The sequence below is a fragment of the Nyctibius grandis genome, chromosome 1, assembly GCF_013368605.1.
Source record: "Nyctibius grandis isolate bNycGra1 chromosome 1, bNycGra1.pri, whole genome shotgun sequence".
Classification (NCBI taxonomy): domain Eukaryota; kingdom Metazoa; phylum Chordata; class Aves; order Nyctibiiformes; family Nyctibiidae; genus Nyctibius; species Nyctibius grandis.
Genome location: NC_090658.1, coordinates 72,304,706 through 72,447,505, shown reverse-complemented (window position 1 = coordinate 72,447,505; position 142,800 = coordinate 72,304,706). Strand labels below are relative to the sequence as shown.

General features: G+C 42.5%; 3 protein-coding genes across 11 annotated transcripts; all 3 read left to right on the top strand.

Annotated features, from left to right (window-relative positions):
* Positions 1–30,683: 30,683 nt before the first annotated feature.
* On the top strand, positions 30,684–87,784 carry PKIB (cAMP-dependent protein kinase inhibitor beta). 6 transcript variants are annotated; one of them, XM_068416622.1, is made up of 3 exons: positions 30,684–30,751; positions 82,275–82,449; positions 86,957–87,784. In XM_068416622.1, exons 2-3 carry the CDS (start codon positions 82,302–82,304, stop codon positions 87,040–87,042), a joined length of 234 nt encoding a protein of 77 aa, XP_068272723.1. In that variant the 5' UTR covers positions 30,684–30,751; positions 82,275–82,301; the 3' UTR covers positions 87,043–87,784. The 6 variants fall into 6 exon arrangements, with proteins under 6 accessions (XP_068272723.1, XP_068272705.1, XP_068272713.1 ...); XM_068416604.1 differs by lacking the exon at positions 30,684–30,751 and adding an exon at positions 31,226–31,318; XM_068416612.1 differs by lacking the exon at positions 30,684–30,751 and adding an exon at positions 31,410–31,593.
* Positions 87,785–100,710: 12,926 nt separating this feature from the next.
* On the top strand, positions 100,711–104,272 carry FABP7 (fatty acid binding protein 7). The gene is made up of 4 exons (XM_068401551.1): positions 100,711–100,866; positions 101,523–101,695; positions 102,327–102,428; positions 103,927–104,272. Exons 1-4 carry the CDS (start codon positions 100,794–100,796, stop codon positions 103,975–103,977), a joined length of 399 nt encoding a protein of 132 aa, XP_068257652.1. The 5' UTR covers positions 100,711–100,793; the 3' UTR covers positions 103,978–104,272.
* A 2,725-nt stretch (positions 104,273–106,997) lies between these two features.
* Positions 106,998–121,183, top strand: SMPDL3A (sphingomyelin phosphodiesterase acid like 3A). 4 transcript variants are annotated; one of them, XM_068413978.1, is made up of 8 exons: positions 106,998–107,356; positions 108,919–109,132; positions 110,623–110,767; positions 114,532–114,628; positions 115,887–116,065; positions 117,285–117,465; positions 119,385–119,509; positions 120,684–121,183. In XM_068413978.1, the coding sequence occupies exons 1-8, from the start codon at positions 107,251–107,253 to the stop codon at positions 120,993–120,995; spliced, it is 1,359 nt and encodes a 452-aa protein (XP_068270079.1). In that variant the 5' UTR covers positions 106,998–107,250; the 3' UTR covers positions 120,996–121,183. The 4 variants fall into 4 exon arrangements, with proteins under 4 accessions (XP_068270079.1, XP_068270071.1, XP_068270097.1 ...); XM_068413970.1 differs by having other exon boundaries at positions 107,012–107,356; positions 109,006–109,132; XM_068413996.1 differs by lacking the exon at positions 106,998–107,356 and adding an exon at positions 107,724–107,910 and having other exon boundaries at positions 109,006–109,132.
* The last annotated feature ends 21,617 nt before the right edge of the window (positions 121,184–142,800 follow it).

Below are 142,800 nucleotides of genomic sequence, written 5' to 3'. Positions count from 1 at the left end.
TGTGCTCAGGGTCTCCCTTACCTGGGCAGTACTAAGGGGTAGGCGTCATCCCATAAAAATCACATAAAACCATAAAAAATTTTCACTGCATCAAATCTCATTAGGAACCACATTTCTTACAAGTACTAATAAGAGCGTGGAGCCTGCAGGACCTTCTGGCTGTGGTGGTGGTGCTATGTAGAAGATTAACATAGTCCAAAGAAGAAGAAGTCCAGAAAAGAAAATAGTCCAAAAAGAAAAAGTATTCATCAGAAATCTTTATAAATAATCTTTATAAAATAATCGGACAATCGAGGAACAGAAAATGTACATTTTACTAATAGAGACATAATAATAGCGAGGATACTGTCTCAGCTGAAAAATACAACCATTTAATTTGTCAAATGTGTTTCAATATCCAAAAGCAGGCATTTAAGAAGGATAGTTAAATTGAATTTTTAAATAAAACACTTAGCAGTATGAGGCGGAACATTTCATATGGAGTAAACAATAAGTAACTTCATTTTACAAATTAAGAAACATTTTTGACTCTCACAAGTTTATCTTCTTACTAACGTATGCAGTGGTGATGGTATTACATGCTGAGCTGCTGCTCAGGTTGGACTTATCTACAAATGTTGCTAAATCTGTAATTTATAATTGATTTTAAAGGCAATCCTATTTTCAAAATCAAAATCAAACATGAAAAGAAAAAGCTAAGAAGAAACTTTTGCAGCCTGAAGATTTAAGGCTGTGATTGTTGTTCAGTGATTAAAAAAAAAAGGAATAATTAACAAAATGGTTCTAGCTATTAGTTTGGAAGGTAAGCACACAGAATTAGTGGACATTGACTGCTGAACTGAAATAAAATGCAGTGTGCTTATCCTTACCAAAAGGTTAAGAATGCTTTTGAAAATCTCTACAAAAGTAAAAATGTTGCTAAAGCGGAGGTACTTGAGGGTGGGAGAAGGGACTGACAGCTTGGGCACATTTGCTCCTTGGCTAAGCAGTCTGCTCACCAGTGGCCACCAACCTCTCCTTGCTCTGTTCCCAGTAAGTCCTGCAAGGAGGCAGCAGTCAAGGTGCAGATGAGCTCTGACCTGAGCATGAGGTCTGAGCCTGAGACATCTTCCCCACAAGACTCACTGTAGTGTAATGGGACCTTCCCCCACGTTAGGCACGGTGTCAGAAGTGGATTTGCAGGTGCGTCAAGGAGGAGAAAAGACATGGGGAGAGGAAGGCAGCGAGTGCTCCTCTCTCCCGCTCACTACCACTGGGGCACAAGGCTAGGGCTGGCGGTGAACAAGGATTTGGTCCTTCCACGTCCTGTGTCTCCTCAGAAGGGCAACAAGAGGGCAGGGAACGGGGAAGAATGTTGGATTCCCTTTAGTTCGGCCAGTAGATCCACAACAGTAATTCTTAATGATCGCTTTTGTTTGTGCACTAATTTGATCCAGTCAAGTGTGCTGTGTCCGTCTTCTACATAGCACCACCACGACAGCCAGGAGGTCCTACAGGCTCAATGTCAGATCACAGCTAATGCTGTGGCTGGCTTCATGTGATGAATTCATAATCTCTCAAAACAGGAGTCCATTCCCTTTCCTTTGTGAAGCCCTTACTCTTTTCCAAAGATGAGTTTTCGTGAGTTACCAATTCTTTTCTGCTTCAGTATTCCCACAATTTTCACAGTGTGCTCTTTTTCCTTAGAAAAACCTCTGATAGCCAAGACTCTTTCTGTCCAGACCAATCTGATCTCTTTTCTTTCAACTTGATCTCTTTTCTTTCAAAGTGTTAAATCACATCGTTGTTCTCTGATTCTTTCATTCTCCCTGCTGTCTTATTTGGAGCATCTACTGTGGAAAGATACTGAAGCATTATGTACACTTCACTGAACCAAGTCCTCCTCCTCCTTCATCATACATCTTTTCTAAGAAATAGTAAGAGAGAAGCTGTCTGCTACAGGAATTTCTCTTCTGGAGTTTTGTTTCACTTTCAAGTCATACAGCTTGCCTGACAGCTTTAAATCATATTGTGAAATCTCAGTTGTGCAGAAACTAGCAGTTTCTCAAAATTGTTCTTTGGGAATTTGGAGGTGTATGTTGGCTGTTCGTATGCTGCTATAGAAATGCTTAGGGCCTTGCTTCCCTTCAACCATAACGGTAAATACTTTCCTTTGTACTGGAGTTTCTTTTAACTGTTTGCTGTTAGTCCACTTGCCACTGGAAAAGCCTCTTGCAGCATTGCTAGGTTTGAGTCCTTTATTTTCATTGCGGCGCTTCAGTTTTATTGAGTTTGAAGGGGGGTGGAATCCTTCATACCCAGATATCTGTCTCCGATGGCTTCCCCAGGGTGATCTCCTACTTCCCTGTGAGTCTCTTGAGTTTGTATGGGTATGAAAATCATACTTGTCCATTATTTGCATAGCGCTCTGAATTTGTTTTAGAAAATAACAGGACCCAAATAGCTGAAGTAACTTTTTGATTTTTTCTCCTTTGTGTTAGGGAGCTTCTTGCTAGGAACTGCCTTTTTGTCAGATGCATGTTGGAAAATGAGGCTTTTTCCAGACTAGAGACCACCTGTCATGGTCTGCACAAGCAACTCCCATCAGCTCCTTCAGTGAACACTGGGTCTGGAGAGAGCCCAGAGCTGTATTGTAGGGGATCCCAAATACAGCTACACACACTTCAACCTGCAGCAGAAAAGCCCTCGTGACCATTTTGTCTCTTGAGTTCACATCCTCAGACCACTGAGAGGAAGGGCGAGCTAAACAGAACAAGATACACTAAACAGGCTTATGTTTTAGGCAAGGCTTTTCCAAACCCATAATTTTCTGTTAATCGTTCAACACACTGGTAAACAGCATGAGAGAGAGAATCCTGAAAATCGCTCTGGGCAGGAAGTGGACAAGTTGCCTGCCTGTCTCATGCTGAGGGAGGCTGCACTTCTTGCCATGAATTCCTGCCCTCAGTAATTGAGTTACCATTCGTTGCATTTGTTGTTCGAAGGAACTAGCAAGTAGGAGGTGGGAAACACAAGTCACAGAATATACTGCCTGGCATACACAGAATAAACCCTAAGGCTTGCAGGAAACACCAGGTATTCGTACAGTGACCATGCGTGCAGCGTGTGCACTGTAAGTCCAGCAGTTCTCCATATAGTTAGGCAGTGTCCACAGATGTGTTAGGAATGTGCACTACATAAGCAGAAGTTAAAACATTTTGTGAAAAGTCTTGAACCTGACATGTTTTCTATCCACCTTCCGTTGTGTAGAAGCCATGAGCATGTTTCTCCAGAACCTAGGGCATTGCTTTGTGAAGCGTCCAGCACTATGGTACAGCAGCATCAGACCTTTAACCATGGATAGACTGCCTTACATCCCCAAATCTCAGAAAAATGCAAAAGCACCTCCAGGCCTTCCCAGACAAGATTTCCACGCACAAACACACACAAAAAGAGATGTGTAAGGGAATAAAAAGCAAATAAAAGGTGGCTGTAATGGGGCCTCTCTCATCTTTGTGCTACGATGCCAAAATCATACCAAGCATCAGCATAAAACTTGGAGGAGGCAAAATCTTCAGCCTTCAAAACTGAAGGCGAAAACCGAGGAAGGCTTTTGTTCTCTCATCGTGGCTACGGAAATAGGCCTGAACATCCTCTCCCCCAGAGGGCACTGCGACTTAAAGAATGGAAACATCTCCCTGGCAGCGCTTAAATGGAAATCGGCAATTTGAAGGTGTGGTTTTTATGTCAACAGTGTTGACAGAAAAATAGTCTACAGGGATGTATTTTCTGGAATAAATCTGCGTACACAGGGAAGCTCTACATTTCACTCATTTTAAGCCATATTTATGTGAAGTGTACAAAAATCCCTTTTTCCTCCCCCTGATCTTCTAAATGAAAACTAATACTGAAATAATGTCTGTGACAACAGATTATGATATCCCGGGTTATGTCTCTATTGTGAGAGAGAAGTGGAGCACAAAAGAATAAAATTATTGTTTCTGATGTATTGTGCAACGACTCATAATAAAGATATCTGAAATTCAATGGAATTCAGAGGGCATCTTTTTTAAGGACTGACCTAGAGGTAAATCCAATACCTATTCAAATAAATAGGTAGGACTATAGAATAAATATTTCTCATTATCTCCCTCTTACAAGTTTTTTTTATTCTAACAATACCCATTTATGTAGCTCAAAATCAAATGATGCAATAGATTTAAATGGTAAATCATTATTATGTATGTTTGTAAAATTATGTGTTGTCATCTCGAAAAATACATTACTGATTAGAAATTGATTAACAACATACATATTTTTTGTAAATATGTATGGATTTAATCCTTCATTAGAAAAGAGTGAATAATCTGAAACATACAGCTAGTGTCATGAAGCAAAGGATAAAAAATCATCAGATTGTGCAAATTGCTGTCACTCCATTCATGGCAACAGAAGATTAAATGCAGATTGGGTGAAGACTGTTATTAACGTTTCTGTTAAGCCCCGTCACAGTCATTGCAAGTGAGAGAGGAAAACTAATTTCTACCTCTGTTACTGTTACTGTTTGCTTGGAAAAAATGCTCTCTGAGGGTAAGTTAACAAGACAGTTCCACATCACTACATAATACTCTATGTTCTAACAGGAAAAAAACAGAAATATTTGTAATAAAATCAAATCCCTTCAATTTGCATGGCATAGTATGGTTCAGTGTGTCTAAATAATTGACATTTTGGAGAACGCTGCTAGCATTGTACCAGCATGTGATGGATGCCCTTAAAACCCAATACTGACAACTTTCAGTCTATTCCCATATTGCCTAGTGGTCCAGCCGTGAGAAGCTTTGTGTTTGTATTATTCATCCTGGAGGTAAGTCTAAAGAAACCTGTGGAAGTCATCAAGGAATTATTTTTTTCCCTCTATTTTTTGTCAGCCAATGAGATTTTAGAAGACCTGGGTCCCTCTGTGTTCTTCAAAACCATCCTGTCTTGTGTATTGGAGGCTCACCCGGGTGTCCGGGGGGACCTGAGGACACATAACTGGCATTGCGTTAGGCTGCCTCCAGTCTCAAACCTCAGTGACCAGAGACCTGGTCGCAGCGGCTTTGCTGAAGGCAGCTTTCAGCACAGGTTTGGAGGGAGGCTTGCGCTCAGGGTGCACCACTGGCCAGCTCTGCTGCCCTGTCCCCCTGCCCATTAATAAACACTGATCGACAGCCTAACGAGCACAGAGAGAGAAAGTGCTTTGAAAGCTGCCCCTACCCATCTTTCATGCATGTTCACTGTTAAATGGTAACCTGCCTCTCTTCACTGGACTATTTTTTCTTCTTTTGTGGGCAGGCAGGATTTCCTTGGCTTTTACTCTGAGCAGATTTACCAAAACCTAGTTCAGAACTAAAAGCCATGCTATCACCATCTCGTTCTGCAAGTTATCCTCATAGGTACAGACACACAGAATTCTTGTTATTTCTCATTTTTCATGTAGGTCTGTGTATGCAGATGAATATGTATGTGTGTAATTACATATCTGCATGTTGCACACTGATACACATATACGTGTTCACAAACAGATAGACATATGTACTTGTATGCATTAATATGTTACTTGAAATGAACTGCCATGAATCTTTATACTGTACCAGCACTTCCAATGAATTTGGTGGCACCTCACTCTTCATTTCAACACTGTAGATACACAGTGTTGTTTTTAGTTCTTTCTTTTTATTAGTAATGGCTAATTTGGAGCCAAATAATTTTCCTGGATTTTTATAAATGCCTCTTAACTTCTATGTGAAATCCATCTCTGGGCCAGAACCTTAACTGGCACAGCGTCACCTCTCTCCACTGAATTTGGTGGAGCTGTACGTGCCCCAACATTAACTAAAAAGATAATTTACATATATAGAGAGTAGGCAGCACATATAATTATATGAACTGTAACATTTTTGTTAATTGCATCTCTTTTCACAACTACATGTAACTACACTCTCATCTAAAAATAGGCCAAGAAATGTAGATATTTTTAGCTCAGGATTAATAGGCAAGTTTTAAATGAGACAGAGTTTAATTCTAAATGGCCTCAGATTTTTGTACCTCATAGTTAAGGCCTAGATTAGAAGAAGATAGTGGTCTAGACAGTGTTTGCTTAATCACTTTTCTGGATAGCAGTGTCTGGAGCCAGTTGATTATTGAAATAAGTTTTTTTAAATAACCCTTAAAATACATACATACATATAAAAAGCAAAACTGTTAGAGAAAGTTGATGTATTTTTAGATAAGATAATTTTTATTTTTGATTATTTTTTTGTATCTGCAGGGGTGTTATTTGAGATATGCTGATACACATCAACTGTTACTGGTCTGTATTATTAATGTCTTTCCTTTCATTTTCAAAGGCAATGAGTGCGGCGGGCGGCAAGGAAGGCACAGACTGAGATCGAGGATGCAAGGGCCTGAAGCCGAAAGGCCTAAGGCTTTTTATTGTTATGCTGCTACCCTATTTAACTGCTACAATGCAGGAGCCAGACTAGGCAGTTCAAGATAACATCAACATTCACACGCTAAGCACTCATCACCCATCCTGGGAAGAGCCCACAGTGTCCTGGGCTCAAAACATCAACAACCATTCCTGTTTTCAGCTCTGTGTTCAGAACTGACCTTCAACACATGTTTACTTGTTACATGCCTCAAAGAGCCCTGTGAACTGGTCTCGGCTCCTTTATCTCAGAAGCAAGCAAAAACTATTCTCAGTGCAGTGTTCCCAAGCAAATCTTATGCTCCCCAAGTAAAGCACAGCTCTTTGCAGGCTGAGGGTCTTCCACAAATGAGTACATATTTCCCTCAATTATGAGTTCCAGCTAAGCATAAAGTTTGCCAGTCAGCAGTGGCAATACAGCGGTTATAATCGTCTTTAAAAGGATGATAAAGCCATAGGATTTTGGTATTTGCTCCATAAAAACTCTTACCTGTTGTAGCAACAAGAAAGCAACAGCTAGGGATTATTTTGCCTTTAGGACTGATATTTCAGGAACTATGGCTAATTTCAAAGAAATTAATATATTTGGTGGGATCAGATGCTGTTCACCAGCTATGTTAAACAAATTCAAATATGAAATTGCTGAACCAGTAGCTGTTATTCAGTTGGCTCTGGCAGCTGTCCCAGAAGACAGGGGGCAACAAATGTGATGCCAATTTTTCCAAAGGCTCCAGGAGCACCTGCACAGCTTGGCCTCCTGGGAACACACGCCTCACAAACCTAATAGCATTCTTTCAGAACGTTAGTGAGCATATGAATAAGGGTGATTTGGCGTCTACAGTGTACCTGGATTTCTAAGAAGCCTTACACGAGGTCCTCACTAAGAGCTTTCAAAGCAACTAATCAGTCATGAAATGACAAAAGAGGCTCCCTTTTCGATTAACAGCTACTAGCAAGATCCATCAAGGGCTATTAAACATAATTGTCCAGTTGCAACCTCTATTCAGGAAATCCTTAAAATGGTAATTGCAGGAACCGGGATGACAAAGCTGTCACCACCTGCTTGTCCTTTACTTACACTCTTTCCTGAAGCATTTGCTGTTGGCCTCTGTCAGGGACATAAAGGTGGGCAAGAAGACTTTTGCTCTGACCTAGTGCAGCCTTTCCAATATTCTTAGCTAAGTGTAAAAATTATACACTGATAAATAAAAAGTATCTATACTTTCCTCTTTTTAATGGGAAAAGATCTCTTCCTTATGTAACAATAATTTTATTTAAAAATAGAGCAATAATTTCCACATCAATAGCTTCTTTTATGGAGGACATCAAACTTAGAAAATTTGAGCCATTGGGCAATGCGGAAACCTATCATTCCTATTTTTTTTAGAAGATTTTTGGAGAAAGGAAGGCGGTTCCTGCAGTTGCATGAGTTGTGATGAGAGACCTCCTCAGCAGAGCCCCAGGAGATGGGCAGGGACATGTGTTGGCCATAATCCTTGAACCCAAGAGCTGCCCTTGTGCAGGGAAAGCAAAGGTGGAATTAGTACAGGCCTGCTTGACATGGCTTTGCTTTAGTAACTCGCACAGCCACAAGCACTGAAGTACTGAAGATGAGGAAAGTTCAGACTACAACATGAGCTCTGCATCTGTATAAACTCACGTAAGACAGTAAAACTATTCAAGTCAACTTTTATAAATGTAAGCATTGTCCCTCACTACAGCTTCTTTCCCAGAGTGACCATATATATGTCAGCGGCAGGTTCAGGTGTAGAAGCAAGCAGCCCTGTCCCTCAAATAAAAGATTTATATCTGTGTACTAAACAGACAAATTGCTCTCTCACTCTGTTAAGCTATCGCTATGGTCTCTGGGCAAGGTGGAACAGTTCACTGCTGTTTTTTGGAGTGGAACAAATTGCATGTGTGCAAGTATAGCCTGATAGTAAAAGACACTATGGATATTATGGTCAATGCATTCAAGAAAGTAAATCAGTGTTTATTTTCAGAATCCTTTGACTTCATATGGAATCCGTTTTTAAACGAGAAAAAGAATCAACGTTTTCAGAGACAAATGCCTAAATTAATATGTCCTCTGCAGCCCTGCTAACTTCAGCTGAACTTGCTGATTCTCTGGACCTCCAGCTAGCAGACCATTCTGGCCACCCAGAAGTCATAGAATCACAGAATCACAGAATCAGCCAGGTTGGAAGAGACCTCTGGGATCATCGAGTCCAACCGTTGCCCTGACACCACCCTGTCAACTAGACCATGGCACTAAGTGCCATGTCCAGTCTTTTCTTAAACACATCCAGAGATGGTGACTCCACCACCTCCCTGGGCAGCCCATTCCAATGGTGGATAGATGATGGCAAAGCTGTGGATGTGGTCTATCTCGATTTCAGTAAAGCGTTTGACACGGTCTCCCACAGCATCCTTGCAGCTAAACTGAGGAAGTGTGGTCTGGATGATCGGGTAGTGAGGTGGATTGTGAACTGGCTGAAGGAAAGAAGCCAGAGAGTGGTGGTCAATGGGACAGAGTCCAGTTGGAGGCCTGTGTCTAGCGGAGTCACAGAATCACAGAATCACAGAATCACACAGAATCACAGAATGTTAGGGATTGGAAGGGACCTCGAAAGATCATCTAGTCCAATCCCCCTGCCGGGGCAGGATTGCCTAGACCATATCACACAGGAACGCGTCCAGGCGGGTTTTGAATGTCTCCAGAGAAGGAGACTCCACAACCTCTCTGGGCAGCCTGTTCCAGTGTTCAGTCACCCTTACAGTAAAGAAGTTTTTCCTCAAATTTAAGTGGAACCTCCTGTGCTCCAGCTTGCACCCATTGCCCCTTGTCCTGTCAAGGGATGTCACTGAGAAGAGCCTGGCTCCATCCTCTTGACACTTGCCCTTTACATATTTATAAACATTAATGAGGTCACCCCTCAGTCTCCTCTTCTCTAAGCTAAAGAGACCCAGCTCCCTCAGCCTCTCCTCATAAGGGAGATGTTCCACTCCCTTAATCATCTTCGTGGCTCTGCGCTGGACTCTCTCTAGCAGTTCCCTGTCCTTCTTGAACTGAGGGGCCCAGAACTGGACACAATACTCCAGATGCGGCCTCACCAGGGCAGAGTAGAGGGGGAGGAGAACCTCTCTCGACCTGCTAACCACACCCCTTCTAATACACCCCAGGATGCCATTGGCCTTCTTGGCCACAAGGGCACACTGCTGGCTCATGGTCATCCTGTTGTCCACTAGGACCCCCAGGTCCCTTTCCCCTACGCTGCTCTCCAACAGCTCTGTCCCCAACTTGTACTCATACATGGGGTTGTTCTTGCCCAGATGCAGGACTCTACACTTGCCCTTGTTATATTTCATTAAATTTCTCCCCGCCCAACTCTCCAGCCTGTCCAGGTCTCTCTGAATGGCTGCGCAGCCTTCCGGCATCTCAGCCACTCCTCCCAGTTTTGTGTCATCAGCGAACTTGCTGACAGCGCACTCTAATCCCTCATCCAAGTCATTAATGAATATATTGAATAGAACTGGTCCCAGAACCGACCCTTGCGGAACTCCGCTACACACAGACCTCCAACTGGACTCTGTCCCGCTGACCACTACTCTCTGGCTTCTTTCCTTCAGCCAGTTCACAATCCACCTCACTACCCGATCATCCAGACCACACTTCCTCAGTTTAGCTGCGAGGATGCTGTGGGAGACCGTGTCAAACGCTTTACTGAAATCGAGATAGACCACATCCACAGCTTTACCATCATCTATCCACTGGGTAACATCCTCATAAAAGGCTATCAAGTTGGTTGAGCAAGACTTCCCCTTGGTGAAGCCATGTTGACTGCCCCTAATGATCCCCCTATCCTTGATGTGCCTAGAGACAGCACCAAGAACAAGTTGCTCCATCACCTTTCCAGGGATGGAGGTGAGGCTGACCGGTCTATAGTTCCCCGGGTCCTCCTTCCTGCCCTTTTTGAAGACTGGAGTGACATTCGCTTTCCTCCAGTCCTCAGGCACCTCTCCTGTTGCCCACGACTTAGCAAAGATGATGGAGAGTGGCCTAGCAATGACTTCCGCCAGCTCCCTCAGCACCCGCGGGTGCATCCCATCAGGGCCCATGGATTTATGGACATCCAGGTTGCTTAATTGGTCCCTGACCCAGCCCTCATCAACCAAGACAGATTCCTCCTCTATCCTGACTTCTTCTGAGGCCGCAGGGGTCCAGGGCTCCTCAGGACAGCCTCCAACAGTATAGACAGAGGCAAAGAAGGCATTCAGTAACTCCGCCTTCTTTTTATCCTCTGTCTCCAGGACCCCCACCTCATTCATCAGTGGGCCTACATTGCCTCTAGTGTTGGCTTTACCTGCAATGTATTTGAAGAATCCCTTTCTGTTGTCCTTGACCTCTCTTGCAAGGTTTAATTCCAAGGAGGCCTTAGCTTTCCTAGTTGCCTCCCTACATCCTCTGACAACAGACTTATATTCCTCCCAAGTGGCCAGCCCCTCCTTCCACGATCTGTACACCCTCTTCTTCCACTTGAGTTTGCCCAGCAGTTCCCTGTTCAACCATGCAGGTCTCCTGGTACCCTTCCTTGACTTCCTACCTGTTGGGATGCTATGATCTTGAGCTCGGAAGAAGCAGTCCTTGAACGCTAACCAACTATCTTGGGCCCCCTTACCTTCTAGTACCCTGTCCCATGGGATTTCCCCTAGCAATTGCCTGAAAAGGCCAAAGTTGGCCCTCCTGAAGTTCAGGGTTGCGATTCTGCTAGCTATTCTGTTCCTGCCACATGAGATCCTGAACTCTACCATCTCATGGTCGCTACAACCAAGGCTGCCCTCAACCTTCACCTCTTCAACCAGACCCTCCTTGTTAGTGAGGATCAGATCCAGCAGCGCTCCTCTCCTAGTTGGCTCATCCACCATTTGCATCAGAAAGTTATCATCAATGCACTGGAGGAACCTCCTGGACTGAGGATGGCTGGCTGAGTAGGCCTCCCAGCAAATATCAGGGTAGTTGAAATCCCCCACAACCACCAGGCCCTGTAATTGAGAGACTGCTCTCAGCTGCCTGTAGAAGGCCTCATCACCCTCCTCATCCTGATCCGGTGGCCTGTAATAGACACCCACAACAGTATCACCCCTGCCAGCCTGCCCCTTAATTCGCACCCACAAACTCTCAACTCGCTCCTGATCTGCCTCTGGACAGAACTCAATACATTCTAGCTGCTCACTCACATAAAGAGCAACTCCACCACCTCTCCTTAGCGGCCTGTCTTTCCTGAACAGGACATAGCCATCCATGACCACATTCCAGTCATGCGAGGCGTCCCACCAAGTCTCTGTAATTGCCAATAGATCATAGCCCCCCGACCGAACACAGATTTCTAACTCCTCCTGCTTATTCCCCATGCTGCGTGCATTGGTGTACAGGCATTTCAGGGAGCGAGCTGGGCACACCGATTTCATCCCAGATTCACCTCCTGATTTCACCCCAGGGGGATGGGGGGCCTCCTGGTCTACCTCAACACTAGAGCATTGCCCCAGTGGTGCAAGCCCAGCTACCACCCCATCCCCCTTCGAATCTAGTTTAAAGCTCTCCGAATGAGCCCTGCTAATTCCTGTCCCAGAACCCTTTTGCCCCTACGACATAAACCTTTCCCATGTATCACTGTCATGCCTGTTGTCTTATAAAACCAGCCATTATCAAAGAACCCAAAGCCCTGCCTGTAGCACCAGTCTCGTAGCCAGGCGTTAATAGAGAGAATCCTACTATTCCATCCCACGTCATCACCTGAAAATGGAAGGAGGGAGGAGAAAACAACTTGTGCCCCAGACTCTTTCACCAACCGTCCTAGGGCCTTGTAGTCTTTCTTCATCCCCCTCAGACTACGGGATGCAGCTTCTTCCCCACCTGTCTGGAAGATCAGCAGGGGGTAGTAGTCTGTGGCCTTCACCAGGTTGGGGAGTTGCCTGGTGATATCCCTGATTCGGGCTCCAGGCAGGCTGCAGACCTCCCTGTGATGGGGGTCAGCTCTGCATATTGGGCCCTCAGATCCCTTTAGGAAGGAGTCTCCAACCACTAAAACTCTTCTCTTCTTCCTTGTGGAGGAGGTAGCTATACGCCCGTCAGGTTTTTCTGACTGTGGTGGGACCTCTGATATAGGTTGCCTCTCAAGGGTCGGTACTGGGACCAGTACTATTCAATATATTCATTAATGACTTGGATGAGGGAATAGAGTGCACTGTCAGCAAGTTCGCTGATGACACAAAACTGGGAGGAGTGGCTGACACAATGGAAGGCTGCGCAGGCATTCAGAGAGACCTGGACAGGCTGGAGAGTTGGGCGGGGAGAAACTTAATGAAATATAACAAGGGCAAGTGTAGAGTCCTGCATCTGGGCAAGAACAACCCCATGTATGAGTACAAGTTGGGAACAGACCTGTTGGAGACCAGCGTAGGGGAAAGGGACCTGGGGGTCCTAGTGGATAACAGGATGACCATGAGCCAGCAATGTGCCCTTGTGGCCAAGAAGGCCAACGGCATCCTGGGGTGTATTAGAAGAGGTGTGGTCAGCAGGTCGAGAGAGGTTCTCCTCCCCCTCTACTCTGCCCTGGTGAGGCCGCATCTGGAATATTGTGTCCAGTTCTGGGCCCCTCAGTTCAAGAAGGACAGGGAACTGCTAGAGAGAGTCCAGCGCAGAGCCACGAAGATGATTAAGGGAGTGGAACATCTCCCTTATGAGGAGAGGCTGAGGGAACTGGGTCTCTAGCTTGGAGAAGAGGAGACTGAGGGGTGACCTCATTAATGTTTATAAATATGTAAAGGGCAAGTGTCATGAGGATGAAGCCAGGCTCTTCTCAGTGACATCCCTTGACAGGACAAGGGGCAATGGGTGCAAGCTGGAACACAGGAGGTTCCACTTAAATATGAGGAAAAACTTCTTTACGGTGAGGGTGACCGAACACTGGAACAGGCTGCCCAGAGAGGTTGTGGAGTCTCCTTCTCTGGAGACATTCAAAACCCGCCTGGACGCGTTCCTGTGTGATATGGTCTAGGCAATCCTGCCCCGGCAGGGGGATTGGACTAGATGATCTTTCGAGGTCCCTTCCAATCCCTAACATTCTGTGATTCTGTGATTCTGTGTAATGTCTAATAACCCTTTCTGTAAAGAAATTCTTCCTAATGTCCAACCTGAACCTCCCCTGGAGAAGCTTGAGGCTGTGTCCTCTTGTCCTATCACTAGTTGCCTGGGAGAAGAGGCCAACTCCCACTTCACTACAACCTCCCTTCAGGTAGTTGTAGACTGCAATAAGGTCACCTCCGAGCCTCCTCTTCTCCAGGCTAAACAACCCCAGCTCCCTCAGCCGTTCCTCGTAGGTCAGACCCTCCAGACCCTTCACCAGCTTGGTCGCCCTCCTCTGGACTCGCTCCAACACCTCAACATATTTCTTGAAGTGCGGGGCCCAGAACTGAACACAGTACTCAAGATGCGACCTCAGCAGTGCCAAGTAGAGAGGGACAATCACTTCCCTAGACCAGCTGGCTACACTATTCCTAATAGAGGCCAGGATGCCATTGGCCTTCTTGGCCACCTGGGCACACTGCTGGCTCATGTTTAGCCGTCTGTCGACCAGCACCCCCAGGTCTCTTTCCACCTTTTCATGCCTAATTTTAGGTCCCTATTTATAAAAAAATCCTTGAGAGAATGCTTAGAGCCAGAATTAATTTTTAACAATTGCTTATTTGTGATGGGCAACTTATTTTGAAGAAACCCAAGTTAAACTGATTTAATGCCATGAAAGAAAAAACCACACTGAGCAACAAAAACATCCTTCTGCTATTTTTCTTCTCTGGCTTGACAGGTTGGTTTGAAGAACAGTGTTTTTTCACTGCTAAATCTGAGCTTCATCGTTCATGGTATTCTGCACTGGAGTAATGGTGTTGGAGCAGTTGCTTTGTAATAATGATGGAACAGCCATGGGCTAGAGGAAGTGTTCAGAAGCACTGGTATTTCTGTGACTGCTTTGGTATATGTTCAGCAGTGATTTCCTCTTTATGCATATGTCCTGGTTTGGCCTAAAACAGAACCAATTTTCCTTTCAGTGATTGTTACTTTCAGCTAAGTCTCTTCTAAGTAACTGCACTTTCTGAGACTAACTGCGTGTTTTGCAGACAGTGTCTGCTTCCAGGACTGATAACGCTCAAAGTTTGTAGTTATCACTGAGGCACTGGTAGGGATGTTATGCAGAAAGGCTCTTGCTGTACTTAGTCTTAGAGAAACCAAGGTCACTGCTAAATTCCTCACTGCTTACAAGTGAAGAGCCAAAGGGGGGTCGTTACCTGGCAGGGAGGAGCGGACAGGGCAGGTGACCCAAAATTGACCAGCGAAGGTATTCCATCCCATACACGTCATTCTCAGTATAAAGCGGGGGGATCATGAGGGTCTCGCTCTCTTCTTCTATGGCCAGCATCCAAAGAGGACTCTGTCCGTTTTTTTCCTGCCCTCGATCCCAATCCGTGGGTTCCTGAATCCAGTTCCCATCTGCTGCTGAGTCCGGTCTGGGCCTTCCCAGAGCCTGCCCTGCAGCACCAGTGACATGACCAACATCGGGGGAGCTCAGTCTTGGTTTTGTATATATTTGTATATATTTGATTATTTCCATTATTATTATTATACACTTTTTCATTATTATATTTTATTAAAACAGTTTTAACTTTGCAGCCCATAAGTCTCTCTCCCTTTTCTCTTTTCCTTCCCCTTCGGGGGTGGGTGGGAGAGGGTTAATAGAGAGCATCTGCCATGGGTTTAATAGCTGGCCCAGCTTTAAACCATGACAGCGTATGAAATTACCCAAGCACAGCCAGGTTTTGTTGCATACATTTCGTTCAGTACACTGCATGTGGAAGTTCTTTGTAATTAAAAACACAGGAATCTCAGTAATTTTCTTCATTTATTTAATAGGGAGTTTCTATCAACAGAGTCACAACTTATTTCAAAGTGTTTTAAATGCAGTTGAGGGACCAGAGCAGATGAGAGACCAGAGCAGAACCCTTTTTGGTTTGCAGACAACAAAAGCCCAGTTGATGGATGTGTGGGTCTGGTATATAACCTGACCACTCCATGAAGCCTGGATCTCGATGGCATGCCCCACTCCCAGTCATCCGACCAGCAAGCTCACAAGGATGATGGCGTCTCAGGTCCTAAATCATGAGCTATAACCACTTTTGATGGTCAAGCATTGACCCATGAGACATTATCAAGAAAGATGTAAGTACTAGCAGGTATTAAAGGTAAATGTGTTTGAGGTATTTACTTCAATACAAATAAACTGTATTTCTTGACTGAGGTCTACTGGGTAATATTCTGGCCAATCTACGTGGTTCAAAGATACAACTTAGCAAGAAGGAGGCATTTGTTTAGTGGCACTAACACTTTGCTTTCCCATTTTTTTAACTGTTTTGTCTTTAGACTGTCATTTTATCTGTATTTGTTTCTCTAACTATGACAAATGATTCTTTTTCTTCTTGAAGCCTTTATGACAAGGAGGGACACTGGTCAAATATCATACAATGATAATATAGTCTGCTATGAATTCAGCATGCCCCCCACAGGATCCATTTCCCGTATATAAAAATTCTGATGTCCGAAAACAAGAGAGGGGGTTATTTAACCATGCAAGAGTTTAGGAGGGGTCTATCTAGTCTACTGCCACGAATGTGGCAATACATCTTGTTCATTACTAGTAGCTTCTTGATTTCTTCCTGATCCGAGTTGCAGATTGGTTTACTGTAACCTAAGGCAGGAAAAGGAATCACTGTAACTTTTTTTTTCTCTACTAACACAAGATTTTGTACTTTTTTCATACTAGTGCGACTGGATTTTCACTATTTCATCTGTCTCACGTAAGTGAATTACAAACATTGATATTATAAGTCACTGATGATCTATTACTTAAATATTGCCTGATCTAGGTTTGCTTTCTTAGGTTTTCCAGACTTTCCCAGCATATTATTATGGCAAATTTGCATGATATGTTCTCTATATTTTATATAAGTAAGTTATTTTTCTTGGGTATCTTTTCAGATCCACACTGAAAAATATTTTTCTTATCTTGTCTCTTGACTTTCATGGCAGCTTAACTTCTATCCTAGAAAACCTTTGTCTTCAGTGACATGTGCTACAGGCAATGCGTGGCAACCATAGAGAAAAAGTGTTCATTTAAAGGAAATACTACATGACCTGCCTCCTTCTCTGGGCTGTCAGAGCTCTAGCCTGCAGTGGCTCCCAGCTCCTCTGTCTCTCCAGAACCTGCAGTAGTCAGCAGCACGGTCAGGACAGCTTCTGCCAGCTCCTCATTGCACTCTCGTCTTACATCTTACCGCAGCTTGTCCTGAGCAACCAGAGTGTTTGACACCTACCCTGACATGAACCTTTCAGTGCTGAACTAGATTAACTCCTATTTTGACTCTAAGGCTAAAGCAAGGACAGTCAGGCCTGGGTTGTGCTGTCTCCTGGTGGGGATTGGCACTATGGTTTTCAGCAGCCTCCCACCGTTTCTGGAATGCCCCAGACCAGCTTTGTTTCTGGGCAAAGTAATCTGGCGAAAGCTGACCAACTTGCAAAGAGCATTTGCCTGTCTCCACTTAGTAAACCTATTTCAGATGGGCATGTAAGGTCTCGTAAAAAAGACAATGAGATTTTCTGCCAGCTCTGAGCAGTGACTCAGAGCCTGGGTACAAAAATGTTGTTCTTCTCTACCCACCTGATATCCAGGTAAGAAGAGCCAGCTCCAGGCTAGTCAACAACAGAGGCAGATTTCAATTTCAATGCTCCAAGAAAAAGAATGAAATGTAATTTTTCTTCTTTCCAGGGTGGTAAAATCTGTGACAGAGTGTGTCAAGTGAGGCAGATGATATAACAGGTCTGAAGGAGGTCAGTGGTGGTTTCAGGGCGATGTGGATGGTGAAAGAGAAAGGTCCAAGTAGCGCTGGTCCAAGTGGTGCTGGGGGTGGATTAAATGTCACTATCCAGTGTCCATCATACTGGGTAAATTAGAAACCCAGAAATGCCCTCATCTATCTCTTGCAACATTCCAAATTGAAGGCCACTCTAAAGCTTTCTTAATGCTTTCTTAAATGACGTGCCCTAGATAAACATCTGGTTCCCCAAGCTGCCCTACACAGTCAGCAAGTGGATGATAGTTAACCCGCTGCTGTTTTTCTCATTGAGTCTGCGTGGAGCAGGCTTTGACTCTGGCATCTTGGTGACAGGACTCCAAGCCTCACAATGGGAGACATGTTTCAGGAGGCGGACAATCTCCTTTGTGCATGTATATCCTAATCCAGACGATGAAGAATGAAAGTGGAGAGCAGCCTGCAGAGTGTGATCAGTTGGGGTGAATCCGGACTTGTGCATCCAAGCAGGTGCATTCTGGTGTCCCAGCATGTGTGACGTGGTTTTGGCCCATAAATATGCAGCATATCTTTGCATATAAAATATAGACATTAAGCAACACAAAAGAAATACATTAAGCCCGTGATGGATATTTTTCTACCATGCTTATAAATTGAATTTACAGTGTTATATTTTTATCCTTATTGGTTTAGCTAGTGACAGATGCCATTCTGGACCCCAGGTAATGTCCCTAGCATTCCATTTAGCAGCAGGTATTTTCATATCCAAGCAGTATAGATGATGATTCTTGCTGAAACCCATGTTTTTACAAGTGTTTACACACATCTTGCTAAAGAAAGGGCCACAGATAGTCAAGCTGAGGAAACTGGGAACTATTTTATAGATCACTCTGGTATTCTTGTGTCAAGACTCAATATGCCATTAGCAGAAAAAGTGTTTTTGAAGTTGACTGCCGTAAAAGAAAAAGGTCAGTCCCAGAAACTTTCATGCCCTGGTGAATGAAAAGAAGGGAGCAAACTATAGATCCTTTGTACTCCTACACTGGCACATCAGTGACCATCTCACCGGGATTTTGTGGAAGGGAGTCTTAGGGCAGCAATGCCTCCTTAATCGGCACTGTGTGATCTAGGAGGGAAAGAAAACCTAGATGAAATAGGAATATAATGAATATGGAGGAGAACCACCTACAACAAAAATATGTGTTGGAACAACACAGCCTAATCTAGTTTCACCTAGTTTTTACTGTTTATGTTTGGTATCATCTATTTTAGTTTCAACTCCTGATATTTGTAGCACTACCTGGTTATCCAGTTAATGCTTAAGAGCAAAATAATTAAAAGGTTCATATGCATTTTAACATCCTTAAAAGTTCCTTAAAATGGAGAAAAACCCTGTGGAAGTTATATCTTGCCATCAGCATTTACTTTTTTTCTGAATAAGATGTTGTCATACTTTTGCTTTGGATGTGGGGCTGTACTCTAATAGGTCCTAATTAAAACTAAAAAGTTTGGAAAATGTTTTTTCCCTATGTTTCACTGTTTCAATGAAAAGTATTTTTTCTTTCTACCAGACTTCCTTTACCTTTAGGCTTCTATTAAAAAAAAAACCAAAACCAACAAACTCAAACAAACAAGAACCAAAACTCCCAAAATATCCCAAAACTTATATTTTTTGCACCATTTACAATTTTTTCAACAAAATTAGAAAATTTTCAGTGAAAGTAAAGGTATAGGCTAAGGATGTCATATAATTTATCTTAAGAAAGCTGAAAAGACAACAGCATAAGATGCGATGGTTGAAATCTCTGCTTTTTTATGCTTTGTTTGTGTATTTAATATTGCCAGCATTAACATTTATACTCCATGGGACTCACTAAATCAACATTCATGGAAAATTAGAAAAGGATTCATCACATAACTGACTGTAATTGATAAATTCCCTTTCCAATTAAAGGTTGGACCAGATGATCTTTTGAGGTCCCTTTCAAGCTGGGATGTTCCATGATTCTGTGAATGATGCATTAGCATTAGTTTACACCCAAACCCATATTTCAACATTACAGTACCAGGCTCTTGCAGTATTTGTGGTTTTTGTTCTTTTCACTTTCTGGTTCCTAATGTTATTCTCTCATGATCAAGTTGAATTGACCTAAATTAACTAAACAAAAAAAAAAACCCACACCACTAAAAAAAAAATTCAGATTTTCTGGTTGGCAAACATCTTTTTGCTATATACTTATATATTTCACATCTGTAGTGTAGTAGAGGAAATTCACATTCTGTTGTATTGCATGAAACCAAAACAAACAATGTAAGTCAATATTTAGCACTTTGCATATAGCAAGGACCACTTTGTCTTCTAGGTGAAGACTTACTTAAAGAAGCAGCTGTATTAAATTTAGAAGCACATTCAAGTGCGTAAACATTGCATTAAATCTAAACATCATAGAAAATGAACTTTGCAGTGACAGCCCCCCAAATCATTTGGTTTATTAATTTAGAAGACAAGCCATCTCTGCATATTATGAACTGTCCCATGGTACGTGTAGAACTCTGACAAGGAAACAATGTTTTCTAATGGACAATTAGAGGAAACATATCTTTCAGGGATTATAAGAGTGGAAAAAAACTCAGGCTGTGTGTCTTCTACGTAGTGATGATCTGAAAATTTTGCATTCTACAATGACCAAGCTCTTTACTGTTGCTAAATCATTGTGTCAGGAACATCATAGTAAGTTTGAATTATGGAAAGACCACATGCACCATTTCTGTAGTCATCGAACCTTTGTGTGAATCATTACAGCTGTTCTCACAATCATGGAAAGTCTGCAAACAGAGGTGCTGCTGTGACATCCTAATAACATAGGAATAAACTGGAGATACACCCATTCATTGGCTCTGGATGAAGATATGATTTCTAATTGGTACCATCTCACTCCATCCAACTTTTATTTGAAAATGATTTTTTGTTGCAACTGTTTTGGTAGTTTTGGTTGGAGAGTCCACATTTTAATGACCATCAGGGGAGAAATATTTCAGTTCTGCTTCCTAAAAGCCCATCTCTCTTCCCAACCCTTCACTGACAGTCTTTCTGTCAGATAGATTCTTGCTCAAACTGTCTGCCTCAGAATTGATCAAATCTCACATATGTCCATCTTTAATCTCTTCTCCTACAGTCTCATTACCTGGTATAAAGTTTTGGACCTCCAAATCCACAGTGATCATTCTCTTAATGATTTTCTGAATTATTAATATTCCCATTTTACAGAAGCCCGGAGAGTCTTGTACAAGGTTATTTAAGAGGGTCAGCCTGTATCTTCAAATCCATCGTCCTAGTTGCCCTAGTTACGTTCTCACCCCAAGCTTTCTAAGGAACAAAACTTCTGCTTTTGTAGTATTTTCAGGTAATTATAATTCTGGCTGAGACTAATAAACACAAAATTAAGAACTTTGATCTTCAAGGCTGCTTAAATTTGAGATTAATTTTGTGACTAGGTGAGGATTTTTTAGGGGAAAAAGTCTTTTTAAAGCAGAGACCATTTAATGAGGGAGCAAGAATAAGACTATAGGTGATCGGTCACACTGCTTGACAGCTGAATTATAAAGATTAATTTGCCATTAATGTTGGTGAGGCACTTTTGAGAAACTTCCCAAAAGAAATTAATTCACTGATTCACTGAAGGTTTCTGAACGGTGAACACAGAGAAACAGTCTGTTTTGTAAAGCTAACTTGATCCACTCCAAAGAGCTGATTCATTTTGAGAGGTTCATTCATGAAACATCTTCTCTTGGCTTTTTTTTTAAGACAAAATGTCCTTTCACCCCTCTTCAGAACTGGTGTTTGCTGCTTTTCTGTATCCATGTGCTCTCTCCCTGGTGACTTCTCTGAGCCAGCCACGAAATGTGTATCCCCCAGAAAGACACAGTGCAAGTTTATTACTGCTTACATCATCCGTAACTTAATGTTCTCTACATCTGAAGTGGGAAATCAGATTCAGGTCCATTCTATTCTCTGTTTTTTTTTATTCCAAATTTACTTGCATTGTGTCTTCTTTATTTGGAACTTTTTAGTCCGGATTACTCAGATACCAAATTAAAATGACAACTAATGCCAAATTAATAGATCGTCATGTACTTGGATGCCTGTAATAATCTTAGTTCTCTGATCACCTTGTGATGACATGCAGATAATTCTCCACAATGCTATTTCTCTAGTCTTCTGTCTCTCTACTGATTTGTGCTTCATTCCTCATTAATGCGTCTCAGGGCTTGTTTGCTCTTCTAGCTGTTGCAGCCACTGAGAGGCCGGTTCATGTCCTTTTATAAGCTCCAGCTCCTTTATGCAGTGCTTACTGAATAGTGCTCCCTAGTTAACAACAGTCTGAGGAAGAACCTGGCTTTTCGGAAACGACAAAGGTAAGCTGGGTACTTGGCATTGGTAACGTGGCATTCGTTTAGCTGGGACTGGCACCCTGAAAAGAGCAGTTCTCCAAAGCCCTGGTGATTTATAGCTGAAAGAGAAGTTATTACTTGCTTTGCTTTAAAAAATAAAAAAAAAAAGGAAGAAGGGAGAGAATAATGTTGGAAAACAGTTACAGAAGTATCAAATACATTATAAATTCCATGAGAAGACCTGACAGAGATGTCACTGTAGCCTGTATACCCATAACATAAATGAATGACAAAACACAGTGTCCAGTCATTTGATGAAGAAATAAACAAATTTGTTATTTTGGGATTATCAGAGAGAATCAGGCACTGTAACTCTTCCAGCCTTATTTTTTGCAACTGACTCGCCGTGTGATGCTATACAAGCGGTCTGTACTTCTGGTGGAGTTAATCTGATGCCGGGAGCACTGGCTGACTGTGGTTGCTGTTAGACAGCATGTGCTATATTGTGTGCTGTATCACATCTGTGCTTCCTGTGCAGGCAGAAGGGATGTCCTGCTGATACTTGCCTTTCTGCGGTTTGAGCAACATGTGCTCATGACAGGCTCGTGCTTTCCACGGCCAGGTTTGAGGGACAGGTCAAACCCCTTGGAAGAGGGAAATATGGAAGGGGACAAGAGTGAACTTGTCCCTTTTGGAGCAAGAAAACTGGAGACTATTCTTTGTATTAAACTTTTTTTTTTCTCAGTTCTCTGCCTTTTTAGCACCTTTCCTCAGTAATTACAGCTTATTCTGGATATCTGACAAGATTGCTCCTGGTAGGACAATTTCCCAACATTTCCAGCTGGGACTGGTTGGTATCCTCATCCTATATGGTCCTTCTGTCTAGCTGCTATGGTGTGCAGAGGACATATAGCTCAAAGTGAAAACATTCAGCCCAGGAATTCATACAGTAAGTGACATTACTGCAGCAGCCAGTGCTAGCAGCTCTGCAAGGCTGAACTGACTTCAGTCATAAAGAAACACCCTGCAGACAGCCATACAAGTAAATGTCTTCTGACTTCCTTGTATCTTTCCAATAGAATGAGGAAAAATGAATAAAAAGATAAATATAAAAGGAACTGGTGCATTGAAGGTGTGTTTGGATGAAAATCTGATACCCCAGAGATCAGGAACTGTAAGTCTTCCAACTGAGCTAATTTGCTAAATAATTTCTATCACCAGAGGGCCTGGGGACACTGAGCAGACAAGACGAAATCATGCACACCAAAGAGTGTTAAGAAACTATTTCACAAAACAAAAGCAATTTGCATGTTTTTTTTCACTGCTATAAAGCAAGCAGGCAGCAATTTTCCAGTGCCTGCATTGTACCTTTCCTGTGCCTCATGCTGCAAAACTCAACTATCAGGAGACAGGTAATGGCCTGGCAACTTTTCTGCACTGCTTCAGTTGCACTACGAACTTAGAGCTGTATGATGAAAGGAATCAGCGTCTTCTCTTTAAATGCTAATGCATAAACTGGACATTTCACCCCAGCAAAGGGCAATGTCTGAGCACACTCCATCTGGTAATGCACAGCTCTGCATAGTCAACCCAGTTCTTGAGGACCCACCCAACAATTAAGTTAAGCACATGTAGATGGTTGCAGTATAGCAGAGCTTGAGTAGAGACCATGCTTTCATGATACCACTCTGGCCAATATTCATTAGTGCCTCTGGCCCACCCTGCGCCCCATTTCCTGCTCCAGTTTACAGCATGACCCCAGAGCCAGTAGTACAGGACAACTGAGGAGATGATGCACCGTTGCATGCAGCTAAAATTGACCATCTGTGAAGTAGGTGTGGGGGACAGAACAACTCCTTAACTCAGTGTTGTTGCCAGCGCACTCATATAATAAAAACACAGTCTCAGCTGCTTGTTGTTGATCAATTCAGTTGTAACATCACAGTAGTATGTTAGGCCTGGAAGATGTTCCACATCATGAAGGCTCATGAACACCACCACTTTGGGTCTTCTGAGCCTGTATGCAATGCTGCTTCTCTTCAGAAGCCCAGCAAGCCACATTTGAGACTCTACCTTGCCTTCGTTGTCTTTTGGGGAATGGACTTAGAGCTCTGTTGCTGTGTCTATTCATTGATCTGGAAGGGGTTGTTGCCTCCTCAGCTGGGTAAAATATGGAAACATAGCCTGGGGAATGACTGCAATTGCAATTCTCTATTTTTTGGACATTATCTTTTCTCCCTTGTTTCATATTTTCACCCCAGTTAGCTTAAGTTATGTGGGTTAGGCTGTTTCAGACATATTCCTTTACTTAGTGTGATGCTTTGTGAAATTGTCAGCTAAGCATTGATCACCATTTAGCCTGTCATTTTGGCTGTGTCTGAAGTATATTAAACTGTACCTCAGGATATACACATCTGGTGATGACAGTCATTTGTTAATTGAATGTGACTTTTAACGAACTTTTCACCCAGCAGGCTATTCCAGAGAATTTATGAACAACTATATTTGTTACAAGTGTTTTTGTAATTTTTGGTAGCAAGGATCAAACAACAACAATGTAGTAACTTTGTGGTAGCTACTGCAGCGCGCAGGGTTGCATGTATTTTGCCTGTTAATCTCCACAGGTACCAGATTCACTTGATAAATGCAAACACCTAATGAGAGATGTTTTATAGACACTCTTAAATGTATCATCTGAATATGGCCGCTCATCCCACCAGCCATCACAGCAAGTAGCCTCCTCAGTGGCAGTATCACCAGCCTGACTTGTCTTCCTTCTTCTCCATTCTTTGGAGAGAAGACTGCTGTTGATGGCATGGTGTATGCGCTGATGGTGAGGCTGCGTGCATGCCTGTGTTGTCCATGGAGGTGACATGGGAACAGCTCGATTTCCCTTAAAAAGCAGGAACAGGCTTCAAAGGCTTTTCAACAGGCTTTTCATATGAAAGAAGTGAGGATGACCAAAATGGTAGGACACAAGTCTACTGTGTGTGTATCTGGGACACAAAAAAGCAACTTTACAGTGGGAATGGACCCTTTCCTGATTCTTTTGGTTCTGTTTCAAGTAAGGATTTGTTTGTAACAACTAGCTCAAGAGATGCCTCTTTCTTTATCTAGATTTCTGATTGCCATTGTTTACATTCCTTTGGAAGAACCGGAGATCAAACACAGAACGGGATGAGGGAAGCTTTGGAAATTAGCTATGTGTACAGAGACTTGGCAAAAGCATTAACAGATGCAAAGGAAAATTGCAAAAAGAAAGAAAATAATCTAAATGAAGGCAACTCGCAATATGAATATCAAAAGAGAATTAGTTTGGAAATGGAAATAGAGCACACTTGGAATTAATGTAGACTCATTCTAGGCCTGGCATGATTCATACAGTGCCAACAGGCTGTACAATTTGCATCAGTATCTATGTTTCAATACAATTTTGTAACCAGGCTATTTAAATGCTCTAAACCTTTTATGAATGTATGTGAGAGCCTGGAGATGAGGAAGGGTAGGAAGCAAGAGCTGGATATCTGCAGGGCACATGTCACATGCAACCTGTCAGGGCCAACTCTGGGCTGAAAAAGCAACATCTCTGTTCAAACCCTGGCTTTGTCACTCTGATACGAACACACAGTTCAGCTGCAGATCCTCTGGTAGACATTTATGGATCTAGGCAATGTAATCTCCTCCCTTCTCCTTAGAGTGCTTTAATTCAAAGCGCATATATGGCTGTCAGTTCTGCTCTAGGGTGCAGCGAGATGTGAAGGCTGATGCTGTATCATAGAATCATCATAGCATCATAGAATGCTTTGGGTTAGAATGGACCTTAAAGATCATCTAGTTCCATCACAGATGAAGGACGCCTGCATATGGAAGCTGGCATGTATTTGGATGCATGCAAGTTATCTCATGAGTCAGAAGCTTGATTTTTGCTTCATACTTGCTTTCAACTTCTGTGGAGTTAACTCTTGCTTCGTACTAACTTAGAAGCCCGTTGCTGGAGGCCAATATGTTGGAGGCCCTCTCCTGGTTTTGATCAACATCAGAGTACGATGGTAACAAGAAAAAGATGTTGCCATTTAGAGTAACTGTGCTATGCAAACTAGGAAGGGCTCCATGCAGTGCTCATGCCGTCAGTATTTTAATAAGAATACTGGTAAATAAGTAAATAAAAATCTGGCATTTCTACTGAAGCACCTTTTCCAACTAACATTCTCCCCAAGAAGATTTCTGAGTGTCTCCAGAGTCTGAGCTTTCCCCAAGCAAGCACCAAGACTGCAGCCATTAAAGCTGCAGGGAGCTGAGATGCAGATGATGCACTTTGCTTTTCTGTTTCTGTAGCCCATTATAAGCCTTGTTGCTTTCGGTCATTTATTAGAGGCCTCACACATATAAAGAACTGGAAATCTGAATATTTGTGTTTAATTGCACCTGATGGATATTTCTTCCATAATTTGCACTTTTTTACTCATTTATGATTTTTATTTCTACATCATTCTCTGATTATGTGGGCTAAGTGTCATTTAATAATGTGCCACGTGGAACAAGTACTTCCTTTTATTTGTTTCAGACCCACTGTCTGAGGATTTCATTCAGTGCCTCTTTTCTTGAGTTGTGAGACAGAGGTTGCATCTGGACCATTTTGTTTAATATCCTGTGATGGGCCTTTAAGTAGTTATTAATCCTTTTTCTCTCAAGATAGTTGAGTTTCTTTATAAAGGTCTTCATAGCTCTTTCCTAAAAGACCTTGACAGAAGCATTAATGGTATTTAAAACTCCCATATAGACTGGATCATTTACATATGAAGGAGCTTGATGAAGCCTTCAGCAAATAGGGAGGAGTCATGGCTTCCTTCCACAAAAGGTGGATTGATGCTTCCCCGTTAGTTCAGAGTTATTCATGTGCCAGCTGATACTATTCTTGAGGATATTTTTAAGTGGATTCCCTCAAATACAAATACCCTCTGGAGCCCTTTCTAGATTTGGTATCTTCTATTTGTCTGACTTCAAAAAACATCTGAAAGATAAGTTTATGCTTCAGTTAGTGGAACAGCTATTCAATATCTGACCTCCCTAGGAACTTCTGTATGAATAGGACTTAGGCCAGCTGATTTTATTATCCATTTTACTTATCTGAGCTGTTTTTTTATTCTTCCAACCATTCAATGTGAATGAATTCAGACCTGACTTTTGTGAAGAAAGAGTATGGATATGAATGTCTCCAAGCTCTTTGGTAGTGAACACTGCAACAGAGAGTTGCATTAGCACCTCTTCCACGGCCTTTTTTTGTGATCCTTCTACTCCAAAATCATCTCTCATCTCTGCAAAGCTTCCTAGTTCTTGTCGTCTAAGGTTTTATTAGTAACTTTTATACCTGCCTTTAGCAAATCGTTCTTCGAAATTTTTGTTTATAGTTGTAAGCCTAATTTGTCTGGGCTTATGATCTGTGTAAGCTCCCTTGTTTGCACATAACTTCCACTTTTTGAAAAATGCCTTTTACCTTCAGATAAGGCCTCTTCTTCTATTTAGCTCTGTCATCTTATTTATAGCCCTCTAAGAATCTTTTTTTTTACAAGGAATATTCATTTATTCTGCATCTCTTATGACGATGCTTTTAAGGAGGGCAAAATGTCAGCTTTGTAAAGCCAGCTCTCTAGAAGAAAGGAGAGTTCAGATGCCTTTACTGAGGCAAGACTATGCCTCCAGCTTAAAAGGCAGCCTGAGCCTCTTGCTACGTCCAGTACTGTGGCTGCTCAGATGCTATGAAAACCCAGCTCAGCACAGCCCTACCTGCTCAGGGAAAGGCAGTTGGCAGGAGGTTTGCTGCGTGGCCATCCGGTGAGGTGGCCAATGGAGAAGGATGGTGGTCCTGCTGCTCCCTTGGTGCAGTCCCCTTCCTCTCCTGGCTGGCATCGCCAGTGACCGCTACAGCGGGGGCACCGCACAGGGAGCAAAATAATCTTAAAAGTCTTGTGTTTTGCTTTTGTTTCATTTTTACTTTATTTATATCCTGTTTATCTTAAGAATTTCAGGTGTCAGGTGGAACATGGAACACCGTCACAGGACTAGCAAGGATCTGGGCCACTGAATTCATTCCCTGGCTTTTAGGCACTGCAGTAAAACATAATCTTCTTCATAAATTTCTCAAATGGAATTCAAAAATAGTCATCAACAGTATTTTGCTCACTGGGTTGTTTCCTGTGACAGCAATCGGTTTCCTTAGAAGTTTCTTTAGGATTTAATCTCATATTATTTTCTATCTGAAACATTCAACAATATGTACAATATAATATAAAGAAAGAAAGGCTTGGCTTGAATATTATTAAAGTACACTAGGATTTTTTCCTAATCCTCCAGATGTCTAAAAATATAGAAACTGCACAGAGCTACAACATGAAAAGTTTCTCAGCAAGCCTTACAGATATAAAATCTGTTTTTCAAGTGACATTGATTTTGCTACAAGGAGGGAAAAATTAAAATAAATCAAAGAAACAGCAGTTTATGATAAAGAAAGGGAAGACAAACCCTATTGTGGCTCTAAGTGGGATGCTTCGTGTTTCTGTCAAGGCATGCCCACAGCAGAAAATAAGTTGATCCCAGCTGCTTTGAAGCAGCTCTCCACTACTGAACATCACTAAGGTCACTGATTGCTCCTTTGCAGACAGGATTTTTCTTTCAGAGTCCCAGTGGGAACACGCACATCCCTGAAGAACTTGTTGCCATATAGTAACCATCTCACTTGTTGGCATCTGCAGTTCTTCTAGGCGTTTGTGTTGGGTCTAATTCAGAACAGGGGTCTGAAGTGCTCCACACCAAACACCACATGTGAAATTCCACCTGTACATGGCACACACCGACTGTGTGAGGAAAGGTGAGCAGCATCTCGTACTACCTCAGAAGTACTACTATGATGATCTGAGGGCTGGAGCACCTCTCCTATGAAGACAGGCGGAGAGAGTTGGGGTTGTTCACCCTGGAGAACAGAAGGCTCCGGGAAGACCTTCTAGCAGCCTTCCAGTACCTGAAGGGGCCTACAGGAAAGCTGGAGAGGGACTTTTTACAAGGGCATGTAATGACAGGATGAGGGGGAAAGGTTTTAAACTGCAAGAGGGTAGATTTAGGTTAGATATTAGGAAGAAATTCTTTGCTGTGAGGGTGGTGAGGCACTGGCACAGGTTGCCCAGAGAAGTTGTGGCTGCCCCCTCCCTGGCAGTGTTTAAGGCCAGATTGGATGGGGCTTTGAGCAACCTGGTCTAGTGGAAAGGTGTCCCTGCCCATGGCAGGGGGGTTGGAACTAGATGATCTTTAAGGTCCCTTCCAACCCAAACCATTCTATGATTCTATGATTCTACTACCACTACATCAGTCTGAAAGAATACGCGGGTTGGATTTTCCCTCAGAAGACACACAGATGGGCTAGAAAGATGTCAAGGCCTTCACGTAATATTACCAAGCTAAGTCCAAGACTGTATTTTGGCACTAATATCTTTAATGGTGATATATATGGTGGTTGGGTGTGTTCTTCTTTCCTTGCGTGTCCTCACATAAACAAAGCACCATAGGTGATCAGCACACTGAATTCCAGTTTCTGCTGGAAGAATGAGCTGCTGAATGTAAATCTATAGTATAAATACTAGCTTCATGGGACAATAACTGCAGGTTCATTCTTCTGAATAAACCTTTCTTATAACCAAGAAAATGAAAGACATCTGCTAATTATTTTCATCATTAAGCTAAAAATACTAGTTATAAGGGTTCTTTGAGAAATCAAACCATCTGCCCAAATAATAAAATAAATGACAAGAGACTAATCATTAAAGGAGAAATAGTAAATTATATTCTAAGAAAAATATTTTAGAGGGAATATTGGCATGACTCCAAAATACAGTTCTTATACTAAGAGGACATTTGGAAAGATCTAATAATAACGCAAGATAATAAACCAATTCTAAGCCATCACCCGAGTTATTAGGTGTTTAAAGTTCCCCTTGTAAATTGGATTACTGTAATAACATGGCTTAAATAGTCTTAAAAATAGATCTTAAGTATTCTAGGTCACATTAGAAAAATGTCAAAAGTAAAACCAAGGGATTTTAGGTTCAGGAACGGCAACTTCAGTTTCAAAGTGAAATAACATTTTAACCCTCCAAATCCCTTTATTTGTTATAAATAAATATGATAAAAAGCTTGACATAGTTTGTAGTGTAAGCACTGAAAAACCAAGGTTTGATACCTATCTTTAGCTGAACCTGACCAGTTCTCAGAATATCAGGCACAAATGGAAAACCTCTGTGCAGGTGCCCTTGTCATGCGGCTATGAGTGGATCTAGGGAAATGGCTGGATAAAGGCTCAGGTAAATATGGGTTGCCTGTAGTGAGATTTTCAAAACACTTTAAAGGGATTTCAGAATATATGGTCTAGAGTCCTTTTGGTACAATGTAGGAAAACTTTGTTAAAAATCAATGCCTAAATTTTCTAGATCTTTTAAAAAGCTTTCAAAGCCAGTTTGGTATAATATGGTCTTATGCATCCAGCTGTAGGGAGTGTGCTGGTGCCTTGATACACTCTAAAATGCCAGATGCTAACTTTTGTGTTCCCACTGAAATGCAATAATTAAGACACAGAACTTGCTATATTATTCACAGGGCAACATTTTAAGAGGAAAAATGCAGACTGCTGATTTCAGACCCAGATTGGATTTTTTCAAGCTCCTGCGTAAAAGCATGACCCAGAGGCCAGAAGTCTCACAACAGACTAGTGCAGCTGCACCATGGCCTTTCCGTGGGTGGTATAATACAGCTTGCTGCCAACGAAGGTCACATATGGCTACATGGCCAACTTTTTGCATTGTTTTCACACCAGAATTTGTCAGACACGAGCTGCTTGCATTGGGCAGGAGCGGGATGTCCTGTGCCATTTTGCTGGTGCAGTTGGAGGGATCGCAGCCAAAAAATGTGTAACACGAAGAACTGAGACTAAAATGAGCAAGGCTCCAGGTAAGAGCTGTATTTTCCCCGCTATTTTTGGGTGACCGGGCACCGGGACCTGCTCTCCTCACCTCCATCAGCTTGCAGAGGAACAGGTCTGTGCCCCCAGGAGGGCCACGGGGCCAGCGCTGCCCTGGGGGACAGGGACCCCACGGAGGCACGTCCCTCCATGCCTGTTGGAGGTGAGGGGGCGTCCCCGGCCAGGCCCCCTCTCCCGGCTGCAGAGGCAAGCTGGGGAGCACCAAGCTGGGCCGCCCCACACTCGTTTATTTCGGGCAGCGGTGCCCCATGCCAGCGCCGAGGGTCGGGTCAGGCTGCCGGTCCGCCCCCTCCACGCTTGGCAGCCCCTCGGGGGTGCCCCGCCGCGGCCGCCTCAGCCGCGCCGGCGGAGGCCCCGGCCCCCCCGCGCCTCTCCCTGCCGGGACGGGCGGCGGGGACGGGCGCTCCGGCGGGGGGCGGCGCGGCCGCAGGGCGGGCACGGCAACCCGCCGCCTCCCGTCACGGCCGCGGCTGCCGGCGCAGCGCGGGCCGAGGGCAGAGACACGCCGGCCGCGGGAGCGGCTCCTCCGGCGCCGGGTGAGTGCGGCGGAGAGGAGGCGGGGCGGGGGGCCGAGGGGGCGGCGGGACAAGTTGGGGGTCGGGCTGAAGGGGAGCGGCGCAGGGCGGTGTCCCGCTCCCGTCCGCGCCGTGGCCGCCGGGGGTGGCTCGGTCGCCCGGTCTGGGTGCCGGCAGGGGACACCCCCGCAAGGGGCAACGGCGGCAGGAGGCGCGGGGGGGCCGCCCGCCTTGCGCCTGCGAGGCGGAGCGGAGCGTTCCTGGCTGGCCGAGCCCCGGCGAAGCGGAGCGTCCAGGTAACGTGCGCGTCCCTCCCGGCTGCCGGCGCGGCGACCCCGGCCCTGCGGCGGCCCTCGGCGTTGGGCACCGCTTTGCCCGGCATCACACGCTCCTGGAGGTGTAGCCCAGGTGCGGCGGAGAGGAGGGATGGGGTAGGTGCTAAGGGTGCTCCTGGGGACGTGAGGTCCAAGATCCGACCGTGTCCCAAGTGTTCTGCGTAACCGTGGGCAAGTCACGGATAATCTCTCCCGTGCCTCCCTGTCCCAGGCGCTTCCGTACGACTGAGCGACCGGGTTTAATGTTTATTAACGTTAGGTATTAACCTTCAGGAAGTGCTCAGGGAAACTGGTAATAGGTGTCATAAATAGACTGCCTCTCATCAGGAAGAAAAACTAAAATGACTTTTTCTCCGGCGGAAAAGCAATCAGAAGTGCTCCAGGTGCCAATTTTATCTACAGCTCCTTTCTGCAATTATGTTTGTATGGTCGAATTAATCAGCGGTAAGAACACGAAGAGCAGAGAGTAAAAATATCAGCTTTGTTTACATAATGACACTGCTTAGTTATATTAAAATACATTTCTGAAAAATAACCTTTGTGCATGAAGTCCGTAATTGAAGTTGCATTGACAAGATAATGAACAACTGACATGCAGTGTGTTGACACAAAAGATGTTCCTAGAATATCAGTTAAAATACATCGTTAACTTTCATCTTTCTGTGATTGCAAGGAGTGTCCTTGTACTTTGATCACTCGCAAGGCAGGAATTTTTCTTTCTGATTGCAACAAAATGTTGGCAGTAAGAGAATTTTTTCTTAATTCAGTTATGAATGATGCTCCTCCGCATTTGTTAAAAGTTATTTGTGGGCTCTGAAGAGCAGACAAGTGCTTTTTGTGAAGGAGGAAGTTAAAAAACAGTATTCAAAATACTCCTGAAGTGATAGATAAAATGATCTACAGCATACTGTTTGATTGGTACGGATACACCCAGTTCTTAAAGGTTTGAATTTTGAAAAATAAGGAGACTTTGGTCATTGCAAGACAATCCTAGCCATCTTTGGGGGCATTGTGGTTAGGATTGTTGAATATGAAAATATATACAGTGGGTTGACTTACCCAGTATAACTTCATCACCTTTTGTAGCTAGCAAAAAACAGTTTGGATTAAACATTTGATCAGAACAGAGACCTTCAAGGAAAGACCATGACTTTATTTACCTTTCCTCACTGAAGAAATTGGGGTTTTTTTTTGCTTCAGTTGTTAATATTCCCTTTGAAATGCTGAACTTAAATGTTTGTGTTATGATGTTTGTGCAGTGTAACAGCGTGGTTGATAAAACTACTTATATGGAAGTAATATAAATTGAAACATCACTAGAAATACCCAGATAACTTATAAAAGCAATCACTTTACCATTAGAGTGAAGGTTTAGTTCTATAGATTAATTTTGAAATACACCCTGTTGGGATAGAGACCAGTCTACTTTATTTTGTCCTAGACATGTCACGACAATAACAAATTTAAGCAAAATAGCATAACATACATCAGTATGCTATAAAAATATACATGAGCTTCAAAATCATGACAAATTTAAAAAATATTGATGCAAATCATGAAATGCGGAGAGAGAGGGAAACTCAGGTCATGTTGTTAGTCTGTCTGGAAGTGCAAAGTTGTTCCCTTGTGTCCATTTATTGATCTGTCCTGTTCAAATAATATTTTCTGTTAGCATAACGATGAGTGTTTTTAATGAATCATTCAGAATGTACCTGCTTCCTTTGATTTCTAAAACCTGGGATGAAAATTTGTGAGGAATCATATGTGTAGTTTTCTCCATCAGCTAAAAGATCACCCTTGTGGGAGACTGTACATTCCCCGAACTCCTACTGGGCTTTCTGCTGCACTTCATTGATTTCTCTTTCTGGTGAAGATGCTCCAGGACCTTGCTCACTTCTCTGGGCATGGCTCCTTCTTGACTGGCTTTGGGGGAAGAGTGAGGGAAATATCTGTGCTCTCTCCATATCTTGATGGCCAAAGAGCCTTCATTCACTGCAATGTCTCCCTGGCGTGCTCCTTGTTCTCTCAAACATTTTTGCGAGCAGTGAAAGAACACGGGATTTAGAATTGATGGCTTGATTTGTTCCACTCTGTGGCATCCAGACTGGCCACTCAGACCCATGGGATCGCCACCAGCACTGAAAGGGGAGAATTACAGAAGTAAATGCAAGCGATCTTGTCTGGTAGAAGTATTTGGACAGTCAAACATCTGTGTTAGAATGGATTAAGATCCTGGTGTTTACGTTTTTACAAGGGGATCATCCAGATTTTCATTGCAGCCTAAGGGTATGGGTTAACAGAAATCCTAGAAAGTCAGGAATGGTGATCGGTTTGTGAAAAGCTCCTAAATCTGGCTTTCCTCAAGTTAAATAATGTCTTCTGTACTTGACTTAATAATTCTGTTTTTAGAATTTTTTCCCATTTGAGATTTCTGTTTGTTATTTCTTCCCCTCTGTCTTGACTATATTCTTGTCAACCTGGTTTCCTAAAGAGAGGAAGCTAAAATAATAATGCCGTCTTGACTGATAGCTCCCCTCATTGCCTCAGAGTAATTTTTTACCCCTGGGGATCAATTTCAACCAATATAAACAGAGGAGTAAAGATTTCAAAGTGATAAAATCCTTACAAACCTGAAGATTGCTGGTGACCAGAGAGATGAGAGAGATGAGGTTGATGCCCCCACTGAGGGAAGAGCTGTAGCAAGCATTCAGCTTATCAGACATGAGAAAATTTGTGTGGGTCTCCGTAGGATGCTGAGCTTCATAGCTTCTGCTACTCACAGGGTTGGTGATTATATTTTTCAATTTCTCTGCCTCTTGGGAGTGCACAGTCTTGGAAGTTTTGATCATGTCTTTTCTCTTCCATAGTCCCCTCAAAATAAACTCTATTTGTCCAAAATGTTTCTGGTAATGAGATATATATAAATGCTGTTGTTCCTCAACTTCATAAACTGACCTATTGCTTTCCTAGCCCATAATTTAATACTTCTAATACAGGGTTGATAGCCGAATGTGCAGTAATTTTCTTTTATTACTTTGACTCAGTGCAAACACACAATTACTGTGGTAACAATAAAACCTACTTTCTTCCACAATCAGTTTCTCTGAATTGCTTACAAGTTTTTGATTAGACTTTAATTTGCTTCTTACTGCCACTGCTGTTCCTTCTGGTTACGGCCGCATCCGAACGTCCTCTTCTGCTTTCTCTGCATAGTGGGATGCTGTAGCACTCTCCTGGTGTCATGACAGGAGAAGGATAATAGAGGAGAAATGTGAAAAGGTATTGTGAGTTTATCTAGCAGGACCTTTGTAAATACATGATGCTTTTATTGACTTCTAAGTGGTGATTATTGTTCTGATTATTTGTTCTGTTACATAACTGAAGTTAAGAGCTGTATTTGTGGGTAATTGCTTATTTTCTCCTTCCTTTCCAACATTCATACAATCACAATACTTCCTTTCTTCTTTCTTTCATTACCTCCCTAAAAAATTACTTTGGGTGTTTGTTTTGTTTTGTTTTTTAGAAGCTTTAATAGTAAGTGTCCTGGTTTCGTGGGGATAAAATTATAGAATCACTTTTCTGTTACATTTTGTTTCAGTTTGTGGCCAGCTGCGGTATGGTGATCAAGGCCCTTAGCAGTGAAAGCCAGGGCAGCTGACCCAGGCTGGCCCACAGGTGTGTTCTGTAACATTAACGTCAGGGTCACTATAAATGGGAAAGCTTGCGCGTAGAGGATTTTTGCTCTGTTCTCCATCTTTTTCTCCTTCTCCTTCATTCTCAGTGGTTACTATCCCTGGAGGGACTTGCCACCACTATATGGGCTGAGTATAACTTTGTGTCTTTTGTGTTAGTATTGATATTTGTTTTCTTATTTTATTAAATCTGTTTAAATTTCAACCCACAAGTCTCCCTTCTTTTCCCAGTTCCCTTTCTTGGTTGGGGAGGGGAGATTGGGTGATAGAACAACCAGTTCTTATTTAGCCCTGGGTGTGGGCTAAATGGAGATATACAGTAAGTTAATTTGCTAGGTTTTTTTCCTGTTGTAGAAATCATATCAAGTGGATGTCCTGTCTGGGTGTGAAGGTACATATATAAATGAAACTAATTTAGTAAAGTGCTTAGTGAATCATGTTGATTTCTTTTTAAATATTCATCTGTGTTCAAGTTGCATTAAGCTCTCCTTTATATCTTTTAGAAATCATTTATATATTATTAAAGCCTGCATTCTGTGCTAAAGAGAGCACGGTGATTCTATAGTGATTACATTTGACTTTATTCTTCTGGATTATATTAGCAAGAGGAGGAATGAGGCACACAAGAACATCTTCTCTGGGAACAAGCACATATGCTCATGTAATATCTTGTCTTGCCTCACCTTTTTGCACTTTGATGGAGCCAAACATCCTTCCTTCCCCGCCGCATAGACCTGGCCCCTCCTGGCAGCCCCGCACGGCCCTACCTGTGCATGCCCTGGGGAGCTGCAACCAGGCATGCCGGGCTGGGTGCCTCCCAGCTGGCTTAAGAGCCAAGCCCCACAGCGGTTTCTCACCCCCCACCAGCAGTTGCATCGCTCCCAGAAATGCAGGGCGTAGCAGCATGCCTAGGTGCTACCCAGTCTGTTTCAGTTAAGATGCATCCAAGGGATCTTAAAACCCTGCCAGCAGTAGTGTTTAACTTGAACTGCTGTGACAGGTCGGGTAGGGTGTGCAAACCCCTGCCCTTACGAGGGCAGTGATATCCTGCAGAGAGGGGAGCATGGCCCCTGCCTGGAGGCCAGGGTGATGGGCTGGGGTGGGAAAGCCAGCAATGGGGCTGAAAGAAGGAGCCCTTAACGTGGTTCAGCTGCAGCCAAGGCAGCATGTCTGCCAACAGCCTGAAAAAAACAGCGTCAGTGAAGGGAGATGGCAGTTCCACCAGGTGGGTCAGGTTTGCACTGCACAAGGGAAGATATGTACCTTGAGCAGCCTTTAAATGTGGAGCTGTGTCAGGTGCAGCCAGGCTGAGGCGTTTGGGCAGGGGGTGTTCAGCTAGCTTGCCAGAGTCCAGTAAGCACTGAATATACGCGGCAGAAGCTTTTTGGCATGTGCTTGCTTTGGTACGTAGCACACACCTTTCCCTGCTGACCCCAGAGGTGGGGGCAGTTCTGTGTTAGGTTGTGCTGTGAGGATGCAGCTGTTGATTACAAACCTTCCATTTTGCTGTGGTGTCCTTAGAAAGATCCCAGAGAAGCAACTGCAGATCAGGGAGCACTTCTTGCTTTTTTTCTTCTTTAATCCAGATTAAATAGTATTTGCTGCATGCATAATGATAGCAACACATTGTTTTCCTCTCTGTTGGCTTTCCCCGTCCTGTTCACATATTCCATCCAACAAAGAAAGGTGAAGTGGGTTAGTAGTACACAGTACTGTTTATGTTTGCAGATCTAAACACCTGCTGATGCAGAACAGGACAATAATTTATGCTGCTTTCCAGCCTTCATGGGCAAATGTGCAGACTTTTATTTTAGCCTTTTTCAATTACCTTTGAAACTGGTTTACAGATTTCCATGGGGAACCAACAAGTTTGTCCATAGGCCCCTGAGTAACCTGTAACTGTGTTCAGTAATGCAGCTGCAGACTTGTTGAAATGGCCTTGGAAGACGTGCTGCATTCAACACCCCTTGGGTAGGGACAGCTTCCTCCTCTGCAGTGAAAATCCCTCCTTCAGGGTCGGCCTTCGATCGGATTAACATCCTGCAACTCTCTTTGCCTAAAGAGAAGCCAGCAAGTCAATAAAAACAAGTATTAAATTGAACATCCCTGGAATATGTAAGCAGATTTTACAAGACAAACCCCAGAACCTTCAGATCTCTGGGTTTGGTCTTTGTGATTGTTATTGCTGGCTGAGTTGTTGAAGGGTGATGTCACTAGGATACTCTTCACAGTATTTTGAGTTAGTTGCGAATACAAAACGGTTAGCAGTACCTGTGTCATAGGCCTTAAAAGAAGAGGAACCAACAAAAATGAAAATGAGGAGAACCAGGGATGAAGAAAGCTTCAGTTTGTGTGCCCAGAGCTTTTAATAGTGCTGCTTAGTTTCAGAACAATATTGCATTAAACATTAAAGCATGTACATTTTCCCCATGACATAACATATTCTGATTAGGAAACTTCTTGCAGTTATTCTATATCCTAGGGAGTGTTTATGTGGAAGCTCTGTGGCTGTGTGTATATTCACGTACGCTACAGAAAACACCTAGAAGTGTAGTATTTCGTGATCTCTGTATGATGTCTAGTGACTGAGGCTGAGGTACCAGACAGGTGTTAATGAAATTCACGCAACGATGTGTTCTGTCTGGATAAAGTATTCCCTTTTGCTCAGGCTTGACACCTCCTTTATGTTTTGTTTTGCCTAGTTTTGAATCTTGGGTCATTTGTATCCTCTAGCTGAGCACCTCACCCATTGATATTTGTAATGTCTTCATTACAAGGTATCTTGCTTTTGCTCAGACAGAAGCAGAACCGTTAGCAGCTGTTACATGTTTCATACTAACTAATAAAAGTGCTCTGTGACATATCACTGTGTGATGCCAAAGAGATTATCACTAAGGTGAGTCTACGCCCTCCTTCTGCCTCATCAAAAATAGTTTTAATTCTTGGGCAATATGTGGTATGCTTTGTTCACAAGCAATTTGTATTTACAAAGTTGGATCTTACAGTCCTTAATTAAGAGCGTTTCCATTAAATAGTGTTGGTAAGATTTGTCTTGTAAGTGTTTATATGGAGAAATTGGAAGGTCTGTTCCATCTGTTGTGGGCAGGGTTTGGTTAGATAGCATGACTAAAGGAAGCAGAAGACAGGAAGATGATGTCTAGAAATTCTGTCTCTGAGTGGACAAGCACTTCTGAAAATAGTATTTGAAATATAACCAGAATTTCCCCCATGGTACCAAGTAGAAGGATCTGGTTTGCCTAATACCTGAAGTATATCTACATTTCTCAGGGCTTAGCCAGTGGTGAATAGCATAGTGAGATTTGGCAGACGATATGACAAGTGTTAAGCAATCATATGGCACTTCATCTTAACTTAAATCCAGGATATAGTGGGTATGCTGGAGCTTTTCTGCTGTTGTATGAAGAAAAAATTGGAGTATTGGCTTTATAAACTGTCCTACAAAAAGGGAAGCCACACTGGAACTGCTCTGTTTCTGTTGCCGCTTCTTCCAGAGCGTAAATGGGATGCTCTTACAGAGACAACTTGTAGTTGGAAGATGAGACACTGGTTTAGCTGTAATCCTGCCTACAGCAGAGCTGGGCTTGGACGCAGGAACGCAGCTCCAACCCTGATGCAGAGAGTCAGATGATGCTGTGGAGTTGATGAGGGCTTCCAGTGTGATTCACCTTCATCTATTTCCATGTAAAATAGGGTGTGGTTTCCTCTGGTGAAGAAGCCATTTTCTAGATTATCAGGAGCACAACAGTCATGCCTGGAGCAGTTGCTCCACAAGGAGAGGCTGAGAGACAGGGCTGTCTCAGCCTGGGGCAGAGATGGCTCTGGGGGTGGCTGGCAGCAGCCTCCTGTACCTGAGGGGAGGTGGTTGACAAGAGGCAGCCAGAGAGACAAGGGGCAACAACAGAGACAAGGAGCATCGACTGGATCAGGCAAGAGGGGTTCAGATGGGACCCGAGGAAAAGGCTTTTCCCAGGGCCCAGGGGGGCAGAGACACAGGCTGCCCAGGGAGGCGGTGCTGGCTCCATCCTGAGGGGTTTCCAGCTCGGATGGGGCACAGCCCTGAGTAGCCCAGTCAGACCCCAGCGCTGAGCCTGCTGCTGCAGGGATGGACCAGGGACTTCCCACGCTCCCATCCTGCCTGAGCTATACTGTGACCCTGTCATCCCAAGTTCGAAGCTGAGCCTCTGAAAAGTTGCTGTGAAGTTCTCTTTACTATCTGTGCGTGAAAAATACAACAGGAAAGAGGGACCCTCATTGCCCAGATTAAAAGAAGGCCAGTGACAGTACCTTTAATAAGAAATAACAAACAGATGCTTACAACAGTGTATCTGTTTGCAGTCCCTGCATTAAATATCTTGCTAATATAATCGGTCTTAAATATGGTTAAATTCAATGATGTAAAATCATTTGTAAGTGTGCAGCATGTGCTCTGTTTCAGGCTTCAAGTCTAACTCAGTTTACTGCTGCTTTTGTTCACCGAAGAAAAGTTTTCTCCAAGGCACAATATAGTGCCATAAGTATGCAGGGATTTCTGTAAACATGTTTTGCTCAAGCGTAACATGATATTGATGTTCTGTGTTCAAAAATGAAACACTAATCCTATTGCTTTCTTGACAGTAGGCATCATGTGCAATGGTGTGATTTTGAGGCTTTAAAGAAAGGTCCCTCAGTGGGGATGGGGTTCTTCTAATATTTCTCACTTGTTTTTTTTCTTGGGAAGCTCAGGTGTTATAAATTCTACACTACCCTTCTTACATTCTCTTTAAATGTCTTCTCAGAGGAGCTGGAGTGCAGTGAAACCTCATGATAATGAAGTCTCCAGAGAAGACAGACAGTCACTAATCTGTTATTAAGATTGTGGGTTGCTTTTGTTTAAAAATAATGTAAAAAAAAAAGTAAAATGGCAATTGCTTCTAAAATAGATATAATCTCACTTAAACAAACATCAAGCAAAAAGCTCCTCTCCGTGTTGTCAAAGGTGTTTCATAAGCAGTAATTGAACCTGTGTTGCCTGAGTAGTATAAAAGAGTTTGCATTAAGAAGCCAGTGGTGCTTTCAACCACCTCCCTCGCTCTTCCCCATTGTTACTCAGAAATTATCACTAAAAGTGCTTGCTGTTTAACTCGGAGAGCTTAAAAAAAGCTTAAGAAGATAAGTGGGTGAGGGTTGGAGGAATATTTGTTTTCTTTCCCCTTGAACTTGCATTTGTTTGCTGGAAAAGCTAGAATTGTGGAAGGAACTGAAGTGAACAAAAATAAATCTCAGCCGATTACTAATGGAAACATCCTGTTATTGATGTGGTTGGAAGCTCTCCACTTGAATGTGGAAGGCATATAGCATAGAGCCAGAGCACAATGCCTTTAGGAGGAAAACTTAGTGAAAAGGCAATGCTACCTTTTTCTGTTCTGAATTTGTAGTTTCATCACTTAGAGTTTGAAGGGAGTGTACACACTGTCCATGCAGTTCCTTTTGTTGGTGGGGTAACGCACTTTTATGTTCCTTCTCTCCTTCCAGATTCTCGTACTTACAGGTAGCTGGAAGTAGCACTTCAAAGTAAAACAGAATAAATGGGACAATGTATTTCTCAAACAGATTTCCAGTAGAGCCAGTGTATTGTTTCTGTTCTAGCAAGTTTTGAAAGTAAAAGAAGTAAATATTAATTCATGATATTAATTCATTTACCTTTACTGATTATTAAAATAATTCCAAATGGAAACCTACTTGCTGTAATCACATTTAAGTAGAGAAAATTTCTTGTTTTGAGTGAACTATAACAACTCATGCGTCTTACCATGGAAACAGAATGTTATTACATAAACTTAGCTGTCTTGAATGGATACAATCAGACATTCAACTGTATAGTCACTGTGTTAATTAAGTGACTGGCTAACAAGCCATCCTTTGTAGACAGCTAAATTATGTCATATAAAGAGAGAACAAACAAATTTGGATGCCACTTTAGAAAGAGGTAGTAATTGGTGGAGCATCTCAAGAGCTTAGAAGAAAGCTGAACAAATTTACCCATCTGACCTATTTTGCAAGTCCATGTGATATCTGCCTCTTGATTCTGACTACCAAAAAAAATCCATTAAAACTTCACACCATAATGATCTTAAAAGTTGCTTCTTGTTTAGTTTTCTGTAAAACCTGGAACTTGAAGTTCTGTTGCTTAAAATTAAATAGATTTCTACTCTGGAAGAACTGAAAGATGAGATTCAGAGATGTACTTTTTTTAAAAAGGGAACTTTTAAAGTATACTTAATTGCTTGATCAGCTCTTGCTATAAATATTTTAACTATGTAAATTTTCTAAGCATACATTTTGAAAGGAAATGGTAATCTATTTATTTAAATCTGTGTCTTGGCCTCATTTCTGTACCTTTTCAGAACTTAAGAAAAATGTGTGTAAGATCAGAGGTGAATCAAAACAGATTAAAAAAAGGTCAATTTAAATCTTGGATGGCACAGCCCCTCCCCACCACCACTCCCCTGCTCCTCCTGATGCTGTTCCATTTGATTAGTCCCACCAAAAAGCTGGCATTTCCAGTCCAGACCTTTCTGTAGATCTACCATTCAGGGTAGGGTTGAATGCATTTGTTCCTGCACTATTCTGGGTTGAGAACTGGAGAACAGAGAACAGCCGGCACTGCTGTCTCTGGAGCGAAGGACGTTTCCCATAATCTCAGTTTCCATGTTAAGACTTTCCAATGTCAGTATTTCACAGAGGAAGAAAAGCGAGGCTGACAGCCTGAGGTACCATCTGATGGGAGTCACATTTGATGTATAGATGGCAGCAGGTCAGTCAGCTGTGTCTGTGACAAGTGAGGCAGTCCAGCAGTTTAGGCTTAGAAAAGCAGGAGCCCATCGAAGGTGAGACGCAATTACCGTTTGAAATTAAACTTTTCCCAAAATGGGGATATTTGTTCAGATGTCTTACCAAGAGCTGGCAGAGGGATCTGGCTCCACTCCTCCCACGCCAGTCTGAACTGCTCCAGCAGACAATGAGCCAGTCTAGACAGCTGAACAAAATATGTGCAGGATAAGACCTAGTTCTGATTTTCTAGTGTGTGTGTTGCCCTCTCCCGTGTTTTGGGGCAAAGGCCTTGATAGGAGCATACATAGAGATACGCTCTTTTGATGGAGACCTTTTTAAGGCTTGATCTCATAAGAGAGAGTGTAGGGTTCAAACGCATGAGGATAGATGGCTCATCACTAAACGGGATGTGATGAGGGGGAAGATGCTTAGCCTCCGACAGCAGGGGAGCTAAAAACAGCTCGGTGGTGTTGGAGCTGTGCTTGCACAGTGCCAGCACAGCCAGTGCCTAACTTGGGAGTGGCTGGAGCTCTTCTGGGTTTGTTCAGAGGAGCGAATCCTCGGGAGGGGGGGGAAAACCTGAAGCAGAGGAAGGAATATTACAACATGATCGTGCCTGGTATCAGTATGGGAATTTCAAAAATTAAGAAAATAAGCATATGGACTGTATAAAAGGCACATAGGCTTATTTTGAGTGAGAAGCATGGCAGACACTGTTCTCCATTTTACATCTCTTCAGGAGGTGTCTTCACATGTTTTCCTGTAGATTTGTGTCTCTGAAATTAGGGAGGAAGGGTGAGGAGGAAGGGAAGCTGAGGAGAGAGCAATGCTGGGATCTGACAGAGATTAGAACCAGTTTGTTTGTAAATGGAAGCTCTAGCAATGTGTTATATTGTTAGTTATGTTTCAGTGGAAAAGTTGCCATTCAGGAGAAAAAGGTGTTACCAGTAATAGCTCTGGAGTTGTGGGTCCTAGGAGAAATGCCTGCACGAATGTGGTGCTCAGCATTCGTTGGTGAACTGGAACTGTGACATCTGAAATGATATTCTCTAGATAAAAATAGAGCTTAACTGTACTAAACATTCAACAAACACTTACTGAGACTCCAATTTGAATGTTTAAACTGTGAATAAAATACCAAGAAAAACCCACCACTAATTCTGTGGCATCTGCTTTCTGGAGGAAATTGCACTCTCATTTTCTAAATTAGAGGAACAAAAATAACAGTTAATTATTTTATTTTTTTCCTCAGATCATGCTGCATTTGGTAATAAATCACTGAAAATAGCTCATGACCTGTCTGTACTTCTTGTCTGGGGTGCTGAGTTTGCAGGATGTTCACTTGAACGCCTTGGGAAAGGCAGCTGCCCGTGGGAGGGGGCAGAGCTGGGGTGACAGGCCAGCGGGCGGCTCAGGGAACAAGGTTTGCGGCACGTGGAAAGGGCTTGAGGACACCTTGCTGTGTGCCATTTGGCCTTGGGGCTGTGCACCATGGCTTTGACAACGGGTGTCAATGATACTGGGCAGAGAAGTGAGATAAAATGTCAGGATGGTTTGGTTTTGTAACCAAAATGGGCGGGATGAATCTAATGAGACCTCGCAAATACTTTCCTAGTCTACTGAGGAGAACGGTGACTGACTAAATGAACGTGCCTTGGCGACAGGAGTTGTACCCAATTGTCGTGTCATGTTTCGGGAGCTGTGGCAGGTGTCCCAATGCAGGTTACTTTCCTTCTTCGAGGTAGAGGGCACTTTGAATAGCCTTTGAAATCTTGGATCACCCCCTCCTCCATTAAATAATGAATGGATGCTATAAAAATACCAAGGCTAGAACATTTCCTCTGGTCATAAATTTCCCACAGAAAGACTGATCCGTATTCAACAATTTAATGCTGGGACTGGTACTGATGCTTGGGTGTATTAAAGTATCTTCACTATTCAGAAGAATAAAATTGTTCTGATGGTTTTGAACTATTTTTCACTGTATATGTAGTACTGAATTACACTGTGTAAGGCTTCTCCTGTTTTGGTGGTAAAGACTACATTATTCTCGTCTCTACAATTCAGGAAGAGCTCTGATGTTACAGTGTACCAGTGGATCTGTATAACGAGAAAGATACCAGTAATCAAACATGGAAATCTGTAGGAAAGGTCATTATAGTTATCAGATGCATCTGCCCTTTTCCCATCCACTAACTTGCTGTTTTAATGGCTCTGGGGTGGCACAGATTTGCTACTAATCCTTGTTTTGAATCAGCAGTGCCGACTCAGATAATGTTAAAGAAAATTGGCAGAGTCTGGGTCTCTAGGTTTGCTGGTTTTATTAACAACTCAGAGTTGGACCACCACCGCAGTGAATGGTACCTGACTCAAATTCACTATCGGTTTATATAGAAACTAATAATCAATTACATCATAAACATTTCATAAGCTTCTGTTAATAATCCACTAACTATTTCAATTCCTCTTTCTTCCTTCATCAAGAGTCCACAAAAGTCCATTCTTTTCCATTGTTTAGCTGATCTTTATGTTCTGGTTCCGCTCCGACTCCGGTCGACACCCCGTCCTCGATGTTCTTACTGTGATCGGCGTCCTTAATGTTCTTGCCGTGATCAGCGTCCCGTCCTGATCCAGGTTGATCAGAGTCCAGTTCCCACCGCCAATGTCTCCTAAACATTCAACCTTAAAAACAACTGAAGTTATGTTTAAAACCTTATCTATACTAATTTTTATTTCTAAGTGTCCTATATTTCTTTTAAGGTAAAGAAAAGGTTAACCATACATCCCCTTTACTAAAATCATCAGAAGGTAATACTTCTAGGCCTACTCCTGCTTAGCTACTCATTAAGCTTTGATTGATGATTTCTTCAGTCCTAGGTCAGGATTGCACAAGGAGCTTTGAGAACAATATTCATGGATTGTGAAAGCCCACCTGTGTTTATTCAGATAGACTTATATTAATTATTCTATTCACTATTCTATTTCACCCCTATTGATTCTTGTCTCTCTAACTCATAAGAACTTTTACATTAATTATGTGAAAATTTCTATAACAGATAATGTAGGAATTGCACAGAGCTTTAGATTGATGGGTGGTTCAGATTAAAAAAACCAAACAAACAAACAAAAAAAAAAACCAAACAAAACCCCAAACAGATCAGAAGAGCTTTTCTATTACACCGCCAAATTGATTACTTCTAATTCAGAAATTCATTTAAACCTTTCTTTTTATCTTTCACAACTTGATTTAGAAAGGCATTTTTACCATGTAACCCTGATTTTTTGTTTGTATTTGTTTCTCTGGAACTGCGTAGTGAGGGCAGCTATCCAATTAATCCAGAATGGGCCTCAGCAAATCCCGGATGTTGATGTGTGGTGCAGCAGTAACTCCCAGCAGCGTAGCAGTACCTCCTTCTCCACATCCAAGAGCGTGGGACATGGGGGAGGGCAGAAAGGTCTGCAGCCATTTGTTTGCTGCTTGTCATGTCGCATCTGTTGAGCCTTCACACCGTTGGCTTCAGCCTCATGCCCCACCTCAGCTTGGTGGTTTCGTGGCCATTTGTGGCACAGGGCTTGCTCCAGCCCTGATTGCTGCAGTGTTCTTTGGCCTTTTCTCCAGCCTGCTGGTGAGCCACATCTGACTGTCAGAGCTGATTCGTGCCAGGGTTTAGGTTGTGGCACCCGACAGATCCCTCCACCTCCTTGGTTTGGTGGTGAGGTTGTGGGACATCCTGCGTTCCACTGTGGCTGGAGGCCGTTGTTCATCTGGGGGCTCTGTGAGGTTGGGGTGAGTTTTCTCATGGATCTCCTAGCTGTCTCTGCAACAGCTGGAGATCCACACCCAGATCTTTCACATTCACCTGTTTGCCTCAAACCAGGTTTTTTTTAACCTTTTTTTTTAAAGATGGAGAAGGAAAGCAGAGAGGCCAGCAGTACTGTTTTTAGTCTCAAGAAAGAGCATTTGCAGCACCTGTGCAGGTCTGAGGTCCTGTAAAGCAAGCCACAAGAACATGGGCATGCTTACCAAGACATTTTGGCTTGTCCTCTAGTCGTAACAGCCCTGACAATAAAATGGGAAAATTTTACCTTCTGAGTTGTGAGACAAAGCCTTCAAAACGCAGAACAGGCAGCTGTGTCACCAGAGAAGTTTCTTGAAAGACTGAAGAGTTTATATTCTTCTAATGAGGCAAATGGGTGGTGTGCTCCCTATCCAGTTGTGCCAAGTGGGTGATAATGGAAATTCATTGTTTGTGAAAAAGTTTATGATCCAGAAACATTTATTGGTATGTGTGTAAGACATGCTGCACAACGCAAGTGTTCTGCCATCACCGACTGGGCACCATTGTTTCCCTCAATTCTTTTTTCTCTACAGCCACTGAACTACTCCAGTTCCCACTGAACTATTTCAGGTCACTTAGTAAGCAACTGGAAACCACGCTCTACTAAATACAGCTTTCCTGGATGTGTACATTCAGCATATTTTCTTGCTGCATGAAATCTTAGGCTATTGGTATATCCTGACTTTGATTTTTCTTTTTATAGTCTATTTACCGTTTCAAAGAAAATTTCCACTTGCACTAGTAAAGGACTCGGTGTGAACTTTCAGCTAATTCTCCTTTGACTAAGTTATTTTGCCTGTGTCAGTTTTTGATACCTGGACCCATTTTTTCAGCCTCCGATTCTGTAGTTGAAAGACCACAATTCAAGGAGAGTAGTTTATTTGTAGATGTTCCTCCCTTTTTCATCCAGATGTAATTTTCATATATATATTGAGTAGTTTGACAGTCAGCTCACAGATGTATTTGAAATGCACATCTCTGAAGAATCAAATATTAGCTCATGAAATTCAGTGAGCATGAAAACTGAGAGGAGAGTGTAGGACTGGCTTGACCGATGCATCCTAAGAAGAAGGCATGGTAGGAAGAGCCTGATCATTAGGCACAAACCCCTGACCAATGGTATTTGTGGCAGGGTAGCTTTTGTGCTTTTAACAGACATGAAATACCTGCTGCCTCCTGTCCTTCGTGCTGCCCTCAGAATTGTTCAGAGAAGCAAAAAATCACTAAGGGCAAATAGTGAGAGAAAACATAGCGCATTGTGCGAGAAGTTGGCTGTAGAGCTTGGATGTCCTTTAGTGGGAATGGGCATGCTTGAATTACTATGCATGGATATTTTTCTGATGTTGAATAAAACCCTGAAAGGAATTTGGCTGAATACACAAAATCTTGAGGACTATGCCATGTGCTCCTTCATTTCTGTGAAATGTGTCCTACCCTGTGCAGCACTATTTCTATTGTGTTTTTATGCATTTCTTTAGAAGCAGAGCATCAACAGAAGAACTTTTTAGCAGCTCTTTGAGGAAGAGTTTCCTGCCTCAAGAGGTGTGCCTGGGTACATTAACCTCTGAGAAGGATCTCTGCAGCACAGTGGTTCACTGTGTCTGCTTTTTCTTTGATGTCCTCCATACTGAGGGCGATGAAGTAAAATCTGTAGGTCTGCCTGCTTGTCGCTGTAAAGCTGTATGGTTGATTGATGTGTGGCCCAAACATATCCTTGTGTAGAGCATTGACATGTGAACTGTGGCCAGAATAAGCTGGTGCATTCGTCCTTTTCCTGAATATGAGTAAAGGGAAGATTTCATTGCTGGAATGAACAGAGGGAATGAACTGTGAGATGTCTTTTCAGTTCATAGATGCTATAAATGCCATACTAAGAACAAAGTGGACTGTACATAAACATACATATGTTCTTTCTTAAAGCTCACACTGCTGTTGCTGTGCATACTGGAGAGATGGACCAGGACTAATAGCTGGTGAATTAACATCAGAATTTTGTTCGCTTGCAGGCTGCTAAAAGCTGCATAAGTAGTCTCGCATCATTTAAGTGGTATACATAGCAAAGAGAAGAGCAAGACACCACCAGGCTGCCTGAGGTTTGGTTTCACAGCACGCTGAATCCAGAGGTGACCTTCAGTTATCATCAATGTGATAACCTTGGATACACAGTGTGCCAAGGCTTCCTTCCATTGTTTTATTTCGGGTTTGATCTCAGTGATACCAGATGTGGAATAACACATTGTCAGTCACAGCCTGTTAGCTTAAAAGAAATGTTAGCAAATGCGGTTGTAGAGCCTGCATGACAGAGACCCTTGTGCTAACAAATGCAATAGCTTCTTGTGCAGAACAGTTTGAGTTGGGGGAAGGGAGGAGAAAATGCGATGATAAAGTGACATGAAATTGGGGAGAGGAAAATGAATGGTGGATTCAGCAGTGACTCTGGACATAGGACAGTAGTTTTCAAACACCCTTCTCTTCAGTCTTACCATCAAGGCTTCAGGCTTATCCTCCTTCTACCATTGACATCAGTTATGCATCTTTTTTTTTTGTTATTTGTTACACGAAAATATAAATACCATGTTTTCATGATGTGTAAAATTGCATTCCCCTACTGACAGCACCAAAGGAGTCTTGCAGAAGGGATTGCAAAGCACTTGTAAAAATCCCATGTGATGGATGAAGCTATAATGGAGTATGCAGAGGTTAGGGATGGGGCCTAATGATTCCTGCTTTCCCTCTCCTGCTCTTTGCAGAGATGATGTTCCCAGGGAGAGCTAAGAGGTGCGGTCCTAACCCTCAGGGAATGCCTTGGGTTGCAGCTGTGTCTGGCCTGCACAGTGCAAGAACAAAGACTGAAAAAAACCTTTTCCACTTCTGCTGTCTGTCTCCACCTCTTTAGGGACCAGATGTGATTTATAGTCTTTTCCTGGGACCACCTTCCCTTTACCTCCAAATGCCATTCAACCTTTGTCAAGCCCTGATGTGCCAGCAGATTGCTTCAGCTGAGCATTGGCAAGTGATGACAAGCTGCTCCTAGGGTGGGTCTGGGCTTCTGACACCCTTTTCCTGCTAATCAGAGGTTTTTGAAGAGGGATGTAGTTTTGGAACTGCTGACTTCAGCTCTCACATCTATGCTGATAGCTTTATTTACAGCAGATGCAGCACATAAATTGTCATGTCCTGACTGCCCAATGTCAGAGGTGTCTCTGCAGACAGGAGAGCAGGTGGTGTTTTCTTTGGGGCATTTGACTTTTAAATTTCCTCAGCATCACCTTGCTTTAAAGAGCACTGCTGCAGTAATTGATTGCTCCTGTTGCTGCCCTTTCAGAAGGGCAACCTGCAACACTTCAGGGCTGCCTCTGCAGCCACCAGCAGAGAGATGCTGGGCTTCAGGGATGATCAGTATAGAAAAACCTGTGTGTCCATCTCTTTGTGCACTGTGAAACTTCCCATGTCACCATTCAAGCAGAGTTCAGCACAAGTGGAGGGGTCACATCATTTCAATAGGAAGACAAAATTGATAATCTTACATTCTTTTCTGATTGAGCTCTTTCAGTCTTTAGAGTGCTTTTTCATTCTCTAATGCTTCTTTGAAATCAAAAAACTAAACTGCATGAACAGTTAATAGGATCCTTTCCCATTTTCATCAGAAAGCTGTAATGTCTTATTAGCCCAAAATATCCTTGTAATTTTCCACTTTCCGATTCTGCTTTCTACCTCTCCAAAATCAGCACACACATCTGACTTCGCCTTGCCACAGGAGGGACTAGTCCTTCCCCTCTGCAGGGGATGGCTGTGGGGCTGGCTGGAGATGGTCTCACACACCAACTTCTTGGGGGTGGAAATCAAACCTGAAAATGGTTTTTTTTTTTTTGTGGTCTTCTCTTCATTAGAAACTTGATGTTCTGCCTTGCCACAGCACTGGGCAGCAAACACCGGACTAGAAATCTCAGTGTGCTGTGCTGTTCCACTGCTTGGGTGCCCAGAAAGGAATGGGTTTTCTTAAATCATTGTTGACTAAACGGGCTGGACTGCTCTTTGGTATGGAAGGGGAGGGAAGTTTTCCATTTGCTTTGAACTGACATAATGGGCCTTTCATTTGTGGGGTGTTTATTTTTATATTTTCCTCCAGAGCATAAGAACAGCTCAACTGGTTCAGATGAAATGTCTGTCTAGTGCATAGTGTCTTGCTGCTGAGAGTGGTCAGAAATAAGTGCCTAGGAAAAACACTATGAAGACATGAAAGTTTTCCCACTGTATATTCTCCATGTGTCCAGTGCTCAGCAGCTCACAGGATACCTGAGCCAGACGCAGTATCTTTGTGTCTAATCCTGTTGATAGATTTTGCTTTCTTAATTTTTTTTTAATGACCTTCTCAATATTATTAATTACCTCCTGAACCTCTCAATCATCTCTTTAGATTGAACCCAGTTTTCAGATCCAGGATAGACTTGCCACAGATACCCAGAACCTGCTTCCTGAAGCCACCTGCATGACACCAAGCAAGCTCTGTCTTAGAAACAGTCAAGATTTGCTGCCTGTTGATTCTGTGAGCATTTGAAATGCTAAGATAGTGTGTAATGGAAAGCAAACCATAAATCTGTGGAGGTGTGGGCACTTGCAGAGTGTTGGTTTCTGACAGAGATCCTGGCCAAGGTACAGGACATCCAGAATGATAGTCCCAGTCTTCTCAAAGCCAAGCCTCACTGCTGCCAGAATTCATCTTTCTTTTGGATGCCACTGCTGCCTCCTCAACACCCTCTGCCAGCTGGTGTAATTGTCTCCTTGTACCTGCCCCAGCTGTAGCCATTGCTTTCTTGTCCACTTCAGGTTGCCAGTGCTTTGCAGGGTAAGCAGTTTTGAAGGCAGAAGTATTGCTCATGTGCCTCTCGGCACACAAAGAAATACTGAGGTCAGAAACGATGTTCTGTGCAGTGAACACCCTTCAGATCATCTTCAGATCATCTACCTACTCTTTTGCTTTCAGAAGGTATATATTGAGATGTCCCAGAATGAAACAGGAACTAGTCACAGCTCTGGAAGAAGTAGAAAAAATCCTGGTGAATTTTAAGATCCTATTGAGAAAGAGTGCAGAGCTGCTTACGTTGTATTTGAAGATCTGAAGAAAATGTATGTTAACAAAAACACCTGAACTTGTGTAATTAAAACTAAAGCCTAATTACAGTAGATTGTTTTTACACTGTGTCATTCATCCTAAGTTCTTAGAGCCCCCACATGAGAAGTGCAGATAGTCAGAAGTTCTGCAAATCAGTAAGTAATTCAGTAGGTCCTTACAGCCAGGACTCTTAAAGGAAAGATGCTTAATTAGGCCTCATTAATATAGACGGACTGGTTTTTGAAAAATTCTTTTTCTGTTGCTGAAAACAAACTTCTTTGGGGTGCTCGTTTCTGAATGTTTAGAACAGATTTTGAGTTTGGAATGCTTATCAATAAGTAGTAGTAACACTGGGTATGGAAAAGTTTTTTTTTCTCTCTGCATCTGTGAAATTTCTTTTGAAAGTAGTAGAATGCCCTTGCTTACACAAGTTACTGGTAGAGGAAAGAGCTGCAACTGTAAGGAGATGTGGCTTAAGCATAAGATTAACCTACTGATCAGCTATAGATATTTTTTTAAACTTGATAAAAGAACTCATGAAATGTCATTTTTTTTACATACTTCAGTGCAGATAATGCTCATGACACAAGTTGTGTAGCTTAATAGTTTACAACATGGGATCAGAAATTAAATTGACCTCCTTTATCTGTTCAGATGTAGAGCCCACATATCTCTGTGTCTGAGAATGGTGAAAATGTGCAAACTGATAAGCTTCATCCATTTTTGAAAGATAAACTCCTCAAATATGAGTTTACAATGTGGAAATCATGCCTGCCAATATCCTTCATGTTCAGCATAGACTGTATGAGGAGGATTAAGTAATTGTGCATCCTCTCAGGGTTCAAAGATGCTTCACAGAAGGCAGAATTCCTTGCTGCTAGTCCAAGCCAATACAAAATCCCCCTCTTTGAGTCCTGTCCTGCATCTAAAATCCTGGAAATGCTGCCCCTGACTTCAACATGCATCGAATCAAGTAATCAATCCGTGTTAACTTCACATCTTTATTTCTTTAATATAGACACCTTTTTTTAGCTTCAAAGCCTCCAGGGACTGTGTAGGTACCACACTGAAGTGGGGAACAGTCACCCAGGTCAATATAATTGTACTGGACCCAGGAGGAATTGTGATAAAGGATTTTTTCGTTGGAGACACCATGTATAAACCTCTCACAAAAAGGACAGGGGAATCTCTAAAGCTGCTCTGCATGCATATGAAAGATGTCCTATATAGGCACTGCACAGTCTAAACTGGTGCCGTATTTAGGTATTTCAGAAGAAAGGGCAAGTTGGCCTCTTAGAGCCAAAGCGATGCTCTAATTGCAGTCATGGGAAAAGAGAGGCAGCCTAAGGAGAATGGTTTGTCTGTAGTCTGAAGTTCTGGTCCCTTGCCTGCGGTAGAGCTGTACTCAGCCAGGAAGCCTATGGATTTCAATAGTAGGCATAAAATGCCTTTCAGTAGACGTCAGCACTTTGGAGTCTGCTCCTAACAAAGATGCAAACTCATGTGAAGGCAGAATGAGGCAAGGGTAAGTACATCAAGAACCTACTTGTGAGGGCCTCCATGTATGAAAAGCACTTCTTTAGCAGCGTCTGTAGGCTCCCTCTTTCTGTGTGTGATGGGACAGAGCTGTCTCCTCTGTGTGACCTTTCTCCACTCCATGGTATGGACAAGGAGGAGATGCACTTGGGTGATAAATGTTTGGAGGTGACTTCAACCCCTCATTCCAAAACAAGTGGGAGTTAGGAGTAGTTATGCCTTCACTGGAAACAGAATGTGAACAAAAATCAAAAGAGTAGCTGTAAGATGCCATTTCGTTCTTCTCTGTTGCCATGCCAGTTGCCTTTTACATTTTTATCTTGAGAATGATTGGGAAGGGCATGGCTACCTTGGGAAAGCAGTGGCAGGTGAGCATCTGGAGAGTGCACTGGTATTTGTCATGACTTCGTATGATGCATAAATCAGACACCTGGGTCCTTAAGGCTGTGCTCAAAAGTATCTGTCATTTAACAGCTCTCAGTAAAAATCACATTCAAATCCCTTAGAAGTTTCATTTTATTCCAAATAGGTCAAATTCTTCGAGCACAGAGAGAAGTGAGGATAGGGTGGGGAGGCGGACTCCTGAACTGCGTGCACCAAAGATCTAAAGAAGGACTCAAGCCTGTAAGAAGGGATGCCCCCACCCCAGGGTAGGTCGGACAGCCCCCTTGTTTCCCCAGCCAGCTAGCTAGAGGCTTCTGCACAGTGCTCCTGTTCATGTGTGTCACAGGCGGGGAACAGCCATGGGTGAGGGTAAGGCCCCTGAGCTGGAGCCTCAGAGGACAAAGGCTGGCAGGGAGTGTCCTCTCCTGTGACTGCCCCTGTCCTGCTCCCTGGGGCAGGTGGCTTTCGCCGGGACGTGTGGCTGAGATCCTTCCCTGGTGCAGCTGGAGGAGAGGAGCACTGAGCTGCAGCAGGTAGCGATTTCTTTTACGTGTCACAGCTGGAAACTAGTGGTCGTTCAGTCTAAATTCCAAGCAAATGAATACCATAAACCCTCTCTTAGGAGATAGGCCTCTGCCTTCAAATGTTTTTGGGCCTATTCAAGCAACTTCAGGCTGTGCTGCCTACAGCAGCAGGCTGTGTCGGTGCCTTTCTTCCTCACTGCTTCGGAGCAATGTTGTTGTTTTTGATGTTTTCAAGTTTAAATTCAGTACAGCATCAGCCTCATCAATCACAGTATGAAGACAAACCCTGTCAGAGAATCTAGGCTTTATCTTTGCTTTTTTTGCTCTTCTCTGAGATACAGAAAGAGGAGAGGAAAAAACTGTCAAATGCTTCTAGGTGATACTGCTAGACTCAGAAATTAAAACTGAACCAGGGAAAAAAAATCTTTACCATAGGTGCCAGAGATGGAAGTCTGAATCTGAAAAGGGAGCTCAGAAGAAAGATTTTTTTGACTTGGTTGGTTTGTTTGTTTTGCTGTTCTGATTGTGTTTGCTTTTTATGGGCCACATTTTTAGCATGCTGATTTTATTTCACTGCAATTTTACACTAGTAGAAAAAGAAAATATATTGTCAAGTCTAGTGGTTTTGTGTTTGTACTTGTATAAATAACTCTTTAGCAAGATATTTATTAGTTATTTCTACCATATGGCCTCAGGGGATAAAAAAGTGTCACAGTGTAGATGTGTTTACGTAAAGATTGTATTTCTAAGGGAGCACTAAAAAAACACCCAGACCCAGCCTAAAAGGCACATGCCATGTCCACAGTCCTGTATTCGGTATTTGAAGTTTATACACGTAAGGACAGTAGTAAAGGAAGGCAACCTTAACAGAAAGCATCAGTTTAGCACGCATTTCAAAACTTGCAGTACTGACAGCTTCTACAGCATTGCTGAGTCAGCTGCACAAGGGTGAAGGGTTTGTGATTTCGCCGTCAGCAAAAGCATGTGGAGACCTGCTAGGGAAGGTCATGAAAGTATTCATGAAGGTTTTGACCCTCAACACTTTTTTTTTTCATTATGACCCTTAATTTATAAATGGATATGGAAAACAAATGAATCATCATTTTCTGGTGGCAAGTGTAGCGTGATACTCTGTTCCTTAACTGGGTTTTTCCTGTGTGTCTGTGTCTGAATGCCTTCCAGGCTGAATTGCATGGTTCATTAGTTATTTACAACAAAGTTCTTTTAGGGTGAGGGTAGACAGGTTTTGTGTGTTTCACTGCATGGATTATGTTGTTGTCTTTAAATTAAAGATTTGGGAAGGGTGGGTTTTGAGTTCTTTCCTACAGGCTGATACAGCACAGGAGGCCACAGGCAGCTTTCTCAATTGCCATAACAACTCACTTGCACTTTCCTGATCTTCCCTTGCCACTTACCTTTGCGAAAGATACTGGACGCAGTCGAAGTATGGTCTCTGATCCTCGCCAAAATCAGTGGATCTCTTCTGCTATCGATTCCTATGCATTTTGAAAACCATAACTGGGCCCTGGCATAGCTTTAAACTCAATAAACAAAGATACCTTCATTTTGACTTTGGAACATCACATTTCTGTCGTTGGGGTCTGTTGCCCTGTCGAACAATAATGCCATTTTCTGTGACACACACGTCAGAAGTGCAGCTGGATAAATGTAACTTCCACACTGTGAAAGCAGATTTAAAGCCTGACTTCCTTATGTGTAGTAGGACTCCATGACCACTAGCGTGGACTTCTAAAGTGTTATGGACAGTACAAATACCTCATACAGCTGCTAGGAGGTGTCTGTACTGCATGACAACATACTGAGGGCAGAAAACAACTGCCACAAATGTTTACATATCATTAATTCCCTTTATTTTCTAGCTTCAAAACAACATGCATCTTAGTTCTATCTCTGTTTTTCATTTTGCTCCTGGAACACACCTGTAGAACAGAAGCCAATATTACACTAAAATTAGAGACAACTGGAATTTTTTCCTACCTGAGCAAAACATGTACGACTTGACATTTCAGTTGTGATACATGCGAAGTGACTTTTATATATCATAACCACCCAGTTACTGCACTTTCTTTATTACAAAAAATCTTGATAGCGCTGTTCTTGAAGAGGAATAGTTCCAGCTTTTGTGGTCATCTAATGATTTAAATAGCTAGTCAGTCCTGGATATGACTGTCTCTCTGGGAACGAGTTGTGGGAGCATTTTCCTAACTGATTTTAGTGTACAGTCACCCAGATGAGCTCAAGCAACCTGTGGTAGCAGTTCATGTGCACATAATCTGTTCTGGTGGGTCAGCAATGAGGGAACGGCAAAGGGGGCAGGTTCTAGTGACTTCAGTAAGCTTAGTAAAGGATGTCTCATTACCTCCTTAGACTCATACAGTGTACTTCAGTTGTTTTTACACCCATCTTCAGGATGCTGAAAGAATTTCTAAGCAAATTTGTTACTGGCATTATGGCAGTTGGATATCCAGCTTCTGTTAGTCAATGGCATTTGCAAAGTCAGTGGCTCTTCTGTTCTAAAATCACATTGAATAAAGGAGAGGTACTGTCAGAATAAATGATTATAGATGTGACTTATTTGAAGAATAAAATATAGATGGAATGGAAGATGGCAAAGATGGAAGCCATCTGAACAGAAACAATCTTTTTTGAAGGGAAATTTAAGAAGGGGTAGACTTTCAAATAATGAAAGTGGCAATAATTTGGGATAGAATCAAATAGGAAGTACCAAGACTGTCTTGGAAGTAGTGCTGAGGCTGGCTGAACTTTATGCACGAGTTATTTGCTGGGATTATTTTCATAAACCCATAGCAGTGTCCTTGCTAGGATGACGAGAAGCAGCAGGCTGTTGAAACAGGTAGAGCAGCAGGCACAGCACAGATAGCCCAAAGGCTGCTAGGGTGAAGGTGAGCTGTAAAAAAAAAAAAAAAAAAAGGCAGCTTGCCAAAAACCCCAGAGGCATCAGCAGCTTCATGAGCTCTTTGGCTGCTGGATGTGTCTGGAGGACTGGTGGCAGGATGCACTTCCGAAAGCCACGGTGCCAAGCTAAATGCAAACATCATTTCCTTAAACATGCTCTTCTTGTTTAATCCACACAGAGGAACACAGCTCTAATCAAATAAATCAAATTGCAAGCTGGAAAAGCAAAAAGGGAGAAAGAAGCTGATGAAATTTCTGGTTGTTAACATTTGAGGGAAATCTGGTGTCCTGGGACGGTGGAGAGGCACTGTGGTGCGCATGTTTCTGTTTTGTTTCAGCAACCAGAGCATGGCTGTGTTCTCAGAAATCACAGTTAATGCTCTGGGGGAAAACTGCAACGTATCATTTACATGCCAGCTGTACTTTGTTGTTTGTCACTCTTTTCAGCACAGAACCGTTGCCCTTTTTCATTTTCTATATCACTTTTGTAAGCTGATGGAAAATAGGATTGTGTGGAGGGAGAGTCAAATGAGAAGATTATAAGGTACAGTTGCCATTTTTGTTGTAAGAGAGCATCTTCTCAGCCTCAACAAGAAACCTCCATCTGCAGTTTTCCAGGAGTCTGTTTCTTTACAGAGATGTTTTCAAGATTGATTGGTATCAGGTGTGTGGGGCCACGTGATTCAGGTGTTGCTATGGTGACCACTCCTTTTAGATAGGATGTCAGGGACGGTAATTGCGCTTACAAAACCCGGTGCCTGCTATGATAACCTGCACGGAAATAAGCTGCAGCCTCACTCAGACTTAGGTCTATCTGCGTGAATTTGCTGATTGGTGACTGCAAGCCACCAAAGATTGCACACTGGTGTCTGGGGGAGATTTCTTTCTCCTCTCTCCTTCTGTGTGACAAACGGGCAGAATCAGCTCTACTGTATAGGAGGCGAGACTAGGTCCTTTTGACCACTAGCCCTCCCCAGTCCCTTTTTGAGTCGGTGGCTCTTTCTGTGTCTCAGGCTCGCAGATACACCCGGCCAGTGCTCTGCTGATGTCTGCGCATCTCCACTTGTGTCCACCTTGTACTAGGGCATGTGAAAAAAGGTGTTTTACTGCCATACTGGCAGCTGTGTGGTTGTGCTGTGGACAGTGGTAAGCCCGAAACGCCTTCTCTGCCTTCCGCCAATCTCTGACCAGTGAGTAAAATTAAATTACCCTTCAAAATGCTGCTTGCTCACCCTTTGTATTTAATGGGTCCTAACGCTGCAACCACACATTTGCCTTTTTACAGTGCAGCTGGAAGTAACGTTACACTTGTTCATTAACTTCTGCAGGGTTAGGGGTGCAGGTTAATTGGCCCCTCTGTCTGTACACTGCTTATGTCCCTACAAAGGTAGTTTGACCTTCTGGCTACCACAGCGTGTAGATTCCTTGGTTTCTGCTTCAAGCCAAGTAAGTTGTAGTTGTCATGAAAAGTAATAAGCTCGCAAAATTTATTACGTTGAATTCTTCATCAGTAAGATGGAAAGAAAAGAGAGAAGTTGGTAAGGAGTGAGGAAACTATAACATGGGTTCAAGGTCAAGAGGCAAGGGCTGTAGGAGCAGTAGAGTTAGAGGGTAATGTGCCTTTCTGCCTCGATTCCTCTATCCCAGCTACTACTTCTCAGCAGCAGCAAGGAGCTCCAGGCTCAGCTTTCTAGGGTTGCCCTTAGGCAGGATGGTAGGAGCAGCAAAGGGAATCCTGTTTTCCATGACTTGCTGCATCTTTGCTCTGTTGATCTCCTCAGAGGGCCTGGGCTCTAGGCCACGGCAGCCCAGTAGACCTACAAGAATGTGTGTCTGTGTATCAGACTGTTACTGGAGATCAGATGTCAGGGGAAGATCTACTGTTAGAAAGGAAAATTTCCCTGATGAAAGAAACCTTTCTGATGAAGTCTTGCACATTCCTGCAATGTTAATAGGGCTTGATCCTTTAAGTTGCTAAATAACTTCACCTCTCCCCAATATCTGTAGGAGTCAACAATACTCAGCACTCTTCAGAGTTAAGACTAGAGAGTTGAATATTTGGATGTGTTGTGTCCTGGTGGTCTCTCTTAAGCCTGCAACTGCTATTTTGAAACATGAAATTAGAAAATAAGATAAAAAAGTGATTATGGCCCCAATTGTCCAGAGTACTTAAGTGTGTGTTTTTAAGCATGCAGCTACAAAAATTTAAATACTTGATTGAGTGCTCCTGTGTACTGGAGCTATGCAGTACAATGGTGTATAGTGCTACAACTTGGAGTTAAAGTGGCATTTGATTGTCTGTTGCACTTCAGTTTATTGATTTGACATTATCCCCTATTGCATTTGAGTTGTCTTTTGTTAGGTAATAAGTGGGCTCTAATACAATAAATAAATGGAACATAGTCAAATAGTTAAAGGTGAGTGTAGTTAGAAGTCCTTTAAGTCAACTTTGCCATGTCCCCACTGTATTAAGTATGTGCCATTCAGCTGTGCTGGGAATCTTTGAGAAGTCAGAGTTACTCCAGGGGTCAAATTCTTAAAATGAATTTTCCCATTGAATTTTAATGATATTCATGAATGAATTTGAGATCAATGAGCTGTAAAGAGCATTTCCAAATATGGAAAAAATTAAAACAGACCCTAATACAGACATCAAGCAGTTTGAAAAATTAAGTATCAAAAGTGGATAGAGCAAAAGAAGTCAGACTTTGTATAGCATAGAGCTCAAACACGATATGGAGACTGATTGAAATCTGAGGGGATGGTAAACAAGAGCATCTGTCCTTTCAAAGACCATGTTGGTTAATAAAGAAACAACAAGCATGTTAATTGGCTGCTTTGCATCTAACTGTATAAATAAGTCTGGAAAATGCCAGCCAAAGCTACTACAGACAGGAAAGTCAAACACTGAATTGTTTGACATAAAAGTAAGAGCTTCCACAGCTGGTTCCTTACTTGAGAAAACTGTGACACAGGAAGTGACTTAACTTACTAATTATTGGCTTATTCTTTGCATTTTTACTTCTGTTTCCCCGATTTCTTGCTTCTCTGTGGGGAAGGGCTTTCCCTTCTGATTTTACTGTGTTCCTCTAAGCAACAGAAACACACAACAGAAAGCCATCTGGAAACCAGACTCAGTGCCAGCCCCATTCAGAATAAAAAAAATGATTTTTGATGCCTGATTTGGAGTACCACATGCCCCATTCTACACATCTCACAGCCGAACTGGAAATCTGTCACCATGCCGAGTTTCCAAAAGATGGAGGCTCTTAGAATACAAAGTCCTGCTGTATCAGTTGATAGTTCCCCATCTTTTGCACACCTGTCGGGGTGAGCTGCTCAACCGGAAAACTTTTGGTTACTGTGACCATCTTACCCTGCTTTGTGCATTGCCTGCAACAAGCTAAACATTACTGACCAAGGAAGGTGCACTCGTGAGACTGTGTCTACAAGTGTGTGTCCAGTTTTGCCCCTGCCTTTACAGAATGATGTTGATATACTGGAGCAGGAGACCACCAAGTTGGTCGAGGAAGGAACGTTTTGCCAGAGGCTGAGGGACTGGGGCTTGTTCAGCTTGGAGAAGTCTTCGGGGGGACCTAAGAGCAGCCTTCCCATACCTATAAGGTGTTACTGAGAAATGGAACCAGACTCTTTACAGAGTTGCACAGCAGGAGAACAAGAGACTGTGGTCATGAACTAGAACAGGGCAGATTCAGACTTGAGTTAAAGAAAAGCTTTTCCTTCATGAGGACAAACAAACCCTGGCACAAGTTGCACAGAGAGGTTGTAGAGTCTCCATCCTTGGAGGTATTAAAAAGCTGACTGGACAAATCCCTGAGCAGTGTGGTCTTAATTAAGTATTGACACTGCTTGGAGCAGGAGGTTGGCGTAGATGTCCTCCTGAGGTCACTTCCAACCTGAATTATTCTGTGATTTTATATCATCAAGTTTTCAGCCTTGCTTTGTCCTCTGCTTCTGGCTCTGTCCCAGACACCTCCTCCTGGCTGCATATTCTGTCCTGCTCTCAAGAGGCCTACAAGTAATGCAAAATATCACTGCTATTCTCCACCAAGTAAGCCTTGACATGATGAAAAGTATGCTGGTTTTGAGATTTCAACAAACTTCTACTTTCACAAAACCCTACCTTGTCTTCATAAGGGAGTTGGTTAGCCAGGACTTGTGGGCAACTGTCCAAACAGGAAAATCTTTGCTTTCCTTTCATGCTGCCACCTGTTTTCTTTAGAATGATGTTCTGTTGTCTTTAGCATTGCTGCTCATCTAGAAGCTAGTATTTAACTTCTCAAAATGATGGCTGGCAAGAAGCCATCGCAATAATTAGCAGGAAAGCAGAACTGTGTTCCAACAAACACCTAGCTGGAGTAGTTTAGTAAAACAAAAATGAAGTTTTATTTCTACTTCAACAAATGAAGAAATAATACTGTCTAGTGTTCTAGCCTCAAATAAGTTCAAAGAACTTGTATTTGGGGTCCAAAATAAAGTGGAGCAATTTCTGGGAGCAGGAGTGGGAAATGAGCCAAAGGCAGTGGATACATATTAATTTAGGCAAAAAGACAGATGGAAAAAATAATTAAGCCCCATACAACAAAACAGTAGTCACTGGCAAGAGACTTAGTGACTTCTTGCATCAGAAAAGTGTAAAACATGTTTCACACCCAGTCATCATCTTGACTGATTCTGTGCTGGAGTTCAAACCTACATCAGTCTGTCCCTGTGGCCTTGTAAACCTGCTTGGTGAGGAAGACAGTTCTGACCAGTGCTGGAAGTGTAAATTACTGATTTCCACGTGGCTACCTCAGCTATTTACTCCCATCTGAACAGAAGAACTTTATTTTGTTAACTTGTTTTCACTGTGAAAGAGGTGATTCCTCCTTTTTTTTTCAGGAGACTGACATTTTAGGATATCCCTAGATTTATTTGTGCTTGATATTCTGAAGGAAGCATCAGTGGACTGTGGCCTCTGGGAAGTCACCAGAGTCTGCTTCCCTCCAGAACTTTCTTCATGTCTCATTCACCCCATCTGTAAAGTATTTGGCAAAGTCAAGTAGGATTCCTTGATTTTATTTAATTAGGTTTTAGAGTTGTCCCAGAAGCAGTGACCCTAATTCGTTTTCATGTGCAGAACTCTTTTTTTAGAAGACTAAACAGGATAAAGTTGAACTAGTTTGTATTTTTCCTAATTATGTTACTTCTTCCCTTCCCCTCCTCAGCTGACTTTGAGAAAAACTCAGAAAGTTCATGCTTTTCTTTAGCAGGAGAGTCAGAATCCATACAGAATGGGAATATACAAAGGCATCATCTAAAAAGTACCTGGGAACAGCCTGAAATAATGACTTAATAATAAATGTGAAATCAAGTTAGGAAAATTGCAGAATTTATTTTCTTTCCTAAAATTAAAGGAACTCAAAGGTCACATTTCTAACATGGATTAGTGACATGTAAAGCTTCTAAAATTGTGTTAAAGTATATAACAAAAACACTTTCTTTTTGGGCCACTGTTAAATGTTTGGTGTTGCCTCCTTTCCCCAAAAATGTTACTTTTGGAGCTGAAATTTGCTAGATTGGCTGACAATAAGGAGAGCAGAGTCTTTCCCAGAAAACACAGGGCCTTGAGTTGACAGTGAGGTAGGGTCATTAGTTTGTCTATCAAAAGTCACTTCATTTCATCCAGTTATGTCAGCCTTGACAACTGCTGGTCTTCAGTGTTTTCTTAGCAGTTGCCAGGAGTTCACCAGCTTCAAATTTAGTGATTAACTTAGGATGCACCTGAGAAATTCTCTCCAAAAAAGGAAAGCGAACAAGCCTTTGCAGAGCTTGGGTAAACAGGCTTTCTCTGTGGTGACAGGAACAAAACAAGGGACCTTTTCTGATGTATGATGAAGTATGTGTTGGCATCAGTTCAGATTTTACTATGTGACGATCCAGCTCTTGAAGTCAGTGCAGCTTGTCAGTGTTTGGGGATTGAGGTGGTAGTAGGAGACACACAGGTGATGTAGAAATGGTAAACACAGAAATTGATGCTCAGAGTTTCCAAAATAATTGCATAATTACCTTCTATTTATTTGGACATGTTAGTGGTCAGTTTTTCTCAAGTACTGTGTGTCTAACTGCTTATGCTGACCTCCTTTACTTTTTTCAGGACTCTAACTCCAGTATTCCCGACAAACTAATGTATGCAATGCATTTAAACTTCACCAAAGGCTGGCAAGAGACATATTTTTTTTCCTGAGTTTAGTGGTATTAAAACTGTCTAAAAACTCTTTCCAGAGTAAATAATCCCTGTTTGAGTTTGGTACATGCAAATAATACATATAATTTAAAACTGACTCTTCAACTTTTTTAATCATGTTCCTTTCTGTGTAGATGTGGCAACTCCTCATGGGCAGGGACAACTTCTAATAACCATTCCCCTAGGGAGATAAGAAAAGTCAAATTATTAGTTGCCGTGAGTCAACATCGCATGTAGCAACAGCGGCAATTACAACTGTCCTATCATCAGATTAGCAGGTCTGTGTTGTGATTGATCTCATTTACTTTCAGTTACAAGAAGTGTGTAAATATCCTAAGACGTTTAGCAACGGTTGTCTCCAACAGAACAGCATCTTGTTGGAGTCCTCTTTAGTGCTTCCCTTTATCAGTATTTTGCTAATGTAATACTGGCAATGCAAGGAAAATATTATTTCAGATAAATACTCAGCAGTTCACTGAAGCATGGTCGATGTTTTTAGTGTCAAGTCTTACTTAAATAAACATAGAGTGTTTTGGTTTAGTTTTGTTTTGGTTTTACTCATGTTTGGTTTAACCCCTTTCTAACAGCTTAGTGCTGTATACACTTTATCCAGCCAGTTGGGAGCTAATTAGAGGACAGGTAAGAATTCATGGTTTGTGGCGACAAAATGAGCACAGTCATTACAGTACTCAGCTGGGAATGTGGAAGTTGTGAATATTGGACTGACTCCAAGGCCTCTTTCTTCTTGTATAAAAGTAGTCACTGCATAAATTACAGAAGCCGTCTTTAGGTTTCAAGCATTATATTTTTCCTCTGTGTTTCAAGTGGTGGCCTGACAAATGCCAGTCCTGACCACCAGCTTCTGTGACATACCCTTTTTCCCCCTTAAAGAAAGTATTGTATTAGAGGTTAAAGTGTAAAGACTAGGGCAAAACTTATGTCAACATCAAAAGAGCAGAATTTCAGGTACAATACTTCTGCAGAGTGGAAAGTGCTATTGCTCAACTTAATCTCTTCCCTAGGGATCAAAGCATTCTCCTAGGAGACAGAAACTCAAGGCAGTTTTTCTTCAAATCACTAGGTATTCTCCTCTGGGCATGTTTTCAAAAGGAGGAATGAACCCTGCCTGGTGATTTGAAGGAGTCATTGCAGAGGTGATGATTTCTTCATCAGCTGAAGTGAGCCGTGAGTAGATGTGGGTGCTTCCTGGCAACCCAGAGCAAGGCAAAATCTGTGATGGGTAGGATCCCTAGGCATGTCCTTCTCCCAGGTATTACATGTTGGTTAGTTACAGTTGGCTCTCCTTTCATGTATGAGATTTGTAGGTTGAAGCAGTTTTCTGAGGCATCCAACTTGGTACAGAAAACTTTGGCATCTAGTTCTGTGGTTTGTCTTCTTTCTACTTTGCAGGTCTGGTACCTCAAGCAAAGGGGTTGTGGCACCTGTCTTATACATACACACGCTCTTGGCTGAAGAATGAAGAAAAATCCACTCCCAGATGCTATGAAAAATTGTGGCGCGTGGAACAAGAAAAGAGGAAAGATGAGGTCCAGGGACAGTAGGGGGCCTTCATCAAGACAGTCCATAAAAAGCTTGACTTTGCATATGGCTGCTTGCAGTTAGGCTTGACTCCACCTTTATTCACTTTAGAGAGAAGGCTTTTTTTTATCAGCTGTGGTGTGAGCCTGAACAGTACATATGTCCTTAGGCTTGAGTGTAGATGCAGAGGTATCCATACCTAATAACACAAAATAAATACAAATTACAAATAGCCTGAAATGCCTTTATATGCATATTTTTTTTATAAACCTAAGAGGTTCTGCACATCAAGCCAGTAATATATCTCACAGTCTGATTTTCATTTCTTTAAAAACTTCGTACAAGATAACTTGGTTGGTCTATAAAAGGAATGGTTCAGACTTAACTGAACTTCTCGAGTGCACTGAACTCAAGTTGAGAAGACTTTCTTCACCTGTTAGAAAATGAATAAATAGAACTTATTGTAGAAAAAGTCATCGAGTAAAAGTCTCAGCAATATTATTTGAAAAATAAATTTCTTGAAATGAAAAATGCAAAAGTTGTTTCTTAATAAATGATGACATGCCAGAATAGACTTCCCGCAACCCAAATGTTACGTTGTTTGGGAGATTCTGAATGCTCTCAGCACTGCAAGACCGACAAAGTTTATCTGAGTTTACAGCAAATAATCTGTCCTTACATATGTAGTGGGCATACTTTCATAAAAGCATCCTGCTGCATATTAGGAAGCTGTTAGATCATTAGTTTATCTGGCACCAAGCCACTTGCCAAACTTCTAAGCAAGTGTGAAAGTGTGGTTGCTGAGTCACAGCCTTGGAAGCTGCAGTAACAGTTCAGAAAAATCTGTCCTTTAGCTGGTAGAAACCCTGGAGAGTTGCAAAGATGTATAATACATATGCTTTTGAACTTTAAAATAGAAAAGAGAGAACCCATCAACAGACCTTTTGTATGTGCATGTTGTTTTCTTCCTCTCCTCAGCACTTAGGTAACTATAAAGCAGCTAAAATCAACACATAAAATGTCAGGTTTGAAAGGGCATGTGTGCAAAGAAAGGATTTCAGGCTAAGGATGTGGTTCAGAGCACTGACTGTACCAACAACTTGTCCAGTAATATATCACCTGAAGTAAAAGCATGGGTTTTGGTCTTCAGGTCAGCAACAGGTTTGGAACAAGACAGCGTTTTAACTTGAGAGAACATCCACAATTTTGTGCTTCCCTACTGATACCAGGCATTATTTATTGAAGGGAGGGGGAATAGAAGAAAAGAAAATAGGTTAGAAAGGGGGTAATGGGGCTCTAGCCACTGTATTACCCCAGCTTGGTTGTGTGTGTGCATCAGCACGGTGGCAACCACATACTTCCTTTCCGGTACTGCAGCACTGGTGGGTGTGACCCTGATAACATTTTCTGTCTCCGTTTATTCACACTAGTCTCTTCAGATCCTGGTTCTTAATTAGAAACCCATTCTTGCTTTGCCTTGCCAACTATACTTGTAAAATAAATGAAGCATATCTCATAACCAATGGCCAAGGACAGTTATGTTGTTGAAGTATCTTCTGGATAGTGTTAATTAAGCAAAACCAACAAAACAGGCATAATCGACAAGCACAAGAAGAAAACTTAATTTTACAGAGTGCTAAAAGCTTCAGGGAAGATTGCAGTTTTTCCTATATATTTATGCTCTATTTATCGTATCAGTTACTGTTGCAGAAATGTTGAGATGGAGGTTGAGAAGTGGTACAATTTATTTTGCAGTATATTTTGAAATCTAGTAATCTCTCCGTGACGAAACCCTATCTACTTCAAAATGCTGATCTTTGTATTATTAGTCTGACAACTTTCTGAAGTGGGGTTTTTTATAACTAGCACCTGTGGAGCAGGCAGGGGTTCTGTGTCCTTTGCAAATTTTGTATATGGTTTCATGAAGTATTACCACTTAATAATGAAAGTGCAGAGGGAAGAATGTTCATCCAAAAGAGAATATGGGGAAGAAAAGGTTATACTTGGCAAGTGTTGAATTGTTGAATAGATCGGTGTAGACTTTAGTGTGGTTTCATACTGTACCCAAATAAATACATAAGTGATTTGAAGGCTAACTTAATATAACCATTTCAACAATTTGTTTCCTTTTTTATCGTCTTTTTATGTCTAGGTTAAACATTAGAAACAGAGATGACACTGTACAAAAAAGGAATATGTATCTAGGCAAATAATTTCTGTTTCTGCTACCTGACTTTATGACCCCACTGACATCCACCGAAATGTCCCATTTTCACTATAGTAACTAAGTAATTGGCAGATGTGAACAGTTTGTGGGAAGATACCGATCTCAATTGCTCTGGTGTACATCCAGAGGAACATAACTCCTGTGAGGCTGCTCTAGACTTACAGCAGTTGAGTTTTACTCAGCTTGGGTCCTCTGTGTTGGAAGAAACCTATCCAGTGATAAATAGAACCCCACCTTCCCGCAGTTCCCCAGCTGTGGGTGACTGACCCTTGAAAAATGTCAGGTGGAGACTATCTTGACTTTGTACAAAACGTTGAGTCATTTCCTCGACTAAGAAGTTAATTTTTCTTCAGTGTTCCTTTCCTTTTTCTCCCCTGCTGACGTACTCAGTACATAGGAAGCTTTTTTTTATTTGTATAGCTTCAAATTGTTTCAGCCTTTCTGATTTTTAAAAGCAGGGAAGCTTTTCCAGTGCTGATTTGCTTCTCTGGTAGTTGTGTGACGGCAGGTTATTTTTGAGGAGACAGTAGAAGCCAGAGCTGCTGGCTGGCATCTTCCTGGATGTTGCTCCTTGTGATTGCCCGCAGCTTGAGTGGTGGCTTTCTTCTGCAGCTCACGCCCAGCCTCTCTTCAAGAAGGGCCATGCTGTGGGCCTGAAGGCATACCTGAACCATGAACTTCAAGGTACTGAGCATTTTGGGGGGCGGGCAGAATTGGCCAGATTGCCAAGAAACCATACTAGCTGACCCTCTTCCCTGCCGGCTGGTCGGTTCTCCATGCAAATCAGCTGACGGCTAATACAAAATCAAGCAGTATGGTTATTTCCAGGTAGCTTTCTTGTCCGCTGTGAAACTCTATGTGTAGATGCTGAAATATTAACTCCGTTGTAGATATTTGCTGAAAATGCAGTGGGAAAGTATTATTTATCTCCTACCGTGTGAAAGCAGTTTTTATGCCATAGTTAATGTGGTATCGCTTCGGATAGCAGAATGCCATTGAACAGACACGGCTTGCTTTCTTACACGGTGTCCAGGCAGCAGTGGCCACCTTTGGGGTGAACGTAGCAGCACTGCTGGTGCAGAGGGATTCACCCTCCTTTACGGGAGGATGGAGAATTAATTTTATGCCATGCTTGTTAAGGACTTATTTTTGTACCAGAAATGCCCTGAATGGAAAGGCCAAAGTCCAGAAGTGTACCTGTAAGGCATGTGCTCCTGTATGTGAATTTGTAGTCTGTTTATTTATTTTAAATGTATTCAAGTTTCATTTCCCTCTTGGCAACAGTTCAGCTGTCCCTTGGCGTTTTGCTGTAGTCAGCTGAAAGCCAGACATTGAGATCACGTTCTAGTTGTTTCTGGGTGTCTCTGGTATTCATCAACCCCTTTTTGCTGTCCTGTAAGTAGGTTTTTTCTTATGCTCTCCTTTGCTATATTCTACCATATTTGTTCTCTACCTATTTTAGGCTGTTTTTAAACTGTTTTAACAAGGTTTCATAAGCATCTAGCATTCCTAATGAACTTTAACTAAAGAGCTGTGCTTGTCTCCATACCGCTTTGAACAAACTAAGCAAACAGAAAAGTTCCCTATTATTTAAATGTTTGTAGCCTTGCTGGTGTTCTCCCACTCGCTGGGCTTTATGTACCTCGGAAGTTGTCTTTGTCTTTCTAGGCTCTCCACTGAAACACTAGAGTAAGAATCTTGTTTAGTATAATAAATGTGGTTAGATTAAAAAAAAATACTCTAGATTATACATTTAAATGTTGTTCTTTGGCTGTGACTGTCGGTGCTTTAGGGAGTTCCCTGCTGAGAAGTAGAGCAGTGGGTTCAGTTTCTCTGTGGGTGCACCTCTTCCTTTTTCAGAGGGGAAGAGGGATTCATCAGGCGAAACTGGGCAGAGACACCGTTCATGTGGCCCTTCAAATGCAGACTGTCACGTCGGTCCTGTAGAGACTTCTGTATCACAGAGAGGTTTCTGGAGCTCTCTGTGACCAGGGGGAGTCTAAGGAGGAGCACTGGCCATGAACAGCTCTGAACTGAGCACAAATTGCTGCTTGTGCTTGCACCTGGCCTATTGGGTCTTCACCCAGTCCTCACAAATTCGAGGGACTCTTACAGTTTAGGGAGGAGTGTTAAAACTTCTAAGGCAGGAACAAACTTTGCCTTTTGTTTTTTTCCCTTATCAGAATAAATGAGCAGGGCTTTTGTGGAGGGATATCTGCAGAGATTTATTTGCTGTCAGCTCTTTCCTAAACCTCTGTTTCATTGAACAAATCTGTAGTGGTTTGGTTGATGTTATAAGGAACAGAATGTGACCCATAGTTTCAAAATGAGTGTAGCACACAGGTCTGTGTGGTGAAAAGTCACGTCTTTTCGACTGCAATGAAGAAAATTCAGAATTATTTCTGCTTTTTTTTTTGAGAAAAGCAAGATATAAATAAAACAAACCTTTCAACTGCTCATTTTAAAGTGAGCCACTAAAATGTAGCAGAGAAGACCAGAGAAAAATGTTTCCTGTGGTGCCTGTAGTCTTTTGTAGCTCTTCAAGAACAAGAGGTCATCTGCAGGAAAAAAAGAGTCCCCTGAAATCACAACATCTGCAACTCTCTACCCAGATTCATGCAAGACCCTAAGGAGGAGGCATAGGCTCTCCTTACCTGCAGTGTTGAGTGGAGTTTTGAAAAAGGGAACCCACCATTTCTAAGGGTCTGTGTTCAACAGGAAAGCATGACAACCATCTTTCTTGTTTTTGACCTTTTGAAGATACAGGTCTTAATGAAGAAATAAATGCCAGTACGTAAAACAAGGAGTAAATGTTTTGAGTACTATAACATCAGCATAACCACCCAAAGATCTGCACTTGTCATTTCCAGGTTTTTGTTTTGCAAAGCTCAACCCCATACCTCCACAAACAAAACTCCTGTGCAGTTTCCGTTGAGCAATGCGATTAGGTCTCTGTGTTTCTAGGGAAGATGCATCTTTGTAGAATGTGTCCTCCAAAATGGTCTTGGTGTTGGTTTCAATCTGTCTAGAAACAGAAGTATCAGTTTGCAAAAAGATTCGCTCAGTGGTAATGCCTGTCTGTTTTCCTCCTTCTCTCCCTGTCTGTGCTTAATAAGACAAAATGGGGAAAAAAATCTACTTCTGAGGAATATGGATGGGGAAAAAAAAAAGAAGATTAATTTACACTGCCGGGTGTCAGGCTGTAATATGATTATGCTGGCAAAGCTAAAAAAGGAAATGTTCAGAGCTCATAGACATTTTAGAAGAGGTCATTAGCTTAGCAGATGGGAAAAATTTGTTTCTGAGTATTCAGCAGTTCCTGAACTCATCCACTATGTCACACAGGTATGTATACACGCTGGCCAAATTCTGTGGAGGCTGCAAAATCCTAAGAGGAGCTTGCAAGGGTGGTATTTCCAGTTTAACATAAAATCCGAAGGCTACAAAATGTCAGCGCTGAACAGTAATCTTTAACCAACTGGAAATGGGTTCTTTCAGGTGCCTCATTCCTCAGCATCAGAGTGCCTGCACCGAGCAAGTGAAATGGCAGGTGTGATGAACTCCCCCTCACTGCGTTGCATTGCTCATTCTTATGTCTTTCTGCGGGGAGGCTCATGCGTGGTCCCACATGGCCTGTGTGGCTGCCAGGATTTGACCATCTTGGTCTCAGTGCCAGGTGAGAGCGCAAAGGAACCACCCCCCTGTGATAAAGCCGAGCAAGGTCTGGGCTTTCCTGGCCTCCTAACATTGTAGGAAATGTCCTGTACCACCAGGGCTGTACACAGGCTCTTTCTAGGGCGAGAAAACCTGGTGAGGTCATGTTTGTGTGCTTATGGGGGTGAAACCAGCAAGTGAGAACTTCAGAGGTAACGAAGAGCTTAGCGAATAAAGCACTCACGTAATCCATAAGAATTCAAGCTGACTGTCCTCCCACCCTGTGCCAGCCCCTAACCACCGCCAAGCAACTCTTCGGCAGCAGTTGGCGGGCTCTCTCTTGCCTGGATCTAGTAAAAAAGTTTTGTTAAAATTGATATGATTCAGGAACAGCATGGTTCCAGCAGATCCCTGGGCAGTGGAAGTGCAGATTCCTTTATGATGGAAAACAGTTTTCGGTAGGAAAATCCTATCCAATTCTGCTCCAAAGGAAAGCAAAGTAAAAACATTTGCTCAGACAGATCTTGCTTGTTGCTTTTGCTGTTCCTTGTGGGAGAATGGCTCTGGTGTGACATGTCAAAATTAAACCCACCTCTCACTCAAAATATAGCAGACTAAATGTTAAATTAAAAATAATAAAGACAAGCAAAAAGAAAGCTGATTGTTAAACTTCTAAAACCAAAAGATGCAGTATGTGGACCTCCCAACTAATGTTGTTTGTATGACAAATAGGAACAAGACTTGCAGGCTTGCTTATGTTTTGGTTTCCATCCTTCCACTTTTCCTTAAGCTTCAATGGCCCATGTAGATTAAGAAAGTTGAATAGAAGTTCTATGCCTGGTGGCATTCCAACTAAAAACAGTTTAAGGGTCCAGCCGTACTTCACTCAAGTCATTTATAAAAAGCACACTTTAACTTTCTATTCTGTCATCTTTTAAATGGTCCTGTATCTACTGGTTGTTTTCACAGCCTTATTATCATTTGGGATATAAATACACTTTTTTTGGTCCTTATTTGAAGCACTTTATCCAGGAGTTTCGATAGCAGGGCATGTTTACTGAAGGATCATTTACCAAAATGGAAAAGACTCCTTTAAAGCCATCTGCCTTAATTAGAGCTAATTTTAATTGCATTAATTTAAAATACATTAATTCAGCTGTATGGAAATGATCTGACTGCCAGCCCAGTACATGCCTTGGAAATGACTGTTTGGTCTTTGTTCTTGAACAACAGATAGGCTATAATATTTGGAGGTAGGGATTTGCTTTTAGGGCTTACTTTTTTGAGAGACAATAATTTTCCTCAATTGCTGAGTAAGCTCAGGGAGGCCATAAAATAATTTCCTTAGTATATTTTACTAGAATTTTGATCGAAATATGTCTATTTTACCAAACTAGTCTATAACCATGAAGCTCTAAGATAGGTAGGCTGTTTTAAAGTCCTAGGCTAAGTGCATTGGAAGGTAATAAAGATGATTCATACTTCCATAAAATAGAAGTATATTGAAAGGCTAAAGAAATTAAACCAAATGCATCCCAGGTGTAATTCCACTGACTTGTTTAGGCTTATAACTAGTATGAATTTCACATATTAGGCCTATTCTCGTAGGAAAAAGAAACAGTCTGAAATAGCATGAAAGTCAGGGAGGTTGATAAATCGCTGTGATCAATCGTATCCTTTCAGCAGAGATGCGAAGGAAACAAATGGAGTCATCTAAAAATAGGAAGGCAGGAGCAAGTGTAATACTGCAGATAAACCCTTCACCTGAAGCATAAAATTAATCCAAAATAAGTTGCAAGGAAAAAGTTCTTAGTGTGTACTGCAGCTAATCATATAGCCTGTTTGTTTCCATCATCAGTCCTCAAGAGATTGTGAGTTCGGGGTTATTTTTTTATTTATTTAAAATACAGTTTCATCAGTGCTGTTCAGTGGAGCAGGGTGTAGCTGGCTCCCTCCCAGAAAATTTAAGGACAAGATGCTCTCAAATATCTGTGCCCCCATATTCCCTATTCTGTGGAAAATTTTGGTAAGTTTTTCCCCCAATCTCAATTTTCTCACAGAGGAGTAAATCTGAGACTTGCCTTGTTCTCATTGCTTGTGCCTGTGCGTGCATGTAAACACCCTGTGGTCTCTGTCGTTAAGGTGCAGTCACAGACTTTCTGGTGCAGACAAATAACCAGTAACTGTATCGGCAGGTCTCTGATCCACTGGAGACAACTCTTATCTCCAAATCTGAGTGGGACAAATCCGACCCAGTGATCTGCTCCTGAATGTTAAAGAGCACATTCCTAATGCTGTCTCCTGTCTGTATTATCAAATTTCAGTGGAAGGAACAGAAGCCTTGCAATTAGATCAAGTTAAGTACATGCATAACTGCAGGGTCAAAATGTAAACCTATACCATCAGGATATGTTTCAGTGAATTGTAATTGATTGAATTTATTTTTTTATTTGTAAGTTAAAGTCTATTGTAAATACAATTGGGAAGTCTTCTGAATCAAGGTCATTATTTAACTTAAATTATAAGGCTAAAGGAAGACACGTTTCTCGAATTTCAGTCTATTGTCTTGGTGAGTCACCATGTGATGGGGCAGATTTTTCTACCTCTAATTTCATTAAAGTCAGTAAACGGGACTACTGCCAAGATTGAACAGGTATGCCCTAGAGGATACGACCTGAGTGGAATCGTATTAGAGTAGGCATGATATATGTTGGAGAATGAAATGAGAATGAAAAATGATTCATTTAATATTGAAGAAATATTGTATCTGAAGCAAAAATATATGCTAAAGCATAAATAAAATAAAAATGGAACATACAGGGCAGGGAACTGAGAGTCTGGATTTAAAATGCAATTTTAGAAGACAGTGCAGAAAAGTTGTATAACATATAACTTCTCAAAAAGTAGCTGTATGTCATATTGATTTTTCATCTTTGTGAATGTTAACTGACATGTCACTGACATGTCGAGCACAGCAGTAGGAAACTTCAGTAACTCATTAAAGGCTGCTTCAGTGCACCAGGGTGACTTGCAGCTTGGGCTTACCTCCATTTTGTTTGTATTAGACTTCACATCCCAAATGTCTGTTTTCTGCTCAGGCTCACTGAAAGTCGTCAGATTACTGTGAAAAGCACAGTGATCTCTTGATTCATCTTCCCCTGAGGGCAAACTGAACCAAAATGATTTTGTGGAACTTTCCAGCACCTGTGGTGGCCTAAGGATATGGTCAAGACAAAGTTTTTAGGGAGAGAAAATATCTTTTATTAGTTAGAAAAATGTAATTTGAAGAACTTTTGGGTAGACCAGCTCTTCTTCAAGCTGAGGTGGCTTTATAGAATTATCCTACAATAGTTCACTTATATCTGGAAAATCAAAGACCTTTTACTACCCTTGAACTGAGTTAATGAAATAATATTTTATTAACTAACTAAACATTTACTGAGTTGTGCAAATATGATTTTCTTTCCAACATCCTACCCAGTGAAGAATGCCAAATGAAGTATTTTGGACTGGATCTCCAGAAGCATTCATGGATGAGCCAGAGGAGTAGTTCAGGAAACCCAGATCATTTGTGGAGCAGAAGAAGCAACTGAAGCAAGAGACAAAATAAATAATTATGGGGGGGAATAGTTATGCAGAGCTTCATGGTGAAAGACCCCTGAGACCCTGAGATCCATGTTTGAGTGAAGTGTTGGGGTGATGTCTACAAGATACCTTAGCAGCTCTGGGCCTGGAATTTGCTCTTTGTGAATAGAGTGGAAGAGATGCTGTCATCAACAATAAACACTAGTGAAATAGCAGAAGTTGTCAACTGCTTTACCTTTCAGGCTGGTGCTTAAGGAAGCTAGTTGAATAATAAAAACTTAAGACAAAGATAAGCAGGCTTTGTTGCAGCTCACTATCCTAAAGAAAATAATATTAGCTTTTAGTAGTACATTAGTACTTTGATTGCCCAATAGAGTTGCGGTTTAAGCTGACTTTGATTTAAATGCTATATCCAGACCTCTGTGAGTCAGTACAATTAATTACTAAGTTTCATTTCAGTTTTTTTGGTTTGGTTTGGTTTGTGTGTTGGGTTTTTTGTTTGTTTGTTTGTTTTTTTTATTGGAGGGAGGGGGTTTAATTAGAACAGATCACTCTGAGTAATTCTTGGTCTGGAAATAGTGACTTCTTCTTGTGTGTGTTTGGCGCTATGAAACCAGAATGCAGAAATGAAATATTTAAATAGGTAAAAATTTAACTTTAAAATTTAAGTTTTAATCTAACTTAAGGAGAAGAATGGTGGTTGGATTTGGTTACACTTTAGCTTTTCCAAAGTGTTCATCAGACATGAACCGTATCATTACAAGACAGAGAGTGTCCTCTCCTGTCTTCAGGCGAAGAAGCACGAAGGGGTGTGACTGCAGAACTGGCTAAACACAAGTATTTCCGCATCAGTAAGGTGCAACTGCAGCTGACTTGGGAAGAAGTCCACGCATAAGGTGAGATGCTCTCCAGGTCTGATCCAGGCCGTAAAAAGTACAGCTCGTAGGTTTGAAGAATCATACAAACAAGATATGATTAATCTGTTGTTATATATAATTATATAATGTTATCTGGCCATGACAAAGATAATAAAATCAAAAGTCAGCTTTCATTTGCATAACTAAAACAATGAAGCACTTCTGAGAACTTGTACTGCTTTTTAATGGCAATAGTCTCATGCTTTGAAGGCTTAGGGACTTAGCAAGGTGCCTGCTGCTGTTCATACACAGTTCTTGCTCGCTGCCGGACCGTTACCACCTAACGGCTAGATGGAGAGAGGCACTGGTTTGCGTCCTTTCACCAAACCCACTTCTGCCTCTGGGAGACCCTCTGGAGACCGCAAAAGTTAAGATATATATTGCATTTTGAGCTGAAGATTGGTGAGGTTTGTGAGGGTCCTTGATACTTAATAAAATTAATTCCCCATCTTCAACCATTCCTCATGAAAGCATAGACAAGATTTATCTAGAAATTGGACTCACCAAGGGTCAAAATTGGCCAGCTCCTGTCTTTATCCTACAGCTTTGGCCAAGGTTTTCAGGTTCTGTACCCCAAACTGATGAGCATCTGAACAGCATGCTGAAGATCTTGGACCTTCATTCAATGCTTCTAAGAGCACCGAGGCAGGAAATGGAGGAATGGTGTAATCTTAGTATGCCAGGCTGACCAGTTTGGGACTAGGAAAATCATATATGGATGCCGTTCTTGCATATTATCAGTAAGGATGTTGACCCTGGTGCAAGAGTGTAGAGTAGGTCACGTATCCAGAGCAGAAGAAACACATAAGACATTTGTGTTAAATGTCTGTCCATCTGTGTACACTGCAAAGAACCAAAAGTGAAAACCTGTTACACAATATATCAAACTTTCAAATATCATCCCCAAAATAACGTGTTATATGGGCTGTAACATCCAGACTGAGGCCGAAGATGTAGAAGGACTCAAACATGCTTCTGCACTGTAGATTTAGTGAGATGGGATATAATTTAGTTTCCCTGTATGGGAAAACAACTCATGAATTTTTCAGAGAACGTGCACTAGAGAGGCCATCTCTGTCGGTACAGGAAACACAAATCATCCTTCTAACATGAAATAATAAAAGGAACTCTTACTTCAACTTTAGTGATGTATTAACAAACCTGAAAGCTAACACATTTACTTTTTTCCCTGAGGGATTCAGTTCTAACTTCCATACAGTTAGCTATATTGCTTTTGTGTATTAAGAAATGCGTGGTCTCTTGTCCTAAGCCCCAAACAGTTTTGAGACTGCTGTGTTTGATATGGATATGGTAAAGACTGCTTGCTTAGATTTCTGTGTGCTTCCCAGCACTAGGCTTACAAGTGTGTTACAAATGTTATTGATGTGAAAAAACACGTAACAATTTTTTTTCACAAAAATTATTGTCCGAGTGCCCAGGTTACTGTTAGTCATCATCATAATATCTGGACCGTCTTCCTTAAAAGCATGAACGTTCCTAACTTTTTACTGTTTCTGTGGTCTGGTAATGCTTCAGGATAAAGCATAAGGATTACATGAGCACGTATAATGAGAATGTTCCTGTTCTGAGGTCTGTGGGAAGAGGAGGCAAAGCCGTCAGGATGCAGCTGCAGCAGAAGAGGATGTGAAGGCATGGCAACTGCATAGCAAGGAGATGTGGTTTTCTTCTCAGTTGCACAGTGGGAAGCACTTCATTCAATAAGTTTTCTGTTCTTACTTAGAAACTTCTGAACCTGCAGGCTTTTGGGGTAAAGGTGCTTGGAGAGCACTCATTACTAACAAGTAAATAAAACCCAACTAAACGCAACTAAAAGGACTAAAGTTCTTTCTGAATAAAGTGAGATGCTGAAATGCATCTTACAGTAAGAGACCATCAAGACACAAAATCAACCAATCTGGCTCTAAAAGTCCTACTTGGCTGTTGTATTTTTCAGGTGTTTGTGCGAGGATTTCATGCTTTCCACTTTGTTCCTACTAGGGGGCATTCAAAAGGAGCAGTGTTTGAGAAGTGTAGCTTTCTCTGGTAGTGCAGAGACTATTGGTAAGACCTAAGAGAAAAGTTTTTGGGAGGAGAGAAGTGCCTGAGTGGCAAGGAGTGAAATGTCAGGAACCTTTTGACATTTCCTGGGGAATGGTTTGTCCTTCTAAGCAGAACAAAACCAGTGTTTTGTCTCTGTGTAAGACAGTAAAAAGATCAGAAGGAAAAAAGACCTTTCACAAATCGTGTGGTGGTGATTTATCAACTTCCTAACAGATAGGGTGAGGAAGAGACAGCACTGACATTTAATGTGGACTGTGGCAGCTGCTACAACTGAGCACTGTAAAGCATTTTTTCCCTTGATGCTCAACACAAGTTGTTCCAGGGGACTTATTTGTTCTTTTCCTTTGTCATTTATTTAAATAATTTCTCACCAGCTTCTGTGACTCATTTCCCCCCAAGGGGCTGGCTATGCTGCCAACAAAAGAAGATTCAAAGATTAACAAACTAGCTGTCTGGCTTAGAACAAAACCCACTGATAGTTTAACTGCCATTGCTTTGTCTGAAGACACTTACCTGAATGCCTGACAGATACAGTAATTGAGTTCTACTTTTGGTTGCAGCCAGTTTGACCAAGCGGAGCATTTCCTTCCCCCTTGCACACCGGACTGGTCTGTTGTGCATTCTGGGTGCGCCTGCAGGGATTTCAGAGGGTTATATGAGATTAACTAGTGCTCCCAAAAACCCCTTAGCACTGTGCCATGGCCCAGTAATGAGCTGCAAAGTTAGTCTGGTGCCATGGAGTGCTGATGGAGTACTAGTTGGGATACTTGGGATACTTCTTAATTATTTATCATGCCAGTCAAAGCCTTTGGCCTCTAGATTTACCAGGAGAGCTTTTCTGGGAGGTCCACCTGCCTTCCTACTGTTGACCCTCTGCAAACAGCCTGCTTGCCTGCTCAACTCTGTTTCCTACCCAGTCCCCTTCTGCTTTTGAGTGGCCTGGTTTTTGCTATAGAAAAAGGGAGCCAGGGAAGTAGGGAACCTTCTGCCCTGGAAATCTGCCCTGGTGCTGTCTCTAGGCATATCAAGGATAAGAGGATCATTAGGAGCAGTCAACATGGCTTCACCAAGGGGAAGTCATGCTTAACCAACCTGATAGCCTTTTATGAGGACATAACCCAGTGGATAGATGATGGTCAAGCAGTGGATGTGGTCTGTCTTGATTTCAGTAAAGCGTTTGACACAGTCTTCCACAGCATCCTCGCAGCTAAACTGAGGAAGTGTGGTCTGGATGATCGGGTAGTGAGGTGGATTGTGAACTGGCTGAAGGAAAGAAGCCAGAGAGTGGTGGTCAATGGGACTGAGTCCAGTTGGAGGTCTGTGTCTAGTGGAGTCCCGCAAGGGTCGGTACTGGGACCAGTACTATTCCATATATTCATTAATGACTTGGATGAGGGAATAGAGTGCACTGTCAGCAAGTTCGCTGATGATGCCAAACTGGGAGGAGTGGCTGACACACCAGAAGGCTGCGCAGCCATTCAGAGAGACCTAGACAGGCTGGAGAGTTGGGCGGGGAGAAATTTAATGAAATATAACAAGGGCAAGTGTAGAGTCCTGCATCTGGGCAAGAACAACCCCAGGTATGAGTACAAGTTGGGGACAGACCTGTTGGAGAGCAGCGTAGGGGAAAGGGACCTGGGGGTCCTAGTGGATAACAGGATGACCATGAGCCAGCAATGCGCCCTTGTGGCCAAGAAGGCCAATGGCATCCTGGGGTGTATTAGAAGGGGTGTGGTTAGTAGGTCGAGAGAGGTTCTCCTCCCCCTCTACTCTGCCCTGCTGAGGCTGCATCTGGAATATTGTGTCCAGTTCTGGGCCCCTCAGTTCAAGAAGGACAGGGAACTGCTAGAGAGAGTCCAGCGCAGAGCCACGAAGATGATTAAGGGAGTGGAACATCTCCCTTATGAGGAGAGGCTGAGGGAGCTGGGTCTCTAGCTTGGAGAAGAGGAGACTGAGGGGTGACCTCATTAATGTTTATAAATATGTAAAGGGCAAGTGTCATGAGGATGGAGCGAGTCTCTTCTCAGTGACATCCATTGACAGGACAAGGGGCAACAGGTGCAAGGTGGAACACAGGAGGTTCCACATAAATATGAGGAAAAACTTCTTTACGGTGAGGGTGACTGAACACTGGAACAGGCTGCCCAGAGAGGTTATGGAGTCTCCTTCTCTGGAGACATTCAAAACCCGCCTGGACGCGTTCCTGTGTGATATGATCTAGGTAATCCTGCTCTGGTAGGGGGATTGGACTAGATGATCTTTCAAGGTCCCTTCCAATCCCTAACATTCTGTGATTCTGTGAAATCTGTCACTATTCTTTTAGAGTTGTGCACAGTTAGTCGTGTGAGCAGTGACATGGGAGAAAAATAACAACAGTAATTTGGAAGCTGAGAGAAGCAACTGCATGCAGGCATTGGCAAGATATAAGTATCTTTGACTTGGATAAGGCTACAGGAAGATGAGTTCGGTGAAGCTGAAGGGGATGCTGCCCACAGGAGGAGGAGTAGAATTGGGAAAATAGATGCTGTGCACACTGTGATTATTATTTACCCTGTGAGGAAGCATGAAAAATACTACACATAACAGATGCAAGAAGATGCCAAAAAGATAGTTATTTCCTAATGGAAAAGTTAAAAAAATTACAGGTAGAAACAGATGAAGAGTGGAGAAACTCTACATCTTTACTTGTATGTAGGCCTTAGAAAATACTATTATAAGAGAGCATCAGAATGAAATTGAAGAAATTCCTTAGAACATTAAAGAACGAAATGCCATTTTTCTGAAGCAGCAAGCTGTTTTGAATATGGTCTGTCATATGTTTGGAGGTGGATTTAAGTTTTGATTTATATGGACCTAAATGGACTTAAGTTTTGATTTGTAATGTCAATTCTAAGCCTGCTGGGGTAGTCCCCTGTCTTTCAAATACACTTAGAGAACATCCTGTGCTAGCGCAGTGGGTAGCCCTTAATTTTTGAACTCAGTCTTCTTCTCAGCCTCTAATGCCTTAAGCGTAGCATAGAAAAAACAAAGGTGAAAACATAATGGTAACTGCTACATATATAAAGGATGGTGTACTTTTATTATTTTTAGATAACCACGTTTGAGTTATGGCCACCAGACTGATGGATAATGATCAGCTGATTTTCTGTCTGGCAGATGTTCTAGATTTGTCTCTGCAGACTTTTTACATCAAGTGCATAAATCAAAATTCATGTATTTGAAAGCGTGTCAGACTGTGTCCTTCATCGTCTTTCTCGGTGGTCTAGTATTACACCATGAAGGGAAACTGCATCAGGGGAGAAAAAGATGAGCTGGAGAGGAAAGGGAGGGATTTGAAACAAGTGCACAAGGTGTGTAAAATGAAACTGTACTATAGAAGAGAGTAGTTTCATATCGCATGAGTTGTAGAGCAGATTTTCTCCATTTAAAAAGTAACCATTCAGGGACCAAAACATCCATGCAGGAGAGAAAAGAGAAAAAAACAAGTCCACAAGACACAATTGGGGAAGTCTTTGCTGTGTTTTGACGTTAATGTCATTCGGTAGATCTTTATGTGAACAGCAGTCAGCTCACAACAGTGTTATTGTCTCACCAACTAAATGGCTGAACTGAAATGGGCAGGACCTGCAGCACCACTGGTATTTTGGCATTGGGAACAAATTTTAACAGCTTTACGAAGCAAAAGGAGATCCTGGATATTTTCTGTTCTGAAGTGTAATTTAGTCTCTTTACTTGCTCTGGTGAGCATGTGGAGAAATATATTTAGGACACCTGCACTTAAGTAAACATGAACACCACAAAAAGCCGTGAGACTGTGTCTCTAAATATGGATTAATTCTCCTTATTTTGACATTTCATGTCAAGTGCTGACCTCACCCATTTTAATGCATACATAGTATAATGCAATATCTAACCGAGAATATTGATACACATACTTTGTATGTTTTCTCCAAGTTGCATTCTTGAATGTCCATGTACAGTTTTTATATTTTTGCTACTTATGGAAAAGCGTCATTTGGACTTGACCCGATTGTTTTCATGCAAGGCAGGAACTTTCTGCTAAATCGCCAGGTCAGAACTTACAGTTACTGACTTTGGTTAAAGAAAGTGGTTTATTTGCATGTTCAAGTTGTCTTTCAGACTTGCAGGTTGTACTCATGCCTTCCGTTCTTGCCAAGAAGGCTTAATTTCTTTCATTACAAAGTATTTAGAGATACAAAGAAATTAAGAATATTTATTCTTGTTGTTGGAGTGACACAGCTGAAAGGCATTTTGAAGGAGAAAAGGAAAATGTTCTTTGTGGTGGAAATGCCAGGTCAGCACCAGTAATCAAATTTCTGCCCCTCCCTTCCTGCACATCAGAGCAAGTCATGTTTGATCTCTATTTGCCTCAGTTTTTCAGTCCATGAAATGAGAGCATTGATATTTCACAACCTTAACAGAATTTTAGAAGGGGGACTATGATAATTTGCACACTAAAATGAATGAGACTTTCCTTATTCAATTCTTACTCTAAATACAGCCAGTTGTCAACTGAAAGCTGACAGCCTTCCATCAGATTGGTCTTCAGCCCCATCTGTATCCCTTCCCACACAAAGCACTGACCATATTTACACAGAGATGACTTCCCTGTTCCCACATTGCACACAGAACTGCATTCATAGAACAAGTAAATATTGTTTTTATTTGAAAAATTCATGTCTAATTATTAGAAATTATTATCAGAAATTATTGTGTACAATTCGGCTCTGATAGTCTTTTGTGGTTCTTAATAATACAGTTGCTAATGGAAGTTTTCACACACTATCCCTGTGTGCCACTTGCAGCTAAGTATCACCTCCTTCTGCTCCAGGTGTTCTCACTGAGGCTGGTGCCCTGGGGTGTGATCCTGCAAACACCTCTATGCCCGATCCAAAGCCCATTTTGGTCAGCAGGAGTTTTCTCATTCAATTCAATGGGCTTTGAGACAGGGATCGAGGGAGCAGAGCACCATTCGTTGTTGTTTCCAGGATTCAGTTATTTGTTAGCTAAAAGTCACATGCACAAGCTGAGGTTAAACCAAGCTAACAAGGAGCAGAGGAAAACAAATGGTTTGATATCTGCAGGGTAAAGAAATTTTATGAAGAGTTTTAGTTTGGATTTGAGAGGTCTGTTTTGTATAATTTGCTCCTCTGTGAAAGGAGTTTGTTCTAACAAGATTCTAAATAAGAATCTAAACAAGATTCATAATAAAGAAAACATGCTTTTCTTCAGAGAGACAGTATGACAAAATAGAGTTTCAGTTCCCTTCTGAGTGGTTGTATGGCAAAACCACTTAAGAAGAGGGATCAGGTCATAAAAAGACATACAAGTGGCTGGCAGAAAGGGCTGTTGCTGACCCTGTCCACAGGTTTCCTGTAGGTACAGAGCTGTTCATTGTGCTAATCTCATGTGCATATGGCTTTTATATACCAGATGACCCACTGGGCAAAGCCTATGGCTATTGTATTGTTGAGAAGGTGATTAGCATCTATCCAGGCTACAGCTGCTTTCTTCTTATGTTTGTTCCATATGCAGATGTTGCTATGAGGAAAGGAGTCAGCAATGACTGATGTGGAGCCCGTGGTCACAGATTTTGCAGCATCAGGACGGGCAGGCCGCCGGAACGCCTTACCAGATATTCTGGGCTCTCCTGCTGGTGCTGGGACTTCAGACTTGCCGCACAAACTGGCCGAGCTCACCGTTTCAGAAGGTAATGCCTGCACATTCAAGAAACAGACATTTTTACGCAGTCATCCTTGCTTTCTCCTTAAGACTTCTGCCACCATGCAGTTTTGATGTCAATAGTAATTTTTCTTTCTTCATTTATGATTAAATTCAACCTTCCAAAGCAGTTACCACTTGTACCTCCTGATAAGACTAATTTTAACCTATACTAAGTCTGCCATATCTACCCTCAGACTCAGTGTTCAGCAACCTGGGGAAGGGTGCTGGGAACTGAATTCTGGTTCCCTTGAGGAAAAGCAAATGCAGTTGCATTGCTGGGCAGCTTGGAAAACCAGCACTCCAGCTATAAATTAGGGTCTGCTCCTGCACTGAGATAACTTAGCAGAAGACAGCAAGCTGCACTGTTAATCTGATTACAGCTATCATCCTGGCTCAGGCATATACATTAAGAGTAGGGTTTACAGTGATTTACTCCTGCTATTAGGCTTTCAACTTTGCTATTGAGCCCAATGTTGTATTTTGGCCTGTCCTTTAGTTTGATAAGGAGGTCTGTTGATTAGCACAGGTCTAATCAACACCAGCTTTACATTTGAGTTCTTTTTACTTTCACAGGGATTTTCAGATTTGGAAAAATCTGGTTTCTAATGCTTATGAATTGAGAATTATAGGTTGTCCCTGAGCATGGGTTGCCCCTACTTTTTTAGATTCTGATTTGGAAGTAACTTTCTTCTCATGTCCATCACTGTTGCTGCTGTGACACAGCAACTGGTGGTCCCACTTCCAGGAGCAGTGATGGTGTGGGGGCAGCACAGGGGGAGGCAGGCCTGTGCTGAGGAGCGGAGGGCCCCTGAAACTGAACTGAAGTAGATTACAGGAGGGATTCCCAGGCTCCGAGGATGCATGTCCTGCTTATATGTTGCCTGAAGCAATTACAGGATGTTAGAGTTTACAGCCTCCTAAAGCACCAAAAAGGCCGGGGGGGCAGGGTGGGAGGATTCCTTTGATTAAAAGCTGTTCTCGCTCTGATGATTTAATTTATTTTCATTTATTTGGGTTTCTGTAATCCAAACCCAACATGAGTCCATTGAAGGACTGCTGGTGAAGAATAGGGCAGGTAGAAACAGCACTTCCAGGAGGAGTGAGAAGGGAATGAATGACTACATCCTGGCTTGAACCTGAGAAAGAGAGGAAAAGAAGAATCTGAATGGGTGCTGGAAAGAGGCATTACTTTTGCAAAAGGCAAGGGCAAAGATTTATGGAGAGAGGATGGACATAAAGAAAAGGGAAAGACAGCAAGGTCAGATACCCTCAGGCTGCGGGGCAGCAGTGAGGGGAACTGGGTGAATATGGAAGAGCAGGTGAGAAGGACAACAGGCACTGTGTCAGAGTACATTCAAAGTAAAGCTGGGAGCCCTGTGAGTCCAGGGGCAATGATGGCAGATAAGCCCCACTTAAAACTCCTTTGTTTCAAGGAGGTATTTTTCCGTAGGAATATTAAAAGCCTGTCCCTACAGATTTTCTCCTTCTGGTGCATGCAAGTGGAGCACTAGAAATCCGTTTCAAAGTACAGACAGTCACTTAACATGTAATGCTTTGGTTTTCAAGTATTGTGGGTTTTTCTATTCCAAATAGCTCTTCTGCCTGGCACGGTTCATGCACCATGACCAGGGGTCAGGCTCCAGCAGGAGAGAACTGTTTCCCTTATCAAAGGGGAGGTAGATGGAAATTTATATTGTTATTAGTGTCAGGAGCTGTGGAAGTGAAGTGACCAGTCCAACCCACTGAAATATTCATTGCTACATTATGTGTAACTAACCTTTGTATTGTTTAGAGCAGTGAACCTTGAGGGAGATGCACAAAACCATGTTAAACAAAGCACAAAAGAATACAACAGCTGTAGATAAGTTCCTTACGTTTGTTTCATTTTGGCCTCTGGAAAATTTAGTAGTTGGAAAGAATATACATTTAAAGCATGCAAAATTTCTCTCTTCAATCTTTTTCTTTAGCCCTGGATAAAAATAAACAGGAGAGAGGGAAAGTCTTGTTAAAAGAAATGTTTCAGCACAGCATAATATAAGTATTTAGCCCTCCAGACAGAGTAATCCTCCTCTCCTGATGCCTATCCAATACATTAAGAAGAAGAAATGAAACACAGCTACATGAGTTTTAACAAAATGTACTGATGCTTTCTTGCAAATACAAGGACCAGCACTGCCAGGATTTGAAGAACAATTAAGAGCATGGAATTATCCTTTGCTTTTGTCATTGGTATATAGCTGTGCCAGAGCGTGCCTGGAAGGAGCAGTTTCTGTTATCAGCAGTTTGCAGTAGTGATAACAGGAAATGAATACAGGATACAGTTAGGTCCACTCTGACTGCTTGGATGCTTTCTGGGGTTGGGATTTCCACAAGTATCAGATGGGATTTATGGCCTCATTGAGACAGCAAGCAAAATGAGGACAATTCATCAAAATGGAAAGAAAGTTTGGAAGCTCAAAGGCTGTGACAGGGAAACAATTTGTGAAACGTTTGGGGTTCTAACAGGCATCTCTTTTTGCCTGTTTCTGGTTTTAACAACTTTAAAAAGTTGTTAAAAAAATGAAAGCCATTTCCAGCTCAGACAAAGAGGTTGGATAAATGAGAAAAGTGGAGAAAATGGAACATGTGGCTATATAAAGCATGCCCTATTTTTTTTCTACTCTGAAAGATTCAGTGAAGATTATGGGAAATGGTGAGAAGGACTCTCTCCATCTTGCCTCAAATTTAGCTAATGCTCATTGGATCATACATTTCCTCTCTTTCTAAAATGCCATGAGCTGCTGTCATAGTGAAAGGTCAGGAACAGGATGTACCTTTTGTCTGGCTGAGAAGAGCAAAGAGACTTTGAATATATTCTTTATGAATATACAAGAATCGTAGCTGTGTGATACAAATTTCCATGACTCTGCAAGCCGCACCAAATCAATGTTCTCACATGATGGACAGGAGAGATTTTGGCACCAGCTGTTTATCTCAGAGCCTAACTCTGAAATGAAGACCATCTCTATCTTGCCTGATCATCCTCTGATGGTGCATAAATTTTGGAGGGCTGAGACTTTCTGCAGGTGCTCTGGTGGGAGGCCATACTTGGAACCACGTTAAACAGTTGATTGGTGTCACTTGAGTCTGCAAGAAGTTTGAGAGCATAGAGGAAATAACTGGCCCCTCATATTTGGGGATCTGCTTTAGGGCACTGTTCTGCCAATAACTTTTATTGTTCGCTGAATTTTTTCTAAGTGACTGTGTGTATAACTCTTGATATACTCAGCAGCTTAGCACCTGTTGCACACTTAAGTACTACCAACTATGAGATTAGATTTCATCTAACAATCTGTTTATCTCCACCCTGTCTGCAAGACTCCACATCCAGCCCCGCACAGAAACAGCCAATAGAGAAGATTGCTGTGTCTCCCTTACCTCAACAGTGCTGTGCTATGTAATACTGAAGGGTGTCAAATGACTCAGTTCTTAATTTACCAGTATAAAACTCTGAAGCCTCCAAAACTCTGAGCAGACTTACAACATCAAGTGGTTTCTGCCAAGACCTTTAGCCAATTAGTTGTGTACAGTGGTATCTATTTGCTGTGGTTTGTAGAGACCAAGATATATAACTCTCTTGGCTGTTTATGATACTTTGTGGCAAGTCTCCAGGGCAAATGGCTGAAAATGTGCCCCTTAGATTATGGCTGTTCAGTGGATAGGACTTGGAAGATGGCACAGCCAGATATGCTGAGCAGACCCCTCCTTGCCCCCAAAAAGCTATGGGCTGTTTTTGATTTGGGCATACAAACTGTTCTGTTAGCACTGGTAATGCCATACTTGAAGGTAGTGTGAAAATGATGATGCTTTGCAAGGAAATCAAGGCAAGAGGAGTTCCTGTTTCTCAGTGAGAGAATTTGAGCATCAAAAGCTACAGGGTGGAACTCTTCATCTAATGGCCAGGCATGCTGGGGAGCCTTTACTTACACTAGTCGTGTAAGCATTCAACTCTAACCTATGGAAGAGTGAACTTCCAAATCAGAGTAACAAAAAAATCCCCTCATCTTGTGAAGACAGGATGAATTCTCTTATGTATTTATTGGCAAAGAAGGTCAGCCAGATAACTGGCATGTTCATAAACTGTAATGTTACCTACCTGAAACCAAGCAATGCTCAGAGGAATGCAGTATTCTAACTTGACTTTGGAAATGACCCAGAAAAAAAGAATTAACAATAAAAAAAAGATATCTCCTATCTGTTTCTTACAACCAAGTGCGTGTTGATCAGCATGTGCAAGGAGCAGGCAAATCCACACCAACAGGCAATTGCTTTTGGAAGATGCCTCTGCAAGTTCGTTATCTTTCAAGTTAATCTCTCTTTCTACAGTGCCCATGAGTGTGGTAATAAAAAGCTAATCCAAACAGAGATGACCAGTGAACCCAAATATTTGGCTGCATTAAAAAAGCTGTGAGAATGTGTGTAGTATATAAATGTTTGATTCTGTCTTTTTTTAGATGAAGGCGCAGGGGGTGGAGAAGTGCCATTATCCAAAGCCTTCCTGGAAAGTCAAGAGACGGCAGGAAAAAGCAATGATTCCTAACACCTAGGGATTGCTGGATTAATGAAACCCATCGACAGACTTTCCAGTTTCCCTGTGTCACCCCTTCTGAAGCGTGGTAGCAAATTTAGCAGCACAGACCAGATTTTGCAACACACTTGTACCTAGATGACATTAATGTGGAACTACTGTTTTTTCTACTGTCATCCTTCAAAACCGATGTTCTACACATCCAAATAGGAAGAGAACTAAAGAATGTATCTCTTGTTTTGGTTTTCTCCTCGTTATAGTATTCATCCTAACTGATCTTCTTCGACAGTTTCAATTAATATACCTAGCAGATGTACCACCAATTAATGATTGCTTCAAAGTAAAAATCCTGTTTCTTAGTTTCCCAAAATAACTTCCTTCTCTCTGACACAGAGGTGTATTCAATCTCCCCACTTTAAGATGATATTTAGTATGTATTATATTACAGACACTATCTGTAAATTTATGTCCTGAGATTTTTGTTCTCATTAGGCGTAGGTAAATGGGTTTGAGAAATAAAAAAGGAACTATTTTTTTTCTATCCTTCTTCTGTCTCCAAAAGGTTTTGTAAACTACTTAAACACCAGTGTTTGTTTTCAAACTCTCTTTAAACTCTCTTTGATTATGGCAGATCATCTCAGTTCTCCCACTCTTAGCAGTCTTGCCACTTCTGTCATTTCTGTTTTCAGGCTGAATGTTGTGGCTGTTCGTGTGTTATCTAAAATAAAGTAGCCATGTTTGTAAGTAATTAAAATTGTTTACTCTCTCTGTGGAAATTAAATAGCTATCATCTTTTCTGCCTTCTGTTGATTCCTTGATGTTTCTCTTGTATGACAAGACTTAAACCCCCATAATTTCTATTTCTTTTATTTCATCTGGTTTTTGCTTTATTGTTTGCTGACAATTAAGTTGTTCCAATCACTGTGATTTTTACAAAGATTTTTAAGCAAAGGTTTCTCTCTACTGAAAGGCATTGTTTTGTTATGGAGGTCATGCTCCTGAAAATACTTAGCATTCATACCCTTGTTGTAGGAGACCTAAGATTCATGTACAGACGTGCACCTTTACTGCAGCCCAGGGCAGCAGCCATTTATGTACTTCTTGAAACCTAACCAACACAATCAAATGCTTTTATTTGCCCACACAATCTTTCTGCTGGGCTGTAGCCAGACAGAGGAACCATCTCTGATGGGTACATTCCACATTTGACTGGTATTTCATCTATAAAGTATTTGTGTATTTTACAGATGGCAGAGAGATTGTAAGAGGCCTCTCTGCACACCTAACATTCCTACCATGCATTTACTCACACACTGTCTTTTGGGGACCATTCAGTGAAGGATTCCATTTCATCCAACTGAACTGCCCCTTAGTTCCCTCCGCTTACCTATATTCATTTAACAAGTGCAGCATCCCGTAATTACTTTCAGGTTTGGAAAGGTCAAATAACTTACTCCACTGGAGCAAAAGAAGTGGCTTAAGAAAGTCTAAGAGACTGAACTAGATGACACTGAAGGACCAGAGTTGAAAACTGCAGTGGAGAGGGACTCAGAGCTAACTATATTTGTGCTACACACTCTTGTTCTGGGTTGCAGTCCAATTCTCATATACCAGCCTTCTTTATAGCATCACAGTACATAAAATTGTTCAGTTTTAAGAAGTTATAATGATCCCATGGAAATAAAGTAGCTATTACTGAAACAGAATTCCTTATATGCTTTAAGTGTAGCATATGCTAAAGTGCTCTTCTGGGTCGTGGCCTATATTGAATTCTGCTCTTCTTTCACAGTTGCAGTACTGGTTATATTTAGATTCTTCTTTTACAGAATACAGACACTGAAATTTGGGTTACAGGAATAGATACTTAAAATAAGTTTTTTGCTAGCTTAAGATGCTTTGAAGTTTTTTACTATTAAAACACCAATTGTGAACCAGCTGAATTTAGCAAATTTTTCATGCGCTAAAGTCTGTATAAAAACCATTCCACAGCTGTATACATACGTGGAGTTAACTGCTCACAGACATATGTACTCATATTAACTCAGATAATGGGTAATTGATGACAGTGCGTTCTCTTAATCCACAGGGTAACAAAGTTATGGCCCTGAATCAGCAGAGTATTTTGTAACATTCTTAACTTTAAATGCAGACTAGTCTCACAGAAGTCAGTAGAACTACTTAGTTTCTAAAATTAGGTACATACTTAATTACGTTGATAAATTAGAGCAGCAAACTTCTATTAAGGCTAATCTGGTATTATAATTCATTAATCCCAATTTCCATTCCAGCACGTGTGGCAAAGGTAATAGCATCTTTTTCATCAGCTTACAGCACTATCCCAGGCTTTTATAGAGCAAAGATACTCATTTTAGTACCAAGCAAAAAAGGCAAAGACTTTTGTTGTCTCCAAATTTTAGTAATCAAGCAATTACTCATTCTTAGCCACTCTGCATATTAAAAAAAAACAAAGCAGGAAATACCCTTGTAAATTCATTATGCATATATAAAACAATTTAAGTACTTTGAATATACAGAAAATTGGCCTCAAGCTTTTCCAGATGTCATTAAGAAGGTAATTTTCTTTGGGTCAGCCCTTCATCAGAAGCTTCATATAAGAGGTAGATGAACATGCTGAGGCGCATCTTTTGTTGCTATAAAACAGGAATGTTCAGTTTGTTATCTGGAAGGCAATAAAGGACTAAATAGGTTTTGAGGTAGGGGACTGATTATTAGAATGGTCTCATTTAGAGAGATTAAGAGAAATAATTAAGCATTTTTAAAAATGAAGCTTATTTGCTATGATTCCTCATACAGCTGTCTCCATCTGTGCCATATACCATCATTCTGGTATAATACTGCATAGGCTGATCTTGGATGGATGAAATGAGTGGCAAAGCAATTCACAAAGTGGTATATTTTAAAAGCAATTTCCAAATCATTGATAGTACAGCAATGTACACACCAGATCTAGTTGTCACTGAAGACAAAGACCAGTTTTATACTAACTGCAGTGTGAATTGTATCTAACTTTAGTTTTAAGTCATGAGTTACTAATCATACAGAAAATTTCTCCCAACTCAGAAAGTCCATGAACAGAAATGCTGGGAGGCAAGGAGGCTAGTCAGTGGAAACATCATATATGTTGGCACTATCCAGGACGTTGCATTTAGTTATATGGACCTACGATCTGACCCACAGTGGCCACTTCTCTGTTGTGCAGCTTTCATACAATGGTGATAATACAAAATAATATCACTGCACTTGCATTAGTTAAAAATCACAGCAGAGCAGTGGCTGGAAGAGGTTTAAACTACACTTTACCATCAATATTCCAAATATCTATGCGTCGTACACAAAAAGAGGAATACTTCAAGGTTTCGCAAATTACTTAGGACTAGTTCATATTTCCCTCTTCTGTCTGCTGGTGCTCTATGTGTGATAAAGCCCATAAAAAGGAATTAAACAGAGATTTCTGCATGGATTTCTCCACTGGTTTGGCACAGACTATATTTGCTGTGCTCTGTGAGCATAAACCCCAGACCTACCATGGTGCGTGTGGGTTCCCCAGGGTCCACACAGCACAGGCCAGAGGGGCTGAGCCCTCTGGGGTCCCAGGGTACTTGCTATGAAGTGGTTTGGGTAGAAATAGCAAGGGCTTAAACTGTCCTGCCATCTAGTGGGATCCTCAGCCTGCCAGGTAGTTTGTGCAAATAAGTAGAGGGAGACAGCTTAAGAGACCTCAAAACCAGCTGGGAGGCAGCTGCTTGAGAGTGAAGTGCAAAGAGGGTGCAAGCCAGCCTGGTGAGAGGTAGGCTGTCTCCAGCTAATCTGAGACATTCACTTCAAGGGTTTTGCTAAGGGTGCAGTACCTTGGTGTCTCTGTGTATTCAGAAAGTTGGGTGATTGCAAACAGGAGATGTCTCGCATCACTGAGAACACCACTCCAATGGCTTACATAAGCTTGGGAACATAATGCCAGCTGACGCTTCCCTGCTACACCAGGCTGCCATCAGAAGATGTGTGGTGCTCCTTACAGCTGCCCCTTGTAGCTTATGTCCTCGGGCAGTCAGCAGGAGCGTATGTCACAGCCCATTCAGAGGCCCAGACCTCGGTGGAAACTCAGTCACACTGCCTGGGCAAAGGAATGACACCGAGCTTGGGCATCAAGGGGTGAACGAGCCAAAAGCATTTTCAACTTGTAAACTCTGTCATAAAGCAGGTGTCTAAGCCTGGCTTGCAGCCTACCCACGTTTAGATCCCCACCCTGCGATTTGGGCTAGGGTGCCAATACTGCTATGGTGACTGGTTTGGACCATTCTTAGGGAGAGCTCCTAAAAGTTTCACCTTCCCCACCTGAAGCTGTTCTCCTTCAGATAGTGATTAGCAGTAAATACTGAGATCTGATATTCTGTTTTAGCATTTTGCTTTATTTCCGTGTTCAGCCCGGTGGGGACCAGTTCATATCCCAATGGCTGCAGGCCTGAAGGCCACTGCTCCACCCTGTCCTGTGCCACGTCCGAACGCCAGATCTCTGGGTTTTAATGCAGCACTTACTTCTGATGGAAAATGGTTTTCTGGCTGGTGATACAAAGCCTGTGTGCTGTGGGCTTTTCTGGACTAAATGTATATTCAGCAATTACCTGCAATATAAAGGGACCTGATGTGAGGATCACAATTCTTACCAGTGCTTTATTCCTGGGAATCTGCTGTGCAGTGACTGATGCTGTAAATCCAGTGCTTATAAAATGCACAGAAAAGCTAATCCGTGAGAGACTGGTTTAACCTTCCTATAGATTCTTTTTCCCAGATCCTTTGAGCACGTTTGTAAATGATACATCAGCAGGGTAAACAAAAAGAAGGAGCACGTAAACTGCTGTTAACGCCCAGTAGTAGTTTTCTAATAACGCACAGTTTTACAGGGGGACGGGAGCACCTTTTCCCCTCAGGCTGACAGGGCGGCAGGCGGCAGCCGGGCACTTCCCGCCCGGCGGGCACAAGATGGCGCCCGAGCCCGCGGCAGGCAGACAGCCGAGCCTTCGCCTACCTCACAGCCGTGCCCTCCTCCGCCGCCGGCTCGCAACGCCTCGGAAAGGGCAGAGTTTGGGCCTCCTTCGGTATCAACCGTAACGTGAAAAAGAAGGAGAGCGGGGACAACTCCTCGGCCGCCCGGCGCCGGTGGGACGAAGGACGGGGCTCGCCGGGGCGCCGGGCGGTGCCGGCAGAGGGCGCCCCCGCCTCGGCCTCGGCGGCTGCGTCCGACCCCTCCCGCCTCGGCGCTGCCCCCTCCGCGGCCGCGGCGGCTCGTCCTCCGAACGGCTGGGAGACGCCGCTCTTCCCCGCCGCTCCAAAACCACGGGGGAAACGGGGTTGAAAAGTGCCGCCCTTTTCCCCCACCGCTCCCCCTCGGGCAGCTCCCGCTGAGCAGCAGCAGCCGGTGGGGGGCAGGTGAACTCCCCTCAGAGGCGCCTTCCGCACAGACCGCACCAGCATCTGGGCAGCAAAACAAGCAGCTTATTCACAACACCCATTACTTGTTGCTCTGCAGCGTATCTGTCGCTCCCCCCACGCCCCGGGTTCCCCAGCAGCACCTCCGTGGCCCAGCAGCCGCCCGCACGCAGCTGCCCAGGGAGCCGGGCTGTCCCGGGCTCACCCAGGCCACCTCCAGCTTCCAGCAGGCAGCGGTGGCTGAGCGATGGCATCCTGTGCACCAAGGAAGACAAGTGCCCTTCACGGGAAAGCCAGGAAAACTACCATACACGCATTCATGGGAGAGCTACAAGTTTTGACCCTGCTTGTTTCTCCCATCAATTTTGTTCCTGTCTTCACTGTAATCGCTCAGCAATCCCATCCCATCCCATTCCATTCCTTCCATCCCTCTTTCTCATCTAACTCCATTCAAAACTCACATCCGTCTACTCCCTTCCTTCACTCCTCATCCCTTGCTTCACTCACTTATACCTCTGTATGCTCAGCATCAGCTGTTAGTGCTTTAAACATCCAATATAAGAAACTAATCTCTTTAATTGCCTCCATATTTGGTAAAATGAGATAGTAGAAGGACAACTCATTGCTATGCCTCCCAGCAAGTACCAGGTAGAGATCTTATATATCAGACAGACTCATTAAAGAGCCTTGAGCCAGTGCCTGAATAGTCTTTATCTTAAGCATTGAGAAAGGTAAAGCTTCTCTAAAAAAAATAGCATGTGATTATGCAAATAGAGATGGTGTTGCAATATAAGAAAGTGCTGAAATAAGTTTCTTTCAGACATGTTGTTTCAGACAGCCTTTGAACTCTTGACTTTGTATCTTTTTTTTTTTCCTAAAGTGGGCTGTTCTGAGTGGAAACTTCTAGGTAAATTTATAAAGGATAAAATGAAATGCTGACATGTAAGAAGGAGAATACTCAAGAGCAGGGGAGACAAAGGACAAGGAGATGGGGTTAAAAGCATGGAAGTTGTGCCATGTTTCCTCTCCATAGCCCTTCTTCTAGCAGAACAGCTGAGCCAGTCACGATGCGAGCAAGTCAGCCTGCTCCTGCACCCTCAGCTGGTTTTGGACTCCGGATGTTCTGAGCTCTGGCTGCAGTGCTGATCACCCGCTCAAGAAAGTTTCAAAGGTCTGGAGGAAGATGCTATTAGAAGCCTTGTTTAACTATTACAAGATTAGTTAAGGATTTTGTGATACATAGAGGGCCTGGGTTATGCTTATCACTGCCACACTGAGGGGGAAATCTTTTGAAACATGTACACATGAATGTATATAATTAAAGGAATAGTGGATGTATCTATACTTCCCCACTGGTACTTGCTGCAGTACAGTCCAGAAAGTGAGTCCCATGACTATCCAGGCAGGGACTACATGCCTGTTTTCCTTTCTGTGCATATCTGCATCTTTTCCCGTAGTAGACTCCGGATTTGGCAAAGTACAAAACCACGCTCAGCAAGTGGGATGTGTTTTTAAGTTTCCTGGTGTATACTTGCCTATTGTGACCATCTCATGTGATTTCTTGCATAATCCAGGGTACGGAACTTCTCTGAATTACTTCCTGCATCATGTCTAATAGCTGTGGTTGTTAGCGTAGTTTACAACTTGCAGGCATGAAAAGTCTAGTAAGGCAGTTGGTCAAGGGGTTAAGTCTCCTCACAGCTAATATGCACTTCATTTTTAATATTAATTTCTCTAGGCTTAACTTCCAGTGACTGGAGTTTTGTATGCCAGACTGAAGAGACCACTCTTATTTCTGTTTCTCTGGGATTTTCTCTAAACAGCCGCGATGACCGAAGTTTTCCCCAAGTTTGTCTTGGTACTGGTCCCTATTTAAAGCTACTAATGAGCTATCTTAACCCTGCAACGCTTCAAGTTGTTCTAGAATTTTGTGTTCCAGGAAATTTATGTATTCAGACTCATGAAAACTCAGAAATGACTCAACGCTTGGTCACAAACCAATATGTAAAGCAAGGATATAGTTGCACCCTTGAATTAATCAAGTTAGGTGCGTAATACTATCTAGGTCACCCAGCATGAGGTTTCATTTCGAAAGCACCTCTGCCTGATTTGTGTCAGGCATTTTTTCATCAATGAAAGGCCCATAAATTGATAAACTGAATAAATTATTTATCAAGACTGTGGAATTCAGACATTTCTTGAGGGTGCATTAACACTCCCTGTAACCCACTGCCAGTTTAGGACTTTGGAGGAAATGGCTTGCTCCAGATGAGAGATTCCAGTTTAGATGAGACAAACCCAGAGGAGTGTGACTCCAGCTGCATCTAATCACTTAAGGCTCTAGCAGGCTGTTACTCTGTCCTGTCAGTCCATAGCTGAGTGGAACAGAGGACAACCCTGGGAATACCCAAATGGGTGTATTTAGTGAGCTGAGTTATTACTTTGTATCTGTTTTCCAAACTCAGTAGTAATTTTCTTAAATTTTTAATTCAGTCAAATAAAATTGATTTTACTTTTTGTCTAAATCTCAGCTGGTATTCGGAGTGATTTCAGGATATCACAGCAAATGAGGTGCTTCGGTACGGACAAACAGAACGAGGTACATTGAGCTATTCAAAAGTTTCTTAAATCCAGCTCTGCAGACTGCAAAGTTGTCTTTTGTTATGCTGCAAGGATTTAGCTTGAGACCAATTATACTGAATTCCACATAGTCGCACTTATTAAGTGTTAGACAGCCTCCATGGCATATACTAGGGCTACAGAAAGAGAACATGACATTTAGAGATCACTTGTACCTTTAATACTGTAAAATTTGTATTGATGATGATAAAAATAATTCCCTACCTTTGTTATAATACAGAATCCTTGGACATAATACAGTGTGTTTCTGCTCCGCTAATATTCTCACTGGACTGGTCTGAACACCAAATTTATACAAGTCTTCCAGAATCAGTTGCAACAAGTCAAATGCAAGTCATCTAATCTCCTTACACTATGTGCTATTTTTCTGTTTATGGACATAAGGATTATTTTAACTTAGTTGCATTCAGCTTATTCATATGCCTTCTAAATTCCTCTCAGTTGTTATTTCCCCTGAAATGGTCAGTTGCTTATTTATAAGACTGTATTTCTTTCTTCCTCACTGTATGACCTTATATTTGGCCATGCTGAAATTTTAAGAGTCTGGAAAGCTGATTTCTTGTATTGATTTTGCAATAACTAGAGAGCTATTGTAAGTGACACACAGTATCAGACATTTCTGTTACATGTTAGAGGCTTTTATTTGTTTTTTAACTCTTAAACACAAAAGAAAGCAAAGACAAATATTAAAATAACCAAAGGCCTAATGGTGTAAAGTTAAAATAACTGCATCTTCAATAAATAGAACTGGGAGCCAGGAAGGTGGCTGCCTTTAGCGCAGGCTAATTATTTGAGGAGAGCCTCTGACCTGAGTCCTCTAAATGGTAGCTCTAGTAATATTAGATAACAACCCCCCAAATGCCTTTAAGAAGCAGAGAAGACCCTGGAGATGCGTAGTAGTATTTTCTTCCTTCTTTAAACCATTGTAGACCAGCTGTCCTCTCAGCTTAAACCAATCCGAATAAATGTCTAATAGTTCATAATGAGGTATTAGCATGTATTTACTTTCCAGGGCTCTCCTAATCTCATGTCACACCACTTTGTAACCTAAGAGAGTTTACAAGAATGAAATGCATGATCACGGACCACTTTGCTTTCACCAATTAGCAAGAGACACCAGAATTAGACCTTAACACGACGTGTGCGCTAATGTTAGCCTGTCCTGGCATTATTTTGGTTGAGCTTTGACAGTGGCAGGAAGCCTGCTGAACATGCTCCTAAGCTTTGCCTGAGGTATGCCATGCTCTTAGAAAGATACAGTATGAACATGTCTTCCCTGCTCCTGCCTGCATTACCTTGCACCTTTCCTATCACCTGGTCCGCAGTTCCGGCAAAGTCCTTCCCATGGCATTTACACAGCACAAGACTGGATTCATACAGCTGCTTTGTACCTGGGGCCATTCTGTGACCACTTGCTTTTCAGCTGCACAATTGGGCGTCTTCTCCATAAGGCATTTCTCTCTTTTGTTTAAACTAGGATTTCTAAAGAGCTGCCCATCAATAGAGTAAACCTAGTGATTTTCTGTGACTCACTGACAGCACTGAGATAGATAGTTTATTTTTATTAGGGGGATCAGCAAATCTCTTAGACAGCTAGAGGACACACGAGATAATTTTAGTTAAGGACATTCTATTGCCCTGTTTGACATTAGGTTTTTCTGCAGCACCAAAAATCAAATTACACTCAGCCCTGAAGCAACATCATCCCATCTGACACAATAGCTACTAAAATCTGGTCATTTCTGTATTACACTGAGATCAAAGCTGCAGATTCACAGCAGGGCTTCAAACAAGGTTAGAATGTGCTGAGAATACCCTAGTCTGCTGTCCATAAATGGAGGAAATCTCTTCTACTTTCAGCTACACATTATTTTCAATTTCCTTAATTCAAAAGTAGCCCCCTGTATGTTTCAGAATGCTAAGAGGTTACCGAAATGCCTGAGTGGGTTAGGACCCTGAATCATGTTGACCTTCAATGGGATTCAATACCTAAAAGGCCCTTGTGTGCCTACATCTGCTTTCGTACCAGAGGAGTTAGGCCCTGGTGTCACTGCTACCCTTTGTTGCACACGTGGGTACAAGATGCTCTGCAGTTCCAGGGTCTTTATCGCCCCAAACACAGAAATGTTTGAGTAATGCAGTCATCACTAAAATATCTGAAGGTCTTATAACACAGTATCCCCTTAACTACTGATCAAACTCTACAGAGTAATACGTTATCCCTAGCTATTCTACTGCAAGGATGGTGAAAGCATAGGTTTAACTGAATTGGTGTAGCAAGAGTGCCCCTCCCGTGTTATATCCACAGAGGGACGCAGCAGAAGGATAAATAAACCTGACTTCAAACATCAGCTCCACCAATTTCGCTACGTTTCCATAACCGGAGTACTAAGCCCTAAGTGACTGGCTGCAGTGATTAGATGCTCAGCAGTTCCTGGCATTGATTATGATGAATCCACACATGAGAGAACCTCTTGGTCAGACTTTTCTACCACAGGATCCTGGTGGCCATTTTTTTTTTCTGAACAAGTGAATATTTTTTTAAAGGACGAAATGAAGGCTGATTGAGACTGAGTGCCTCATTCTCTGAATGCCTGAGGGCACACGAAGCAGGGGTATAACAGGGGGGAAAGGTAGCCAAAAGCAGTTTTTGTGTCCTGTATTCAAAGGCTGAAGGTTAGAGCAGTCCCACATTCACCCTGGATGGCCTTTGGAAGCAGGGATTACTTATTACACAGGGATGTCTTGCCACAGCATTTTTGTCTTTCAACCAGGCCTTGCACAGAGAATGGAAATGTGCCTACTAACACTGCTCAGGTGGTGTGAAGAGTTTAGTGTAAATGAGCATGAGTCCCTGGGTGTTCAGAGAGGAATTTCCAGAGACATCTTCCATCATACAGGCTTTTTACAGGGGAGTACGCAGTCTGTTAAAACCTTCAAACTCTGACAGCGTAAAAGAAACTCCAAGCTGGTCTCTTGTGCAGCAACCTAAAATGTATACCAGGTCTGTGTTTTTCACACTGTTCCAGCCCTCTGTTCCAGGCTCTGTTCCAGCCATAGCAAAGCACTTACATAGATCAGGATGACTTGTACTAGCTGTTGACATGAACAAAACTCTCACATAAGGATCCACAAGCAAATATAGGACATAAAATGCCATGGAAAACATTTCTGGCTGTGGCTTGTCACCCCACAAGGTGTCAACAATGTAACATTTCTTACTGTTGATTTATCCTTCTCCCAAATCATCGCTAACACAGACAGGTGGGATCTCACCATCATAAAACCTGGTGTGATGACTCTGGCAAACTATCTAAGCAGCAGAAGGAATGTGAACATCGTAGCAGACCCTGTTTTACATCTGAAGCATGGTGCAAAGTGTTAAAGAATATATTTTTCTTAAGACTAGGTACTTGCCTTAGTTAAGTATGTTGAGAGATCCTGGTAGAACTGAGCCACCATTGTTGGTATGATTTTGAAGATTTTGAAGGATCCTGAAGTGGTTACCTCCCATGGACCAGGCTGCAGTGCTATCTGGGAGAAGGGGCAAGGCACAAGTGTCCTTGAGGAGTCCAGCTACCGGCAGTGGCACTGAATCACTTTCAGGAGTTTTATATCACACAAAGGCCGTGAGGCTGGTTCTGCACAGCAAGCCCCAGTGAGCAAAGAGTGCAAGGAGCTCTTCCAGAGCTCTGTGCACATGCCTGCACCAGAAGGGTCAGCAGAGGCTCCAGGGCTTCTGCAAACAGAATCTATACGAGCAGATAACTCCATCTAGTCAGTACTGGGAGAGGAGACACTGTCGGTTCATGAGGACATTGGTAAAATCATTTAGGTTTTAATATGATGCATCTCAGATGAAGTAAGTGAGTGGCGAGGTCAGTTTGCATGTCAGTTGCCTGGGTGCCAGCGATGAAGTTCTGTGAGGCCACGGCTGCGGCGTTTGGCTATGGGTGGTGAACACTACTGAATACTTGATAATGTTAATGTATTGAGGAAACACAATTCCCAAACTGAACTGGAGTCACGGATGATACCCATGCACAGTAACAACCCTGTGTGCCCCATGCCATGGCAGTGCCAATCACAAAGCATATTCCTTGTTCATTATAGAGGGTTTGACTGACTACAGACATTAGGTTAGTGGACACCAGTAAGGCTGGTATTCTGTGCAAACTTCAGAGACACAGCATTCTTCAGCTGTGACAAAAAAAAAAGGGACTTGATTCCTTTCAGCCTCTTGAACAACAACTGGCGGTCTGTTATTTCAAGTGCTGCTCTTGCTCTCCCTGGCTTTCTGAGCACTAGCTGGAACCTCTCAGAAGTGCAGGTCAGAAGAGGAAGGCAGACATAAACTGAGCAGCTGCAGGAGGGCACTTTGTGTCTCTCTTTGTACTTCAAAGTGGTTGGAAGGTTAAAGAGAAATAGATGCACTGGTTCATACCCTTAGGTTATCAAGACTAATGAAATTTGTGTTGTGTGGTAAAAGGAATTAGGATTATATTCCTGGGGCTAATTCAGAGAGGCATTAATTCTTTCTGAAGACAGGTGAAAAAGTGGCAAATTAGATTAAAATCCCATAAGAAGCACCACTTGCCCTACACCCAAAGAATGTGTCATACTACAAGAGCCTGAAAGAAATGCAAATGACAGTCAAAAGCTAATTTAAAAATATTAGGAAAATATTCATAATGATTTGTATTTTGTATGGCTGGACCAGGTAGAAAATGGCTGAGGTTTTGTTCCTAAATCACAGAAAGTCTCTTTCACTTAGTCCCCGAGTTTTGTTATGAGAGCTGAAGAGCCGATTCACGGCTCTGGAATCTGTCCAAGCCGTAGGTCTGGAAAAGCCGACACCTTGGCTTGCCCCACAGAGACAGGCTGCTTTCCAAAAAACACTCAAGAGACAAGATGACTACCTAGAGCCTTCGATGAATTTCAAAGAACAACTAGAAGAAGGAAATCATCCCCTCTCTAGCAGAAAAAAATCTTAGTAGATGAAACAGTTTTAAGCTCTTTTCCTTCTTTCTTCACTCTTAGTTTCCAAATGCTGCCAGTTGTGGAGGCAAGATGCTGTTTCCAGCCAGCAATAGCAAGTGCCAGTTTCAGGCAGCATCCGTGTAGATGCCATGTGATGGGGGGGGGAAAGGGACCTGTGCTTGGCCAATACCAAACCGGGCTTGAGAGTCTTCACGGGAAAGCCTTTAGAGAAGTTCTGCGGTAGCGTGGTGATCCACTACTGAGTATTTTTACTCAGTGGAGTCATTCTCGTTTGGTGCCCGTTCCTCTTTCGCCCGCGGTGTTTTAACAGGAACAACAAGGCGGGCGGGCGGTGGGAGCCCCTGGGGCGGCTCAGGTGAGGAGAGGTGCCGCACACGCTGCCGTGCCGGAGGCGGCCCTCTCCCTTCCCCCCTCTACGTCCCGGCCTGGGGGGCGGCCCTGGCTGGGGCCCCCCGTGCCCCTTCCCCGGCGGCACCGGTGCCGGGGGTGGCGGGGGGAGCGCCCACCCCCGGCGGGGCGGGGAGGCGAAGCGCCGTCCCGGCGCTGCCGTCCCCTTTGGGGCGGGTCGCGGCTGCCCCCGCCTCCCGGCCCCCCGCCGGGCGCCGGCTTTAAATGCGGGGCGGCGCGGGGGCAGCGGTGCTCCCCGCTACCGCGATCGGCACCCGCAGGCGGCCGCCATGGTCGAGGCTTTCTGCGCCACCTGGAAGCTGGTGGACAGCCACAACTTCGACGAGTACATGAAGGCGCTGGGTAGGTACGGCCGGGCGGCGGCGGCGGCACGTGTAGGAGATCTGGCATTTTGCACCACCGTAAAAAAAAAAAAATTAAAAATTTAAAAAGCCCCCCCCCCCGCTGGCAGAGGTGTAGGTAAGGTATTCGCAGAGGCGGGGGGGCTTTGGGCGGCTGTCCCTCTATGAACAGAGTTAATTGGGTGCGGGTCATTCAGCCGCGGGGGCCGGGGTGTGTTTGCGTGAGAGCCGTCCTGCTGCGGGGGATGCCCCCGGGTTAGGGAAGGCGTATGAAAGAAGGGCAAATGCTGCCTGCAGGGAAACTGGAAACAAACAAACAAAAAGAAACCGTTATGCTGGAGTGATGAGAAACTGAAATCCAGAAGCCATCGCCAGCCGTTCCGCGGCGCTGCGCGGACACGCCGTGCTCCTGCGCGGGGTTCGTCGTCGGGGTGCGCGGAGGTAAGGGAGGGTACGGAGCTGCATCTGTGTGGGGGGAGTACCTATGGATACTTTAGGTATAAGGGCACAAGCGAAGCAGAAAGCAGCATTTCACTGTGACAGCTTAAAGCTGTAGAGCGAGGGAAGAGATTTCTGTACCTCGATGTGCGGAAAAAAAACCCCACGATGTAAAAAACTGAATGTCTGATGGATTTCTTTTCTCCCTTGATGGTCTAGGAGTGGGGTTTGCAACACGGCAGGTGGGGAATGTGACTAAACCCACTGTGATTATCAGCAGCGAGGGGGACAAAGTAGTGATCAGGACTCTAAGCACTTTCAAAAACACAGAAATCAGCTTTAGACTTGGAGAGGAATTTGATGAAACTACCCCCGATGACAGAAACTGCAAAGTAAGTGAACCCTCGGGCTGCAGTGGCTTCTTTTTTCTTTTCTTCCGCCCACTCCCGAGGCTGTGTCTTTGGTAGGGTCAAAGGGAAAACAAGGCAACTTCTGCTATGGCCAGTTGTAGCACTGTGAAGGGCAGGAAAAAAAAACAAGATTGCATCTTACTTGCCTGTTTATACCATGTCTGGTCTGAAGCAATGTGTAATGTTGCCAGCCTTCTGTCTACCTTCCAGTGTCAAAGAATTGTGTTAGCTGCCCACTTTTCTTTCAAGCCAAATATCATTTGGCTTAACTTTTTCCAGTCGAAATGGGGGAACGCCTTCTTCCCTGTATCTTTGGGGGCTTAACATAGACGTTATCCCAAAGCACATCTGAAACAGTGGTTCTTGTGAGACTGGAACTCAAAGGAAACAACTTTTTTCATCCTTTGACACAAACAAGAATTGCATGGAGTTCATGCTTAAAACGAGGATGATTCATGGGCTTGGCTTTAAAATGGCTGGGACTACTTTATCATTGTAGATTCACATCCATCTATTGAAGAGGATTCAATAGAACAGTGCATGCTGAGTGTGTGAGCAGAATCCCAAATACCTCAAATAAATGAGTGTCTTTGTGTTCCTTGGTATCTCACAGTCAGTTGTGACCCTGGATGGAGACAAGCTAGTGCATGTACAGAAGTGGGACGGCAAAGAGACAAACTTTGTGAGAGAAATAAAGGATGGCAAAATGGTAATGGTAAGTATAAAGCTCGCTGAGCATTCACATGCACCACTAACACTCCTCACACTATCTTTTCATAAAGGTTGAGATAAATGTTACTTATACACAAACCCTTAAACTAATTGGTGGGGAAAGCTAGCAGAGATTTCTCAAATATTTTTTTTGTTTTGCGTCTCGTTTTACTGACAACGAAAAAATTGCCAGTGGTTTTAGGCAGGCCAGCCTGTGGATTTCCAGAATGTATATGTTCTTTCTAGTGTTTGTGTAAATGCCCAGGCAAAAAAAAAAAAAAAGTCCTGGTGAGCTGGAAAAGATACAAAGTTCTTGATTATATAGGCAATGATCTGTTGCCAGTGCTAATTTATATTTCTTTAAAAACTTGTTTTATATAGGCACACATAAATATTTAATTACACATAACAAGTTTCCCTAGGAAAATAAAATTACAATACTGCAGGAGGTAATAGCATTTTCATATTTAATAATAAAGGGTTTATTCCTCCTATCCTGTTAAAAACTATGATCAGCAATTGTGTGAAGAAAAGTCATGTTTTAAATTCACATTGTTTTCCTGACTTTTCAGGAACAGGAGTATGGGGTGAATAAATGGTGTAAGTTGCTATATCTAATGTCCAGGGTGGCACTTCTCATGCTTATTTTTGGCACAGAGATGTAACTTTCAAAAATAAAACCTCTTCAGCTATACTAATCTATGTGACTTGGCTTTTGGAGAAGACCAGTTATCATGTTTTCTAAATACTTCAGAGAGTATCCATATGGATGGAGACTTCCAAATAATTAAAACTTTAAAGCATATGGTCAGCACAACACAATGTGACAAGTGATCGAAGGGAAAATACATTCTTTGGTTTTTGGTAGCAGCTACATGCATATACAGAAAACCTTTTCCTTTGGAATTTGAACATGGTGAGATGCCCTGTTCCACTTCAGGAAATACCTCCAAAGCACACACACACTGTAGTTAGTGTTTTGCACAACTGCAGTAACTAAAATACTTGGTAGTTCTAGCTACGTTAAGTGCACAGAATGCATTTATTTCAATATAAGGTTCTCCTTAAGTATATGCCTATGCATAATAGTATAGAATATGGGTATAGAGGTCTGGATTTTAGATCGCACATTTTGCAGTGTGATCAGCTTCAGGAAAATTAAGTGTTAAATCTGTATTAAAACAGTGCTGTATTGAAGAAATTACATTCACACTATTAGAAAAAGTTGTTTCTAGTCTCACTTTAGTTGCCTTGTACATGTGCGTTATGTGTTTCTTGGGTTTGAAAATAGCAAGGAGAAACTTATATTTATTATGGGATCCATAATTTTGAGGTTTTGCCTTTTGTTCACTTAAAATACCAATAATCGAGACCAACTTGTTTTTCTATAAATTACATAATGTAAACCAATCTTGCTCTAGCATGGACTTCTGAATATGTGTTAAGTCATTACAGAAAATGGCTCAGCATCTAATGTGCCTGTCTTTTCCTTGGACTTGCAGACTCTCACCTTTGGTGATGTGGTTGCTGTTCGCCACTATGAGAAAGCGTAGAGTTTACGTGATCTCTGTCCAGATGTTACTTCTGCTGGAAGGATTAATGTACTGTCCATAATCGAACGTAGCTAAAATGCACATTTCTGGCATGAAAGATTAATAAAGAGGTTGGGGGGGGTGTGTTTTTTTAAAAAAACCTTTATGCCATCAAATTGGCAAGCTTGTGCTGTATAGTGAAACAGGTTAAACTTGGCATTAAATATCTGAAATACTTGCCTCTCTTTTACAGTAAATGGAACATATTTGATTTGTTTTGGAATGCAGATCAAACATATTAAAAATTTTTTTAAAACTGTGCTCCTTTTGCATTTAATGGGCTAATATTCCAGCGTTTGGAGGAAGTTGTTGAAAGTTCCTTTTTCTGAGTTAAAGAACAGAAAAGCATGTGGTACACAACGCTGCAGCAGCCTGTCTTTGTGATGCAGAGTACATGGGAAATGAAAAATTGTCTTCACTCTACTTCAGTGGCTTCTTTTTGCCACTGAAAAGTCCAAAGCCTCTGTGTTTATATATGTTGGCCAAGAAGTGAGAGGCTCAAGCCAGTTTCAGCTCCTCTCTTCACTGGGAACTGATCCAGTGCATGCTAAGGCCGATAGAGAGACAGCCTTTGATGTCAGGGGGGTCCTGTAGTTTTGGTTTTAATAGTTAAAGAGAGTTTTTAATTTGTTTTGGTGTGCTTTTTTTTGCTAATATACAAGAGATTGAAATAAATCAAAGTGCAAAGATTAAAGTGTTTCACAGGATGGGAGGAAAGGACCAACATGATAAAGGGCAGGACTGGGGGAACCTAAAGTACAAAGCTTATATTTCATCAGTTTCCACAGGAGTGGGAGGGAAACAAAGGGAAAACAGTACAAGACAAACCTGAGATTCCCCTCCCTGAGCTGTACTTTCATAGCTAATATGTACAGGAGATAACAATTTGCACTGTGAGCAATTTAAAATAAAACGCTGATTAAAAGAGAAATTAAAATCTTATTCCTGGAGAACATTCCCTAAAAGACAGGGTGGGAAAAACTGCCTTACACTTCACATTATTGGGAAAATTGAAACAGGTTGCTGGCAGCACGGAGGAGATTGGAGAGTCCATGTTTAGTGACACACTTGACTCAGTGGATCACACAGAGGTGTAGCTACCTACAACCTTTCAAACAAAGGCAGAGCTGAGCTGTGGCATTGAGCTGGTCAGTACTCCTGGGTGTGTGGCTGCAGAAGGCCGTGCAGGAGGGGCATCCTGCCCAGCTTCCCGGGCTCAATACTGCACTATGCCATCCTTCAGATGTGCTGCATGGTATCATGGAAAGTGGCTTCTTGCTTCCCTGGATAGCTAGGATAACACGGGTAGCTCATCTCACTTACCTGATAAAAATTCAGACACAACTATGGGACCTAACCAGCACAAATACTAAATGTAACGTTGTTAGCTTTACTGTTTCACAAAGGAGCTGCCTGAAAGGAACATCCAAGTCTGTTTTGTTTTGTGGGGAACACTAAGAGTCCTTAATTGTGAACCATTATAAATATGTTTTATTTGGTGGATATTGATTGTTTTTAAAATCTAGGAGCTAACTTTTTTCATCAGCGAAATGAAAAGTAGAACTTGTTCCAGTGGTGTGGGGAGCTGCAGTCTGTTTTGGGCTGCTTCAGCTGCTATAGTGCAAGTTACGTTTAAACAGCATCTTCTGTCCTTCAGTTTTATTAGCTCATTTAATCCTCAGCTTCAGGACCTAATACAGCTTTCATCTGTCTCTGTTGCTGCCTGTTTGCCCACGGGTGCATTTGCAACATGACTGTCCTTCCCAGCCACCCCTTGTCAGAAAGGGGGGGAGCAGCTGCTTTTCCTTCGTCACTAGGAAAAACAGACTTGGGTCCCCAGTACTGGCATTCATCTTCATGACAAGTGATCTGCGGGGTCATGAATTAAAAAAATAAGGTTTTTATTAAATATGAGGAGAGGAATTCAGAGAGAGATTGTTAAGACTTGGTTTACAAATAAACCCTGAACGGTAAATATCTTACACTGCAGTCAGTTTTAAACAAAGGTTACTTTTCCCTGCATACATATGTTCTATAAGTTACATGAAACCATCATGGAGCTTATTGGTGAAGTCTTTTACTATTCTAAAGAGAAACAATATTAATGTCAAATTAAATAACGGAGAGAAAAATGGAGAAGTGGTACCTATGAAGTGCCTGTGGCACTGCTCAGAGGAGTGGAAAAGTGAGGAAAATACCAGCACACGGGACTTCCAGCTGCTGGTAAAATGGCTTTGCAAAGCCCTGGAAAGCAGATCTGAACAGAACAGCACAGTGAGCAGCAGGACATTGTGGGGCAGCTACGGGAACCATGACATCATCATTCCGGTCTGCTCCTAAAACTGACACCGAGTACTCTTCACCACCACAAACAGAGTACTCTGACTTCAGCAGTAAACAGCAGCTCCACGACCATAAAGCCTTAGCAATGGACACTCGTGTTTACAATGCACCCCAGCATTTTCCTTAAGCTGTATTAAAGGTGTATTTGATGGCATATTTCATCAGCTTTTTTGATTTTAAAGCGTGTTAAGTAACCAGGATCCATTTTTACATGTATGCTGTGAGAAACCTTTCTTCCAAAAGATGCTTGAGCCTCCCCTACGGCGTCCGAGCGCAGCCTGCTCGGGGCAGCGAGAAGCTGTGCCCGTGGCTGCAGGCACGGCCCGGCGGGGCCGCGTCTGGCTCTGGGGGGAAGGAGTTTCAGCCACGGGTCTCAGCCGCTGGGGAAAGCCGTAACCCCTTGCTGGGAGCCCAGGGCTCGAAGGGACAGGCTCGCCGGGCACCACAGGCCACCGGCCGAGCGGGGAAGGGACTTATGCCTTCCCGCTGCCCCTCATTCGAGGCTGCCTCAAATCTGCCGGTGCCGTGAATTTAGCCCTCGCCGCGGCCAGGCTGGCTCCTACGAGCTCCTCAGCGTCTCAGTGCTGACCCGGAGGTGGCACCACCTGAAGGTGACCCCGACTGCCGGCAAGGCCAGCTGAGGCGACAGCAGCTGCCCCCGCCGCCCCCCTCAGGCGCCACCGCCCAGCAGCGAGCGGGGGGTCCCCGGCCAGGGGCGGCTTTTGGCCACCGGTCGTGCGGGCGGGGCGCGGTTGCGGCTTCCGGCAGCCCCGGGGAGGCAGGGAAGGGCCGGGGGTTGCACAAGCCGCCCCGGGCTCGCCCCTTTCCTCCACGCCGGGGCGGTCACATGAGGAGCCGTCGGGCGGGCAGGGCGCTGCGGGCACGGCCAACATGGAGCTGCGGGGGGGACGTGCCGCCCGCTTGGCGCTCGGCCTGGCGCTGCTCTGCTCCGCGCTGGAGGCGGCGCCCGCCGGTCCGCAGCCCCGCGCCGCTGTGGGTGAGTCCGCCGGGGGGCAGCGGCTGAGCGGGGCCGCCCCCGCGCAGGGTGACGGCGGGCAGGGGCCGAGCTGGGGCCGCCCGTGGAGGGCGGGGGAGGCGGGTGAGGGGCAGCCGCGTCCCGCGGTGCCTCCCCGGCTGAGGGAGGCCAGGCCGGGGGGCGCCGCCTGCCCTGCTGTGCTGCCAGCGCGGGGGCCCGGCGGCGGGGGCGGCCTGGGGTCCGTGCTCCCCTCTGGCGCCTCCTTTCCCTCCCCTTCTCGCGGTTGCCCGCACATAGACCGCTGCGGTGGTGTTCCCTGTGCCAGCCAGCTTCAGCTTCACGTGACTCTTAGATAGTAAATACATCGGTGTTCAGGTGTGGGGGTTAAAGGGGGCTCACATTGAGCGGGCCAGGTAGGCTGGCGCTCCGGAAGGCGACGGGTGAGGTGAGCCCTGCCCTGCCTCTGGCCGGGTGTCCCGACGCACGAACCACAAACACTGAGTTCGGTTTCTGTGCTGTCCGCAAGCACACACGTGCTCTGCCTGGCGTGATCCGCTGTACGGTGCCGTGCACAGGTGAGTGCTCCGAAGTGGTTTCCATAGGATTTTCATTCCCCGTGACTCATACGTGCCTCGGACCAAGCACGCAGCAGTTCCAGGCGTTTCTCTGTCTCCTCTTGGTAGGAGTTTTGCAGATTTCGAAGATCGCAGCTGGTCTTTGCTTCCTGCAGTAGAACACGGGGTCCAGTCGCATGGTGCCTGCTCTGCCACGGAGTGGGCATGTGACCTTGGGAAAACCCAATTTATGTCTGTCCCCGTTTCATAACCACTATCCCAGATACGCGTGTGTCTTTCCTAAGAGCTTTGAAACTGATAGAAAGAAATTACTCTTACTTTACACGAGACTTGAAGGCTGATAGTCTTAATACGAGCTTAATTCATCTTGTTCACCATATCCCTATACTTCTCAGCTCCTTTTTTCCAGGCAGTGCTAAGTAGCAGTGGCTGAGAATGTGTCAGCCTAGAAAGTAGTTAGTAGGTAAGGCTGACACACCTCTCTGTGGTGAGAAGCCCAGTCTCTTGGCTGCTGCGGAGAAGAGCAGCTTTGAAATGTTTGCACACATGCTGTTTCTTGCCTTTCCAGACTGTGATCTTTTATAGTAGTTCCCAGCCAGGGAACGTCTGGAAAAATAATTAAAATGCAACTCACTGTCTTTTCAGGTGGAGTGGAGAAGTCCTTCTATCACCTCCCCTACTCTCAAGTTTCCAGATTGCCATTAATGAAAAGGAGCTGATTTTCCAGTCCCTACCAACCTGCATTTTTTTTTTCCTGCTGAATAGCTTAAACCTATTCCTCTGCTTCTGTTTTCAGTTTTTCTAAGCAGACTACATGAAGGACTCTTGTCAGGAATGCAGAACTTGCCCACGCATATCAGACGGGCTAATCAACAATTTGTTAAATTTATTCTCTTTTTCAGAACCTCGAAGAGGAATAGCAGTATACAAACTGGAGCACACTTGGCATTACCCGTGTATACCAGTGCAAATAATGCATTTTCTTTAATCTTTGTTTTCTGAAAACAGGGCAGTTTTGGCATGTATCTGACCTACATTTAGATCTGACTTATCACATTACCCCTGATCGCACCAAAGTTTGTTCTTCTTCCAAAGGAGCCAATGCCTCCAACCCAGGCCCTTTTGGAGACTTTTTGTGTGATTCTCCATATCAACTTATTTTGTCAGCATTTGCATTCATGAAGGATTCAGAACAGCAGGGTTCATTCATGATTTGGACGGGGTAAGTGTTCAGGTCACTCTGCAGTTAAAGCTTTTAACAGCTGGATAACCATATAGTGCAGTAATTCACAAGTTTATACTTGCACCAACAGATCTGAGTTTAGTGTCTCACATGTGCTACTTTTAAATAGTCCCTTTCATTGTCCGAATGGCTAATAAGTGTAAGACTAAGTGAGAATATAAGGCCTCAGGAAAAGATTTTGATCTCTGTAATCATTTCTGGATATTGTTGAACTGTTCGTTGGGACATTTACCACGCGACTGTATTAGTGTAAGCTCATAGAAATGGTGCGCAGAGTTTGGGAAGTGGAAAAAGCAAAAAGAAAGGTCAGAGGAATAACTAGAATGAATTATTATGGGAGGTATTGGATTTTGTAGGTCTTAAGGTCATTAAATCTAAAGTGCATCCCTTTTTAGAAGATACCCTTTAACAATATTTGGTTCTGTAAGAGGTAACTAGAATCGAGCAATACTATAGCTTATGTGGGCTTTTTTAAAGTGTATAAAGTTACCATTCAGGTTTGGTGCCTGTATGAATTCTAGATCAGTGGCTAGATGGGGGAGGTTAACAGTGTTGTAGATGGTATCTCTCTCTTCATTACCATCACTCAGCTGCATGTGCTTCTGAAGAAAATTTGGTTCCACAGTCCCTCATTGCAGAATTTTGAATGTCTGCGGTCCCCTGTTGAGTAAAATGTTTACCATTCCTGTGCCGATCTTCCTTATTAGAAAGTGGGCATACTACTACTCTCTCTCTCACACAGGTATTACCTTTGTGTGCCTTAACAGTGGGACTGGAGAAAGAAGTGTGGAAGAGAGGCATATGAGTAGATTGATAGTACCATGCCCCATTACTTTCTAGGTATTCATAAAAGATAGCATTAATTTACCCTTCTGACATAGCAATATTCTCCATTCTACCATCGCATACTTTTTAATGGTATACATCAATGGATAATTTATCAAAGAGATTAGTATCTTTGAGTGTTTGTGAGAACTGGTTTGTTTATCAATTATGGGGTCTTTTTTGCTGGAAAGGTCATGTATGTTATGTCACTCAATTTTGCTGGGGGAAGGGTGTTAAGAAATACGAATATGTAAAGACAAGTGGTTAATATATTTCTCTTACCTTATTGTACTTCATTTTCAACTCGATGTTGTTAAAAGGGGCAAAATAAACTTACAAGGTTGTGCAGATGATGGAAGATACATAACCCAGTCTGCATGGTAGCTCAAAATGATTGAGTTGAATTAATTTAATTTCTAAGAAATCTTAAGTTATGACAAATATGAATCATAGGATAAACGTTAGACTACTTGTTTGCTTTTTAAAAAAAAAGCCTTTGCAGAGAGCCCTTCAGTTAATTCTACGATTTTAATGAGAGTCCATAGTACTATTACATACTAGAATGTAGATGTATTTGCAGAATTTTTTGCCTTTCCTTATGTTGCCAATAAACCTTTTGTTAATAAAGCCTTTTCCTTTTTCAGAGATAGCCCTCCTCATGTTCCTGTGAAAGAACTCTCCACAAAGTTGGTCATTAGCATCATTGGCAATATGAGTTCTACAATTCATAATTTTTTTCCAGATCTTCAGGTTTTCCCAGCTTTGGGCAATCATGACTATTGGCCACAGGTAAAACAAGTTAGAAGTTTGTTTATGTATCATATTGACTGTGTTCCTAACCCCTTAGAAAGCAAGTGTGAAAAGTAAGAGTTAAATTTGTGTAACTGTTATTCTGGAAACAGTATTCTGCAATTCTCCAATTAGCATTTAAAATTATAAATAGTTCCAATCAAGAACAGAAAGTACATCTCTCTCTGTGTGTTAAGTTACCCAAGCAAACGTTGATGCCAGGTAAAATCTGTACATTGCCTGAGCCATGCAAATTTACTGCTAATTGTTCCTCATGGCTCAGAACCACCAGGTCTCATCATAGGTAATACATACTTATTTTTTTCTTGCTATGTGAGTCATGCATGTGTGGACAATAACTTAATCTAACAGAAATGACATCCTTAATGGATCTGTGAGGCCGTGGTAAGATTCAAGGCCTAGAAAGGCCCACTGGAAATCTATCTGCTGACATCACTGTTTTTTTTTTTTATCAGACTAATGGCAGAATTTTCATAATGTTCTCATAGTTTTGCCACTATTATTAAAAATATGTCTTTTTTTCTTTCCTTATTGGACACTTAGAAACGTCCGCATTGATGATTTACTGGGTATGTGCATCATTGCAGCTGAGGACAGTGCTTTTTCACTTTCAGTGTTCTGCGAATATTGTTCTTGGCATAGCTCAAAAGTAAACGGTTGCTTCATGTGTCCTTTAAAGGATATTGCAGGTTGATCTGGCAGCACACAGAACTGAGAAGCAAATTCTGTCATTGGATTGAAGGGGATGTGGAGCAGGTCAGCTAAAATATTTTGTTTGAAATGCCTAATGGGAATTCAGTAACACCCCTTCACACCCCTAGAGACTTTTATTCCAGCTTTCTGAGTTATTTATTAGGCCTAACAGGATATATCTTGGTGTAGTAGGTAACACAGAATCACAGAATCACAGAATGTTAGGGATTGGAAGGGACCTCGAAAGATCATCTAGTCCAATCCCCCTGCTGGAGCAGGATTACCTAGATCATGTCACACAGGAACGCATCCAGGCGGGTTTTGAATGTCTCCAGAGAAGGAGACTCCACAACCTCTCTGGGCAGCCTGTTCCAGTGTTCGGTTACCCTCACCGTAAAGAAGTTTTTCCTCATATTTATGTGGAACCTCCTGTGTTCCAGCTTGCACCCGTTGCCCCTTGTCCTGTCAAGGGATGTCACTGAGACGAGCCTGGCTCCATCCTCATGACACTTGCCCTTTACATATTTATAAACATTAATGAGGTCACCCCTCAGTCTCCTCCAAGCTAAAGAGACCCAGCTCCCTCAGCCTCTCCTCATAAGGGAGATGTTCCACCCCCTTAATCATCTTTGTGGCTCTGCGCTGGACTCTCTCTAGCAGTTCCCTGTCCTTCTTGAACTGAGGGGCCCAGAACTGGACACAATATTCCAGATGCAGCCTCAGCAGGGCAGAGTAGAGGGGGAGGAGAACCTCACTTGACCTGCTAACCACACCCCTTCTAATACACCCCAGGATGCCATTGGCCTTCTTGGCCACAAGGGCACACTGCTGGCTCATGGTCATCCTGTTATCCACTAGGACCCCCAGGTCCCTTTCCCCTACGCTGCTCTCCAACAGATCTGTCCCCAACTTGTACTGGTACATGGGGTTGTTCTTGCCCAGATGCAGGACTCTACACTTGCCCTTGTTATATCATTGCCTGTATCATTGCTGAAGTTAGTGATTCCCAAATCAGGGAGTAACAGAGGTGCTCAGAGAGGGAAAAGAGAAATATGAGAGACAAAATAAAAGGTAGACATATCTTGAAAATGTGAGTGCACAAAGCAAGCTGGGACTTCAGTCTCTTGCGTTATTACTCTGGTAGTATAGGTTCAGGTTGTCATGTGCACTGACATGGGGCCAGGTTGATTCACCAGAAACCACTGGTAAAGTATTTTAATAACACCTTAACTGAAGTCTCACTCAGTGTTGTGTTTTCATTTTGTTCTGTTTTTTTAAGAAGTCTTAGCAGCGACCAGTTGTCATTCAGCAGTCTCCTTTGATGTAGAAGAAAAAAACCTGTGTACAGTAACGTTGCAGACAAAGAATGTAGTGACTTTTCCAACAAATATGAGTTTTGTTTGTGAAATGAAATTGAAGATAGAAAAAAGATGGTCAGGAGGGGCAGATGTGCAGCAAATAGGATTTTGAAGCAGGCTGCTGATTGGAATAACTGTTGCATCTCTCTGCACAAAACCACACAGGAGTGTTTCAGTGATACTTGTCTTTGAAATGGCAGGCTCCACCAGTGCGCAGAACTGACATACTTTTCTGTTACTGTTTGAAAAAGACTATGGATCTGAAATTCCCCACTTTGGGGTCATTTCAGGTTGTTGGATTATTTTTTTTTTGCTGTTGATGACATTTCTCTTTTTCATTTGGACGTGCTTGGCAAATGTCCTGTAGACTGGAAGCCATATGGAGTAAGCCACACACTGTAGGCTGTTTCACAGCAAGTGTGAAGGCTGCATGCTCACCGTGCACCAGAGGATTTTATTGCGCTCTATTGTGCTCTGACCTGTCCGTCTTAACAATTTAACGGTCTTGGGTGATTTTTCTTGCAGAGCCTATTGAAAACACTACTCTAGTTAATTAAGCATTGGGGTACCTTTCAGATTGTATATTGTGACCTCGGTCTTTCTGCATAGTCTTATTTGTTTCACGTCCTTGTCCCTGCTTAAAACAAATTCCCAAACTGCTGTCTAATCCACGAGTTCACAGGGCACTGACTTGCCTGGGTCCAAGCTACCTTCAGTCCATAACATGGCCTCTTATCTGAGATGAGGTTTTGCTATGTCTGTTAGTGACTGTTAGCTCTGGCTGAAACGGTATGGCTCAGTAACTGGTATCTGTGCACTGCAAGCAACAGATGTCTAAACAGACTTCTGATTGCACTACTCCTAGACAGAGACTTAGTGCTTAAGCCTCTAATAATGTAGGTTTAGTTTCAAAGATCTTAGAAAGGTCAAATTTTATGTCTAAGAAGACAAGCACTGTAATCCTGTTCCCTGTTTTTCAACCTCTGTTTTTTAATTCTAGCACCAAGAATCCAAGCAGATATTTTAGGAAAGGCAAAGACAGGCTGGGATTTTCCTGTCAGGGTTAGATGAGAGCATGGCTCGTACCAGGCTGTGGTGCTTGAGCATTGCTTGGCTCAGACTGAAGAGTGCTATGGTCCTAATTAGAGCCAATAGGAGAAAATATTGGCAAAACTTTTCTTTTATGTTTCAAAGACTTTGTTACTAGAACTACAGGCTGTCATGGAAATCTTTGTGAATTTCACCAGAATGTTTCTGAGGGCCATAGTGGAGTTATGGGAAGCTGCTGTGAACCCCAAGTTGCTTGAAAAATTCACCTTCTATAAAAGAAGCTTATGTTCAAGCTTTTCCTCCAAGAGACTTTGTTTTTAGATTTCGAATCTTCAGTTTATATCTTAATTTTGCAGAATGTATGGGTTTCCACTCTGCTGTGCTCCTAAGGCTTGAAATATTTCTGGCATTAGTTTGTCAATGCATTAACAAAGCCGTCCAGCCAGTTCTGCCTGAGTTCAGGCATTTGTTCCTGATCAGCAATACTGGATGCTCAGAAGGTTTTTTTCCTTTCTTGAGTTCCTCCTGGCAATGACTGGATACACTTATGTGTTATGCGAGAGGTCAGGTGGGATAATTTAGTGATTTTTTTTGTCTATGTGTCTGAATGCTAAGACTTAGGAAGGTTCTGCTCTCTCACAGGATCAGCTTCCTGTAACTACCAGTGAAGTTTACAATGCTGTAGCAGATTTCTGGAAACCTTGGCTAACTGATGAAGCAATCAGTACCTTCAGAAAAGGTAAAATATGCCAGTAATGCATTATAAAGCTAGTGTAAAGCTAATGTTTCTATAGATTTGTCCTGTTTGTTCTAAGTCTCGTAGAATGAATCAGCACAATGGATTATCTGTGATGATTCTCCTGAAAGAAGTTACTTGTCTTTTTGAATAGCAGTGCTTGTCTTCAGGGTACATTTATTCTCTTCTGATGCAATAATTACTGCTTCTTGTAACATGTACAGTATTATTGGCTTTGTACCAATGCATGTGAAATATCTTATTGCTTTCAAGACCTCATAATACGTTTTAGCTAAAGGCGTGTGATGCACAAGAAGACTTAAATTTGGTTGTAAAAAATTGATGAAATGTTCTTTCTGTTTTGATACTATATTTATTTCAGAGCATATTGAATAACCACGTATTTGTTCAAGTTAAGATAGCACATAGTCTTGGTGATTATGCTGTTAATTGCATAATATTCATGTCCAACTTACTAAACTGAGAGAACAGTGATATGCTAAGTATGATTTTTCTTTTTAGCAAAGGACTGAAAAGTTCAACCTAATTTCCAGTCCACTCAAACATTAGGGATTTGAAAGTTTAATTTGTGTTTTTGTGTCCTGAATGAGAAGGAATTCTGGGTAAGAGTGAATTCTAATAGGAAAAATAAAACACAAAGGGGCAGACCTCAAGTTAAAGTATGTTGTTATAGCTCTTTTGCCAGGGGTCCACTGAAGTCCATGAGCTATAAAATTGCACCCATTGAAGAAACTCTGTATGCCATGGAGAGTTTTAGGAGCTTGGACTTAAAAACGTGATCTTTCCTTTTCATCATATTCCAGTCTGAAGTTAAAGGACTTTCAAAGTACAAGGCTACTAAACTCAAACAGTTCTTCCTGGAGTAACCTATGTGTTTGTAGTATGTCAAGAAATGTGGACTTTTTAACAATTACTGGATCTCTCTGTGTGGAAGAAATGTTACAGGGCACTTCTTGCATGTCAGTTGGATAATTGCATCTGAAAACTGTCAAACACAAAGGCAATTACAGCAAGAATTCATAAAAAAATTCAGTGTCAACTTCTCCTACTAAAATGCTGCTAAAAACAGATTCTGAAGACATTCTGTTGTGATAAGGGGATGCATGGCTTGAATAAACATGCCGTATTCTATTTTATTAGAAAGAGTAAGGCTGGGTGTTTTGTCAGTGCTGTACTTTAATTCTAAAGTTGTGCTTTGAAGCCTTTCATTTTTCAGATGATGTTGGTCTTATTTTCACAGGTGGCTTCTACACACAGCTGTTTGAATCCAGCAATAGCTCTCAGCCACTTAGGATAATCAGTCTGAACACAAATTTGTATTACAGCCCCAACAATGTAACTGTGAATATCACTGACCCAGCCAACCAGTTAGCCTGGCTGGAGGGAATACTAGAAACCTCTTCACAAAAGAAGGAAAAGGTAGGGGCTATGAACAGAACCCATCAGCATTACTTGTTTAAACTTTGAAAAGAAAAAAAAAAAAAAGTAGTAGAGACAATGAAAATATAAACATGATTCTAGAAGAATATTAATGCTGCCAAAGATACTGCAAAATCAAAATTTCATTTTTTAATAATTCTTCCTTGAATATGCACATTATATTACAACAATTAATAAAATAGTTGAATGCAGTTTCTCAAATTGCACAGTAAAATACCTTTTCTTTCCTACTGTGTAAAATACTGTAGAAGCCAGGATGAGAATACTTAATACTTCCACTTTTGTTTCTGACTGTTTTTACTCAGAGCGTTTAATTTTAAAAGGTGCACCCTTGGCCTGAGACAAAAGCTAGCATATTTCATTTACATTTGTATGTAATTTCAAGTGTCAAAAATAGAAATTAGAAAGGAGTTTGTCAACCACAAAATCTAGCCAAGCTGCAGCAATTGCTATGATTTGAGCATTATAATGAATTGTCTTATAATGCTCAGGTTTTGAAGCAAGGTTATAAATTGTTGGCTCGTGTTTGGTTGATTGGTGCAGGGATTGGATCATCATCTGACCAGAAAAAGTGTTTAATTTGAAACATGTTTACATTTTGCTACGGTGTTGTAATTTGAAAAATATTATATTACAGTTGGGAGAAAGGAGAGATTTCCCTTCCTCAAAAAACCCTGCAGCATATTAATTGGTGTGTGCAGTTGGAACCAACCGACCTCATACAGAGGGGTTTTAACCAGTTCCTCCATGTTTCCAGTGACTCTTTGACCATGCAGGCTCTGTAATATTCTAACATAAGTTTTTCGTACTCTCCCTTTGAGATACCAAATCATAAGGCTTGCCCTAGTAACTTATATTTTCATTTGAAATAATTGATCAAATTTTCTTTTGGCCTAAAATCATGCATAAATTTATTAGAACTTTTTTCCCAAGAGTATAATGAATTTGTTAAAAAAAAAAAATTATGTTTTAATATATATATATTTTATATTTGTTCTATTTATTTTTCCTCATTATAAATTTAAACATTCTTACTGTTTGTGTTTTGTATAACAAAACTGTTGTGATTTATAGCTTTCAGAATGCCCTTTCTCAGATAGCATTATTATGAAATGGCGGTAACCATTTCTAAGTTACAGCTGAAAGTGTAAGTTTCAAATGAAGGTGCTAATTCTGCTGTCTGTATCTAATTCCTTAGGTATATATAATAGGACATGTACCAATAGGATACTTGCCGTATGCAAGGAATACTACAGCTATCAGGGAGTATTACAATGAGAGACTGGTAAAGATTTTTCGCAAATACGGTAGTGTTATTGCGGGGCAGTTTTTTGGACATACACATAGAGATAGTATCATGGTCCTCCTGGATGAAGAAGGTAATGATGCTTGTTGAATCCTTCATCTTTTTCTTCTTGATTAAAAGCAAATTGATACTTTCTTGCATGTTCTTACTAGTCAGCCTCTGTTATAAATAATTGAAAAAGGAAATTGGGAAATATGCTATTTATCTGCAAGAGTTCAAGCCTCACACACTCCCAATTTTTTTCCAAAGAGAACCTTGCAAGGCAGACTGTCTTTTTTTTTGTTGGAAGTCAGAAGAGACTCCCCAAGCTTCCTATTTTTTTTAATGGGTGCTTATGCCTCAACAAGAATTTCTAGTCTTTCCTCTCTGTGCTCTCAGTGACATGGGCAAATTATACTAGCCAGTTGCTATTGTGTAATGTGTCAAAGGGAATGTTCTTGGGCCAACTAGACATGCTCTGTGTTCTTGTGTTTCCTGCATCATTACTGTGCCTCTCTGCTGAGTTCCCTGCTGCTTCAAAATTAATTAAGATAAGGGTAACAAGGAGGCAGGGGAAAGAAAGTCTCTGCCTGTTGCATCTCTTAGATCAGCTAATTTCCCTTCAAGAAAAGCACCCAGGTTTGAAAATTTTGTTCATTGCTTTGAAATGCCTTAGTTTTAAGCATGGATATGGTCCTACAGAGCACTCTAACATCTCTAGCAGAAGGTCTCTTAACAAGTAACTGGTTAAATATTGGTGTCAGTGAGATACAAATGGACAGTGAGAGGTCCATTGCTTTGGTCTGTTTAAAATACCCAAATATTAATTGGCTCTTTATCTGTGTTTTACATGAACTCATAAAAGCAATGCCCAAAATGCTGACTGGGTAACAATATTCTAAATCGTTTACTTTTTTACATGTTATTATCAAGGAATTAATCTCCAGGAAAAAGGAATCCAGCCCTAGTGAAAGAACTGGCTTCTTACATTTTTTTTAAAATGGTATTCAAGGCAGTCTTATACGTACATATTTTTATACCTTGTCCCATTTGTTCATGAAGTATCATCTCTACTGCAAATTTCACTGAGGACAGACTGATCTTGGTGCCTTGTCATTACAATTTGCATGTGCAAGTAACTGCTTCCAAATTATTTTAATAATTTTGCATATTTTGACAAAATTTACAGTGAAATTTCATGTAGCTAAATACAGTTTGTGTTTATCTGTACAGTTTTAAGATGTCTTCTATTCATGCCATTTTCCTCTTGACAAAATTCCAGCAAATTCAAGATAAATGTAGTATTGTAGACAACATCAGAATGCTGAGATACAGAGCTCAGTTTTATCTTCTCCAGAAGAATCTACTGATTTCCAAGCTTTCATATGTGGAGACTGACCTTTTGATTTCACTGCTGTGATGTTGTCAGAGAAGGGAATAGGACTTTTTTTTGTTCCACAGAGAACCTCTCAATAGACCTACCTGCATATTCTGTCTAATTAAAACCCGTGTATATCCTCATGTTTCAGTTGCCATAAAGATCAGTGTTCACATACTAGGTGCTGGGCTGCTCTAGATGAGTGAAGCCAGGGTCAGGTGATAATACCCTGGTGTTTCTAACAACGTCAGAAATACATAAAGCAACATGTAAAATATAGCATGGAGACACAACTAAAAGTTTTGATTATTTCTTCAGTAGAAATATTGAAATTACAGAGACCTTACATACAGGCAAGACCATTTTGCACAGGTACTTGAATTGGTGGGAAGCCTCTAGTATAGACAAACTGAACTGGTACACACTGGAATGTGTACTGTGGTATTTTACACAGATTTTTATATATCCAGTGGAAATACAGAAGGAGTTCACAGTGATATAGCTAATCCAGGGAAAAAAAATGCTAATGTACCTAAGCCAGTCACTCTGGTTCTTGCAGTGTTGGTTCTCTACAAAAACATTTGTTTGAGAAAGAAATAATTGAAACTGTTTCCTCACCTTCCCTCTTCCTGCAGAAAAGCCAGTAAATTCCTTGTTTGTGGCACCTGCTGTAACCCCAGTGAAGAAAGTATTGCAAATGGAGTCCAATAACCCTGGTGTCAGGTTGTATCAATATGATCTTCTTGATTATAGCTTGCTGGTAAGTAAGATTTTAAAGCATTGTTTAAGACTTCAAATATAGTGTCATTAAAAATTACAGTGAGATGTCAGCCTTTGTAGTATTATGGCTATTGGTGGAACTTTGATACTTACTCTTATTTTTCTTCCTGGGCAAAGGAAGGGAAATCTGAAAGAGAACTTGGTCAGCCTTTCTGTGCCTGCAGGACTACCTGGTACTTCCTGTTCTCTATGGAATATTCTTACAACATAGAATCAAAGACAGTCAGAAATTTTCTGGGCAGAATTCTAAAACTATTTGCAGGGAGCTTTGCAATGGTGAAAAAGGTTCACCTAAATCCTAGGCTTGTTTACATACCAATGTTGTTTATTGGTGATAGCCTGAGCTTTGGGATGCAGTCCATGAAATGCTTCTAAAGGGTATAGAAGAGCAGACGAAGAAAAGCACTTTTAACCGTGTGATGTCTTTCGTAATCATGCACCTTCCTATATAGAGTTTATACTTTTTATAGGAAATTATAGATAAATTTAGAAGGAAAAAAGTAGAATACTTCTATTCTGTAGTCTCACGTGATTTTTGGAGATAAAGTGAATCCTGTATAATTATTTTGGCTCTGAATGAGTTGGACATTCTCTCCGTAATTCAGGGTAAAATCTTGACCTCGCTGAGTTCAGTGACAATGCAGCCTGCAGCTTGACTGGGACTGGGGTTTCTCTCTGGAGACCTCTGCTAATACAGGCTGCTCCTTTCTTGTGCAGATTTCACTCCTGCATCTCCATCTCTCCCTTTCCTTTAAATTCTCCCTAGGCTGTTCTTTTTCTGTCCGTTCTGCCCCTCAAGCAGTGCCCACAGAAAAGAAACTTATAGTTCTCACCCTGTTGCCCCATTCCTAGAACAGACGAGCATAGTGGGGTTTGGTTTACAGTTTTGGCCAGGAAAGACCTCTAACGCTGCTGCTGCTGCCTTTTGTGGCTCCTTTTTCTTCTCCTCCCCCTCCCCCCCCCCATTACTGCACTGCAAGTACCAGCTTTGGGTGTAAGCCCAGCTCTTGGGGTGGGACGTGACCTTCTATTCAGTTGTGAATAATGAGGAGTGACAGCTTCCTAATCAATATATCACTCTAGAGACTTAATGAAGCAGGGAAGAAAGCAATACAGCCGTGCCTGTTTTTTCTTCTTTTTTTTTTTAACTGTAGGATCTTTGGCAGTTTTACTTGGACCTCAGAGATGCCAACAAGAAAAATGAATCGAACTGGAAATTAGAATACATCCTGACTAAAGCCTACGGCATTGAAGACCTGAAGCCAGAAAGCCTATATGAAATGGCCAAGCAGTTGTCTGTGCCACACAGCACACTGTTTGAGCAGTATTACAGTAACTTCATTGTGAGTTATGACAAAACCATTGTTTGTGAAGAGGGGTGCAAGACCTGCCAAATATGTGCAATACAATATTTGGATTACTCCTCATACACAGATTGCATCAATCGGGATGCAACGTGGAGATGAAGTCTCCGTGCAATTTATGCTGATACTGACTTTAGTTTGTGATTTAAAGAATGTGCTTGTCCTTTCGCTCAAGCACTGATGTGCTGACAGGAAGCCTGTGGGACTTCTCTGATTTTAAATCTCCCTAGATCTTTTTTCTTATAAACATGTTTTCCGTCCACATCTAAATAAAGTTTATTGGCGTGTAATAGTGGCCAGATACTTTGCTGTTGTTTCGAGTGTCCTGTACCCTCTGTAACAGGCATCCCAGTATGTGGGAATAGAGGTTACTCACTCAGTTCTTTGGAAATCCAAGTCTCTTTTTCTCAGGATGTGTAAACGTAGAGAATGCCATTTCAGGCATGGGATTTGTATGGGGGCAAGTTTCAACCATCTGCTGTCACAATTTGCAAACTGATATCTGCCAAACCCGCATTTGCTGAAACTGGAGTGCAGTTATGTTGTTGATGCGATGCCAGTATTAGGTATCTCCCTGTGCCAAGTTTCCTTTTCCGTCTTAACCCCTTAAACACACCTCTGTTTAGGGGCATATTCTAATGACAGCATGGAAGTGACTTAATGGAACACAAGCCTCCGTGCTGTAAATACTTAATGCATTTTTTCAGAATGGGTGTGTTTGCCCAGCACAAAAATGCTTTTCTCTTGTGATAGAGCTATGTACGTTGGTACTGCTACCAGGCAGTCTCCTGGTATGAGATTTTGCAGCAGACCATAAATCAGGTTTAAGTTGATCAACACCACTAATAGATATGGCATATACATTTTCTGTGCAGCACAGGTAAATATGCACTTGTCATGGTGTTTCTCAGGTTTCTTTTTTCATAGAGCAGTCTAGTACTTAATGTGAAGATTATCACATGTATGAATTTACAATTGCACAGACCTCTTCTTTGTCTTGTGATTAAATGTGTGCACAAGATAATAATATTAAGGCCGTTTATCTAGTGTGTATAACCAAGAAGGACCTTTACCCATTTTTCTGTCACATCAAGAGCTATACTTTTGGAATGTTTGGTCAATATAATACTGTTCAGACCCTACTCTAAATAATATTATTCCAGAGTAACAGGAGCTGTAGAAGTGGTTATGAGACAAATCCAATTGCTGACTGTTTATTTTCATGAGACTAAAGGCTTTACTGTAGCTGTTGAGGAACTTTATGATTTTGTTTCCACCCAAGCTTGAAATATTTAGCAGAATATTTTCTAAGGCTGTAGTATTCACAACTGTAGACGCAGATACCTCAGATTTGTCATGCATCAATCATCCACAGAGGAAATGGTTGGTTAAATTTGCATTCAGAAGCAAATCCTCCAGTGGCACTAATATTTAGAAATGCCATTAATAATGCAAGGTAGGCAGTCCTGTATTTTAAATTCTGTGCTTGGAGAGAGTATGGTGGGCAGGTAAGCTCTTCAGAGCTATCTGCTCTGGCTGATCTCGAATGTATCTGGATATATAAACAACCTGAATTAATGTGGGTTCTGTACAGACTGTGACTCTGAGGAAGTACCAGAAAGTTTCAGCACTGATGATTCCCTCTGTGTTGGATGTTTTTCTTGGTTGTGTTTCTCATGGTTTTCTTCACTAAAAAATGCCTGTGTTACCAGTATCTGTTCTCCAAGGGCAAGGAAGCAAAGTTGTGGGTGGATAGCATAAGGGCAATTGCAGCTGATAGGATAGCTGAGCTTCCTCCAATTTGCCAGACTGGTTTTGTTCAGTTCAGTCTTGTGCTTTGAACAACTGTTTGTTTTCTCATACTGGTTTGTTTCTGTGACTTCTGTTTAAGCTGAATACCTACAAGACATCCTGGAAACACTATAAAAATTACCTTGTTGTATTCTTCCATTAAGGACTTCTTTATTGCTGAACTTTAGGGAGAGATGAACCGCGTGGCAGGTTAGTAGCTACAGAACTCTTGGAAGAGTGGTATGCTGCTAATGGGTTGTTGGGCATCTTGCTTCCTAGATTTTTTTATGTGTCAGCAGATGTTATTTAGTGAGCATCAACAAATAAATGCCTAGAAATGTCTAAATAGCAAGCTATGATCCAGACATACTGTTTTTTTAATCTGGACTTCAGTTGAAGCCAAGAGTTGGATAGCATCAGACAAGGAGGTTGTTTTTGTTTAGCCAGAGGGTTATATCCACCAGGGTTACATTTAGCCAGGGTATGTCCTCCAAGATAGACCCCGTTACAGAGGCTAGCGTTCTCTGCTGCTCCCGTATGTAACTATACTCATACAAGTGCAAGCATAACTGGCCAAGAAAGATCCAGGAGTATGGTTGCATCATGTTGTAACTCAGACATAAACCAAGGAGAGAGCTTCTAGGAATGTTACACTGTAAGAAACATGAGATAAATCACATGAACAGCTTAGATGGCACCTGGGTGTAAGGGGAAATAGAGGGCGACCATGATATTTTTGTTTCAGGTTCCAACTTCATTCCTTCATGGATTAGGAATGTGCTAAAGGTAAGTTATAATTTCCAGACAGAAGCTTTTTTAAGGAATCATAGAAAATACCAAAGAGGCATGACCTGATAAAGTTGCTGACTCCTGTAGACCAGATTCCTGTTCCACTTTTCGTAGGATATTTTGTGGCCTCATCTTGAGTGAAGGATTAGGGGAATATACATAAGGCCACGTTTGACAGAAAGACAAATCACACCACCTGGTGGAGTAAAAAGCTTTTAATTTATCTACAGTTAATCTTGAGGCATATAAACACGGAGAGTTGTTTCTCAAATATTCTAACATTTAACTTCTAGTTTTTGAAGGTAAGTAGTTTTTGAAGGAAGTACTGCTGCTATTTTGCAGCAGTACTGCCCTGTGTGAGAGACTGAATGTCTGCCTGCCTGGAGCCCGGATCAGGGATATCACCAGGAAACTCCCCAACCTGGTGAAGGCCACAGACTACTACCCCCTGCTGATCTTCCAGACAGGTGGGGAAGAAGCTGCATCCCGTAGTCTGAGGGGGATGAAGAAAGACTACAAGGCCCTAGGACGGTTGGTGAAAGAGTCTGCGGCACAAGTTGTTTTCTCCTCCCTCCTTCCATTTTCAGGTGATGACGTGGGATGGAATAGTAGGATTCTCTCTATTAACACCTGGCTACAAGACTGGTGCTACAGGCAGGGCTTTGGGTTCTTTGATAATGGCTGGTTTTATAAGACAACAGGCGTGACAGTGATACATGGGAAAGGTTTATGTCGTAGGGGCAAAAGGGTTCTGGGACAGGAATTAGCAGGGCTTATTCGGAGAGCTTTAAACTAGATTCGAAGGGGGATGGGGTGGTAGCTGGGCTTGCACCACTGGGGCAACGCTCTAGTGTTGAGGTAGATCAGGAGGCCCCCCATCCCCCTGGGGTGAAATCAGGGGGTGAATCTGGGATGAAACCGGTGTGCCCAGCTCGCTCCCTGAAATGCCTGTACACCAATGCACGCAGCATGGGGAATAAGCAGGAGGAGTTAGAAATCCATGTTCGGTCGGGGGGCTATGATCTAGTGGCAATTACAGAGATTTGGTGGGACGCCTCGCATGACTGGAATGTGGTCATGGATGGCTATGTCCTGTTCAGGAAAGATAGGCCGCTAAGGGGAGGTGGTGGAGTTGCTCTTTATGTGAGTGAGCAGCTAGAATGTATTGAGTTCTGTCCAGAGGCGGATCAGGAGCGAGTTGAGAGTTTGTGGGTGCGAATTAAGGGGCAGGCTGGCAGGGGTGATACTGTTGTGGGTGTCTATTACAGGCCACCGGATCAGGATGAGGAGGATGATGAGGCCTTCTACAGGCAGCTGAGAGCAGTCTCGCAATTACAGGGCCTGGTTGTTGTGGGGGATTTCAACTACCCTGATATTTGCTGGGAGGCCTACTCAGCCAGCCATCCCCAGTCCAGGAGGTTCCTCCAGTGCGTTGATGATAACTTTCTGATGCAAATGGTGGATGAGCCGACTAGGAGAGGAGCGCTGCTGGATCTGATCCTCACTAACAAGGAGGGTCTGGTTGAAGAGGTGAAGGTTGAGGGCAGCCATGAGATGGTAGAGTTCAGGATCTCATGTGGCAGGAACAGAATAGCTAGCAGAATCACAACCCTGAACTTCAGGAGGGCCAACTTTGGCCTTTTCAGGCAATTGCTAGGGGAAATCCCATGGGACAGGGTACTAGAAGGTAAGGGGGCCCAAGATAGTTGGTTAGCATTCAAGGACTGCTTCTTCCGAGCTCAAGATCAGAGCATCCCAACAGGTAGGAAGTCAAGGAAGGGTACCAGGAGACCTGCATGGTTGAACAGGGAACTGCTGGGCAAACTCAAGTGGAAGAAGAGGGTGTACAGATCATGGAAGGAGGGGCTGGCCACTTGGGAGGAATATAAGTCTGTTGTCAGAGGATGTAGGGAGGCAACTAGGAAAGCTAAGGCCTCCATGGAATTAAACCTTGCAAGAGAGGTCAAGGACAACAGAAAGGGCTTCTTCAAATACATTGCAGGTAAAGCCAACACTAGAGGCAATGTAGGCCCACTGATGAATGAGGTGGGGGTCCTGGAGACAGAGGATAAAAAGAAGGCGGAGTTACTGAATGCCTTCTTTGCCTCTGTCTATACTGCTGGAGGCTGTCCTGAGGAGCCCCGGACCCCTGAGGCCACAGAAGAAGTCAGGATAGAGGAGGAATCTGTCTTGGTTGATGAGGGCTGGGTCAGGGACCAATTAAGCAACCTGGACGTCCATAAATCCATGGGCCCTGATGGGATGCACCCGCGGGTGCTGAGGGAGCTGGCGGAAGTCATCGCTAGGCCACTCTCCATCATCTTTGCTAAGTCGTGGGCAACGGGAGAGGTGCCTGAGGACTGGAGGAAAGCGAATGTCACTCCAGTCTTCAAAAAGGGCAGGAAGGAGGACCCGGGTAACTATAGACCGGTCAGCCTCACCTCCATCCCCGGAAAGGTGATGGAGCAACTTGTTCTTGGTGCTGTCTCTAGGCACATCAAGGATAGGGGGATCATTAGGGGCACTCAGCATGGCTTCACCAACGGGAAGTCTTGCTCAACCAACTTGATAGCCTTTTATGAGGATGTTACCCAGGGGATAGATGATGGTAAAGCTGTGGATGTGGTCTATCTCAATTTCAGTAAATCGTTTGACACGGTCTCCCACAGCATCCTCGCAGCTAAACTGGGGAAGTGTGGTCTGGATGATCGGGTAGTGAGGTGGATTGTGAACTGGCTGAAGGAAAGAAGCCAGAGAGTAGTGGTCAATGGGACAGAGTCCAGTTGGAGGTCTGTGTCTAGCGGAGTTCCGCAAGGGTCGGTTCTGGGACCAGTTCTATTCAATATATTCATTAATGACTTGGATGAGGGATTAGAGTGCGCTGTCAGCAAGTTCGCTGATGACACAAAACTGGGAGGAGTGGCTGATGTGCCGGAAGGCTGCGCAGCCATTCAGAGAGACCTGGACAGGCTGGAGAGTTGGGCGGGGAGAAATTTAATGAAATATAACAAGGGCAAGTGTAGAGTCCTGCATCTGGGCAAGAACAACCCCATGTACCAGTACAAGTTGGGGGCAGAGCTGTTGGAGAGCAGCGTAGGGGAAAGGGACCTGGGGGTCCTAGTGGACAACAGGATGACCATGAGCCAGCAATGTGCCCTTGTGGCCAAGAAGGCCAATGGCATCCTGGGGTGTATTAGAAGGGGTGTGGTCAGCAGGTCGAGAGAGGTTCTCCTCCCCCTCTACTCTGCCCTGCTGAGGCCGCATCTGGAGTATTGTGTCCAGTTCTGGGCCCCTCAGTTCAAGAAGGACAGGGAACTGCTAGAGAGAGTCCAGCGCAGAGCGACGAAGATGATTAAGGGAGTGGAACATCTCCCTTATGAGGAGAGGCTGAGGGAGCTGGGTCTCTTTAGCTTAGAGAAGAGGAGACTGAGGGGTGACCTCATTAATGTTTATAAATATGTAAAGGGCAAGTGTCATGAGGATGGAGCCAGGCTCTTCTCAGTGACATCCCTTGACAGGACAAGGGGCAATGGGTGCAAGCTGGAACACAGGAGGTTCCACTTAAATTTGAGGAAAAACTTCTTTACGGTGAGGGTGACTGAACACTGGAACAGGCTGCCCAGAGAGGTTGTGGAGTCTCCTTCTCTGGAGACATTCAAAACCCGCCTGGACGCGTTCCTGTGTGATATGGTCTAGGCAATCCTGCTCCGGCAGGGGGTTGGACTAGATGATCTTTCGAGGTCCCTTCCAATCCCTAACATTCTGTGATTCTGTGTGATTCTGTGATTCTGTAAAGTGATTGTCTCAAAGTTTGCTTGTGTGCGCCAGCTTGACTGATAAGACAGTGGAATGGTGGAATCCACAAGCTTCTGGATGCAGCACAGCACTCTTCTGCTTATCAGTTGCCAACCATTTTCCAGGCTGAGCGAGCAGCCCACTAAGAACATCCTGTTTACTCTGAGTGATGAGCGAGGCCTAAGGTGCATGAACAGTGCATGAGACATATGTGCATATGCAAAATTATAACCACACCGTTGCCAAGACACCATTGTCAAGATGACAAAACCCTTACCTACATGGTATAAAGGAAGACCACCCCCAAGACACAGTGCCGGATCACCACCAGAAGACTGAACACCGAAGAAAAACGGAGGACCTGTGGGACGCCGCTGGATCCTGGGTGGTGACTATCCTATCCTTGCTATACTGTCCGTAATCTCAGCTTATTCTTCCTTCTGTCTCTTGGTTTCTTTTCCGTGTCTTTCCTCCTCTTTCACAAAATATCGTTATCCACATAGAATATCATTCTCCAAGTAAACTTAGCCAACTCTTAATCAATACCGTGCCTTGTTTGTGCATTATCTTCATCTCAGGGATCAACTAAGAACCTTTCATAGGGGAGGGGAACCCCTGCTCCTGAGTGCACTGGGAGGGACCGGGGGGGCAATTATTTTTAGGGGGCTCTAACCCATACGGGTGGGGCTGACTGTGTAGTTTTTAGGGGGCTCTGACCCGTGCTGGCTGGGTGGGGCTGACCGAGGAGGGCTGTGATCTGATCAATCATAGCTGGTGAACCCCCCTCCTGGGGAACCGTACTGGTTCTTGACACCATGTAGCACACTTTCTCTGGGTATTAAATGGTTGCTTGCTCCTAGAGGCCGTGTCACTTGATGGATCCTGAACCCTGTGGTAGGTGCAGGTCTCAGCCCACATCCAGGGAAGAACTGGAGCCTATGGAAGAGATCCTCAGAGACCAGCTCAGCTAGCCAGCAGAAAAGGGATTCAACGGAAACAAAAGATCTCTCTCCAAGCAGGCTGGTGTCTCCTTCCAGTTAGTTTCTGTGCTTTAATTCTCTCCTGGAGTTAACTAACTGAGCTTATGTCTACATTACCAGGTACTGCAGCCTGATAGGTGTGCCTTCCTCAACAGGAGAGTTGGTGCTGAGGAGCTGCACATTTTGTTAGCAGTTGGAGGAAGTTAGATTTACCCTTGAAGTGCAGCTGCCAACTGCATTGCATCTGAAAGGGCACTCTCCAAGAGCGCTCTGCAACATGAATAAAAGCACAGTAAGTGGGATGATCAGTAAACTCCATTCAAAGGTGTGCTACCGATCCAAACTAAAGTGAAGGTGCACCCAGAGGCCAGCGTTAATTGCTTTAGATTGGGGGCGCTCAGTAATGTCTGGATGTGATCTCATAATTTCTGGTTTTTTTCACTTGCCAGCCTGAAAAAATTGAAATGACTGGAGGAGACGGGCAGTGAGTGACCATATTGTTAGTAAAATTGCAGTGATGAACTTAAGTTGTCTGAAGACAGGTAACTAAGTACATGTAGTCCCTTGTGGTCCATTTCCTGTGTGGACAAATGATGAGCACATGGCATCTTCAAGGATATGTATCTAGTTTAACACTGTCATGTAAGTTCCCTCTGTGGAAACAGCAGTGTCAAGGAGGAGAGTTGTCACATCGGTCTAAGAATAAAACCTCTTGCAAGTGCCTCTCATACCCAGTCAAGAGGAACCATGACAATGTCAATGAAGAAAGGGACTGTAACTGTCTAAACAAGGTTAGTTGCTTTCCTTCTTTATTTTCCAAAAGCTGAAGACTAGATGTTATCTGCTTACCACTACAGCTTTCAACAAGAAAATATTGCTTTAGATAATTCACTTGTCATCTGTCAGCCCTAGCTTTCATGCTCTACTGGAAGAACATCCTATCTAGGAATTCTACCAGTTTCGGGTTTTGCTGGTCTGCGAAGAAGCCTCATGTAAAATGGTTGTTGTTTTCATACTCTGTGAAATATCACAACTGTAGAAATTCAAAGAAAACACAGAGAAAAAATAACCAAAAATGTTAACCATCTGCATGCTTAATTAGTTTCTGATGGTTGTGGGAATGGCAAAGGCACTGCACTGAATGAACGTTGCCTGTGTGCTACTGCACACTGTACATCAATTCCTGTGAAAGTAGGTATCAGGAGAGTGGTCACAAGTAGGATGGAACATGCAGTAGGTGGATGACTGAAATCATAACAAGGGAATCACTTAAAACCAAAAATGTTGAAAGCAAAACCACTGGAAATGTGGCAAACCCCAGCCCCAAGCACTTAGTGAAGCAGCGGAAAGAGCACTGATGTATTTACAGAGTGGCCAAGTTATACCTTTTCAAGGGCAACTTCTGTTACATTCAGTGGTAGAGCTATATTGGAAGACTGTCTGGATAATTCCTTCTATCATCTGCATTTCTACCGAGTTGTGATCTGAATCTACTTGTCAAATGTGTTACAGCTAATTACTGAAATACTCCTCCATCATGTCTTCCAGCTTGCACTGGGTAAGAAAAATGGACACTTTGTTCTCATACCCTGTAAACTCTTTGTTGGATTTTAAAGCAACCACTCAGACATCAAGAATAATTAAGCTGGAGAAGTTTCAAATGTAGGGCTGGGCAAAAGAAGTTTTTCCCATCCTGAAAAGCATTCTGAGATTTCAATATTTGACACTGGAATAAAACCAAGGCCTTGTTGAGGTTTTGGGCAGGGAGATCGGCAAAGTGGGGATTTGCACCTGAGCCTGCCACCCTCCCCCTCAAGCACTCGCTCTGCATCTGTTGTGGTATCAACTATGCTTTCTCCTTCTACCCTGGAACTGAACAACTTTCTAAATAAAATTTTCATTGGAACTGTTACATTTACATAAAAAATTCTGATATTGACACAGCATTTTCCACTGAAGACTATTAAGCAATTCTCAAGAACTTCACCAACATGCTATAAGGTTTGACACTTTGCCTGTCCAACACAGTACATGCCAATGGATACACTGCAGCAACTTTTTTTGTCCGATATAATCTATGATTTTTGATAGTTCGTGTGTACCAGATGATCAGCTGGTAAAAGCTGACTTTGGAGCACTGAAATTAGTGAAACAATGAACTAATTAATAAAGTAATGAATAATCCTACTTGAGATCCAGGAATGGGTTTTCAAAAATACCTAAAAAATATTTCTGTGTGACATAATGCAGTCCCACCTGGAACTGAACAAGCAGACTCAGGTAGCAGTAGTAGAGTAGCTGTATCAGTTTACTGCTTCTCCCGGAATGATTCACCCTGTAGCCCAGAGCGATGTGGTGACACAGCTATCCTACTTCCCCTTCCAAGCTACCCTGGGTGTTTGCCTGTATAGCATTGATTTATGGCATGTAAATACATACTGACAGACTTAAGCATACAAACCCAAATGGATTGTGCTCCCAGGTCTTCTGGTTTAATATTTGTTGACTATAGATGGGCAACCCTTATACAGTGTTTCTAGGGAGGTGGGGCACTGTGCATCTTGCGGATTTTGGAGTTTACAAGACAATTTAGAAATGCCTGAGGCTGCTAAAGGATGGCAGTTTCTCTGGGCTCTTGTATAAGCATTGAACCCAAAGTCTCCAGTGTTCAGTCTAGCAGGATCTTCCTTCAAGTGGGGGTGGTGATAAAAGCCTGTAGTTGTGTCGCTCAAAATACGCACAGAGACGACTCTTCCAGATGGGTAGGGTACCTTAAAAGTCTTGCATGCTGCTCTAGCTTTTTTATGCCTTATAAAATGGGAAGCATCCATTTTTAGACACTTTGAAAAGCCGTCCCTGGCCAATTTCTCATTCCTAGCTTGTTGGATGTTTCAGGCAGAACTTGTCCCATATACTACTTACACCTATGAAAACTGCCATCTGCTGCAAAGCATTTTTAAACCAGTTGAAACTTGAGACTTTGGTAAAATATCACACTAAAAGATTCTGATATTGTTGCAGCTGATTGCAATGAAGCGTGCATTTTACCTAGCCTTAATTGAGTCACTGCAAAGAACATTTAACTTAGTCTCACAGGAGGGGATATTTGATGTTGTTTTTACATCAACCTAGCTGAAACCTTCCAACATTTCTAACAGACTTTGTTGATAGCTAACAAGACATGTTTCAAGCTGTCTGTTCTTAACAAAGTCTCCTCTTTTTTTTTTTTTTTTTTTTTTTTTTAATCTAATAGTATTTATACAGAGCTTGAAATTCTAGACAGGCACAGGATTTTGCTTGGAATAATTGCCAGTGTACAATGGAGGACTTTTCTGTAGTATTTTTTGTGCTTCTCCCCTCTTCCAATCCCCTCAGCTACAGCAAATTTCTGCTAAGTGGTGTCAAAAAACCATAGCAACTATCTTGTGACAGAGCTGAGGAGGTTTTGTTCTGCAGAGGACTCATTAATCACTTACATTGCGGCCAGCCCACAGTCCCATCCAATGTGATTCTGGGAATTTTCTCCTGAAAACTGTTGCTGAATATTTGTACGGGTGGAGCGCTCCCCTCAGAGCGACCCATGGGGGAAGCGCAGTGTGTTATTCGTAGCGTGTGTGACCATGTGAGGCTCTGGGGATGGATGGAGGGATTCCTGTTACCTGGAGTTTTCTCTTCAGTCCCATCAGGGCAAGGAGGAGCAGAAGCAGGGAGACCTGCTGGTTGCTCAGTGGGTGCCTCTGCTCGTTGCAGTAACACGCAGCAGCTCTCAGCAGCTAGCTGGGCGGCCACCACCCCTCTCGTCAGTCCATCTCTCTACTCAGAATTTTTAAGTTACCCCTCTTCGGCCCAGTGTTTTTCCCTGTCACCGCATGGTATTTCCTCTGTTATTTAATCGCCAAATGTCAGCTATTACTTGTTGGTTTTTGCGTAGTATCAGTTCAAATAAAGTTTTCAGTGAAGTCCATCGTTCAGAATATGCCAGCAATTAAGCTTTGACCCATCAAAACACTCAAAATGTTCCCACTTGCTCACTGCATTTATTTACTTACTGAGTTAGTAAGACCTCCCAGCTGCAGCAGAAATCCAGCCCACTGCGGTTTGTATTCTTGACTATGTTAGGCACCTATGACACAAACAGCACCTCAAATAATTTTGGGAATATAAAGTCCAGAAAAATGAATAATTAGGAAATCTGAACATGGCTCTTCCTGTATCCGGATTGTCAGTATTTACCCCAGATACACAAACAATAAGTGCTTTAGAACAGAAAGTATTTCTATACCTAATCATATTTGCTGCTTTCATATAATTATACAGAAAAGCAATTGCTGTGTGATCAGCTGGGCAGAGGCAAAAGTGGTTGTGCATGGAAGAGGGGTGACCTTCAGCTCCCCCCATCTTCTGGAGTGCCGTTGGGATGGAAAGTGGGATCCTGTCTTACCTAATGATTTATGTGAAAACATGTCGGTGCTTCTCAATGCCTCCAAGAGGATGTTTTCCCACACAAATTTGCATCTCTGCCCTAGTGCTGTTTTCACATCTTTATACCAGGCCATGTTTTGCCACCACTTCTCTTCATGGGACAAAGATAGTATTAACAGTCAGGGCCTCATGTCCTTTGCAGATACATTGATTCCCTTTTGAGGCCCCTAAATGCATTCAGGGTCCCTTTGCTTTGCTTTTGCTCCTGAAGGAGAGCTAAGGCTATTTGAGAGACCCTGCCCCTTTGCCTCTAAGCTGGAGTAAGTCATATCATGACCAGGGGAGGTGAAAATCTCTTGCTTCAGCTGCAGTTAGATGACTGTTATACTGCTGCTAAACAAAACCTAATGGTAGGCTTTTTTTTTTTGACTGTGTCTCTGAACATCCTCTTCTTAAGTTTGTTTTCAAGTGATAAATTTTCCTAACACCTTCTATGATTGTAGGCAGGGTGACAAACCAGTGTCCTATCCTTAAATTGCAAGGGGTTTAGCTCTGTGTAGTGTATTGCGTGTTCAGCTTGAAGAATAATCTCCATGCATCTCCTCTGTTTAGTCATAAATCCTACCTCTCCGTTTATGCCAGCGTAAAGAGTATTTACTGTCTTTTTAGAAATCTGACTTCAGAAATGTTGTTTTGTTCACATATATGGGTGATGAGAGTATACTCTTGAAGATATAGTTCCTGGAAAAGAAAGCAAGATATGGTGAAAAATGTGAATTAACCGGTGCTAATTGGCTAGGTTGACACCTAGGTTGGCATGCTTAGAATTCGGTGAAGCTCCAGTGCGGTCAGTGTGAAGTCTGCATCTACATCATTTAACCCAGAGTATGAGAAAGCAAATAATATATAGACTGCAAACTATGTTTTCCATTCATTTGTTAGGATGAAAAAAAGCCTTCACGTATATGCCAAATGTAGAACTAGAAATAGCAATTTAATTTTAAACTTTTGCATTGTGTAATGAGACAAGTCCTATACTTGTTAAATTCATTGCTTCATTCAGTGCCTGCCGTTGTGGTTCTCAGCGTCTGGCCAACTTTTATTTCAAGAATATCCTCTTATTTTTATCTGTCCAAACTTAGTGAGTTGTCACCCGCTGGTATGCAAAATTATAAACCACTTGAATTTAGTGGAAATAGATCCTAAACTTTATACATACTATATGCAATGCATGTAAAATAATGAAAAAATTCCTTTTCTTTTCCAATGCAGGTCTCCAGGTGCTCAGAATCAGTAAGAATTTCCGTTTCCCTGGACAGATGTTACTGATTACCTGATCTTACTTTTTTACTCTCGCTTTCTCTATTCTGCCTTCATCCCTCTCCCAGTTATGAATTACTAGTGTTATGAAGAAGGCACACTCTTTGTTTTGTTGAATGTTGTAAAATATTCACTAGAATCATATAAGAATTTGTCCTTCTGCTGGCAGAAAGCAGCTCTATAAACAATGTGCTCCTTTGTTTGCCCGAAGCATAGTAACAAATGGATTATGTGTAACAGCCATCTATAGGGCTTTTATTTCATCTCCTTTCAGGCTCTGCGTGCTTTGCACTGCTTTTAATGAGGCTGCCTGAACTATGGTAACCCTGTGGTACATTTGTAAGCAAGAGATATTAGATGAATCAGCCCTTTCCAAGACTGCATTATGAGGTGATCTGCTTTCATTACAGGATTTATTTTATAGGTGGTAGACATCAGTGAGAGCACACTGCGGGCACAAGCAGCACTTATCTGCTCTGTAAGGCCAAGTTCAGGGTCTGCATGAATGTGAATCGTCTTTCCCACAGTCAAATCTCCATTCGTTGCATAGCTTGAAACACAACATTTTTTGTGCATGACCTCTCCTTTGCTCCCGTTCTGCTTCAGACTCATACTGGAATGATTGATAGTCCTTTATAAAATACTCCATAAAGAACTATTTTACTTCCTCATCAGCATGAAAGCTTGGGTCCCCACACACAAAACAAGTACAAAAACCAGCATCTCCCAACAGAATGAAAAGCCTCTTCTTCCTTCTGCCTTTCTGAAGTGTGAATGTTTCCTCTCTGGAACTGGAAATGTTTATTCCCTGGCAATAGAGCACACTGCTGTCGAAACCAACCAAACATATATTCATATAAGTATAGATAGATGCCGCCTTTTTTCTCTGGAGGCCTATGAAGGTTTTACCTTGTACCTTTTTTTTTTTTTACCATTGTTTGCAAATTTTACCAGAGCAAAACAGGATTCACAAGTGGCATAGCGCCCTATTTAAATCTTTTGTGGTTTGTTTGAATGTAATCTGTTTTCAAGATTTTCCATTTGTTCTGCTGCTCTTCAGTCACTATCGGAATCAAAACTGGGTCGTTTTTGCACAGGAAATATTGGTACGGTACAGAAGGCAATTGTAAGCATGATAACAAAGTAGATAAAGCCATGTGGCAGTTCACAGGGCTCACCTTCCTCCTCTCTGGGCACATTTTCTATATGTTGCTTGAAGTGTTTAGTTGTTAAAAATTATAGTTCAAGCAATTCTTGACTTTATAAATAGGGGACCCAGTGAAAAACTGGGAGTGATGGAAGAGATACAAGAGATGCCATTGCTTTGGATAACCCCCAGAACAGGACTAGAGATTCAAGTGCTGAAGAAGCCACTGTTAAGTTGTCAGATTTCATGGTTGGGAAGTGGCTTTGGCAAGGAATTACTGGCAGTAAGGTACAATCGGGTTGAACTGTGAATTGCTAAGTCTTAATGAAAATCCTCACAGCACACGGCTGCAAGTAACACCTTGCGCTATTGTAGTCTTTGCTAGCTAGCAGCAGGGAAGAGCAAAGCCCTGACATTAAAAGTACCATGAACAACAAGGGAGAGGTTGTATAACATAGCTTGTTACTATAGGAAAAGAAAAAAGTCTAATGATGAAGACAAATTAATTAGCAAAAAAAAAAAAAGTACTTGGAGGAAAGCTTTCCAGTTTTCTAGGTTGTGTTTTTTTTTTTTTAAATTTCCTTTCAATAACAGATCAATCCCAAACATTCCTCTCCCCAGCTTCATTTTGTGAAAAAACATACAGTGTCAGGCTCAGGGAATTCTCCAGCTATTTTATTTTCAGTTTTACTTTTTAGTAGAGAAGTCCTTTCCATTTTTCAAGCACTTCTAATTTCTGGTTTTACTGGTGCAGTTGTTGCCCCTCTGCTGCATACATTTCCTGCTGTCATAAACATGTTGGTGTGCATGTGTGAGATATACCAAGGTAAAGAGGGACAGACCCTGAATGTTCTAGTGGATGCATGAGTTTGCTGTAATATCTCAGTTTTGGCTTCATCATTTTTTATGTGTCAATCATCTCCAAATGCCAATACCTGGAAATGAGAGACTGAACTGCCCAGAAGGCAACTTCTGATCTCCTGAATGAAAATGTTCATTACACTTCATGTTCATTGCACTTTATGTCATTGAGCTGCAGAAATAGGCAGCACCTGCATACTCTTGAGAAATGGCCTGTAGTAGAAGCTTCCAAATGTACTTGGAAGCACTTAAAAAGTCTGATGAAAAACTTGAGGGGAGGGCTTTTTTTAATGAATATTTGTGTTGCTGGGTGATAAGCATGGGTTTACTTAGTAGGGCTTTACTGTTTATTTGTACTTTGACTCTATGTTTTAATGAGTATAAAGGTATGCAGATCAAGTATCTGGGCACTTATTTCCATTATAATTAACAATTAATGAATTCATTTCCAGCCTGTAATTAGACTGAATTTAAATACAGCACATTTCAAACTCAGGACTCTGGAAGGCATTTAAAAGGATGAAACTGCAGGCTGTCAGACACCTATTATGCAAGTTGAAGTGATACCATGTCTTGGGAAAGTTGCATCTGAAAGGTAAGTTGACTGGTACTTCAGAAGTTGATCCAGTTTTAAGGTGAGAGATGTTTCAGATAACATGGAGTGCTTAGGCCTTTCCACTCGTTAAGGTCTAATATTTTTTTAGAAAAAGCTGGTTATATGCTTTCGGTGTCTTGCCCCTCTGAAAACAAGCTGCAAGCTTCCATTACTTTTCATTCCCTCTGGATCTGTCAAGAGGCTGTAACTATTGTGAGTAACAAAATGTTTGGATGTGTCACCACAGGAGTCAGTCTTTGATGTGCTGAGTGAAGGCAGAATGAAGAATGAAAAAGTAAAGCTAATTACAAGTTAGATAACAAACATAAATCCTGTGTTTACTACCTTCTACTGTGAAGGAAATTCAAATACTTAATAGGACCTTTCTATGTCAGGTGTCCGGCAAGATCACACAACAAGCATGGGAATTATTAAGTGTCTTTCTGTGGTAACCTGTCTCTACTTGTAAGAATGCAACTCATTTTCAAAACTGAAACTGGAAACTTGATCATAAGAAATCATCAAAGGATTGACTAAGGATTTTTTTTTTGTATTTGAGAATAATGAATACTTTTTAGGCAAAATGAAATGTCATAAGATGACAAAAAAATTGCAAACTAGTTTTAAACCCACTGCCTAAGTGTTTCTGTTTAACTAGATGTTAGTAGATATTTAGCTTACTAATTGTCCAACAAGGAAATGTGCAACAGTTGTAGAGGTAAACTGCCTTCAGTTATCTGACATCATGGACCACCTTTTGTGCTGATATGTATTTGAATGTATCTGCCACTGAAGACAATGAGACTGTGCTGATTTAAATCAGTTGAGATCTGGCCTTGTATCCTGTGAAAAAAAAGCAAATTTGGTTGTCTTCCTTCTTTCCCCCCCCCCCAGCCCCAATTTCACAAAGTCCCGTTCCACCAGCTAATAATAATCACCACCATCACCTCCGCAGCCCCAGGCGGGTGCCCCTGCGTGAGCCCAGAAACGCGCAACCTCCGGGCAAGCATTTGGGTGAGGTCTGGGAGCCATCTCTGTGCCGAGGGGAAGAGCCCCTCCAGCTTCATGCTTGGCTGGAGCTTTGTTCGCTGTTGAATGCTCCCTGCTCGGGGCCTTTGTGCGGTGGCGGGGGCCGAGGTGTGAGGCGGGCGGCAGGCGACGGCCTCACCATGCGTGGACAGAGCATGGCCAGATTGGCTGCAGCCAGTCACCGCCGGGCTCGGCGTTACATCACCCTCAGCCCACGGCTTGGCCAGACGGAACCAAACAGGCTCCTCGTTGTTTTTCCTCTTTTCACGGAGAAGAAGAAAGCCTGGGAAAAGAGCAGGGATGTCAGACCTTCCTTGAGAACAGCCAAATATTGTTTGCATGGTAATGAAGGGAACAAAACCACCAAACGCTCTCTCCCCCTGGCGAGCCAGGATGCACAAAAGCAGGGTATGTAATCGGAAGGAGCAGGCGAGGGTAGCCCAGCACACTGAGGACATAACCCACAGCCCCGCCCCCGAGCGCCAGGGCCGGCTCGTCCGCAGAGCCCGCTGCGGCTCCTGGGAAGGCCAAGCAGCTGGAGTGCTCCCCTAGATCCTGTTCTTCATGGCGATGTCCTTACAATGTATTTGGGGAGTCTGTGTTGTTATGGTAGCACAGCAGCCAGATCTCTTTCAAAAAAAATCATTGTAACACACGGCGTGCGTTTGTCATCCCAGCTTTCTGTTCCACCCACAAAGTCACGATGGGTACATACGCACAGCTCGTCCTTGTGTTTGCAAGCTCCTGATATTATCTTAAGAGAAAGTGATATCTTGTTTGTTCTGTTTTGAAATTCAAAAGAAGTTTGATTTTTCTGTTTCAAATGAATCTTGGTTATTGCTTCTTTCAAAAGTGGAAAAAAGGATTGGCTTTGTATATACTTTGCACACCATGAGCACCCAAACTGCTCCCATATGCTGGGGGCAGGTCCAGCTCCTGTGAAATTTCTGCACTGACAAAAAATCCATCTCTTGGCAGCCGGGCATAGTGTCCCTATGGAGAAACACGGTTGTCATGGGAAACTGCGATCGTGGAGAAACAGATTTCGTGAGCCATTAGGGGACCTGTCTGTCTGTACCATGAAGGCAGGCAGCAAGCTTGTACTCCTCTGGAAACCAGAGTAGAGCTTGGCCATGGGGCAGTGAGCTCTTGAAAGGCCTGTGCTGCTGGACTGTGTTCCACCACACCTTTGCATGGACTGGAATCTTCTAGGACTCTCCAGGCAGGCATGCTCCTCCATGTCTCACTTTGTTCCCTAGCTCCATTTCTGCTGCATGTGATATTCCTTCTAAAATGTCAATAAGGATTTCATCTGGGTGGCTAGGAGGAAGCCTGTCTACCCTAGGGTGTATGATAGTGCCAATGTAAACATTTATTTGGCAATTGAGATTTCATGCTGCACACCTCTGAGAATTATCAGAAACTGTCTTCTAATTTGCAGCCACATGTTCTTTATCATCAGTCTTTTACTATATGTTTTTGTGACAACATTGTCACATAAGTTAAATTAAGTCTTTCTCTTTTCCAGTATTTTTCTATTGTATTCATAGGAGGCAATCATTCCTTCCCAGACTTTTCTTGGAGACATCCAAATAGCGAACCTCTTCCTGAAGCACCATTTAACGTGGTTCTTGTCTAGTCTAGGCACATGGATTTCCTTTTAGAGAAAACTACAATGTGGAGAAGAGTTGGATGCACATTAAGATCAGGCCCAAGGATGGAGTATATATGTGTTCATTATATACAAGACACTCAGCAGCTCAAGTGTTTCATGGCTCCTTGATAGCCTTCCTCTGATCTGCTCCACTTTTATCTCATCTTTTTGATCAGGGCTGACCAGGATGGTGGACCAGAAATGTATCAGTGGCCTGTAAAGCAGCATTCAGACCTCTCCATCTCTGTTAGAATTGTTTGTCCTCATGTGTCCTAAAACTAACAGGCACTGCATACCGTTGCCTCATAACTGTCCTGTGATTGACCAACACACCCAGGTTTACTCCGTCTTTATTGTATGTTGTGTGGTATGAAAGATAGTGTAAAAGGTCTCCAGAGAAATACAGAACTTTGTACATTCATTGAATATCTATTCATAAAGCCTTCCTGATCTCCACAGTGATAAATTTTTCTACTAATGCATGAGACCTGGTTATAGCCTGGGTCATTACAAATGTTACCACTGTCTACAGAATTATCCACTACTTAAAAAAAAGTTGCTGTAATTAAAACAGAGTCTTAATTCAGATGTGCTTTTACAAAGAAGGATCTCAGTCCACATTCTCAGTTGAGATAGTACACTCTGACAGGCAGAAAATGGGAAGAATTGTCTCAGCTTCTTATGCTACAGTGAGCTTGACGGTAGATGGTAATTAATTATGTAAATAGGTGTGTGTTGTTCATTTCTGTTGACAAAACACACTCCCTTTGCACGTGATGATGAATCGTGGCTTCCCATAAAGAGCCAAGTCCTGAGCGAGTGTAGCAAATTTGCAAATAACTCTGCAGCAGATTTCTTGGAAGTGCAAAGAGGGTTGCATCCATTATCTAAACGTGTCAGTTCTTTAGTGGTATTAGCCCAGTTAGATCAAGGACCTTGGAAACATACTTTTTTACACTAAAACTTAATTTGGCTGAACTAGAGACAAATAAAAGTAATGCCTAAACATACTACCGTCTCGTTCACACCATGCCTCTACTTCTCTCAGAGACCAATATGCTCTTAGAAGTGACTAACAAGGATGTATTTTTCCTTACTTGCCTGAAAGATGATAAAACACAAAAGCAAGACTTGGCTTCAGCAGCTTTTCCCAAAGATTAAGGAAGGGGTTCAATCAACTAAAACAAACTGTATCAAAGCTTCCTTTTCATTCAAGAAGTATACATTATGAGCCTGAAATCATTTTAGAGCCTATTTACATGTTGGACAAAGCAGTTCTTCAGCTTTCAGATACAAGTGTAACTCTTTAGTGCCCTCCCCTGTCCCAGTTTGGAAATGCCTGTGCCTGGTGGGGAAAATACTCATCTGTGGTTAAGAAAATAAAATTGTGACTTTATTCCTAAAATGAAATATTTCTGTTGGCTGTTTTCTCTCCAAATTCAATGTATTTGTTTCAGAAGTGGGGAAAAGAGCATTTAATTCCTTTGGAGGAAGAGAAATCAAAGAGCACTAACGGCGTGTGCATGTGCCGTCTTTCTATTTTGCACATTTTTTTTCCAGTGCTTATAACGGTAGTGACTTCTCAGTGAAATACCTCAGAGAATGGCAAGTGGGAAAAAAGTTCAAGCTGACGGTTAAGCTCTCTAGACCTGTCAGAAAATTTTCGATCTGGGTCATTTAGCATTGAACATGCTGTGCATTTCACGTGGATGAGAGAGGATGGGTGTGCTAAGTGTGCTATGTAAATTGACGCATTAATCAAAGAAAGAAGGAACATAAGGGTGGTGGAGGCAAGATACAGGAGAATGAAGATAAAGATCTGTTGTGTTTGCAGATGCAGGAGACTCACCTCATTTGTACTTTAAGACACCTTTACTGGCACTGTGGACAGCCAGGGCACCATCTCTGCTGCCTGTCTGCCCTGGGACCATAGCACTGCAAGGCTCAACCTCATGCCACTGCATACCAGTCCCACGCAAGGGCAGGAAGGACTGATGCACAGTCAAGAGACTCAGATTTCTTTAGACATTTGGGAGAAGTTATCTGAGCTAGCTGTGGTCCTTGGTTGCAAAATGATTATTGCTTCATGTCCTTGGACCAGCGCTTCAATGATATTTACTTACACAATGTCCATCTCATTTCCTTCTTAGTAAAGAACAATTTTGCCATGTGTTACTCTCTCATCTGCGTGTCACATCCTCCCTACGGGAAGTGGAATTCACTGATAAATTAAGCTGCCACATTCTGGTCTGTCCTTTCTCTTTGATAATACGTTAAGTTCATAGCTGTGATGAGCATTGTAACCAACACTGATCTGAGAGGTATCAGTATAAGCAGCATGAAGGTTTTTGGTTTCTTTTTTAGTTTTGTTGCTTTCTTATTTCATTATAATTTTCTGAGATAATTCTGTGATTGTAATTTTCTGGGGTAGAGAGAAATTAAAGTCCTGCTTTCCACTGGTTTCCTTCTGCCATGCAATGTGTGCTAAAATAAGAATCTGTCCATCTGTCTTCCTTTGGTACACAAGCACTTTTTGCATGACTAAAATTGGATCTTTTATCCCGCAAGACATTTATATGGGTTAACTTGTCTTAATATGCTTTAAAGACAAGTAAACGGAGGAAAGAAAGACAGTAACTTGAATATATAGGTCAAAGATTTCTTCATCCTTCAGATAATCCAGTTATTTTAAAAAGAAGCAGAAAGTAATCCTAAAAGCTGAGCTTATCCAAATCAATTATAAACATTGCTTCAAAATCCCTTATGGATTTTATTCTATATTTCAAAATATTTTTGTCTATATTACATATCAGTTACAAAAAATACAGAGCTTGTTTGTTGGCTACTGGAAGTGAATGTTTTCAAATGGTGATTTGAAAATGTTCTGTTTCAAGTATGTGGATTGACTGTGCCAAGCCTGAACTGAAGATCTGTAGCATTTGTCAAAACATCCAAAACAACGAGGAGCTTGTTTGTATTTTGGCATTGAGTATATCATAACCATCTCTACAGGTGAATCTGTGTAGAGTTCACTTGAAGATCACGGCTTCAAGATATTCATGTGCACTTCAGACATATTCACAGACATCTAGACAGATGTCGGGCCATAGTGGTTCAAAACCAGAAGGAACAGTGAGTCACCTTCTCAGATAAGGCTAATTAGGAAAAGTGTTGGTTTTTTTTTTTTTAATTACAGAACAAAGAAAACAGTATTCCAACAATGCACCATGAAAGACAATTAATATCACGTTTCAAGGTTTTGCTAAGCGTGAGCCAATACTGTTATTTGTTGTATATTTCATGACATTCACCCATTGACAAGATTTCCAAAGACAGCACTACTAGTGATCACGTCCTCCTTCAGCACCCACATTGTCCGGTTGTGCTGTCTGCCCATGGCCATTCTGAGTCAATTCCTTTTTATCACCACACCACTGTGAAGCTGAAGCATTAAAACGTATGAGAATTATTATGCTGCTGTTTCTTTATCTCCAAAGACCAGGATAATTTATCTTTATCTGCCT

Coding starts and splice junctions, on each gene's coding strand:
- SMPDL3A (XM_068413978.1), top strand. CDS start 107,251: ATGGAGCTGCGGGGGGGACGTGCCGCCCGCTTGGCGCTCGGCCTGGCG. Junction 107,357..108,918: donor GCAGCCCCGCGCCGCTGTGG/GTGAGTCCGCCG, acceptor TTCTGAAAACAG/GGCAGTTTTGGCATGTATCT. Junction 119,510..120,683: donor TTCTTGATTATAGCTTGCTG/GTAAGTAAGATT, acceptor TTTTAACTGTAG/GATCTTTGGCAGTTTTACTT.
- PKIB (XM_068416622.1), top strand. CDS start 82,302: ATGACTGATGTGGAGCCCGTGGTCACAGATTTTGCAGCATCAGGACGG. Junction 82,450..86,956: donor CGAGCTCACCGTTTCAGAAG/GTAATGCCTGCA, acceptor GTCTTTTTTTAG/ATGAAGGCGCAGGGGGTGGA.
- FABP7 (XM_068401551.1), top strand. CDS start 100,794: ATGGTCGAGGCTTTCTGCGCCACCTGGAAGCTGGTGGACAGCCACAAC. Junction 100,867..101,522: donor CGAGTACATGAAGGCGCTGG/GTAGGTACGGCC, acceptor TTGATGGTCTAG/GAGTGGGGTTTGCAACACGG. Junction 101,696..102,326: donor CCGATGACAGAAACTGCAAA/GTAAGTGAACCC, acceptor GGTATCTCACAG/TCAGTTGTGACCCTGGATGG.